Genomic DNA, 144,179 nt, shown 5'->3' with positions numbered 1-144,179 from the left:
TTAATGATTTTTTTTTTCTTTTTTAAGAAGGATAAGGAAAGATGAGACCAGATACTTCCATCCCTTGTTCTTCCTGCAGAAACAAAATTTAAGCTACGACAAGGAATCGATCGTATATTCAAGAATCCTACTGTTGCGCAGGGAAGCTGTGAGCAAGTACAGTATATTCAGGTATTCGGCACCTGCTATCGCCTCCAGCACGGACACCTGGCTTTTTACTTCCGTGTGAATCAATTTTTGTTGTCCAGGAAGCACGGTCCTCTCAGCCTGGCCAGCGGCAGGAAGTAAATTTTAAGATGGGTGTCTTTCTTCGGCACAAAGGTCAATCCGCTTTACCAGTATTTTTTTTTCACTGCGGTTGTAACAAGGCTGTGAAAGTGAAATGATTATCTATGAGGGGTAAAAGTTCTGGGTCCCATACTGTTTCTAATTTATGTAGACGATATTGATGAAGGTTTGTATTGTACAATATCAAGATTTGGTGACGATACGAAAATCGGCAACAGAGTACATACACATGGGCAAAGGTCACCAAAACAGATCTCAATAAACCATTTAACTGGGCTCAAATGTGGCAACCGCAAATGAAGTTTTGAATATTGGGAGTATAAAGAAAAAATGGCTACACTAAGAATAATACTCAGCTTGAGAACACAGATAAAAGGAAAGGATTAGGAATAATCATAACAAGTTATTTAACACCGAGTCAACGATGCTCAGAAACTATAAAGAGCGCCAACAGGTTAATTGGATTCGATGGCTGGGTATTTACTCTCAGATCAGAAAATATCCTCACCTTATATAATTCCTTCATACACCCGCATACGAAGCGCTGAGTTGTTTTGGTCGCCAGATTACATAATCATTGAGAAAAAATTGAGAACATACCGTACATTGACAAAAATGACACCCAGACTGACAAACCATACAAGGAACGTTTAAAATTTAAGCAACAGAGTTTATCAAAGCTCAGACTACGAGATTTGATTCACGTATATAAGTTTTCTAAAGGATCGGGGGCACGGTGGCTCAGAGGTAGAGCGTCGAGCTCATGAGTTCGAGTCTCGCCAGGACTGCTGTGCCGGGAGTGGTAGCGCGCTCCTGTAACCTAGCGGGGCTATATGGCCATAGTTGCCTAGCTCGGTGATTAAATCACTTTCTAAAGGATATGAGAGTATGCTAGTCAATAATTATTTCACATCAGACAAGTCGAATTACGTTAGGGGTAATGGCAAGGTATGTGGAAGGTATTAAGAATATATGGAGTGGAGGGGATATTGTTGAGTGCTGTGAAGAGGATGTACGAAGGAGCTAGGGCTACGGCGCGAGTGGATGGTGAGCTGAGTGAGTTCTTTGATCTCAATGTGGGACTGAAACAGGGTTGTGTGATGTCTCCATGGCTGTTTAATGTATATATGGATGGGGTTGTAAAGGAGGTGCAAGGTAGGACTGTGGATGTCGGGGTGGCTCTAATGAATGAGGGTGAGATGTGGAAGATTCCGGTGTTGCTGTTTGCTGATACAGTACTGTTGATTGAAGATGAATGGGAGTTGCAAGGTTTGGTGAATGAATCTGGGACAGTGTGTAGGAAGAGAAATCAGAAAGTTAATGTAAACAAGAGTAAAGTTGTGGTGTTTGTGAGGAATGAAGTCACAGAGTGTGCAGTGAGGTTGGATGGTGAGGATATGGAGAATGTGAGTGCATTCAAGTACTTGGGTAGTGTGATGAGTAATGATGGAACTTTTGGGGATGAAGTGCTTGAAAGGGTACAGCAGGGAAGGAAGGTTGTTGGTTCACTGAAAGCAGTGATGAGAAATAGGGAGGTTAGTATGGAAGTTAAGAAGTCATTGCATGATAGTATTGTGATCCCTACCCTGACGTATGGAAGCGAGGCATGGACCTTGCAAGAGGGGAACAAGTCAAGAGTGAGAGCAGTGGAAATGAGTTACTTGAAAGAAGCATGACGGGACAAGTTGACGAATGAAGAAGTGAAGGAACGTTGTGGGGTGGATGTGGATGTGATTAAGAAGACTGGGAGAAATATACTGAGGTGGTTTGGACATGTGAAGAGAATGAAGAATGAAAGACTGACTAAGAGGGTGTATGTAGGTGAGGTGGAGGGAGGGGGAGGGAGGGGTAGACCGAGGATGAGGTGGAGGGATGGAGTTGAGAGGTATATGAGGGAGGGGGGAGTGAGTGGGGGGGAGGGTAGTCAAATGGTGGGTGACAGAGCGACTTGGAGACGTTTTGTCTGCGGCCACCCTTTACGGGAATAGGGCGTCGGGCTATAGATACTGTAGATAGATAGATAGTAATGGGTCATAAAATTACCAGCAAACGTTTTCAGTCAAAAGGAGAAACGGGTTTTTTCTTCAATAGGGTTGTAAACATATGGAATAAACTGCATAGAAATGTAGCTGCCTGGAATACGTTATTAACATTAACTAAACGTGTTCTTAACTGAATGATAAAAAATAAATCCTCTCATTCTTATTATGGCGAATTGAGCTACGACGAGATATTAATAAGAAATAAATATTTCTTTTCCCTTTCCGATTAAGATAGTGTGGTTTATAGTTTTTCTTACAGTCTTTTTTCTATGAAATTTCCATAACGGTGTCTACGTTCCATGGTAATCCTTCTCACTATTTTCTGCCGCCTTCAACTGGAGAGTTTGGAAGGCAGTGGGGGGGGGGAGCCTTCTTGTTTTACTATCCTTCTTATAGTCTAACTTGGCCTCAAACTACCATCTCTCCAGTTTGAATGCTGAGTTACAGCAACAGATTAACACCAGAATATGATGCCGGTCACGAAGAAGTGCTATGGAAATAAAGTAGAGCCGTGGTATTGTCTTCTGCTACAGAGCTGTGAAATAAGCTGCAAAATGACGAAAATCTGGGCCAAGTTAAGGTGAAAAGAGCATATCGTTCTCCTGAACCTATAAAGAAAATATCATACACACAGTCTTCTCTATAACAAACAGCCTAGAGAGGACGATTAGGTTTGCTGCTGTTTGCTTTCCTTTGCACTTCTTTGTACAGTCAGACGTGGGAAAAATATCCACATGTCTTAATGCTGGTGAATTTACTTTTCCCGGATATCACAAAGGGTGGACCAAACGGAAGGACGAGGGGGGGGAGGGTGTGACATCATCAAAGTTCTTGGGAAAACAGTTTCTTAAAACACAATTATAATCCCTTCACTACAGAGTCTCCTAAGCCAAGTAATAATCATCTGGCGACAGTAAGAGTAAAATAAGGCATTATCATACTGCAAGAGTCACATGGGTGAGACACAAAACAAACTGCCAGCAGGAAGTGTAAATCTAATTACGACACTGCTGCTGCTGCTACTAGTACTACTACTACCACCACTACTACTACTTTTACTACTACTGCTACTACGTAGGAGTAACACCAGGTTCATTTAATATATCAATCAGCCACTCTGCAGACTCAAGTTGTCCCGGTGCAGCCCATCATCCTACATTCCTGGAGATATGGGGAGAGTTTGTAAAACCGTGTAGTGGAGCCGGCCGGATATATTGGTGTCACCACGTTAGGGCGACGCTCTCCACCACCAAATATAACATTACAGAAATTAATGCAAAACAGATACAACGTCGCATTTAACTGCTTTATTTCCGCGGCTTATATTTAGTTTATTCTTGCCATCTTCACGCGATTTTCTTCACGGAAATCTGCTTTAGTCATGGGGTTAAATAAGACTGTCTTTGCCTCCTCAACTTCGAACAGTCGCTCGTAAGTTGAATAAAATTGTCTAACGAATAGAATAATACAGAATGCGTCATAGGAGTGATGTGGTTGAAACAACAGGCTAAAGCGACGAAAAGTAGAGGTCAAATAATAATAATAAAGTTACGTTGCTCTGCTTCACACGATACTTTCATTTCCTTTACTTCTCGCGGCCACACCCACAACTGCCACACCCACTACCACCACCACCACCATACCACACAACTGCCACACCCGCCACCACCACCACCACCATACTACACAACTGCCACACCCACCACCACCACCACATTTCACAACTGCCACACCCACCACCACCACCACATTTCACAACTGCCACACCCACCACCACCACCACATTTCACAACTGCCACACCCACCACCACCACACTACACAATTGTCACACCCACCACCACCACACTGCACAACTGACACACCCACCACCACCATTCTACACAACTGCCACACCCACCACCACCACCACCACCACATTACACAACTCCCACACCCACCACCATCACCACCACCACATTACACAACTCCCACACCCACCACCGCCACCACCACCACAACCACACTACACAACTGCCACACCCACCACCACCACACTACACAACTGCCACACCCACCACCACCACACTACACAATGCCACACCAACCACCACCACACTACACAACTGCCACACCAACCACCACGGCACTACACAACTGCCACACCCACCACCACCACCACCATACTACACAACTGCCACACCCACCACCACCACACTACATAACTGCCACACCCACCACCATTACCACCACACTACAGAAATGCCACACCCACCACCACACAACACAACAATTACACCCACCAACGCAATCGCCACACTAGACAGCTGCCGCACCCACCACCACCACCATCACGCTACAGAAATGCCACACCCACCACCACCACCATACTACAAGACTGCCATATCCACCACCACCATACCATTACACAACTGCCAGCCACTCCCACCACCATCGCCACACTACACGCCTGCCACACCTATCATCATCATCACCACCACCACCCACAGTACTCTCGTACTCACTGCTGATTACCAACGTCTCACTGTGTTTGAACAATGTCTGTTTATATAAACATAATATTTGCTGTTTGCGAGGGAATATTCTTTGTTAGTTGGCGATATATGACACCTCCCGACATCAGGGTTACCGACGTTTGGTACGTAACACTAATATTTCAGTTGCCCTTCTTTCTGTGGCCCTGAATGTTTCACGCATAGTGTGCACCGATACTTTTGTAACCCACAGTGTTATGCTAGGTGTTTTTAGGTCGACTTCTCGTCCTAAGAATACTAGCTACTGAGCGGGGTCCTCTTTCAAGACAGGAACCAGAACACACAACAAGAGGAACAGGGCATAAAAACTCGGTAGACCAACCTTACACATATACTGCCTTCATTCTGATTACCTTACAATATACAGCAAGTATATACAATACAGGTTATATGGACAATGTCAGGCTTTTGGTACACAATAATTACTGCACACAATACATACAAGGGTAATCACCATCGGTCAACAATATTCACTAATAGTACACAGGAGTTATAGGCACAGTCTATATAGTTCTTCCTGTACAGTCCTAGTATACCACTCGTTCCTTTTAGACTTAGGTATTTCTCACTGTACATTAGAGGTGTCACTGCAGTGGATATGAACACTGTCAGTCTTCACTGTACCATTGATGTGAACAAGCCATATAATACAGACACTGTCAGTCCTTGTTCTGTAGGGAGTCACTGTTATTACACTAGTGGGCTTCTTGGGCTGCTGAAACCTGGGCTCAATCAGAGGTGGTGCACAGTAGGGGGCTGGTCCTCAGGCGTGCTCTCCCATAGTGGGCACGGGACTACTGTAGGGGGAGTAGTAGCCCGAGCGTGGTCGTGGTCCGGGATGTAGGGAGGCCCTTTCTCAGTGAGGCCTCGACCTGGCCAGTGGCCCTCGGAACTGGGGCCGAACAAGGCCAGAAGACGTGCGTGGTGCCATTTACTCCGGGCAGAGGGTTGTCAGCAGGAAGGGCTAGGATGTTTCTGCCCCGGGGTCCTGAAGACGTCCCTGGGTGGCCGGGGGCTGCAGTCACCACTGGGCTGGACCGGTGTCAGGAGTAGTCTGCAGCGTCCCTGCTGGGTGGTGTCTGTCAGTGCCGGGCGTCGTCCAGGGGCAATCCGGAGGGCGTGGATTCCCTCTCCTGAGATTGGGCCCTGCAACCACTCCTGAAATTGCAGCTCCTCCTGGGGGCCACACCTATGGGGAGAGTGAGAAGGGCGTCCCGTGCGGCCTCTGGGTGGTAGGTGGGCCACACAAGGGACTTCCTCTGATGGGGAAGCCCTAGGGACTGCAGACGAAGGGTGTACAGTGGCCGACCCTTCCCCGACGTGGACAGTGGCCGACATTGCGGTTCCACAGACCCTGAGGGCAGCAGCAGAAGGGTGTACAGTGGCCGCTCCTTCCCTGGTATGGACAGTGGCTGATTCCACGGTGCTGCAGGGGGCACAGCTGAAGGTCGCACAGTGGTCAATCCTTCCACAGTAGGGACAGTGGATGATACCGTGGTGCTGCATGGGACTGCCTGTAGACAAGTCCCACCCTAATCCTGGCGAGGTTTGGCCCAGCTGAGATGTAGTTGACCGGGACTGTTTAGTTGTCGTTGGCCATGTTGAGGGGAAGAGGGGCGTAAGGCCGTGATGCACCTGGGCCTGTATTGCTCGGACCTGGCGCGCTCTCTACCTGCCCCTCCGTGGTCTCCTTCTGGGGTGGGGGTGGGACCATGGCTCCGTCCTAGGGGGGGGTGTCTCCACAGGGGTGTGTATTTCACCACCGTCAGTGGGGAAAAAGTCACGTCCTCGTGGCTGGAGGTGGTATGTGTCGGAAGTGGAGGTCTGGTGTGTCGGTGTCAGGTGATGGAGGAGGGTGATCCAGTGGCATGTGATATGGTTGGGTTCTCGGTATGGGACGTATGTGATGTGGAGGGTGGAGGTGACGGAGTAGGTGGTACATCTCCTTTATCCTTTGGCTGGGCCCTTGTGCAGGGTACCAGATGGTGCGGCGGATCATAATCTCTGGTGGTGGTGAGCGGTGAGAGGCTTCTGGCTGTATGCTGGCAAGAGGTGATGTGGGTGAGGTTTTATGGGGGCATCCAGGGTAGGTGTGGGTCTTCTCCCTGGGGAATTGGGCAGATGGAAGTTTCCACTGCACCTGGTGTAGGTTCAGCCTGATGGAGGTTGTGATGGGGGTTGTGTTGGGGGTGTGTGGTTGGGGTGCTGGGTGTATTTGCAGGTGGTTGGGGTGATGCTGGGGATGTGGGTGAGGGTGTAGCAGTGTATCTGGCTGGTGGGCGAGAGAGGTGTCCGGATCTGGTCGTGGTGGTGGTGAGGTGGTGGAGTAACCTGGTGGTTTTGAGGGTTGGCTGTGCGTGGTGGTGTGTTGGGGTGGGGGTGTTTGTGATGGGTTTGCGCTGGGGGGGCTGTTGTGCTCGGTGGGGACGTGGTGTGGGCACGAGGATGTGTGGGTGGTAGTGGGGGATGCACGTGGTGTGCTGGTTGCACGTTGGTGAAGGTTTGGTGGTGTGGGTGGTGAAGAGCAGGCGGGAGTGGCGGGGCTGCAGTGTGACGTGCTGGGGTGTGGTGTGGTGTGCCTGGGGGTTGCTGTAGGGGTGTTAGGTATTTGGGTAGGTGTGGGAGTAGTACGGGGAGGTGGTGTAGTGTTGCTGGGGGTGTGGGCGGGTTCTGAGGCATTTTCGGGCATGTTGGGGGGGGGGGTGGCATGGCAGTGAAAGGTGAGGTGTCTGACGGGGTTGCTGATGAAGCATCGGGGTCCCGTGGGAGTGGCGGGGGGGTGGGGAATGGCGAGGTGGATGAGGGGGTCATGGAAGGTGAGGTGGAGGAGGAGGGTGTGAAACAGTAGTGGTATGTGTCAGAGGACGGTTCTTGAAAAGCAGGAGACGGCAGGGTGACGGGACAGGAGGTGGAGTGTGTGCGGCCTGGGAGAGTGTTGTGGGATGTGGTGTGGAAGGGTCGCACGTGATGGTTGCAATATGTGTGGGTGTTGCCGTGGTGTTGTATAGTACGAGTAACTTGGTAGGGGTTGGGAACTTTGACTACTGTGTAGGGTCCCTTGAATCATGGTGATATTTTATTGGGGACCGGCAGATGTGCTATCATTACTGAATCCCCAGGCTTGTAGGGGTTGGGTGTTGCAGTGTCTGGCTGGAGATCATGTTGCTGTTGTAGGTGGTGTAACCGTTGTTTGAGGTAATGGAGAGGGTCAGAGGTTGGGGATGGGGAGGGGGACTGGAGGTGGTGTCGTAGGGGTAGGAGGAGGGGAACTTCTCCAAACACCTGTTCATGTGGGGTGATCCCATCATCTCTCGGGCAGGTATTCATGCCCCACTGTATTATTTGACATGTGCCGGCCAGTCTTTGCCCATTTCTTGTATCAGTGCTTGCACCTGGTTGAGAAGGGTACGATGGCTCCTCTCGCATACTTCAATCGTTTGGGGCCAATAAGGAGAGGAGTGAGAGATCTGGTAGCCAAACAGGGTGACTAGTTCTCTCTAGACTTTTCTGATAAATTCTGGGACATTGTCTGAGTGTAAGGCCTGAGGAATTCCAAAATAGGGGAAGACGTGGCAGACTAGTGCTTCGGCTACAGCCACGGCATGGTGTTCCTTGGTGGGGTAGGCGATGAGGAATTTTGAGTAGACGTCGACGAAAGTAATGATGTATTTGTAGCCGGCTTTGGGTGGTAAGGGCCCGACTACGACAACAGATAGCAGTTGCCACGGATTGTGGGCGGTGATTTTTCCCGATGGTCCTGGTGTGTGCATGGTGTCTTTTCCCAGGGAGCAGGCTCGGCAGGCTTGAATGATTTTCTTTGCTAGGTTGGAGGGGCCAGTTGTCCAATAGATGTTGTTAAAAACTTGAAGGAGTTTTTTCGTACCGAGGTGGATGCCATTGTGGGAGTGGAGGTGGGCCATGGTGTCGCGGGTGGTGTCAGGGTCCAGGACTATGTGTCTGTCCTGGGCGAATAGGTGGTTGCCGTGCTGGTAGAGTTTGGCAAATGTCTGGGGGGATATCCAGGGTGGTCCCTCCTTTTTCTGCCATTGCTGAATAAGGTCGGGGGTAGCATGGATGGAGTTGATGGGGAGTCATGACAAGGCATCGGCGTTGGTGTGCAATTTCCAGGGTCGGTTGGCAGTTTCAAAGTCAAATTCCTCCAGTGCCTCTCTCCATCTGATTAGTTGGGCATTGTTTGTTTTAGACCGACGAAGCCACTGAAGGGACTGATGATCGGTGATGATTGTAACGTGGGTGCCTGATATGTATGCTCACAAGTGTTTTAAGGCCCATATAATACCCAGGCATTCGCATTTTGTAACTGCGTAATTTTTTTCAGCTTGATTGAGAGTAAGGCTGACACAGGGGATGGTATGTTCTCGTCCGTCCTGTACTTGGGCTAGTACGGCACCTATGGCGACTATGGATATGTCTGTGTACAGATGGAAAGGCAGGGTGTAGTCTGGAAAAGCAACGATTGGGATGGTGATGAACTTGGACTTCAGTGTGTTGAAGGCGGTGGTTTGGGCCTTGGTCCAAAGGAATGGCTCACCTTTCCTTGTTAAATCGTGAAGGGGTTTAGCGATGTTGACGAAACCCTTCATGAAACGTTGATAGTAGGAGGTAAGTCCGAGGAAAGCATGCACGTCGTAGGAGGTAAGTCCGAGGAAAGCGTGCACATCATGGACGTCTTTGGGTAGGAGGAGGTCTGCAATGGCATGCAGTTTGTCTGGGTCAGGAGAAATGCCCTCTGCCGAGGTTATGTGACCCAGGAAGGAAACGGATTGCTGAGCCAGGATGCACTTAGAGGGCCTGAGCTTGAGTCCTGCTTGGCATATGCATGTGAAGACCTGCTTGAAACGCTGGTGGTGGTTGGCCCAAGTCTGGCTAAACACAATCACGTCGTCTAGGTACGCCAGGCAGATTTCCCAGGTAAGGCCGCTGAGAACTGACTCCATCAGTTGGGAGAACGTGGCGGGGGCATTGCAGAGTCCGAAAGGGAGGCCGTTAAATTCTTAATGTTTGCCGTTGCTGGTGGAGAAGGCCATTTTTTCTTTGTCCTCGGGCCGGATGGGGACTTGCCAATACCCTGACTGGAGATCCAGAGTGGAGACCCACGAGGATCCATGCAAGGAGTCGATGGAATCATCTATCCTGGGTAAGGGGTAGCATCCTTTGTCGCCACGTCGTTAAGTTTTCTGTAGTCCACACAGAAACGCATGGTGCCATCCTTTTTCTTGATGAGGATGACAGGAGAGGACCACAGGTTAGTAGAGGGGGAGATGACACCAGCATCTAGCATGTCCTGGACCTGCCGGTCCTCCTCCACCCATTGTTTAGGGTTCTTTTGCCGTGACGGTTGTCGGATGGGTATTCCTGTGGTGTGGATCTCATGGTGGAGGTATGTGGTGTGCCCGATGTCTGCTGGGCTTGACGAAAATAGGTCCTGAAAGTCCAGGAGGAGTTGTCAAAGGCTGATAGTTTGGTGAGGTGAGAGGTGTTCAGGTAAGGGGTGACAGGGTGGCAGGTGAAAAGGGGGGGAGGGTGTCACAAGGCTCAGCTTCCTCCATATCTCCCACTATTAGTCCTCGAGGAAGGGCGAGCAGTGTGGTGGCGAGATTCGCGATTCGCACTGCTCGAAGGTGGGGGGGAAGAAAGGTGGGTGATAGTAAGCAGGAGGAGAAGGCCCCCGGTGATAGGCTGGGGGAGAACTGGACGGAGGTGCCACTGAGTCTGTTCAGTTGTAGCCCGGCCTCATGTTCGGGGGGGGATAGTTATGGCCGAAGCGATGGTTGCGGGGAAGGTGGGGGGGGGGGTTGTTGGGCAAGGATGGGGGGTAGGGGAGAGGATGGGGTGGAGGGGATAAGGGAGGGTGGTGTGCATGTGCAGAGTGGCTGGGCAGGGGCAGGGGTGAGGGGTAGGATGGAGGGTGGGGTGGGGAGTAAGGTGGGTGGTGTGCACGTGCAAAGTGACTGGGCAGGGGGGGCTGGATGTCTTAGAAATTGGAGGCACTGCTTGTGGCAGTCAATGGTGGAGTTTCTATAAGAGATCCAGCCCCAGATAGCCATCATAGGCACGGCAGGTAGACTCAATCATGATGAATTTGTGCTTGGTGGAGACTTGTTGGTGTGTGTCAGTTCGTAGGGCCCGGGTCTCCCCACGTATTGGCAGGGGGCCATCCCCTGCATCTACGAGGTGGGTAGAGGTGGAGAAGAACAGGCCAAAGGCAGAGGTGTGGCGGGAGTACAAATGTGTATAGAGGCAAGATCTGGCCACTCCTGTGTCGACCAGCAGCCTCGCCTTTCCCCCATTCAGCCTCATTTTGTCGTAGACTGGGGGGGCCGTATTTCTGCGAGACGGCCCCTGCCACCGTGAGGAAGTGCGGGGGTGGTCTTAAAAATCCATTTGCTGTGTGGTGTCCTCCTTTCCAGGCTCCATTTCCCCAGGATCAGTGTAGGTGGTGGATGGAGCATCATCTTCGGGGCCGTCGTCTTCTAGTGACCATACCTTTCGGTGCACCTGGGTGGTCGCCCTGCAGCCTTCAGTTGTTCACGTATGTCGTGGAGGGGGCAGCTATGGCTGCAGCGGTGAACTTCCAAAGGTTGATGGATATTAAATTTGGGTTTTCCTTGGGATTGGGGTGTCCCTTTGAAGGGTGTGCTCTCGATATGGACGGTGTTGGTTCATGGTTAGGTTGGGAAGGGGGTAATCATTGTTGTTGCTGTTGAGCCGTTCTGTGGGTAGGTAATTTGCTTACTGCACTGATCGGCTAGGGGGTGGGGCGAGCGGCTAGGAGGCACCGCACAAGTTGCATGTCCCAGTTGAGGTCTCCTGAGGGGTCATAGATGGTGAAGTGCTCTTATATGGTGCTAGGGAGGATCCTCAACAGGGTGTTAAATATGTGTTGTTCCTGGGTGACTGCGTCGGTCTCTGGGTAGGCAGCTGTGAGGAGTCGCCTGGCCTGGATGAGTGTATCATCCAGGCTTCCATTGCATGTGAGGGCGTCTAGTTGCGATAGGGCTACAAATTTGCCCAAGGAAGGCGTGATCGCCTGTTTCATGATTTGTACAAACTGTTCCCATTTTAGTTCTGGGACGATTATTGAGGCTATGCTTCATACTGCCTTGCCCAGGTGTGGCAGAGTAACAGCTATTTTCTCCCTGTCGTTTTCAAATCCTATGTCCAGTAGGCCTATGGGTTTAACCATAGCCAGGTATACATTGATGTGGTATTGTTCAGGATCAAATTTCGGCAGTTGGATGTGGGGTTTGTTCACCATTGTACTAGATTTCCCCCTTTTTTTTTTCCTCTCTGCGTTCTAATCGGTCAAGAACCATCGCTGGCCATCAGTGTTATGCTAAGTGTTTTTGTGTCGACGTCTCGTCCTAAGAACACTAGCTACTGAGCGGGGTCCTCTTTCAAGACAGGAACCAGAACACACAAGAGGAACAGGGCATAAAAACTCGGTAGACCAACCTTACACATATATTGCCTTCATTCTGATTACCTTACAATATACAGCAAGTATATACAATACAGGTTATATGGACAATGTCAGGCTTTTGGTACACAATAATTACTGCACACAATACATACAAGGGTAATCACCATCGGTCAACAATATTCACTAATAGTACACAGGAGTTATAGGCACAGTCTATATAGTTCTTCCTGTACAGTCCTAGTATACCACTCGTTCCTTTTAGACTTAGGTATTTCTCACTGTACATTAGAGGTGTCACTGCAGTGGATATGAACACTGTCAGTCTTCACTGTACCATTGATGTGAACAAGCCATATAATACAGACACTGTCAGTCCTTGTTCTGTAGGGAGTCACTGTTATTACACTAGTGGGCTTCTTGGGCTGCTGAAACCTGGGCTCAATCAGAGGTGGTGCACAGTAGGGGGCTGGTTCTCGGGCTTGCTCTCCCATAGAGGGCATGGGACTACTGTAGGGGTAGTAGTAGCTTGAGCGTGGTCATGGTCCAGGGTGCAGAGAGGCCTTTTCTCAGTGGGGCCTCGACCTGGCCAGTGACCCTCAAGACTGGGGCTGAACAAGGCCAGAAGACGTGCCTGCCGCCATCTACTCCGGGCAGAGGGTCGTCGGCAGGAAGGGCTTGGAAGTTTCTGCCCCGGGGTCCTGAGGACGTCCCTGGGTGGTCGGGGGCTGCAGTCACCACAGAGCTGGACTGCCGTCAGGAGTTGTCTGCGGTGTCCCTGCTGGGTGGCGTCCGTCAGTGCAGGGCATCATCCAGGGGCGATCTGGAGGGCGTGGATTCCCTCTCCTGAGATCAGGCCCTGCCACCACTCCTCAAACAGTAGTTCCTCCTGGGGGCCACACCTATGGGGAGAGTGAAAAGGGCATCCCATGCAGCCTCTGGGTGGTAGGTGGGCCGCACCAGGGACTTCCTCCATTGGGGAAGCCCTAGGGGCTGCAGACGAAGGACATACAGTGGCCGACCCTTCCCCGATGTGGACAGTGGCCGATGTCGCGGTTACACAGACCCTGAGGGCAGCAGCAGAAGGGTGTACAGTGGCCGCTCCTTCCCCGGTATGGACAGTGGTCGATGCTGCAATGCCGCTCTCAGAGGAGGTGGAGGCAGATGAAGGGCATACAGTGGCCGTTCCTTCCACATACAGTGGCTGACATCGCGGTTCTGCCTTTCCCTGGCTTGCAAGCTGATGTGCGTACAGTGGCCGTCACGTCCAACACGGGGTGTACAATGGCCACCATTGCAGGGCTGGTACCAGGTGTGGCTGCAGTAGAAGGGCGTACAGTGGCCGCTCCTTCCCCGGTATGGACAGTGGCCAATACCACGGTGCTGCAGAGGGCAACAGCTGAAGGTCATACAGTGTCCGATCCTTCCTCAGTATGGACAGTGGCCGATACTGTGGTGCTGCTTGGGACTGCCTATGGACAAGTCCCACCCTGATCCTGATGAGGGCTTGCCTGGCTGAGATGCAGTTGACCAGGACTGTTTAGTTGTCATTGGCTGTGCTGAGGGGAAGAGGGGCATAGGGTCGTGGTGTACCTGGGCCCATATCACTCGGACCTGGTGCGCTCTCTACCTTCCCCTCCGTGGTCTCCTTCTTGGGTGGGGGTGGGGCCATGGCTCCCTCCTAGGGGGGGGATTCCCCACAGGGGTGTGTATATCACATAGTATCTATTATACGCCTTCATTATGATAACGTATATCTAAATACAAATAATCTTGATAGATAACTTTACCACTAGAGGTCTCTCGAGCTGAGGAAGTGAGGAAGAAACTAGCTTTTTTTAATACGAGGAAGAAGGAACCAAAGGCCGCGAGCCCCCAATTGTTGTTCCTTCCAAGAGAAAAACAAAATGCAAGGGATAGCCAAATTCAAGATCCTATCATTTTGAGATGCCTGGACACACTGCGTTTGAAAGACTGGAGATCATAGGAAGCAGGAAATACAGACAGAGGGAGATGGTTCCAGAGTTGACCTGTTGCATAAATGAAGGACTGGGAGTAACGGTTAACTCTTGCATTAGAGAGTTGGACGGAAAAGGGATGAGTTTGCTGCTATACGGGTGCTACGTGCCCGTTGTAGAGGTGGAGGAATGCATGCAGACAGTTCAGAGGAGCAGTGACCATTGAAGTAGCGATAGAAAAGAGATAAAGATACAACTGTGCGACGAAGAGACAGAGGTTGAAGGGAGTCAGCAAGAGGAGGAGAGTTAATGAGATGAAAAGCCTTTGACTCCACCCTATTGAGAAGAGCTGTATGTGGGGAGCCTCCCCACACATGAGAGCTGTACTCCACACAGGGGCAGATAAAACCCCTGTATAGAGTCAACAATTGTGCAGGGGTAAAAAAGGAACGGAGTCGGCTTAGCACACCTAATCTCTTGCAAGCAGATTTTACAAGAGATGTAATATGATCTTTCCAAGATAAGTCCCGAGTGACCGTAACAGATACCAACAAACATCAAGTAAATATAGCTTCTTATGCTACGTCTGTAAAGGACCACACGGAAACTTGACAAATTAATCACTGGTCTGGCCGGGATTTGAACTCAGGTCCTCATGCTTCACACGCGTGAACGTTACCACTGAGCCAAAGAGAGGATGCCCGATTTGCCTCTAGGCAACGTGGACTTTTATACACCCCATTACATCACTCTTGTCTTCCCCTGGCAATTAATTTGGTCAGTTTCGAACACACGTGGAAGCATAGCACACTGAAGGCCACCAACAGGGGTGCTGCAGACCACACCAGACAGTTCACCCCTGGGATGTAAAGCTGTCAACAATCATCATTGCCCTCAAGGCTCACCTCACATCCCACACTGCTGCCAACCAATGTAAAGGACCACACCGAAACTTAACAAATTAATCGCTGTCCTGGCCGAGATTCGATTGCAGGCCCCACGCTTCAGATGCATGCACGTTACCACTGAACCAAAGAGAAGATCTCCTGCTTTGCCTCTAGGCAATGCTGGCTTTTATACACCCCATTACACGTGTTCTAGGGTCAACTTTTCGTCCTCTGAACACGAGCTTCTGAGCTGGGGTTCCCTTTCGAAACCGGGTCTAGAGTCTACAACAAGAAGAACAGGGCATAAAAATTTGGGTCAACCAACCTTGCACGTATATTACCTCAATTACAACTTAGAACAGAATACAATATTAATATTATACACTGAACAGGTGAGGGTACACAATGTCCGGGTGTGGGAGGAATCTCGTCAGGTGTCCCCTCCCGCACGAGGCACGGGACTACTGTCAGGGGCTGGGATCTGGAGTGGGCTGCTGGGCGGCGTGGAGGGAGGCCCTTCCTTAGTGGGGCCTCGGGGGGGGGAAGGCGGCCCTTTAGACTGGGGTCAAACAGGGTGAGCAGGCAGGATTGCCTTCGCTTGCTCCTGGAGGAGGACCGCTTGCTGGTGGGGCTGGGGAGGTTATGCCATGGAGTCCTGGAGGTGCCCCTGGGTGCCTGGGTGCTGCGGTCTCTCTCAGATCGAGTCGCTGTCAGGAGCTGCCAGTGGCATCCCTTCCCCGTAGAGTCCGACAATGAGGGGCATTGCCGGGGTGCTGGCTGCAGGGCAAGGACTCCCAGGCTTATGATAGGGCCTCACCAGATCTCCTCCAGCTGCATCTCCACCTGGGAACTGCTGCTATGGGGAGAGAGAGAAGGGTGTCCCGCTCAGCCTCTAGGTGGGTGGTGAGGCAAGCAAGGGATGTCCTCTGTGAGGGTAGTTGCAAGGGCACTGGACGTGGGATGTATGGTGGCCAATCCCTCCCCAACGCGGACGGTGGCCATTATCGCAGGTCCTCATGCACCTGAGACATCAGGTGAAGGGCGTATGGTGGCTGTCCCTTCCCCAGTGTGGACGGTGGCTGTCACGCGGTCCTGCTCCCTGAGGAGGTGGCAGATGAAGGACGGATGGTGGCTGATCCTTCCCTGGTGCAGACGGTGGCCGTCACTGCGGGCCTGAAGGGGATAGCAGCTGAGGAGCATACGATGGCCAACTCTTCCCCAACACGGACGATGGCCATTGTTGCAGTGCTGCCTGCAACTGTATTTCTAAAGTCCCACCCCACTCCTGGTGATGGCTGGCCCAGCTAGAGAGTAATCTGCCACGGCAGCATTCCTGCTCCTGGCTCTGTTGAGGGGAAGAGGGGGGCAAGCAGGACATAGGCCTGACTTGAATGGGTCTTACGCACACCCTATTCACCTCCCTGTGGCCTCTCCCTGGGGTGGATGTTTTGACACCCGGTCCATGGCTCCTCCACGGGGTGGGTATTGCACCACCCCTACTGTGGTCTCCCGTTGGGGTGGGTATTTCACCACCGTCAGTGGGTGAAAAGTCACGTCCCCGTGGCTGGAGGTGGTAGGTGTCTGAGGTGGTGGTCTGGTGGGCTGGTGTGAGGTGGCAGAGGAGAATGGTCCAGTGGTGGGTGGGTGGGTTGGGTTCCTGGTGCGGGGCATAGGTGATGTGGAGGGTGGAGGTCTGCGATGTCTTCAGGAGGAGACGGAGGAGGTGAGGTGTCCCTTGGATGAGCTGGAGTTTCCCCCGGGCAGGGGTCCAGGTAACTAGGCATACATTCATTTCTGGTGGTAGTGAGCGGCTGACTTCTCCTGGCTGAATGCTGGCAATGAGTGAGGTGACCTGAGCTTTATGGGAGTTTCGAGGGCAGGTGCAAATCCTCTCCCTGGAGGACTGGGTTGGTGGAAGTTTCCATTACGCCTGGTGTATTCTCAGTGTGATGTGGGTTGTGTTGGGTGTGGTGGGGTGGGTAAGGGTGGTTGTGGTGATGCTGGGGGTGTGGGTGAGGGTGTGGCTGCATACCTGGCTGGTGGGCAGGAGAGGCAGCCAGATCTGGTTGTGGTGGTGGTGAGGACAGGTGTAGGTGGTGAGCTGGTGGGGCCACATGGTGCGGCGGCCAGGCGTGAGCGGGTGGTTGATTGTCTTAGTGGTGGAGTATGTGGAGTTGTGGTGGATGAGGGGCTGGTGCGTGGTCTGGCGAAGGTTGTGGTAATGGAGTGGGGGGTGTGTAGGGAGGAGAACTGTGTGGGCGTAGGGGTGGTGGCAGGTGGTATGTGGTGTTGGTGACATGGTGGGATGACTGGGGGTGGGTGGGAGGTTTCTCAGCTGGGTGGCTGGGCCTTTGTGTCCTGTGGTGGTGGAGTGGTGACAGGAGAGGTGTCAGGTGAGGTCGCCGGGGATGCGTCGGGGGCCCATGGGGGTGGTGTGCAGTGGGTGGCGGGTGGGGTGGGGGAGGTGGTTGTTGAAGGAGGGAGAAGTGAGGGTTAGGAGGAGGAGGAGGGCATGAAATAGCAGGCGTATGGGTCAGATGCATGCTCTGGGGTGGCGGGTGGTGGTGGAGTGGCGTTGCAGGTGGTGGAGTGGGTGTGGCGTGGTTGGGCAGTGTTGGGTGCGGGACGAAATAGTCGCACGTGGCGGTTGCAATATGTGCGCTGGGTGTTGAAATACTGAATGGTAACTTGAAAAGGTTAGGGACGTTGATGATGGTGTAGAGCCCCTCAAACCATGGTGAGAGCTTGTTTGGGATCGGCAGTTGTGCTACTGCTACCAAGTCTCCTGGCTTGTAGGGGCTGGATGGGGTGATGTCGGGTTGTAAGTCCTGGTGTTTTTGTAAGTGGTGCAATCGGTTCTTGAGGTGGTGATGGGGGTCGGACATGGGAGACGTGGAGGGGGGTTGGAGGTGGTATCGTAAGAGTAGGAGGAGGATTGTTTCTCCAAACACCCGTTCATGGGAAGTGATACCATCCTCTCGGGGGCAGGTGTTCATCCCCCACTGTATGATATTCACATGCGCCGGCCAGGCTTCACTCTTTGTTTCCTGTATTTGGACCTGCACTTGGTTGAGAAAGGTGTGGTGGCTCCTCTCACATACTCCGTTTCTTTGGGGTCAGTAGCGAGAGGAGTGGGAGATTTGGTAGCCGAAAATGGTGGCGAGTTCTTTCCAGATCTTGTTAGTAAATTCTGGGGCGTTGTCTGAGTGAAGGACTTGGGGGATGCCAAAGTAGGGGAAGATGTGGTGGATGAGTGCATCAGCCACGGCCATGGCATAAGTTCCTTGGCTGGGCAGGCAATGAGGAATTTTGAGTAAGTGTCTACGAACGTAATGATGTATTTGTAGCCGGCTTTGGGTGGTAGGGGGCCGACTACGTCCACAGACAATAGTTGCCATGGTCTGTGGGCGGTGATACTTCCCGACGGGCCATGTGTTCGGGTGATGTCCTTGCCTAGTGCACAGGCCCAGCAGGCCTGGATGACTTGTTTGGCCAGGTTGGAGGAGTCGGATGTCCAATAAATATCGTTAAATACTTGTAGGAGTTTTTTTTTTGTGCTGAGATGGATGCCGTTGTCTGAATGTAAGTGGGTCATTGTGTCGAGGGTGGTGTCTGGATCGAGGACTATGTGCCCGGCCTAGGTGAACAGGTGATCCCCATACCTGTGGAGCTTAGAGAACACCCGGGCTGGTTTCCAGTGGGGATGCTCCTTGTTCTGCCACTGGTGTAGGACGCTGGAGGTGACATTGATGGAGTTGACTGGCAGGTGGAACAAGGCGTTGGCGTTGGTGTGTAGTTTGCCAGGTCGATAGGAGTTTTCAAAATCAAATTCCTCGAGTTTCCCTCCACCTGATCAGTTGGGCATTGTGGGTGTGGGACTGGCGTAGCCATTGCAGGGACTGGTGGTCTGTTATGATGGTGATGTGAGTGCCACAGAGGTAAGCTTGGAAGTGCTCCAATGCCCATATAATGCCTAGGCATTCACGTTTGTTGGCGGCACAATTCTTCTCGGCTTGGTTGAGGGTGCGGCTGGCACAGGCGATTATGTGCTCTTGCCTCTCTTGGACCTGGGCTAGGACGGCACCAATCGCCACTACGGACACGTCGGTGTACAGGTGAAAGGACAGGGTGTAATCGGGAAATGCGATGACCGGAGCGGTGATGAATTTGGTCTGGAGGGTGTGGAATGCTGTGACCCGATCATCAGTCCAGGTGAAAGGCTCACCCTTTATAGTCATGTTGTGGAGGGGTTTCTTGATGTTGGTAAAACCCTTTATAAAGTGCCGGTAGTAAGATGTGAGCCCGAGAAAGGCGCGCACTTTGTGTACATCTTGTGGTAGGGGGAGGTCTGTGATCGCCCGCAGTTTGTCAGAGTCGGGTGATATGCCCTTCTTTGAGATGATGTGACCCAGGAAGGAGATGGACCGTTTAGCCAAGACGCATTTTGATGGTTTAAGCTTAAGTCCTGCCTGGCAGATGTGCAGGAAGCCTTACTTGAGGCGCTGGAGGTGGTCGGCCCATGTCCGGCTGAAAATAATTACGTTGTCCAGGTATGCCAGGCAGATTTCCCAGGTGAGACTGCTGAGGACTGACTCCATTAGTCAGGAAAATGTGGCTGGGGTGTTGCAGAGTCCGAACGGGAGGACATTGAACTCATAATGTTTCCCATTACTGGTTAAGAAGGCTGTCTTTCCTCGGTCTTCTGGGTGTATGGGGACTTGCCAATATCCTGATTTTAGGTCCACAGTGGAGAACCAGGATGCCCCATATAGGGAGTCAAGGGAGTCATCTATCCTGGGTAGAGAGGTGGTGTCCTTGGTGGTCACGTCATTTAGTCGTTCTTTTTAACTAGGATGACTGGAGAGAACCACGGGCTGGTGGATGGGGAGATGACGCCGGCATTGAGCATTTCCAGGACCTGCTGTCTTCCTCAGTCAGTTGTTTGAGTTTTTTCTGCTGTGATGGTTGGCGAATAGGTGGTCCTGCAGTGTTGATCTCGTGCGTCAGGTACGTGGTGTGGCCGATGTCTGCTGGTCCTAAAGAAAATAGGTCTTGGAGGTCCAGGAGGAGGAGTCAGAGGCTGTCAGCTTGGTGGGATGAGAGGTGTTCAGGTAATGGGGGTTGGGTGGCACAGGGGGAGGGGGGGATGCACAAGGTTTGGCCTCCTCCATTTCTCTGACCACTAATCTTTTGGGGAGGGTGAGGGGGGATGGTGATGTTGGCGAAGAGTACTGCTCTGAAGTGGAGGGGGGGGGGAAGGTGGGAGACAGTAGGGAGGCGGAGAGGGTCCCAGGTGGTAGGCTAGGGGAGAACAGGATGGAGGTTCCGGTGGGTCTGTTCAGGTGTAGGCAGGCCTCATGCTGGGGGAAGGATGGTCAGGGTGGAAGCAATGGTTGCTGGGAAGGTTGGGTGTGGAGGAACGAGGGGGCAGGAGGGGTCGGGTGCAGGGTGGAGGACATAACGGGAGGAGAGTAGGGTGCGACAGGGATGGGGGTGTGCACGTGCAGAGTGGCTGGCAGGGGGGGTCTGGAGGCTTCTGAAAATGGAGACATCGCTTGTGACAGTCGATGCTGGTGTGTAACTTCTGCAGGTGGTCCATCCCTAAGTAGCCATCGTAGGCACAGCAGGTGGAGTTGAAAATGATGAACTTGTGTTTGGTGGATGCTTGCTTGTGGGTATCAGCACGTAGGGCCTGGGTTTCCCCACATATTGGCAGGGGGCCATCCCCTACATCTAGAAGGTGAGCTGAGGTGAGGAGAGGCGGGCTGAAAGCCAAGATGTGACGGGAGTAGAAATGGCTGTAGAGGCAAGATCTGGCCGCTCCCGTGTCGACCAGTAGCCTCACTTTTACCCCATTCAGTTTCATCTTGTCGTAGACTGGGGGGCGAGATTTCTGTGAGATGGCCCCCGCCACCATGAGGAGGTGCGGGGGCGGTCCTAAAAATCCAGCTGTTGTGGGGAGTCTTCCTCTTCGGGCTCCACTTCCCCAGGCTTGGTGTAGTCGGTGGGTGAGGCGTCGTCCTAAGCACCCTCATCATCTAGTGAGGAGATTTTGTGGCACCCTTGGGTGGTTATCCTGTGCCAAGCAGCCTTTAGTTGCTCACGGATGTTGTGGAGAGGGCAACTGCTGCTGCAGGTGGAAAATTCCTATGGGTTGATAGAGATAAGATTCGTATTCTCCTTGGGGTTGGGGCGTCTGTTGGAAGGATGTGCCCTGGGTATGGTGGGTGTTGTTGAAGGGCTTGTATGCGTGGAGGGTGTCCATGGTTTTTGGTGTGGCATTGTCCTCTGGGTGGGGAACTTACTGACTGCGCCAATGTGCTGTGGGGTGGAGCAGGCAGCTAGGAGGCGTGACACGAGCTGTACAACTTTGTCGAGGTCTCCCGATGGGTCGTACATGGTGAATGGCCGGACAGTAGTTAAGAAAAACCGCAGTTTTGGTCACAAAAAAAACAAGGCATAGTGGAAATAGAAAGTCTCCATATGATTGAATCATGGCGGAAAGGGACATTGCATTGTTTACAACTGGCGAGAGAGAGTTTGAGGGCTTCACTGACGAGGATGTGGGAAATGGAAGTATTAAGTTGAACCAAACAAGAGTAGCAGAAGTAAAGAAAACAGCAGAGAGGAATGTCCAGGAGATAAAAAAGGTATGGACAGTAATTAGAGAGTTACAGGAATGGACCATAGAGCAGGAAAACGAGATCAAAATTCTACGGAATAAACTGGAAAAAGTTTGTACACACAGTGACGAACAAGAAAGAGAAGTTACGGAATTAAAGGTGAGCAATGAATCTGCCTCTAATGAAATAAAACAGCTTAAGAGGGAGAATAAGAGGTTGGAAGAAGAAAGGGACAGGATGAAAAGCAAACTAGATAAGTATGAATTCAAATCAAGAATACAGGACGAGCACATTAAAGAAATCAAGGAGCAACATAGGGGGTGGAAGAAAATTCAGGAAGAAAGAAATGTAAATTTGAAAGAGATTATAGAACAATGAAGCTAGGAAAAGGTAGAGAGGAATGTGGTTAAGGTACTGAGAAGTAGAGAATCTTTAGTTAAGGATGTAGCAGATAAGAAAAAATGTGTAATAATTTCAGGAGTTAAAGAAAAACATATGACAATAAGATCAGAAAGAGAAAGAGAAGAACTCAGTAAGGTTAAAGAAATAATATCAGTAGTCATGGAGGAAAACAACGAAGCTCAAGAAGAGATTGAAGAGGTGTTTAGGTTGGGAAAGTAAGAGGAAGGAGGGGCACGGCCATTGAAGGTAAAGTTTAAGTCCCAGGCAACAGTGAATGAAATTATCAGCAGAACACAGAAATTATCAGACAAGGAAGGGTTAAAAAATGTTTGGATAAGGAGAGATGCAAATGAGTAAGAAAGACCTAAAATAAAGGAGTTAGTAAAGAAAGCAAAGGTAAAAAACGAACAGAGAACGGAGGAAGAGAAGACAGTGTTTTATTGCAGAGTCATGGATCAGAAATTAAGAAAGTGGTACTGACGGAGAGAAGGAGAAAAGAGGGTATAGAAAACATCAAAAATAACTGGAAGGTGGCATATACTAATGCTGATGGTTTAATATCGACAAGGCTAGAAATCAACGATTTTTTGAGGGCACATGAACCTGATGTTATGTGCTTTGTAGAGACCAAATTAAGAGAAGATATTGACGTTCATATGGGAGATGGTAAATACAAACTGTGGAGAAGAGACAGAAAAGAAAAAAAGGGAGGAGTGATGATAGCAGTGAAGAACAACATAAATGTAGATACCGTGGAAATGGGAGAAGGCAGGGTCGAAGTGATAAATATGAAATTAGAAACTAGAGAGAATAGCAAGAGAGATATGGCAGTAGTGTATGTTCCCCCTAAGACAAGAGCATGGAGTGACGATGAACACCAAGAAATGTTGTCAGACATGGCTAGTTATTTACAGAAAATGATTGAGAAAAGCAACAATATAATTTTAATGGGTGACTTCAATTGTAAAGAGGTGAACTGGGAGGAATGGGACTCAGGAGGTAGCGGAGATACGTGGGGCACTATATTATTAAATATAACAATGAACAATGTGATGACGCAATGGGTCAAAGAAGAGACACGGTTCCGAGGTGAGGACACACCAGCAAGACTAGATTTACTGTTTACCAAAGAACCCGATGCAATAGAATCCTTGAAATATCTGTGTCCTATTGGAAAAAGTGATCATGTGGTCACTGAGTTCCAGATGATAACAGGGAACGTGGAGCCTAGAGACAAGCTTTATAGGCAAGGAAGATACAACTTTGGGAAAGCAAACTTTACAGGATTGAGAAAATTTTTTGAAAATGCAGATTGGAGAAAATTCGGAGAAACAAGAGAGATACTGAGGAAGTGGGATATTTTTCTAGGCCTCTATAATTCGGGAGTGGAAAAATTTGTGCCAAGAGTAAGGGGGAAAGAAAACAGGAAAAAGGAGTGGTTTAATAGGTGTATGATATCAAAAAAAGAGAGAGACACAGCATGGAAAAATTGGAGAAAGAGAGGCAACAACAAAACAAAGGATGAATATAAAAGAACTAGAAACGAATACACAAGAATACGTAGAGAGATAGAAAGGAATTTTGAAAAAGATATAACAGACAAATGTAAGGATGAACCCAAACTGTTTTATAGATTTGTCAATGGCAAATTGAAACAAAAGGAAGGAATCACCAAACTGAAAGTAGAAGGAGAGGTCTATAAAGATGCGGCAATGCAAGCAGAAATAACGAACAAATTTTTCCAATCAGATTTCACTAATGAAAAGGAGTTTGTGGAAGGGGAGAGAGTGACTAGAAATGTAGTGCTAAAAGATATAAAAGTGGAAGTACAGAACGTGTATAAATTACTGGACTCTCAAGATGTAAGGAAAGCCCCAGGACCAGATGGAATCTCTAATTGAGTACGAAGGAATGCAGAGAACAACTGGCAGATAAGATTCACAGTTTAATTATGTGTTCTCTGGAAGAGGGGAAAGTGCCTCAAGAATGGAAGAGGGCAAATGTGATACCAATTTATAAGGGAGGAAACAAGGAAGAACCCCTGAATTATAGACCAGTGTCCCTAACCAGAATGGTCGCAAAATTGTGTGAGAGAATTCTGAAAGATAGATGGGTAAAATATCTGGAAGAGATGAATATTTTGGCTGACAGTTTGGATTCAGAAGTGGATGATCATGTGTTTCCAACTTGTTGAGTTTTTACTCAAGAGCGATTGACGTGCTTCAGGAGAGAGATGGCTGGGTGGATTGTGTGTATTTAGATTTGGAGAAGGCCTTCGACAAGGAACCCTATAAGAGACTAATGTGGAGACTAAAGCATATAGGAGGACTGAAGGGGAACCTCCTGGAATGGATGAGAGACTTTTGAGAGACAAATGAGGACAGTAATAAAGGATAGGATGTCTGGATGGAGGAAAGTAACAAGTGGAGTCCCACAGGGCTCAGTGTTGACGCCAGTAATGCTCCTGATTTACATAAATGAAATGGTATGCAAGTCTGTTTGCTGATGATGCAAAGACCTTGAGGAAGGTAGAGGTTGAGGAAAATTGTAAAATGCTGCAGGAGGATCTGGATAGGATATACGAATGGAGCCAGATGTAGGAAATGAAATTCAGGGCAAAGAAAATAATGTAAAATATTGGAAATGGGTAAAAGTACCAAGAAGCCATCACTGAATTATTTGATGGGTAATGAACCAGTCACAAAAGCGAAAGAAGAGAAAGATTTGGGAGTGCTGGTCCAGGACAGTTTGTCACCTGATAGGCAGAGAGACGTATAAACTCCTGCCTAATATAAGAGTAGCTTTTCATTATATGGATGTAGAGATGATGAAAAAATTGATAGTGGCCATGATTCGCCCCAGGTTAGAATATGCAGCAGTAGTGTGGTCACACAAAAAGAAAGATATAAACAAGATTGAGAGAATACAAAGAACAGCAACCAAAATGGTCCCCAGTCTGGCAGATGTCGTACAGAAAGAGGCTGGAAAAGCTGGATTTGCCTTCCTTAGAAGAAAAGGAGAAAGAGAGGCACCATGATTGCAGTGTTCAGGACCATGATGGGAGTAGATAAAACTGACAAAGAAGATCTGTTTTTATGGGATAAGAGAGTAACAAGAGGACACAGAATGAAACTGAAGAAGTCAAGCTGCTTGAAGGATATCAAGAAATATAGTTTTCCTCGTAGATGTATAGACCTGTGGAATAGCCTGAGAAACCGTCCAGTCTAAAAACTTAAACGAGTTTAAAGCTAAATTTGACTTCTTGAGAAACAGAGACGGGACCCCACGAGCACAGCTCATTTCCTGTATATCACAATTAATACACTCACACACACACAGACACAAACACACACACACACACACACACCTGTGCTGGGATAACCAATCCCTTTCCCCTTGTGACCTCTATTTCCTTACCCAACATTCCTTCCATCTCCCTAAGGACTTCCACTTCATCTGTCCCTTTGTTTCTCTCCATCCTTGTGCCATGATCTGTAATCCCTCTCCCCTGGACCTCACCTTCCTTACCCTACCTGCCCCCCCTCCAGCCAAAACATCACGCCCCCTTACACCCCCACTACCTTCTGCTATATACATACAGGAAATGTGGTGTATATTCAGCAATTGTATTCTGAGGAAGCCATGAGGAGAAACATCAATACACACTAAGTCCCACATCAGTGTTTCTTTCTCCAAAATGAAATGAAACAAAATGATTTTAAACATGCTTGAGTTTGGTGATTTTCTCATTACAGTTCAACAATTTCTAGGTGATCTTACAGATTCTAGCCAGCAACAAGGGCATCACTGGAATATGTACTAAGCAGAGAACATTATGGTGGACTTCTATCTCTCCCCTAAGTTGGCTGAAGTAACAGTTGCCTCCCCATCTGACTTCTCTCCATCATTATCTATTACAGGTATCTCTTGTATCAAATTCTTGTGCTTTCTCCCAATCTTCAGTGCATGGGAAGGTAGCCTCAAACTGTCTACTGTAACTGGCCCACATTCTGGTTGGTCAGTGCTGTCAGAGTCACTGTCACAGTTGGCATGTTTTGAGGGAGAACCAAGAAGAGTTCCATCTTCTTCACTGTCTTCTTCACTGTTGCTCAGCTCACTCATCAACAAATTCTGGCAGACAAAATAAAACAAATAAAATGCTGTAAAGTACTGACTTCACTATTTCTGTGGTATCTTCTTGTACTCTGGACAGTCTGAGATGTTGCTGTTGTTGGTACGGTAAGTAATCCCAGTCTGTTTGGCCAGGCATGACCCATCAACCACAAGCAAGCAACTGTCCTTGCTGGGCCATTCTGTGCTGTGAACTGATGTTCCCTTGTAGAGAACAGTGCCTCGCACAGTGAGGTGCAGGGAAGAATGTAGAGGTTTGGTTCCTGCATGGGCATTGTATTTGCATCTCCACTCAGTCAACAGGGACACCATAGTAGACTCCACATCATCCCATTATCTGGTTATATGGTTACCACCAAGTGTTGCAATTGGTTTCCTAAGTTACAGAACACCATTATGCTTGTCACTCAGTGTAGAGCCACCTGATATGGAAAGAAGAGTGATAAAGTGACAGGAAGGATGGCAGAAATAGGAAGAGTGAAGGTCAGACACATAAAATGATAACGGTGAAGGAAGTTGTGGCCAGCACTATATGAATGAATAAGGTGGTTAAAAATTACACTGCAGTACACTGTACAGTATTATTCATTTACTGACTGCTGATATTCTCTACATGGCTCAAATACAGTAATTTTTGGTTTGTCTCTGATTTATTATAATGTTCTGTATATTAGGCTTAAGAGCCTGTCGCCTATGGCCCAGCAGTACTCCTGTATAAAATATAGCTCCTCTTGTCACCACTTTGGCACTAACACCCACTGTTTACACTCAATACATGCTAGTGTTGTCTCATACAGGACTGGTGTATTTGCATTAGCAGGGGAGTATTTCTGATTTGTCAGTGGGTTTTAAAGTGTACCTGTAAAGTCTGTTTCAACAAAATTCAAGGCCTGCAACTGTTCCCTGCCACAGCTAGGCTTTGAACCCATGTTCGCTGGGACAGCAGACAACCTCTCTACTAATTTGGCCAAACATGACATTTTTTTTTTTAACAAAGAATATGTGGAATACGTTTGACATTTTGAAAGACTTTCGGTAATCTACAATAGCACTAGATGCTAACATTCAATCCCAAAACATTCCTTACCATGTGTGAGGGCCCCAGGTTAGGATACTTCAGTCAATAGAATTTAATTTAACTCTTTGACTGAGGTACACATCTCTCTATCCTATACAGGGTGGTGCAAATGTAGGTTACATTTACCATTTATTCCAACACAAAAGACACACTTTAGTCTCATAAGTGTTCAAAGTGTCCATCCTCACCATTGACACATTCCTGGAGTCTGTCAGCCACACTTCGACACATGGTAATGCACACGTCCAGGTTGGTGTTGATTTCCTGGCAGGCCTCTGTAATGTCAACCTATTTTGCACCACCCTGTATAACATCTATCTACAGCCAGATGCAATAATCCTGTAAGGGGTGCCCATTTGTCTCTGATTTACCAGCAGTTGTTGTATGGGGAGCGGCACTAACCCTCCACCAACCCACTTGCAGATACACGAGGAACACATAAGGGCTGGTTACATGGTTAACACCCAGCCAGTGGCATACCTGAGGGGAGGCAGGGGGCAGGGGGCTGTCTGAAATTGTCCCCCAGGACCCCAATTGAGGGGGGCCCCCAAAAGCCTTAAAAATTTATACGTTTTATAGTGCCCCTCCCCGGAAAACAGCTAACTAAAAAGACGAACAAGAAACCTTGGACAAGGACTGACCAAATGATGACAACCAAGGACCGGACAAAGGACATGGTACGGATCGCGACGTGGAATGTAAGGGGTGTGAATGATGAGGTGAAAAAGAGATTGTCCAGGTGCTTGTGGATGCGGAACTGGATGTATGTGGAGTAACTGAAACTAAATGGAGAGGAGAGAGTGTGAGAGAATGGAAGTATGGATGGGGTATATGTGCAGGAGTAGGTGAGAACGAGAGGGCAAAAGAAGGAGTGTGTATTGTTGTGAGTAAAAGATGGAAGAAGATCATAAGACAGTATGGATCAGTTGGCTCAAGGATTGTGTGGATAAGATTGAAAGTTGGAATACAAATGTGGGCGAATGTGTGTGTGTATGTGCCAATGCAAGGTCGTGCAAGCAGAGTGAGAGAAGAGTTATGGACAAATGTGGAAGTGTGCATGGAAAAGCTTGGAAGGACTGAGAGAGTGTTTCTGATTGGTGATATGAATGGTAAAGTAGGGAATGTGAAGGTGGATGGAATAGTTGGTGAGTGGGATGTGCCTGGTGAGATAGATAAGAATGGCAGTGCATTAGTGGACATTTGTGCCAGAAGGGGGTTGGCGATAGCCAATACCCTCTTCAGGCACAAAATGCTCCACAGGTATACATGGCGAGTGATGAGAAGGGTGGGTGGTGAACTGAATGAAAGGAAGGCAATGACTGATTATGTGTGTGTGGATGAAAGGATGCGAAGATGTGTAATGGATGCAAGAGCTTATAGAGGTTAGGGGAGTGGACTTTCTGACCACTACTTGGTGGTGGCCAGAATCAAGATCCAAGTAAGATGGAGAAACAGAAGAAGGGAAGCACAGAAGGAAGGAGTAGTTGCAAGGAAAGGTTACAAGAGGATGAGAAAAAGGCAGAATATAAGAAAGAAGTGGAGGAGCGATTGGCTAAATATGAATTGGAGCAGATGGGGGACGTGGAAGGTGTGTGCAAGATATTCACAGAAAAAATATGTGCAGCATGTGATGTGTGTTGTGTGGGGTGAAGAGAAGACGGAAGGGGGTGCAAGGAACAGCATGGTGGAATGAAGAGATGAGACAGGCCGTGGCACAAAAGAAGGAAACATACGATGAATGGATGAGAAATAGGGACGTGGAAGAAGCTGAGATGTGGAAGAGAGAGTTATATGTAGAAAGGAACAGAGAGGTGAAAAGATTAGTAAGAGAGAGTAAGAAGAGAGTGGATGAGGAATTTGGAAGGAAATTGAGTGTAAAGTGGAGGGACTGTAAGAAAATGTTCTGGAATGAGGTGAAGAGAGTAAGACAGGGTGCCCGTGAAGTTAGTAGGGGAGTGAAAGATAAAAATGGTAGATTACTAGTGGAGAAGGGAGAAAAAGTGAGCAGATGGAGAGAACACTTTAAGGAACTGTTGAACATAAAGAATGGAAGTAATGCGAGTACAAGTGGTTGGGAAATGGCTGGGAGAAGGAGGGAGGTGAGAAGACAGGAAGAAATCAGTAGAATTGAAGTTGTGGAAGCAATGAAGAAAGTCAAATTGGGGAAAGCCCCAGGAATTGATGAAGTGTGTGGTGAAATGCTGAAGCATGGGGGAGAGACAGTAGTAGAATGGATGTGGAAGATATGCAGACTGGCCTGGGAAGAAGCTGAGTGATAAAAGTTTGGCACAAAGGCCAGGCACTAGGACCGATGTGGTCATTCAGCGCCTAATAACTAAAAAATAAAAACTGAAATGAAAAGACAACACCATAAAATCTATAAGTTAAATGTCATAAAGTATGTCACAGTCTGATAAAAATTTGGCAACCTTTAAAATATCTGGAGAAATACCCAAAATGTCGGAGACACTGTGGGTATCAAAACCCACAGTGCCCCGGGGAATATGAAATTTTCTGCAGTGAACTAAAACATGTTCCCCCGTCACAGGGACGTGACAAGCCTCACAAAGGGAAGCGTCACCGCCACATTTTATGTGGCGGTGTGTTAACCATGTATGACCTATACGAAGTCTGGTCAGCACAACATCCAAGTGCCTGCTCGGAGTGCTGTCCGACACCGGCCAAACCTGCACAGAAGGATGTGTTGCTTTCAATTTATTGTTTGTGACAGTGGAGGATGACCACCTCTCCTGCCACTTCCTCCTGATAAAATCTGATATATGTCGCCTAAGATCGGGAAAAGGGACAGGAAAGTTACCTAGAGCACCATGAACGGCTTCCTTAGCTGCAATATCTGCCTCCTCGTTGCCTGGTAAACCCACATAAGCAGGAATCCTGCAAAATTGAAGTCTCTTGCGACGGGAAGCTAAACGATACAGCCACTCCTAAATTAGCTGCACCAAAGGGTGAGTGCTGGAAAAATTCTGAATGGCTGTAAGGGCACTCAGCGAGTCAGAGTATAGGGTAAACTGGCTGTCTCTACTGTCATGTGCTAATTTTAATGCATGGACAACAGCGTGAAGTTCAGAGGTAAAAACTGAAGCAGCACCGTGGAGTCTCGCCTGATGCATAGTATCCTCAAGGATGACTGCGCAGCCAACGCCAGAATCCAATTTTGACCCATCTGTGTAAATTTTAGTGGCTGAGTCATGAATCTGGGAATGTTCAAGAAACAGGGCTTTAACTTCAGCTGATAATCTCGACTGCTTAGTACAGGCAGGTTTGCAAACATGGACCTCTGGAATAATCCAAGGAGGGATCGGAAAATAAGAGATTTACTGTACCTGGACGTTGTGGAAGAAGGTGTCCTGTAAAAATCCATGCATATGAATAAGAAGAGGCCTTGGAAAATTCTTACGTTCCTCATACTTCTGTGCCAGACGAAAGTCCTTCATCAGATGGTAAACAGGGTTAGACAAGGGAGTTTGAGTCTTAAACAAAAGCTGAAAACTAATGCCCACTCTGTGAAGATCCAAAGGTAGCTTACCTGCCATAATATACAGACTCTCTGCAGGCGAAGTGCGGAAGGGGCACGTGCAGATTCTCACTGCTGAGTTATGACCAGGGTCTAGAAGCTTCAGGGTAGACTTGGCTGCTGAGGAGTATAACTGGCAACCATACTCCAATTTGGAACGACATAGGGCATCATATAGTCAAAGAAGTGCTGGTCTGTCAGCATCCCAAAACTTCCCACTAAGAACCTTAAGGATATCTAGAGACCGCGTGACAGTGGCCTTTAGTTGTAGAATATGGTCCATCCAAGTAAGTCTACTGTCAAGAGTAAGCCCCAAGAAACGCACCTTATCTTCATAGGGCTAGATGTTATCTCCCAGGAGTAGGTGAGGAACTGCTGCTAAATTCCTCCTCGAGAATTTGATAGCCACAGTTTTTTGGGGAGAGAAGCGAAAGCCCCACTCCTCAGCCCACGTTTGTGCTGTATTAATGGCATTTTGCAACCGCAGTCTTGCAGTACAGTATTAGGGTCGGCTGCAGCACAGTATATGGCAAAGTCATCAACAAAGAGTGAACTTTGGATCATAGCTTCATTTTCAACTCTCTCGGCTACTCTATTGATGGCCATGATGAAACATGTGACACTTAAAATGCTGCCTTGGGGTACCCCCTTGGGTTGCAGAACTTTGGGGGAGACTGTGAGACCAATTCGGACTCGGATATAACGCGTGCAAAGGAAACTCTGCAGGAATTGGAACATAGTCCCACACAAACCTTTAGATCGTAAGCTGGACAATACACCCATACACCATGTCGTATCATGTGCTTTCTCCAAGTTAAAAAAGACCCCAAGAGTGTGTCTGTTAACCCACTGACTGCAGCTGTATCATATATGATATCTGAGTCCAAATGGCTCTGACTGTGGCTGTATCATATATGATTTCCTGCTTTCAAAAATTCCGCCTTCAGAAATGGCACAAAACAAATTAGCTAGCAATTCATGGCACCCTATAGAATATTGCCATACACAGATTATGCATTTTCACGAGGTGCAAAGCTCAGCTCAGTTACCTACAAAATGCCAAAGGTAAAGGTACGAAATCTTCTCCATGCTGCTGCTAGGAGTAGCCCAAGCAAATATTGGATGAAATCTCTGGATGAGTGTAGTGATGATAGTGATACATTGTTAGATGATGACAATGATGGTTTAGATGCTGATTTACACCTTATCTGATCGCAAGATTGACACTGACAACACAGTGCAACCATAACACATTGTTTGCCTGGCACCACCACACAGGGAATATTTATTACTTCACAGACCTGTATCAGAGGAAATTTTTTTGTTTGCTATATTGTGTTATATATCATTGAACTCGGGCTTTTTTTCTCTATGTTTTGACAATATTATTTCTTTTCTAATATTTTTTTCTAAATATTTGAAAACTGCCGCACACAGGATGTACATGTAACCAAACACTGACGCAGTGAATGGGTTAATAATGAATCCGTTCTGAATATCTGTTGTCAGGCACTAAAGAGGGTCCATGGTGGACCGATTTCTACAAAAACCAAACTACACGGAGGAAATGTGGCCTCCAGTCTCCAGCCACCAGACTAACCTATGGTTAACCATCTTTTCAAATAATTTGCACAAACAACTGGTAAGTGCTATAGGTCTGTAACTTGTTGGAAGTGTGGCATCTTTTCCTGGTTTAGGAATGGGAATAATGACTGACGTCATCCAGCTCTTGGGAATGGTGGCTGAGAACCAAACTGCATTGTAAATGTCTGGCAAAAGCTACAGATACTCATGTGGAATGTGGCGAATCATGTCGTAATGTATGCCATCTTCGCCGGGAGCAGAACCCCCTGTGGCTCATAGAGCTTGAGTCAATTCCCGGAATATAAAAGGCCTATTATATACTTCCTGGTCCAACACAGCAGAGCCCATAGGGGATGCCGATGGACACCTCACTAAGTCGGAACTACTTGCATGGTCCGGGACTGCAGAGTCCAAAGGAGGTACTGACTGGCGCCCCACTGAACCTGAAATATTGGCAAAATAGTGTACAATGATGTTAGACACCTCTTCCGGGTCTGAAACCACAGCTCCGTCCACCTTCAGACAAGGAGGTGGGTAGGGAGCAAATGTACCAGACAGCTTCCTCACTTTAGCCCAAACTCTCCCTATGGGTGTTTTAGATGTAATTCTTTCTATATATTTGTGCCACAAATTACGTTTAGCCCATTTAAAATATTTACTTTTTTTTCTAATGCTCTATGATATATTAAATAATTTTCCTGAGAAGCATTATGCTTATAATGTCTATAACAAGACCGTGTAATGTGTCTCAAGTTAGTACATGTCTTATCCCACCAAGGGACAACCAGACGACGAAAATTGCCAGAAGAACTGGGAATAGAAACCTGAGCATTCTCTAAGACCTGCCATACGAAGTAATCATATGCCTGGATGTGGGTCTCAAAAGATGAGAAATCAACAGAACAATTGAAGGCAGCTGAAAACTTTTCCCAGTCAGCTTTATCCACACACCACTTTGGAGGCGCTGATGGAGGTGACCTGTTAAGGGTGTCAATTATGATTGGGAAATGGTTGCTACCAAGCAGACATTGTGACACAGACCAACTGAGAGATAGCAATAAATCAGAGGAACAAATACTTTAGATCAGTGGAAGAGTAGGAGTTACAGTGCAATGCGTCGTGTGCAGGAGCACCATTGTTAAGTAATGATAGATTCTTTAGCAGGAGTAATGATTCAACCATAGCACCATGCTCATCAGTGGAGTTCCCACCCCACAGAATGTTGTGGGCATTAAAATCCCCGAGTAACAAAACAGGAGGTTGCAGCATCTGCACCAGCTCCAGTTCATCCAGCTGTACCACGTCATCAGGTGGGAGATACAGTGAACAAACAATGCACATTTTGTCCAGTAATACCTGCACAGCACAGGCCTGCAGGAAAGTTGGAAGATCCATTCGAGCATGATAAATGCTCTTTTTGACAATAATGGCTGCCCCACCTTTTGCCAGAAGACCTGCAGGCGGTAGTGAGCTATAGTACACATAGTTGAATCCTGGGTTGAATGAATGATAACCCAACTTCGTTTCTTGCAGGCAAAGGCCATCCCAGCCAAACGTGTTCTTCAAGATAGCAATTTTGTCGCAATTAACGCATAAACCCCTACAATTCCACTGAATAATCTTAGGCATGATATTCTGAGGAGGATATGAGCAGTACCTACTGGGACTCAACATGCGAGGATGCCGCAATTTCCATATGAAGTTCTGATCGATCACCTTCTACGACTAAACGTTTACGTTCCAACCTGTTTAAGGAGCCACTTCGACGGTTCTTTTACACTTCTTCCTAGTGTGTTGTTCTAGGACGGTGAGGGCTATGTTCCCTAGACTGAGAAGAGTGCTCCTGGACATTTCTACCATCGTGTGTAGTGTTAAAGCCCAACTTTGATTTCTTTTGAGTAGGAGAGGTGGCGAGTAGTGAAGACTTATTTTTCAGATGTTGACACTCCACTCCCTCTATATCATCATCATTAGACTGGGGACTGATCTTTCTCTTCTTGTCTTTCTCTGCCTCAGAGACTGGTGGCTGCCGAACGCAGGTGCTATTACCACCATGGGGCAAAGCACAAGCACCAGAAACAGATGACAAAGGCTGATGATAAAAGTGTTTGTGGGACCCCTTTCCTGGGCCTTTGATACTTGCCGGGGTACTCTTTGGAGATTTGCTGTGGTGCGCATTCCAGTCAGGGCCCTTCTGGATGCCAGACCGAGATGGAGACTTAACTTTTTCACCCACATGAGAATCTGTCACAGCAGGATGGTTATGTCTATCCTTAGGTGTCCCAGAAGTCTCTGCCATAGAGCTATTCTGTGTCATGGTAGACAACTGAGTGGCACTACTCCCTCCTGAGGAGGGAGCTGCTTTCCCTGTAGTAGAAACTGAGGAAGCAAAGGAGTGTCTTCCAAGTTTCCATCTGTAGGGTAGCTCTTGCCTAGCACTTCCAAAGCTAATACGCTGGGTATTTGCCAAAGTCACTATATCCTGCTCTAATTTGTAGATGTCACACTGACGGGACGATGGGGAATGAGGGCCCTGACAATGAAAACAATAAATCCCACAGTCACATTCCGAGGGGTCATGTGCCTCCAATGAGGTGCAGTGACTGCAGCGGGCCCCATTCCTACAAAACTTCTTTAGATGACCATACTCAAAACAATTATAACATTGCATGGGCCTTTCATGAAAAGACTTCACTCTAAGCCGTAAGGGGTTGATGTCAACATGGTCTGGTAAGTGGGATCCACAGAAAGTAAGTATCACCAATTTCTGCTTTAATTTGCGAACAGAAGACACACTGTCAGGGCAAATACCCATAATCTCCAGATCAGAAAACTCATGCAGGTCCTCACAAAAGACTACCCCATTCGTTTTCGTTTTTAAAGGCTCCAACATGCTTGCATGTGTCGGCCTTGGTCACCTAATGGCGGCTCTCCACGCTGCACGATCCATTGCAGCCTCCCTGTTCAGTCCCTTAACCCTAAGGTCACACTTAATGACCTCGTCCCATGTCTTTCTCGGTCTACCGGGTACCCCTCATAACCCCACCCCCAATATTAACACTTCTCACCTTCCTCACCCAATTATCATCCCCCATCCTCTCCACATGTCCAAACCACCTCAATCTACCTCTCCTCATCACAACACCAATACACTCCAGTCCCATCCTACCTCTCAACTCTTCCATCGTAAACCCAGCCCCTCCAGGCCTTGGACGCAGGGATGCACTGCACATCCACCTAATCATTGTCATTTCTGTACGTCTGAGCCGGCGAATATCTTCCTCCTTCACTGCCCAGGTCTCACTACCATACAGCATTACACTCCTAACACATGCTGCATACAAAGACCCCTTAGCATGTAGGGAGAGCCCTCTCAATGTCAGGAGAGGCAAGAGCTCCCTGAACTTCTTCCAACCACTTCTCATCCTAGCCACAGAGCTAGTTCCAGCTCCACCTCCAGCACACAACATGTCTCCCAAATAACAAAACTCTTCCACACACTCAAGAGATTCACCAGCAAGTTCAATCCTTTCACGTCTGACAATCTCCACCTTCTCACCCTGGCACGCCGTACACATAAAATCAGCATTATCTCGCAGTCTACCTCTGATACCACTACATCTCTTATGCACCCATTTATCACACACACCGCACAAGATGGAATTACTTCCCACGCCCTTGTGGCAAACTGCACGTGGCCACTCTCCCTCGTCTTTGACAATACCGCCACCAACCCTAGATATCATCACTTTTGTTTTACCTGCATTTACCCTTAAACCCTTTTGCCCCATACCATCTCTCCACTTCCTAAACCTTTCCTCCGCCTCCCTTTCGTTCTCTGCAATTAACACCAAATCATCAGCATACAACAACTCCCACGGGAGTCCGTTTCTAAAGTCACGTGAAAGGGCTTCTAGTACCATGATAAACAACATGGGACTCAAGACTGACCCCTGATGCACACCAACATTCACGGAAAACTCATCACTCAAATCTCCATTCACTCTCACCTGGGTGTGAGCACCCACATACATGGCCATAACCACCCTAACCAGCCACTCCTCCAAGCCAAGCTTTCTCATTGCCCACTTCACCACCTCTCTAGGGACTCTGTCAAAGGCCTTTTCCAAATCAACAAAAACAAAATAAAGATCCCTTCTCCTACCAATATATTTTTCCTGAAGCCAGTGGTCCCCCTACCTGGCATAAACCCAAACTGCATCTCATCAACATTCGCTCTTTCTCTAATCATACCTTCTAAAACTCTCTCCATTACCTTCATTATCTGATCTAAAAGCTTTATACCTCTATAATTTCTTCTTTCCAGGGAATCACCCTTCCCTTTATACACCCCATTAGAGTAATTAAAGCCCTTGTGGGGCTATACTGTTGTGAATGGACAGTCAGAGGGGCAAGGCATGTGTTGCAACATCCTCCCCTGAATAACATTCTTAGCACAGAGTAGAACCCCCTTGCCACTGCACTTGATATTCTCCTTTGGGATGGAACCCACCTCCTTCTGGAGGTAGTGATAAGCATGGATAAGGTTGGAGTTGTTCTCTTTATAATAAGCAACAAACCACTCAGGGGCTGGGGAAACCCTCTGTTTATCCTTCTGGAACACATAATCCATAAACACGTTAGGCACATAATCTTCAGCATGATCAATGACATTCTCCGAAAGCATCAAGGAGGTTAATACATCAGATCCCCTCAAAGACAAATCAGGTGCCGCAGCATGCGCAGCTGTTGCCGTGGAAGCATCCAGGAATGTCACGTAGCAGTTATTTAGGGTGCCAGTTGTGTCCACATTGTGCAGTCTTATACAGTACGGGAAACAACCTCAAACTCTTTGAAAAGACAATGAATTGAGTTATATGTCAATGTACTGGGTATATTTCTCAGTACTGCACTGTCTGCAGTCAAGCTGTGCAGGGGTGCATTTTCTTTTTCCATATAATTATTCAGGAACTTCACTCCCCCACCACTCTACCCACCACGAAGCCCAACAAGAGGAGGCTGTGAACCAGAGATGATACCATTGGCGACCCCAGAGGTGGTGAGAGAGTATACGCCGGTAACCACTGGGGGACCTGGGCAAGGGTGACTCCAGGACAATAGGAGCCACCAGGCCCTCCAGTGCCCACTTGACCCCATCCAACACATGATCAGCTAATTGACCTGGTCGGGCCCAACCAGGCCGCCCGTCTAGCCAGAATAAGGGACCAAAGAAGTGTATTGCTAGCTGCAGGGTGCACCGTGCAGCATCGCTCAACCACCAGGATTCCCATCTCCCAGCATTACAGGACGCCACGCACGGCAAACAAGTGGGGAGACAACAGTCCCTCCCTAGATGGCAGGTGGGCAGGGACTAGCATCACAGCAGGCCTCCTCCACCAGTGATGTAGGGGGTGCTTGGTCCACGACACTGACAAATGCCAAACCCTACAAAGGCAGGCACGCCTCCAAAGTAGGTGGCACTGCCAGCCATGGGGAGACAACAGTCCCTCCCTAGATGGCAGGTGGGCAGGGACTAGCATCGCAGCAGGCCTCCTCCACCAGTGATGTAGGGGGTGCTTGGTCCACGACACTGACAAATGCCAAACCCTACAAAGGTAGGCACGCCTCCAAAGTAGGTGGCACTGCCAGCCACGCTTCAAGTGCTGCCACAATGTCAAGGTGACCCCCCTCAGCGGGGCCTGGGAGGAAGATAGAGTCCCGGAGAACGGAAGTCAGGTATAATTACCGTATTCCCTTGTACAAAGGAAAAAGGGAAAAAGAAGTACATGGTAATCATAGGGGGATTTGTCTTCTTAGTGTAACAGGAAAAGTGTATGGTAGGACACATATTGACAGAGTTAGGGAAATAACAGAGGAGTTAGTTGAAGAAGAACAGGGAGGCTTTAGGAAGGGATGAGGTTGTGTAGATCAGATATTCATTCTTAGATCTTTAGTGGAAAAGTTTCTAGAGAAGGGAAAGAAGTTGTATGCAGCCTTCATGGATTTGGAGAAAGCATATGACAGGGTGGATAGACAAGGATTGTGGCAAGTATTAAGAATATATGGAGTAGATGGGAAGTTGCTGAATGCTGTGAAGAGTATGTATGATGATGCTAAGGCTGCAGTGCATGTGGATGGTGAACTGAGTGAATTTTTCTATTTGAAAGTTGGGTTGAAACAGGGATGTGTCATGTCTCCATGGCTGTTCAATCTGTACATGGATGGGGTAATAAAAGAGATACAAGGCAGGGCAGTGGATGCTGGAGTGGCCCTGGTGAGAGAGGGTAGCGCTTGGAAACTCCCTGTACTGTTGTTTGCAGATGATACTGTGTTGTTAAGTGAAGATAAAGGGGAGCTGCAAGGCTTGCTCGATGAGTTTGGGAGTGTGTGTAAGAAACGGAATCTAAAGGTGAATGCAGGGAAGAGTAAAGTGATGGTCTTTGAGAGAGGTGAAGTCAGTGAACGTACAGTGAGGTTGGATGGTGAGGAAATGGAAAATGTGAGTACGTTTAAGTACTTGGGGAGTGTGATGAGTAAGGATGGAAGTTTGGAGGGTGAAGTGCTTGAAAGGGTACAACAAGGAAGGAAGGTTGCTGGTTCCTTGAAAGCAGTGTTAAGAAACATGGAAGTGAGCATGAAAGTGAAAAAGTTACTACATGACAGTACTGTGATACCAACTCTAACGTATGGACGTGAAGCTTGGACCTTGATGGAAGGACACAAGTCAAGAATGAGAGCAGTGGAAATGAGTTATTTAAGAGGAGTCTGTGGAGTCACATGGAGAGACAGGCTGACAAATGAGGATATAAAGGAGCGTTGTGGTGTGGATGTGGATGTGATAGGAAACGTTAGGAGGAACACACTGAGGTAGTTTGGCCACGGGGAGAGGATGGAGGGTGAGAGACTGACGAGGAGAGTGTATGTGAGTGAGGTGGAGGGGGGGAGAGGGAGGGGGAGGCCAAGGATGAGATGGAGGGATGGAGTGGAGAGGTATATGAGAGAGGGGTGTGTGAGTTGGGAGCAGGGCAGTGAAATGGCGGGGAACAGGGCGACATGGAGGCAATTTGTTTGTTGCCACCCCGTACGGGATTGAGGTGTCTGGCAAAGGATAGATAGATAAAAATATATATATTTATCATCCCGACAATCCCGGCTGAGATATTAGATAGGTTTTGAGAATGAGATATCTGGCAACTTGTAGCCAAGCGGTAGGACTAAACCTTCCGATGCATTTGAGACAGTCTCAGTCGTCACCTGACATTGCAACCGGTGGGTATAACACCACCGGCTCTTGAAAACTGGCTTTTATAACAAACAACAGTACTGTCTACGACTAATTGTGAGTATAAATTATTGGAAATACTTTCCATTGTACCAGTGTACATGAATATATATTTATTTTTAATTTTTGTAATTTTATAGGGTTGAGAGGATCACAGGACAATATTTAGAAGTTGCCATGACTGGGTTTTAATAACCAAAATATATTCTCCTGATGTGTTTTACAATATTATTAATGCTTTAATGAATCTGATAAATGTTTTTGATGGTGATGAGTTAGGTTTACCTTAGATTAGGTTAGGTAGGGTGAGGTTAGGTGGGTTGGTACATCGTAACATCAGCATCAAAAATAATTACCCACTTCATTAATAACACTGTAAAACACACCACAAAAATATACTCTGGTAATTAAAAACCAGTCATGGCAAGGACTACGAATGTTAAACCATTACACTATAAAGGCTGCCCACAGTTCTCTTACAGTATACCTATGGCAGGCCCTAGCTTTTTTGGGGCCCCCTATACAGCTGAATGCTGATTCTTAATCTAGTGAGTCAGCTTTGGACTTTTTTTATCAGCTAAGTGGTGGAGCATGTTTGTTCACTGCAAATCTTTTTCATCAAATCTCACTAGATGTTGGAGGGGGGGACCTCGCAAAGACCCTAGCCCCCCGGGCCCCCAAATCTCTAGGTACGCCCCTGCACCCAGCGTTGTAAATGGTTTACTGGCTTAGAGAAAACCATTAGGATATGGCCACACTGAATGTGACAAGCGAGGAGGTAGCATTGAGGAATAAGTGGCATGGTGAGAGTCAACAAAATGCCTGCCCAAATAGGAAGCGGCAACCTTGTGGGCGACAGATAGCCAGAAGCTGTTCATCGGTGCAGACATGCCTCAGGATGTCACTAGGCAGTGTGCTGCATTTCTGAACATGCTGCATCGTGTAGCGACGAGAGTGGAGGGTCAGCAGGGTGTCAAACTTCCCCTCTCATTCAGTGTCACCACCCACACGGGATATAGGGAATTTTATCGTGTTGCCTCATCCCTCTCCACTCAAGTCTCCCTGCTACCTCTCTGCTCATTCAGTGTTGCCAATCACATGGGGTTTAGGGAATTTTATCGTGTTGCCTCATCCCCCTCCGCTCAAGTCTCCCTGCTTCCTCCCCACTCATTCAGTGTCGCCACCCACATGGGATTTAGGGAATTTTATCGTGTTGCCTCATCCCTCTCCGCTCAAGTCTCCCTGCTCGCCGCGTTCTGTGCGGTCATACCCTTTGGCTTGTCACTTAATGTATAACCATCTAAAAAGGAAAGAAGAGTAATAAAAAGTAACAGAAAAGATGGGAGAAATTGGAAGAGAGGAGGGAAGACACAAAAAGAATGATAAAGGTGAAGGAAGTAGGCAGCACTACATCAAGTGAGTGGATGATGGTCATCACCACCTACCACAACCTACAGTATATGACATACGGAATATACTGTAACATATTTTTTCCTTTTAAGTACAGGTATACCTCGACATACAATACCCCTAGATGCGATACCCCGGCTTAACGATGGGGGAAGAAAATACCACCATACTCTGGCTAACGATGGCCAAACCCCGGTTTAACGATGTTTTTTTTTTTTTTTACTGATTCTGATTATATTTTTTACTAAATCTGTGTGTTTAAGTTGATTTTTTAACTGATTTTAGACTTAGATTAACATGTTTTAGCCATAGGTGGGGTGAACATTGTCATTTTGGGGTACAGTTAACTAAACTTGTTTCCAGGCTTATATTTGACAATTTTCATATTTTATTTGTTGGTTTTAGTGAGTTATTTATAGGCAATAGGCTAAGGTTAGCTTCTTTTACAGCTGTCAGGACATTTAGATTGGCTTTAACTTTGTTTCTGTACTCTTTTAGGTGGCTTTAGGACATGGTTGAGGGGAAATCCAAGGCTCAAAAACCCATCCCTATACATGTTAAATCTACCCAAAGATACAATATAGCCCCCCATATGATGGATTTTTACTTAACCAATTGCATTATGAAACTGGGGTATACCTGTACCATTATTCTGTGTTTTGTGTTTGGTGAGATTCACTGTCAAAATACAAAAAATACATGATAGGGTTAATACATGATCAATACTTAAACATTCTGATTTCAATCTTTCTTTCTCTGAATTATTCAGTTATAACTTTCTATTCCCTTCTGTACAAAGGCAAAATCATAAGTTACTTTCAATTCGTTAGTACCTTATCTGTCTTATTCTAAAATAATACATCAGACCCTTGATTTAATGTACATTGATAGATCAGATTTTAGATTTAATGAACATCATAAGGGCCACCTGATTTCCATATGCTATAATGAACAATGTTCGTTAAATGGGATGCAATAGGTCACAATACATGCGTGTCCTACCCTTTCTATTAAAACCTTGCCTGAAGTTGCCCTCTCTCCATTGTGACCGCTGAGTTGTAATAACATACTACAGTAATACTGTACTAGTCATGAAGAAATGCATTGACAAGGATCTAAAATAAACTGCAAAATGGCAAAATTATGCGTCAAGTTAGTGTAAAATGGGTACAGTTTTCATTTTTAGTACTAGAATATGCTATTGTACTCTCACTTTTCCTAAAATGTGTGTTGTACACAATCAAGTTCATTCCCTCCCCACACTCAAGTATCCTTTCCCCTTCCTCATTTCTTGTATCATAAACATAGTCCCCATGTGCTCCTTCATATCCCAGAGCTGCTTCACCTACATGACAATTCAAGGCCCCTCCCAAAACTAAAATCTCATCATCCCCCACACCACTTACTATACGTATTAAGCCATCCCAGGATCTATCCTTCTCTACCTCATCCAAGCCTGCCTGTGGAGCATATGCCAATATAAATGAAAACATCATCCCACCAAACAAAATTTTTACTTTCATTACATTCATGACATATTCCACCCATTTCATCTTAACCAACACACCCACACCACCATATCCATCAGCACTACCCTGTCAAAATAAATTGTGACAACAATCTCTACCGGCAATCATTCTGGCTGATCCTCCCCTATTTATTACTTCTTGCACACATCCAACATCCACCCACCTCCTACTCAACTCCTCAACTACTTCTCCTGCTCTACCCCTCACTCTTCCCACATTCCATGACACCACTCTAATCCCCTTGGGTGATTTAGTTTCATCAGGCTTGCTTCGATTCCCTTCCTTTTTTGTCATAATTGGTATAAACAACAGGGAGAGACAGACCACAGGCCCCACCCACTTACACAGTCCCTAGTCCAGGCATGGGATCTGAGACCCATAGCCCACCAGCTGTGACCAGTGGCTGTGGCAGTGGCCTTGGGGCACCCTGCCAGGAGAGCTACAGGGACATTCTCAAAGAGTGACTTGGCACTGTAACTGTCCCGCCATTATACACCCACTGATAGGGCAGCCTCCTGGGCACTGCTGTACTCCCAGGTTCGGGCTCCTTGCCATTGGATGGAAGTAGCAGCCTGGGAACCGCAATGTCCTGTACCTTCAAGCACAGATTCGGACCCCATCCACCTCAGCCCCAAAATCAATGCAGGCAGAGCTCTGGTCATGCCTCCCCTCAATAGGTCTGCCGTTAGATAGCGGGGGCAAAGTTTTCTGGCTGCATGCCCTTGCTGGTGTCAACCCCTGTGATACAGTGGTGAATGCTGTGTGATATGTAATGCACATGTATGGTAGTGCATGAGATAGTTGGAGGAAAACATTTCGAAGAGTATGCTGGTCTACTCTCCATTTTGGTGTCACAATGAGAAGGTCAGCAAAGGGGGTGGTCAGATACTCTGGTAGCTAGTGAAACAGGAGCTCCAGCTCTCCCTATCACTGGCATTCCCAGTCCCCTTGGGAGTACCACCCTGATCGGCTGGTGCTACTACCTACTCCCTATCTAATACCCTATCTTAAAAAAAAAAAAAAATAAAAAACTCTAATACTGCATACAGAATAATCAATGACCCACTGTGATGTACGCAGAACTACCCACCATCTCCACAACTTGAGAATCATTACTGGTGTTTTCAATGTCCAGCTGCTGACGCTCATGTGCAGGCCAAGAAAGCAGAGCTTCTGTGGAGGTGCGCAGCTGAGGCAGAAATGATGCAACTTGGTCCAGTAGAGGACTGCGCTCCACCTATCAAAAAGTAAATCATCATTCATTCATCATCTAATACAGTGTTTGCCCATGAGAAGTGTAGGAGCCCAGGGCTAGGCAAGTTGGTTAGACTGACCAGCCTCACTCATCCCTGAGTGGCATTACATGAGCAATATACCCCAAACATTCCTTGGATATAAACCTGCACCGGCTCAATCCGATTGGAGTGCCTTAATTGCCTACTAGATCCCCAGGTGCCATAATTTGGTATTAGTAGTAGTACTTGTTCCCTAGGCAGTCTGGCCAAACAGCCCTAAGTCCCTAAGGAAGGCCACGGCCAAGACTGGGCTTTCCCACACAACTCTCAAGAAGTGTATGTTGTGTTGCTGGCACAGGTGATTGTGTGCAATGCAATCTTCCATAATGTGCTTAATGGTATGGGGGGCTGTGCTCCATCCTGGATAGGCGTCAGCATTGGAGTCATCCAGCTCTTCTGATAGCTCAAGAGGGCTGGATGATGCCCACATCTCAGCCTGGCCAGGTGGACCCTATCCTTACAAGGGAGGTAGGATTCAGAAGGGTGGATATCAGGAGGCCTTGCATGCAGCTGTGTGTTGTCTCTGAGTGACTGAATGGAGCGGCGAGTGATTTGAGTATAGATATGTTTCTGGGGGCTGGTTTGAGGCAGGCGAGGGAGTAGAGATGACAGTATTTATGTATGATATCCTGTGCTGGGTGTTGTTTTGATGTTCTTGGTGTGTATGGATGTGCTGCCATGTAGTGTAGTGGATGGTGTGGATTTGTGGAGGCTGCAATGAGAATTTGTGTGCCTCTCATGTCTAGATGATCTTTGACTACGAGGACTTTGGTTTCTTGGTGTAGGTGGTCTGTGGATGTAGTAGTTATGCAGCGTGCAATTATTTTTAGGGCCTTGCTCTGTATGGTCTGTAGAGTGTTGTAGTGTGTTTTAGTGAGGTCAGAAGCCCAAGCAGGCCTTGCATAATTCATCACTGAAAGTATATATTGTTTGTATACTGTGGTGGTGGTTTCTTTGTTGTGTCCAAATGTTGTATGGGGAAGTGATCTTAAGGCATTGAGTCTTAGTGTTAATTCATCTTTAATATTTGTGATGTGTCATTTAAATGACAATGATATATTGTATGTTACACCATAGATTTTGGGTGTAAGTGTGTGGTTACTGTATATGGTTACCACTCAGTGTAGTAAATGGTTTCCTGGTGTACAAGAAACCATTTGGCTTGTCACTAGTCAACTGTAGACAGAGGGTAAATGAAAGAATGAAGAAAGACATAAGAGGAAGGCTGGAAAGAAGGAAGAGAGGAAAGAGTAGGCATCCAAGAGCAGCACTACATCGAGTGGATGGTGAGCGCCCCTACCAACCACCTAAAAAAAAAAGTAAATATATAAATAAATAAAGAATCCTCTCACTACCTGAAATAAACATTTAGCACAGGTACTCATAAAAAACATTCATCCATCATCTAATCCAGTGTTGGCCCATGAGGTGTGTGCAAGCCTGGGGTTAGGCAAGTTGGTCCTGACATTTAAGATCAGAATGACCAACCTCACTCATCCCTGAGTAGCATTATGTGTGCAATAAACACCAACCACCCCTTCGATATAAACCTGCACCAGCTCAATCCGACTGGCGTGCTTTAATTACCCACTAGACCACCAGGCCCAATAATTTGTTTACTGTACATGGTTACCACCCAGCATAGTACTGTAAATGGTTTCCTGGTGTACAGGAAACCATTTGTCTTGTCGCTCAGTGTAGAGTCAGCCACAGATAGAAGGAAGAGGAAAGAAAGAGCGAAAGAAAGACAGAAGAGGAAGGATGAAATGAAGAAAGGAAGAGGGGAAAATGCAGGCATCCGAGAGCAGCACTACATCGAGTGAGTGATACCCAGTAACAGTATCTGATACGGCAATGCATTTTTGCCATCATCATCGTCCCAACCCTAATTCTAAGAGATGGTGTGAGGCTGGATTCAAACATTACAAATATACATGGTATATAAGCTACAGGTATTGGGATACATTAGTTGCTGCTTAACTCAACTCTGTCTAGCTAAGCAGAACCATCAACCACAGGTAAGCACCGCCTCTGTGGAGATGTTCTACAGGTGCGGTACAGTACAGTACATAACACTGTGTAGGGATCCAGCACCCCCTTGTGGTAGACTGCACTTAACCCGTTAACTGCAGCATTAGGTTTCGTGGTCGATCCCCCCATGCACAAAAAAACGGGATTTTTTTTCCTCAAAAATAATTTTTGCTCTTATGGGCTAAATGAAAGAGTGCATGGAAAAGAATAGGAAATGCAAATATGAGTTCATTATTTACCTTAGTTTGGAAGTGGTACGCTATTTATGAACATTTGGGTGAAAAATGTAGCGCGCCTTTTTTTTTTTTTTTTTTTTTTTTTTTTTTTTTTTTTTAGAGCTTGATCATACAATGTACGTAGCAGTTGCACGCTATTCTTCATATGATGTACATAGCAGCTATCAGGTTAACCAGGGTCACACCTGGTCCTTTCTATGGTGAACTGCAGGGAAAAATGAGGAGGTTTGGCTTCCAGATGGACAACGCAGCTGCTCCACCCAAGATGCATAGCACCATCACATGTAGGCTTCAGGATACAATAACTAGAACCAGCTGTAATGTTCAGTATAACTGAGCATACTATTGTGAAACATGATCATATGGTTACAACTGTCTCTATGACAGAGAACTTACCTTAAATGTTTTCAGTTTATTGATCGATGATCCATTTGGAGGCTTCCTTAATAAATTCTGTATCATAGTTTTGGAGCCTGGAACAAAATAAATAACATTAGCTTATAAAAGAATTGAAATGACATAGTGCAGTACCAGTACTGTAATATTTAGGATAACTTCCTTCTGAACTGGCTCATAAGCAAATACCGTATTGTATAATACGTACCTTACTTCTTGCATCATCTGGTAATGTACAGTGTTATACAGTATAATGGAGCTGTTTATCCTATAACCTGTGACATATCTCAACAGAATATATGGTTTTGACTGCAATGTACCTCAACAGAGAGTAGAGACCGAGTTTTTTTTTTTTTCCCCTTAGTGCAGCTGACATAAACTGTAGTAAATACTATCTATCTACCTATCTATAGCCAGATACCATAATCCTGTAAGGGATGGTCATTTGCCCTTGATTTAGTTATTTTACAGGGAGGGGCATTAACCCTCCACCAACCCACTTCCTGACACATCGGGAACACGTAATGATTGGTCACAGTATATAATTACCACCCAGCACTGAAAATGGCTTCCTGGCTTACAGGAAACCATCTGGGTTGTTATTCAATGTGAAGTCACCTGAAATGGAAAGAAGAGTAATAAAAAAAGACAAGAAAAATGGAAGAAGTAGGAAGAGAAATGGCGGACACAGAAAAAGAGTGATAATGGTGAAGGAAGAAGCAGGCAGCACCACATCAAGTGACTGGATGATGGTGACGTGGAAATTAGCATACCCATGTTTCAGCTGCCTTCTCCCATCTTATACCCATACAACTGGTCTTTGATTAAATAAAATATATAGGGATGTACCACTACTTGACATACCATACTAACTCCAGGAGGTGATTCCTGAGACTGTTTTACGACTATGTTCTATGGACTTACGTCACATTTGCAATGGTTATGATGTACAGGATATTGATATCTAAATGGTGGTAATGGCAGAATTATCCATTTCCACCCCATGTTACCATACTCTTTACTCTTCACTTATATACTGATACAGAGTAGGGATACTATGCTATACGATACCCCGGATTAGCGATGGGGGTAGAAACACACCCTACCGCACGTATTGTAGGCCTACCCTCAGTTTTGCCATGGGTCCTGCGAGGTATCATCCGGGGGTGATCGGTTACAAGTTTGAATCATGAGAGCTCCACAACCAGCTGAGCCTGCTCTCTCACCAGAATCTGATATTTTCTGACCTATTTTTTATGATTTTCAGATTTTATTTGTTGGTTTTGGTGAGTTATTAACAGGTTTTAGGCTTACGTTAGCTTCTTTTAAAGCTGTTAGGCCATTTAGATTGGCTATAAACTTGTTTTTGGACTCATTTAGGTGGGTTTAGAAGTTCAGGACTTGGTTGGGGAGGAATCCCAAAGCTCAAAAATGCACCCCTGTACTATAACTAACCATCTATCTATTTATTGCCAGATGTCATAATCCTGTAAGGGTGGGCACAAACAAATTGCCTCCATGTCGCCCTGTCCCCCACCATTTCATTGCCCTGCTCCCAGCTCACACACCCCTCTCTCATTTACCTCTCCACTCCATCTCACCCTTGGCCTCCCCCTCCCTCTCCCCCCTTCCACCTCACTCACATACACTCTCCTCATCAGCCTCTCACTCTCCATCCTCTCCACATGGCCAAACCACCTCAGTGTATTTCTCCTAATGCTTTCCATCACATCCACATCCACACCACAACGCTCCTTCACATCCTCATTTGTCAGTCTGTCTCTCCATGTGACTCCACATGCTCCTCTCAAATAACTCATTTCTACTGCTCCCACTCTTGATTTCTGTCCGTCCATCAAGGTCCAAGCTTCACTTCCATACGTTAGAGTTGGTATCACAATACTGTCATGTAGTAACTTTTTCACTTTCATGCTCACTTACCTGTTTCTTATTACTGCTTTCAAGGAATCAGCAGCCCTTCTTCCTTGCTGTACCCTTTCAGGCATTTCACCATCTAAACTTCCATCCTTACTCACCACATTACCCAAGTACTTAAACACACTCACATTTTCCATTTCCTCCTCATCCAACCTCACTGTACATTCACTGACTTCACATCTCTTGAAGACCATCACTACACTTCCCTACATTCACCATTAGATTCCATTACTTACACACTTTCCCAAACTCATCCACCAAGCCTTGCTGCTCCCCCTTCATCTTCACTTAACAGCACAGTATCATCTGCTAACAACAGTACAGAAAGTTTCCAAACACTGTCCTCTCTCATTAGGTCGCTCCAACATCCACTGCCCTACCTTGTATCTTTTCTATAACCCCATCCATACACAGATTGAACAACCATGGAGCCATGACACATCCTTGTTTCAATCCATCCATCAAATAGAAAAATTCAATCAGATCACTATTTGACAGGAGCCTGTGGAGTCACATGGAGAGACATAGTGAAATGACGGGGGACAGGGCGACGTGGAGGCGATTTGTTTGTGGCCACCCCGTATAAGGGATTGTGGCGTCTGGCAATAGATAGATAGGTAGACAGATCACTATCCACAAGCACTGCAGCCTTGACACCCTTGTACATACTCTTCACGGCTTTTAACAACTTTCCATCTACTCCATATATTCTTAATACTTTCCACAATCCTTGTCTATCCACCCTGTCATATGCTTTCTCCATATCCATGAAGGCTGCATATAACTTCTTTCCCTTCTCTAGAAACTTTTCCACTACAGATCTAAAAATGAATATCTGATCTACACAACCTCTTCCCCTCCTAAACCTCCCTGTTCATCTCCAACTAATTCTTCTGTTATTCCCTAACTCTGTCAATAACTATCCTACTATATACTCTTCCTATTACACTAAGAAGACAAATCCCCCTATGATTACCACACACTTTTTTTTCCCTTTTCCTTTGTACAAGAGAATAATTATACCTGACTTCCAATCCTCCAGGACTTTACCTTCCTCCCAGGCCAATCTGCACATCTTCCACATCCATTCTACTACTATCTCTCCCCCATGCTTCAGCATTTCACCACTCACCATCAATTCCTGGGCTTTCCCCAATTTAACTTTCTTCACTGCTTCCATGACTTCCATCCTACTGATTTCTTCCTCTCTTCTCACATCCCTCCTTCTCCCAGCCATTCCCCAGCCACTTATACTCACATTACTTTCATTCTCTATATGCAACAATTCCTTAAAGTGTTCTCTCCATCTGCTCACTTTTTCTCCCTTCTGCACTAGTAATCTACCATTTTTATCTTTTACTCCCCAGCTGAACTTCTTTGGCACCCTGTCTAACTCTCTTTACCTCTTTCCAGAACATTTTCTTACCCCACCTAGCGATGGGCTTTTTTTTAACGCATCCCACTATAAAACCAGGGTAGCCCTCTATATGTACTGCATATAGAGTATATTTATCTATCTACCTATCTATTGCTAGATGCCTCAATCCCGTAAAGAGTGGTCACAAACAAATCGCCTCCATGTTGCCCTGTCCAACGCCATTTCACTGTTCCGCTCCCTGCTCACACCCCCTTCTCTCGTATACCTCTCTACTCCAGTCCTCCAACTTGTCCTTGGCCTCCCCCTCCCTCTCCCCCCCCCCCTTCACCTCACTTGCATACACTCTCCTCATTATTCTCTCGCTCTCCATCCTCTCCACATGGCCAAACCACCTCAATGTATTTCTCCCAATGCTTTCTATCACATCCACATTCACATCACAATGCTCTTTCACTTCCTTATTTGTAAGTCGGTCTCTCCACGTAACTCAACATGCTCCTCTCAAATAACTCATTTCCACTGCTCTCGCTCTTGACTTGTGTCCTTCCAACATCAAAGCTTCACTTCCACATGTTAGAGTTGGTATCACAATACAGTAGTCATGGAGCAACTTTTGTACCTCCATGCTCACTTCCTTGTCCCTTATCACTGCTTTTCATAGAACCAGCAACCTTTCTTCCCTGTTGTACCGTTTCACACATTTCACCCTCTAAACTTCCATCCTTACTCACACTACCCAACTAATTACACGCACTCACATTTTCCATTTCCTCCTCATCAAGCCTCCCAGCACATTCAGTGGCTTCATTTCTCTATACTCTTCCCTACAGTTACCTTTAGATTCCATTTCTTACACACATTCCCAAACTCATTCCCTATGCCTTGCAGTTCCCCTTTGTCTTCACTTAACAATACAGTATCATCTACAAACAATAGTACAGGGAGTTTCCACACACTGCCCCTACTCTGTCCCTCTTTTATATCCCCATCCATATACAGACTGAACAACCATTGGGACATGGCACATCCATTTCAATCCAACATTCAAATAGAAATATTCATCCAGTTCGCTATCGACACACACTGCAGCCTGAACCCCCTCATAAATACTCTTCACGGCATTCAACAACTTCCCATTTACTCTATATATTCTTAATACTTTCCAGATTCCTTGTCTGTCCACCCTGTCATATGCTTTCTCCAAATCCATCGGGGCCACAAACAACTTCTATCCCTTCTCTAGAAACTTTTCCACTCACAACCTGAGAATGAATAGCTGATCTACACAACCTCTTCCCTTCCTAAAATCTCCCTGTTCTTCTCCAACTACAGTAAAAGTCAAATTCTTCGGCACCCAATTCCCCGGCAAATCTGACATTTCGGCAGTTTTGAGAAATAGTCCCATTTACGAAAATCTCTGATCGTTCGGCAGATTTTCCGATTTTTTTCGTCAGTCTTGAAATTCTCCATGAGGACCCTCTACTGCTGGGGACTTCTTCCAGCAGTAGTAGAGTCCAATCAACCCCTTCTATTGTACATATGTAATTAAGGAACCTACTATATAAGTTTAGGTAAGTGCATGTGAACTTGTAGGCCTACTGTACCATTACATTTATATACAGTATGTTCACTAATTTCTTTATTTTTCATATTCATGTATAGTACTGTATTCAGTATTCATTACAGTATTGTACAGCGTCAAACAGTATACAGTACTCTCGCCAAACACATTTGTAATGATATGAGTGGTGATGATAGTGTTCACCGAAACATATAAGGTATTGAGTGGGTAGGGTTTTTGATAATTCGGCAATTTTGATTTTTCGGCACTAGCCTGGTCCCATAGATGCCGAAAAATAGGACTTCTACTGTACTTCCTCTGTTATTTCCCTAACTCTGTCAGTAAGTATCCTCCCATATACTTTTCCTACTACTGTACACTAAAAAGACAAATGTCCCTGTGATTACCACACTTCTTTTTCCCCATTTCCTTTATTCATCCATTCATTCACTGCCAGACGCCATGTATCCCAAACAGGGTGGCCAAGGGCTTAGAGTTAATTGTTTTACAGGGAGGGGCACTAATCCTCCACCAACCCCACTTGACACGTAGGGAGAACGAGCCAACAGCATCTGGTGTTCCCAGGCGGTCACCCATCCAAGTACTAACCAGACCCAACGTTGCACAGGGGAATAAATAATTATACCTGACTTTCAATCCTCCGGGACTCTGCCTTCCTCTCAGGCCAATCTGCACATCCTCTATATCCATTCAACTACTATCTCGCCCCCATGCTTCAGCATTTCACCACACTCCATCAATTCCTGGGGCTTTCTCCATTTTCACTTTCTTCATTACTTCTGCTACATCCTACTGATTTCTTTCTCTCTTCTCACCTCCCTACTTCTCCTAGCCATTCCTCAGCCACTTATACTCACATTACTTTCATTCTCTGTGTTCAACAATTCCTTAACCCCTAAACCGCGGGATTGTTTTGGCGCTCCTTGCGTGTCCCACGGGGATATTTGAGCTCCAACAGACTTTGTAAGAATATTTGCCAAAAATCAGTTATTAGTCCTAGAATATTATAACTAAATAAGCATTTGGCACATACCTTTAGCTTTCTCCTGGGATGTTTGTTGAGCCTTTGTCGAGTACCGTAGGACTTGTGGAGACTTCTGAAGTTCGGTAACGAAGTCTCTACTTTACACTTCCCGACACCCCGTAATATGATTACCACAGCCTGATATTATCACTAGAAACACTAAAAAAAAAAAAACACTAGGAAAGCAATGAAAATTATGAGCACGTACCAGCTTCCCACTTGCGCTCGTTCGCCGCTGGTATTCTGTCATTTATTATTCTTAAAAACACTCACACTTTATATATCTGTTACTATAAAACACTTATATATATCTGCAGTCTTTATCCATAAGTTTCCTTCAGTAATAGTAGTTTATTGTCACTGTAGACATTCAATTTCTCTTTCAGTAAAATACGTAGCATTCACTTTCTCGTCCTGTATACTAGCGTTGAGAGCGAATCTGTCACTTTCACTTTCATAACTCATAGTATTCATACATGCTAGAGTGAAACTTTCACTTTCATTACTCCTAGCATATATACTCGTATTCTTATATTACTACTCATTTACATTTCTATTTACATTCTCTATTTTATTTACATTATCTACATTTCTATTTTATTTACACTGTGTTATGCACAGTCACTTGCAGTAACTAATAAAACTATTTTCCACTGTTCACTTATATTTACATTCATTGCTTTCACTTGCTGTTTACACATTATTTACATTTCCACTTGCACTGTTTTAGTCACCAGAAAGATCGTAGTCACTGTCCATAATTTTCATTGATAAATTAGCCAGTTCACGTTCCACAGCAATCACTTAGCCCTTTACCCCTTTCCACACGAGGTTTAGTAGGGGCTGAAGTCACAGGGCCCTTTGCACGGGGCTAAAAAGCGGCGCAATTGGACAGGCGCGAATCCGACATGGCTTCACCTTGAAAGATGACAGTAAACTGACTGCTGCGGTGGCCTAGGGGCAGTGAAAGGCTGCCAATGTCAGCGTGGTGACAGCTGCTAATATATACGCTATGAAATGATTGGCAGGAAATCTAGACAATACATAATAAATTAGGTACTGGTAGTTCCAGGTGACTGTACATATCACTTAGGCTTCTCCCTTCCTTTCCTATATACAGTACCATGATAAACAACATGGGACTCAAGACAGACCCCTGATGCACACTAACATTCATGGAAAACTCATCACTCAAATCTCCATTCACCCTCACCTGGGTGTGAGCACCCACATACATGGCCATAACCACCCTAACCAGCCACTCCTCCAAGCCAAGCTTTCTCATTGCCCACTTCACCACCTCTCTAGGGACTCTGTCAAAGGCCTTTTCCAAATCAACAAAAACAAAATAAAGATCCCTTCTCCTACCAATATATTTTTCCTGATGCATAAACCCAAACTGCATCTCATCAATATTCACTCTTTCTCTAATCATACCTTCTAAAACTCTCTCCATTACCTTCATTATCTGATCTAAAAGCTTTATACTTCTATAATTTTCTCTTTCCAGGGCATCACCCTTCCCTTTATACACAATTACAATTACACACTTCAGCCAATCATCTGGGACAACACACTCATAAATAATCCTATTTATCAGGTCAGTGACTAAACTCACCCTTATATCGCCTGAGGCCTTCAACATTTCGGCAGTCAACCCAGACACACCTGCTGCCTTCCCCACCCTCATCCCACCTATTGCCTCACTCACAGTAGCAGTATCAATCAAAGGCCAAGGGCCAGACACTGGATCTGCTGGCTCCAAACCTTCCCTGTCCCAGTCAAACTCGTCATTCAACAACTGGTTATAATGCTCTCTCCATGCATCTTTAATATCCTCACTGTTCACCACTACCCTTCCTTCATCATTCTTCACACACTGCTCACCTATAATAACCCGATTATCCCTCTTCACATGACCTGCCACCCTAAATATATTTTTCCTTTCCCCATGATTTAGGTTATCAAGTAATTGTCTCTGTGACTCAGACTTTGCCCTGTATACCTCTCTTCTAGCCCTACACTTGGTAGCCAAATATTCCTCTTTGCTACTACCCTTCTTCCATTCCCGGAAAAGCCTTCTTTTCTCCTTAACTGCAGCTTCTACATCCTCATCCCACCACCAAGTTACTTTATGTCTTGGTGGTCCTCTTGTCCAACCGTGTGTTACATCAGTAACTCTCAAGAAATTGTTCTTGAGGGCTCTGTACTGTTCATTAATGCCTTTGTCTACAGCTCCCTGTTCAGCCACCACTCTCCTCATCTCGCTATACAAAGCATCCCTTACTACTTGGTTTTTTCAGCTTCCATATTTTCCTCCTAGGTACATAAGTCCTCTTTTTCATCACTTGTTCTTTAAGCACCATATCACAAATCTAATAGTTTGTGCTGCTGCACACACTCCTCATTTCCTATACCTTTAACATCCCTCACTAACCTCCTATCGGCCCTCCTAACCAGAAAATAATCTATCTGACTGCTATTTCCCCCAGACTCATACGTAATTAACCTACTGTCTCTTTTCCTAAAATATGTGTTGCACACAATCATGTCCGTTGCCTCCCCAAACTCGAGTATCCTCTCCCCTTCTGCATTCCTTAGACCATACGCACATCCCCCATGCACACCTTCATAACCTTGTAATGCTTCACATACATGACCATTTAAGTCCCCTCCCAAAATCACTATCTCATCATCCCGCATACCACTCACTACACGTATTAAATCATCTCAAAATCTATCTTTCTCTGATTCATCCAATCCTGCCTGTGGAGCATATGCCAATATAATCGCAGCTATCTTTCTTCCCAACAGAATTTTCACTACCAATATCCTATCCCTTACTCTCAAAACATTGATAACATATTCCACCCATTTCTCCGCAACCATCACACCAACACCTCCATATCCGTCTGTCCCCCCCTGCCAAAACAACTTATAGCAACAGTCCTTCCCTACAATCTTTCTGGCTGATCCACCCCTGTACCGGACTTCCTGCAAACACGCCACATCCACCCACCTCCTACTGAATGCCTCAACGACTTCCCCAGCTCTTCCCCTCAAACTTCCCACATTCCATGAACCCACCCTCATCCCCATGGGTGAGGCATCCCCATGAATGTGTAGGGCATACCTGAATGCGAGGCCTTGGGGGACCAAGACAAAATTATGTATTAAGAGCGGTCGGTAATCATCACATGATGATGTGATGGCGAAGGTTCATGTGATTATAAAGCAAATCCTTATATACATCACACAGGAGACATCCCTTAAAATATAATTCAGGTTAGCAAAAGAATGCTTGGCAATTACATTAAAACACTCCACACTCTGTAAAATCAAAGATACACACATTATGAAGTACAATACTAGAGTCCCCTATACAAAGTTTTAAAAAGACATTTTCAAAAAGCCCACTACAAGTGCTAATCTATAAAATGTTATAATGAATCCTGTCAACACTTCATGCCAATAGAAAATTTGGAAATGGCACAAACTGTTGTAATATTTCAAACAAAGCCTAACTTATAGGCTATTATGCTAATCTAACCAAATTAATTCTAACCTAATCTAATCTATATATGGTCATATATTCCTTATTTCTTGATGGATCCACTTCATACTTGAAAATGCATTTATATACATCTAAAAAATCTTGCCCTCCCTCTCCTTGGGGAGTGGGAATGGAAGACCAAGGATAAGATGAAGGGACAGAGTGGAGAGGTATGTGAGAGAGGTGAGCATGAACTGGGAGAAGGGCACTGAGGGCAGTGAAATGGTGGTATGGAGCCGATTTGTTTGTGGCCACCCCTTACAGAATTAAGGCATCCGGCAATAGACAGATATTTGTTTTTTAATATTAAAGATGTGGTCTTCCTAAAGTATGCCATTTTAGGAATTAAAAAAAAAAAATGGCCATGATATGGAATAACCAAGTACTGTACAACAGTTTGACAATAAAGGTTTAATAACACTGTTTCGGACATAATGATCACATGAAAAGTTGAGTTACAACGTGCGGAGCCGGTTACAGGCTTTGCCTCTTCTGGGAATCTTCTACGAGTTTCTGCGAGTATAAACATTCTATACAGCTGCAAACCACAACCTGCTTACTTCCATCTCCAGTGACAGCCATGAGCTCAATCGAGATTTTCTTTCTGTTCCCTGACGCCTCATCTCTAGTTTTTTCCATGCTTGTAATATTAGCTGCAGCCACTATTTTTTCAGCTGACGACTTCCAAATGAGTAAATTATATATAGTCGTTGCTATTCTCCATTCCCATTCTCGTGGCCATGCGGATTTGTTTACGTTCAAGGAGGTCTTGATTGCAGACGGATTGGAATTTGGAACCGGCAGTGCGAGTTTGGACAGCTCCAGCGGATTTCTGATTCACACGATTGAGTGATAGGTGTATTGTAAAGATATACAGAGTACATGCACAACAAAATGAGCTATATGAATCGATTATGATAATTCTGACATTAAAGTTTTGTATTGATCATGAATGAAAACATTTCCAAACGGGCGCGGCCTTTCAAACCATGGCGTTTTCAACCATCGGTCCGACTGAACGCGTCAGTGTATCAAACATACTCAAATGTACGCAAGAAATAAAAACATTAATAACCTCTGTGGGAAACAATGATTTAACCAAACCTAACCTAACCTATTCCAACCTTTGACAGCCAACTATCAAATTTTGAGAAGTGCTTTAGCAACTCTAGATGTGGCCAGCTACTGATAGACGTTGGAGGAATATTTACTCCATTTTAAATCTGTCGTCACGGTTCTCAGAAGTACGTTTGTAAAAATAGCCCGGTAGTTATGATAATCCAGGGAAAAAAAGTAACCTGAGAAAGACACATTTCAAAAGAATTATGGAAACCCAGCGCCGGTTTGGTAAAGAAATTTCTTGGAGTACAGCTCCAATCCAAACTAAAGGTTTATTTCAAGATGCTTTTCACGCAGTGATTGCGGTTGCATTGTACAGTAAAATTGGTTAATTAACCATGCATTAACAACTTTAGTTCAATTCAGTTCAACTTCAGCTTTTCCATTTGCTATGATAAACGAACTTTGAATATGAAGAACTCTATTCAATACTGGTTCTATGGCTGAGCTGGGTCAGAGAGAGGATAGGGTAAACAATCAAGTTTACTGACTGTACGATAAAAAAATATTTTCTTCCAAAATGCTCTGCTAGGTAAGTTAGTTAAAGCTTTTATGTTCAGTATTAGGTTTCACCCACTCAAACAGCTGTATGAGTGCTGCCTAGTTAAATGTTTATTCCAGTAGTTTCTGATTTACATGCCATATTGACCGGCGCATCCCCGATCCCGGGTGACTGACATCCGTCAGTACAAAATAAGAGGCAAGAGGTTTTCACGTACGGATGGTTAGCAGTTTGTGGAGCTTCAGGTGGAGACTGCTAGTTCTGCGCTTTTTCAGTGAAGGGTAGATTTGCAGTTTCGATCTCAGTATTCATATAAATATACACTAATGTCGACGTACCTGTGTTTTTGGTGTGATTCGTGTAAGTTTGAAAAACGTTTCCATCACAAATCATGCCTTTTTTTTTTTTTTTTTTTAGATAAAATTCACCCAATCACCATAAACTGCAAGTTATTCTAAACTGAATATGAGTGACAAAGTCCATCCAAACTCAACAAAAACCATCAGAAAAATCTACTGGTAGGTTTCATTGGTCAAATTCTGGACACTCTATTGCTCACTGGTTAGACCAGTATGGCACTTCATTGTGGTCAGCGAGGTTTAAGATGTATGTGGGCAGTTTGGAGGCTATACAGAGGAGAGCAACTCGATTGATTCCTGAAATAAGTGGACTGGATTATCAAGGAAGACTTAGAGCATTGGGGTTGTTCTAACTGTACTACAGGAAGAAAAGGAATGACATGATGGAGGTGTATCAGATAATGAACAATCACGTAAGAACTGAAAAAAACATTTTTCAAGCTCCACATCTCCAGCACAAAAGGACATCATCTTAAGCTGAAACAGTTCTCAAGGCTTGATGTAATTAGAAAACATTCATTCTCAAGAAGGATAGGTGATACTGGAACTCTTTGCCGGATATTGTGTCAGCCCCAAGTATTGAGAGTTTTAAAAAGAAACTGGACTGTTTTTGGAAAGAGCATTTTTTAATTATCACATTGACAAAGATATATACCGCAGTCCTGACGCGCCGCCACTTAGTGTAGTATTAATGTAAAGGAGTCTGGCATACAGGCACAAGCCTTTCAGCCAGCGTACTTGGTATGAAGGTTATCCACACTGAACCTAACTTTGACACCTTATTTTGGGTTTAGGAGGGATGTGGGACAGTAGCAGCCTCTTTGTAGGACATCCTGGACAATTGCAGGAGAGATTTCATTAGCAAAGGTGAAAGTTTCCTAATTTTATATTTCGTTTATAATACTAAACTTCTGCAGAATTGACATTTTTTATACTTAAAACACTGAGTTAGGTTTGTTGACACAGGGGGCAATAAGTTGATTTGGACTTGAAACCCATTTGTCACCATATCTTACTGGTTAGTTAGATTAAACTGAAGTTAGGCTTAGTTAAATCAGTCATTAGGTTAGTAGGAACAAAGTAATTAGTGATGGATTAATCATGGAGCCAAATCATCCTGAAATCTCAGAGTGGCCATCAACTATTTGCCATGGTTTTCTCGTAAAACTGATGGGTTATACTGTATTTGATATCTTGGAAATTATTTTCTTAACTTTTGAAATCAGTTGCTATGGTAATTAGGTATAGTTTAATGAGGAAAAAAATCTATCTATCTATCTATCTATAGCCCGACGCCCTAATCCCGCAAAGGGTGGCCGCAGACAAAACGCCTCCAAGTCACTCTGTCACCCACCATTTGACTACCCTCCCCCCAACTCACCCCCCCCTCCCTCATATACCTCTCAACTCCATCCCTCCACCTCATCCTTGGTCTACCCCTCCCTCTCCCTTATGTAAATTATAGTATATGCATAGGAGTCCTGCAATTTCAATGACATATTTTCCTGTGTAAGCAAACGTGATTTTGGTAAGGGAATGAAAGTTGATTTTGACAATTGGTGTTAAGGAAATCCATTGCAGTTACTGAAATATAACTTCTGATAATCTAAAATGTACTTTAGTGTAGTAATAGGATAGATTCTGAAGTAATACGGTAGCTATCTAGTAGAGTTTATAATTCATTGATAATTACTGTACTGTACCCATTTAAGCAGTTCTACTTAAATTAATTTTTAAAATTGAACTTGGGTGTTTTGTTTGAACCAGGAAACAGGACATCCAATTTTTTTGTGTATTCACAGAGTGTGCAGTGAGGCTGGATGGTGAGGATATGGAGAATGTGAGTGCATTCAAGTACTTGGGTAGTGTGATGAGTAAGGATGGAACTTTGGGGGATGAAGTGCGTGAAAGGGTACAGCAGGGAAGGAAGGTCGTTAGTACACTGAAAGCAGTGATGAGAAATAGGGAGGTGAGTATGGAAGTTAAGAAGTCACTGCATGATAGTATTGTGATCCCTACCCTGACGTATGGAAGCGAGGCATGGACCTTGCAAGAGGGGAACAAGTCAAGAGTGAGAGCAGTGGAAATGAGTTACTTGAGAGGAGCATGGGGAGTGACGTGGAGGGACAGGTTGACGAATGAAGAAGTGAAGGAACGCTGTGGGGTGGATGTGGATGTGGTTGAGAAGATTAGGAGAAATACACTGAGGTGGTTTGGACATGTGAAGAGAATGGAGAATGAATGACTGACTAAGAGGGTGTATGTAGGTGAGGGAGAGGGAGAGGTAGACCGAGGATGAGGTGGAGGGATGGAGTTGAGAGGTATATGAGGGAGAGGGGGGTGAGTTGGGGAGAGGGTAGTCAAATGGTGGGTGACAGAGCAACTTGGAGGCGTTTTGTCTGCGGCCACCCCTCGCGGGATTAGGGCGTCAGGCTATAGATAGATAGATAGATAGATAAATTCCAAACAATAGTCAGTTTGATATTAGATACACATACAGGCAAAACCCGTTTTATGATACCCCTAGATGCGATACCCGGGAATAGTAATGGGGTAGAAATACCCGGTACCACACTACCCTACCTGTCATAGGCCTACCCCCGGTTTTGTGGTGGGTTTTGATTTTTTTTTGTTACCATTTCAATGATATTTTAGACTTAAATTCTGGATTTAGGTTGATTTATAAACTGTTTCTAGATTTAGACTAATGTGTTTTAGTCATAGGTGGAGTGAACAATCTTGTGGGGTACGGATTCTCGCCCATCAGATGAGGTACAAAACAGTGTGGACAACTAGGCAACTCAACAAAGAGTATTTCGTGTCTGAGCATTGAACATCAAACCTGTCATAGAATACATAATAATAATTTTAAATAATTATGAAAGCCTTAAAGAGTACATATTTCATGCATTGATGAAAACTGTAACATCAATAAATCATGCATTTACATTCGGGGTGTTCAAGGAAAAACTCTTTGAAAATACAAAGGAATTTCTAAATAAATGTTGAAATATAAGAGAGAAGAAAATAAAGGAGCTCAGCAACCAGAACAGTAACTAAACCAACATAAAGAGGGGCCGTTGAAAAGGCTATCCTGATCACATCCTCGATTGATAAATCATGTGTTTACATTCGGGCAGTTTAAGGGAAAACTCTTTGAAAATACAAAGGAATTTCTAAATAAATGTTGGAAATAAGAGAGAAGAAAATAAAAGAGCTCAGCAACCAGAACAGTAGCTAAAACGACATAAAAAGGGGCCATTGAAAAGGCTATCTCAACCTCATCATTGATCGCGTTCCCCGTCAAATCATCGGCAATTTTCCATCACAACATTTCACATCATATACGATTCTGCGTCATTTATACATTATTATTACCGGTATGCATAACAGATGTTTAAGTGTTGCAGGACCATCTGATGGTGGGATTGTATACAGTGCTGCCTCTTTTTCTTTACCGAGTTTGAATACGAGTCGGAGATCGCATTCTTCAGTGACCTTGACGGGGTACAAGCAAGACGGGCACTAGTTTTAGGCTTAGGTTAGCTTCTTTTACAGCTGTTAGGCCATTTAGATTAGCTTTAAACTTTATTTTGGACTCATTTGGGTGGGTATAAGACTTGGTTGGGGGGGGAACCCAGGACACAAAAGCACATCCTTATACTGTACTTAAACGTACTCATATTTTCCATTTCCTCACCATCCAACCTCGCTGTACGTTCACTGACTTCACCTCTCTCAAAGACCATCACTTTACTCTTCCCTACATTCACCTTTAGATTCCGTTTCTTACACACTCTCCCAAACTCATCCACCAAGCCTTGCAGCTCCCCTTCGTCTTCACTCAACAACACAGTATCATCTGCAAACAACAGTACATGGAGTTTCCAAACACTATCCTCTCTCACCAGGGCCACTCCAGCATCCACTACCCTACCTTGTACCTCTTTTATTACCTCATCCATTTATAGATTGAACAACCATGGAGACATGACACATCCCTGTTTCAACCCAACCTTCAAAGAGAAAAATTCTCTTAGTTCACCATCCACACGCACTGCAGCCTTAGCACCATCATACATACTCTTCACAGCATTCAACAGCTTCCCGTCTACTCCATATATTTTTAATACTTTCCACAATCCTTGTCTATCCACCCTGTCATATGCTTTCTCCAAATCCATGAAAGCCACATACAACTTCTTTCCCTTCTCTAGAAACTTTTCCATTAAAGATCTAAGAATGAATATCTGATCTACATAACCTCTTCCCTTCCTAAAGCCTCCCTGTTCTTCTCCAACTAATTCCTCTGTTCTTTCTCTAACTCTGTCAATAAGTATCCTACCATACACTTTTCCTATTATACTAAGAAGACAAATGCCCCTATGATTACCACACACTTCTTTTTCCCCTTTTCCTTTGTCTATCTATCTATCTATCTATTGCCAGACGCCTCATTCCCGTTTGGGGTGGCCACAAACAAATCGCCTCCAAGTCGCCCTGTCCCCCGCCATTTCACTGCCCTGCTCCCAACTCACACCCCCCTCTCTCATATACCTCTCCACCCCATCCCTCCATCTCATCCTCGGTCTCCCCCTCCCTCTTCCACCCTCCACAAGGGAATAATTATACCTGACTTCCAATCCTCCGGGACTCTACCTTCCTCCCAGGCCAATTTGCACATCTTCCACATCCATTCTACTACTATCTCTCCCCCATGCTTCATCATTTCACCACACACTCCATCAATTCCTGGGGCTTTCCTCAATTTAACTTTCTTCACCACAATTAAGTACATAAAAAACAAGTTTATCAGTGTACAGTACAGTTTTATTACATATATTATACTATTTTGTTATTGTAGTGAAGGTGTAATACAGTACAGTACTGCAGTGGTAGTGACAACAGTTTAAAACCATTGGTGCAATCCGGACTAATGTCTGATATATTGGAAAAAGTCCGGGTTAGTAGAGGGAAGTCTGGATGTTGCTTTTATTGGAATTTCGCTTTTTCGGAGTGGCTTGGGCCCCAATTAGTCTGTTATAGTGAGGTCTTGCTGTACTAAGCATGTAGCTAGTTCTTTTGATTCCATTATAGGTGTTCACTTAGGGATTGTTCTTCTCAAGCTAGATGTTTCAACAGTTTGTCCCATTTGTTAAGATGTTTACTATATAGAGTATTGTATTGTACATTAATACAGATTGTCAACAGGGAGTTGGAATACTGTACCATTTAGTATGTACAGTTTTGTAAAAGCATCTTTGACTTGCAATATTTCCTTTTTTAAAGCAGGAACAGTTTATGGTAACATGCATTAGACTAATTGTATTGTATATGTTATTATCTGTCATTTGCAAGGAGTAATTTCTTTAGATTAATATGGTTCGTTAGTAATAGTAACAAGTAGTTAATAAGGCTGTGGTATGTGCAGGTCTCAAGAAAGAAATTTGATTTGTGTCCCAAGGTGTCCTGGTTGGATTGTGCATAATGACAAATTCAGTAAGCTAAGATGAAACTGCAGCTGTGTAATCATGTGCTTGGTATACATGCAGGACTGATGAAGCTGAGTCGGTCTGCTGTTTACACAATGCTGAAAACACGTGCAGATAAGGACCGTGTAATCACCTCCCTCCCCCCACCGTTCATCAGACAGGTACTGTACAGTGCTGTGCCTATTTGACTAATGGTAAATTAAATCCACTGTTAAAGGGTATGTTTCCAAAAACTAGTTTAGATGTGAGTAGGAATCAGAAAGCTTTGGGAGAGATTATAGGTAAAACAATGCAGTTTACTGTATAAATAGGACAGTTAATTAAACAAATTGCCTGTATCAGTAGGCAACCAGAAGCAGAGCACATACATACCACACATACTGTAGTACGCAACCTAAAGCAGTGAACAAAAATTTAAAAGCACAAAGGGAAGAAAAACAGGGAATTATGCACAAACTTCAGACTGTACAAAACATTTTTTGTTACAGCTCCACTGTCATCATTGTCATTTGCTGTGTATTTTGATTTTTTTTTTTTTTTCCCCAGCAGGTCCTAGTCTTTCCCAATTTCTCCTTCTGTGGTAGCAGATGAGTGAGTCTGTTGACAAAAGTACTCCAGTATTTGTAATCTGTTACTTGAGTCATGTTTCCAGACACTTGTTTTTCTGTTTGGTAATTGTTGTTGTATGGATCAAATAGGAGAAAAAGTAAGGAAATTCATGAAAGATATGGAATGACAAATTCTCTCGATGAAAGGGAAGAAGACTATGTGCTCAGATGTCATGATCATGTGGAAAGAGTGAATATGACAGGAGTGATGAAAAGATCATTATACAGTACTGTTAAGAAGCAGGAGTGTTAGCTGGATGGTACTGGAATGTTCCCAGTACTGTATTTCTTGCATTTTCAGTTGCGAGTCAGAGTTGCCAGATAGCCTGCTGTTGTGAGTGGAGGTACTTTGTAAAGCTATGCATTAATTTTTATTCTCCTTTTCCCTATTATGTTTTATTTAGGTGTTTGCTAAATTAGTATAATGATTTCACCTTCTATGATAAAGCATTTAGAATTCTACATAATGTAAGAAAGCTCTGGAATAGAGAACCATTGTTGCTAGAGTATACTAGAACATTTGAGTGTCAAGCAAGGTTATAAAATGATGGGAAGAGAATAGACCTGTGGTCTTGCGAAGTTAGTGTAGCTCTGGTACTTGTGAAACTCACTGAAGTGTAGTTGGCCAGCATACAGTGTAATTACTTGGTAAATAAAGACAACAAATGCGAGAAGCTTGTGTCATTGCAATGCCTGAGTTGATCTGCTGTTTTACACTGGAAGGCTGATCCTAGGAAGAACAATTCACTGAGTGACATCCTTCCTATACAGAACTACTGTACTGCTGTTGGAGCCTTTGGCCATGTGGGACGTTGATATAACAATACATATTTTAGGTAAGAAAGAGGGTAGGAGGTGGTATGGCAAGTCCAATGCCAGTAAGTGAGAAAGAAAGTTAATGGACTTGAGGAAGCAAAACACTGTTAATCTTTTCTCTTTGTTGGGCTCCTCCGATCACAACCTTATCACCTTAACCTGTCTTATCGCTCCGGTGCGGCCTGTGGACCCTTCAAAGAAACGTCGTCTGTGGCACTTTGAAGCTGCGGTCTGGGAGGCCCTCAGGCAGTACTTATTTGATTTTCCCTGGAATGATTATTGCTTCCATGGCCGGGAGCCATCTGGGTGTGCCTTGTGCATTACGAAGGTTATTCTCTCGGGCATGGAAGCATACATTCCTTTCTCATGTCCTTTGACTAATGCAAGAAAGCCTTGGTTTAATCATGCTTTCCCTAATGCTGTCTGCAACAAGGAGAGGGCCTATAAAAGGTACCGGAGCAAACCCACCCCTGAATCACATCTTTTATACGTTTCTGTCTGGAATTGTGCTAAGTCTGTTCTTCGCTCTGCTAAAAATAATTTCATTCGTACTAAATGCTGTCAGCTCTCCAACTCGAATTCTTCCTGCTCCTTCTGGCACCTTGCCAAAAACCTTTCTAACAACTTTCCCTCATCATCCTTCCCTCCTCTTTTCTACTCTGGTGGCTCTGTAGCAATTTCTTCTACTGGTAAAGCAGATCTCTTCGCACAGACTTTCTCTTCCAATTCCACCTTAGACAATTCTGGTGCTGTTCCTCCATCACTCTCCCCCTCTGACTTTCTCATGGCTGACATTAAAATTTCTTCAGCTGATGTACAGTATTTTCTGCCATCACAGGCCTCAATACTAACAAGGTATATGGGCCTGATGGAGTCCCTCCTGTTGTCCTCAAGAACTGTGCTTCTGTGCTTACACCCTGCCTAGGCAAACTCTTTCGCCTTTGTCTATCAAGTTGTACCTTTCCTTGTTGCTGGAAGTTTGCTCACATTCAGCCAGTCCCAAAGAAGGGTGACCATTCCCAACCCTCTATCGTCCAATTGCTTTAACATCCTGTATCTCAAAAGTTTTTGAGTCAGTTCTTAATAGAAAATTTTTAATCATCTTTCCTATCACAACCTTCTTTCTGATCATCAATATGGGTTCCATCTGGGACGCTCCACTGACGATCTTCTCACCTACTTTTCACACACCTGGTCATCCTCCTTTCGGGACTTTGACGAAAGCTTTGCCATTGCACTTGACATCTCAAAGGCTTTCGATCGAGTCTGGCATAAATCTTTAATTTCCAAACTGCCCTCTTACGATTTCTGTCCTTCCATGTGTGCCTTCATCTACAGCTTCCTTTATGGTCGTTCTGTAGCCGCTGTTATAGACGGCCATCATTCTTCTCCTAGATCTATCAACAGTGGTGTTCCTCAGGGCTCTGTCCTATCACCAGCTTTCTTCCTTTTATTCATCAATGACCTTCTGAGCTGTACATCTAACCCTATCCACTCATACATTGATGACTCCACCCTTCACCTTTCCATTCAATTCCCACAATGTCCATCTCAGCAGTTACTTCAACGAACAAGGGATGAGGCTATGGCACACCTAATGTCTGACTTGGCTCGTATCTCTGACTGGGGTAAAAATAATCTTGTTGTTTTTAATGCATCAAAAACTTAGTTTTTACACCTGTCAACCCGACAAAATCTTCCACAGGAGTACCCACTAAAGTTTAATAATATTCAGCTTAATCCTGCATCGTCCTTGAACATGCTTGGGGTTTCATTTACTCGGGACTTGGCTTGGAAAGATCATATTACATCTCTTGTAAAATCTGTTTCTAAGAGATTAGGTGTGCTAAGCTGACTCCATTCCTTCTTTACCCCTGTACAATTGTTGACTCTATACACGGGTTTTATCCGCCCCTGTGTGGAGTTCAACTCTCATGTGTGAGGAGGTTCCCCACATACAGCTCTTCTCAGTAGGGTGGAGTCAAAGGCTTTTTGTCTCATTAACTCTCCTCCTCTTACTGACTCCCTTCAACCTCTGTCTCTTCACCGCACTGTTGCATCTTTATCTCTTTTCTGTCATTACTTCAATGGTCACTGCTCCTCTGAACTGTCTGCATGCATTCCTCCACCTCTACAACGGGCGTGTAGCACCCGTCTAGCAGCAAACTCTCATCCCTTTTCTGTCCAACTCTCTAATGCAAGAGTTAACCGTTATTCCCAGTCCTTCATTTATGCAACAGGTCAACACTGGAACTGTCTCCCTCTGTCTGTTTCCTTCATCTTATAATCTCCAGTCTTTCAAACGCAGTGTGTCCAGGCATCTCGAAATGATCGGATCTTGAATTTGGCTCTCTCTTGTATTTTGTTTTTCTCTTGGAGGGAACAGTTATTGCTGGCTCATGGCCTTTGGTTCCTTCTTCCTCACATAAAAAAAAAAAAAGTAACAAATGGACAGTGTTGGGGACTGGAGGTGCACTTGACTGGTTGCATTCTTTATTTACAGGGGAGTGGATGTAATGGCTTTATTCAAATGCAGTATCTACTTAGGAAGCAGACTGGCTTACAGGCCGAAAGGAAACATTGGTTCAGTGCATGGTATGAATCTGCAGGGGCAGTTGTTTGCCTGTGGTTGATGGGTCTGCTCAGCCAGACAGACTGGGATTGATTAACAACAACAACTCCACAGTTGTTGTCAGAGTGGATTAGCAGTGCTCCAGACAATGAATGCACTTTTTAGGGGTAAAGACTAGTGGCATGAAGTCTAGAATACTGAAGACTTGGATGACAAGTGATGGAGTTACAGCGCATACCTTGAGCCACTATTGATGGCTTAGTAATAGTAACTGTATATTTTATTCATAAAAACTCCAACTTGCTTGCATGCATCAGCCAAGGTCAACCTAATGGCAGCTCTCCACTCTGCTCGATCTCTGGCAGCCTCGCCATTCAGTCCTGTATCATTAAAGTTACACTCTTTGACCTTGTCCCAGGTCTTTTTGGTCTATCTCTTGCAACCTTACCCTCGATGTTCAAGCATTTTAGCTTCCATACCCAACTTTTTTTTTTTTTTTTTTTTTTTTTTTTTTTTTAATGCATGGAAGGAGCCATAGGCAAGAAGCCTGCAAATTGTTCTCACCAAGGGGAAAAATAAATAAATAAATAAATAATAGAGCCAAATTGAAGATCTGTTACTTTTGAGATGCCTGGACACACTGCAGTAGGAAATATAGAGAAATACAGCTACAGACTTGACCTGTTGCATACATGAAAGACTGGGAGTAATGGTTGATTATTGCATTCAAGAGTTGGACAGAAAAAGGATGAGAGTTTGCTGCTAGATGGGTCCTACCTGCCTGCCATAGTGATGGAGGGATGCAAGTACAGTTCAGAGGAGTAGCGACCATTGAAGTAGCAATAGAAAAGGGGTAAAGCGCAACAATGTGGCGAAGAGATGGAGGTTGAAGGGAACCAGTAAGGGAAGAGAGTAAACGAGTTGAAAAGCCATTGACTTCACCTTGTACTGTCATCTTTCATCCTCAACATGCTCAATTCCATATCAATCTACCTCTCCTCATCACAACACCAATACATTCAAGTTCCATCCTCCTTTTCAACTCTTCAATTACAGTCCTAGCCCTGCCAGACCTCGCATTCAAGGACGTACTATCCATCAGATCATTGTTATTTCTGTGCATTTGGGTCTACAAATATCCTGTTTCTTTACTGCCCAGGTTTCACTACTGTAAAACATTACACTCATATGCCACATACAAGGATTCCTTAGCACGGAGGGAGAGCCCACTCAGTGTTGGGAGAGGCAACAGCTCCCTGAACTTCCTCCAACCACTCCTTTCCCTAGCCCAGCCTTCACCATATAACATGATCCTCATATAATAAAACTCATCCATGCACTCAAGAGACTCCAGCAAGATCAGTCCTTTCATGCTTCTCAATCTCTGTGCACTGTCCCCGACACATTGCACCCACAAAATCAGCATTATTTCACAGTCTGCCTCTAAGACCACCATATATCTTATGCACTTACTTATCACAAATGCTGCACGAGATAGTTACCTCCAACATCCATGTGGTAAACTGCACATGGCAACACTCCTGCTTTGACTACCACCACCAACCTTCTTCACTTTTTGTTTTATCCACATTCACTCAGTCCCTTGTGCCCCATTCCATCTTTCCACTTCCTAAATCTCTCCTCCACCTCCCTTTCATTCTCTGCAAACAGCATCAAGTCATCAGCATGCATCTCCCTTGGGAGTCCATTTCTGAAGTCACATGAAAGAGCTTCAAGCACCATGACAAGCAATAAGGGGCTCAGGACTGACTGCTGATGCACGCCAACATTCACGGAAAACTGTTCACTCAAATTTCTGGTCACTTTCTCACGTGGGTGCGAGCACCCATGTACATAGTCATAGCCTCTCAAACCAGTGACTCCTTGATCCCAAGCTTTATCATTGTCAACTTCACCACCTCCCTAAGAAATCTGTCAGAGGCTTCCTTTTCATTTCTATATATTTTTCCTGAAGCTGTCTGACAATGAATATGGCATAAGTGGTCCCTTTGCGTGGCATAAACTCTAACTACATCCATTCAGTATACTGTACTCATACACTCTTTCCCTTATCATACCTTCTAGGACTCCTCCATTACCTTCATAATGTGGTCCAAAAGTTTTATGCCTGTATAATTTCCTCATTTCAGGGCATCATCCTTCTCCTAATACACATTTACAGTTGCACTGTTCAACCAGTCATTTGGCATGCCACACTCCTGTACAGTATACAGTAAATGAATTTATCAAATAAGTAACTAGATCCACCCCTATATTTTCTGAGACCACGAGCATTTCAGCAGTCAACCCAGACACACCTGCCACCATCCCCATCTACATCCTTCCTACTACCATGTTCACAGTTGCAGTATCAGTCAAAGGCCAATGGCCAAGCAGTGGATTTTCTGACTTCAGACCTTCCCTGTTCCAGTCAAACTCCTCACTCATCAACTGGTTATAATGCTCTCTCCTGGTGTTCTTAATATCCTCACTGTTCATCACTACCTTTCATTCATGATTCTTCACATAATGCACACCTATGATGTCCCAGTTTTCCCCCTTCATCTGATTTACTACCAATCCACTCCATCCCTCCATCTCATCCTCGGCCTCCCCCTCCCTCTTCCCCCCTCCACCTCAGTCACATACACTCTCCTCGTTAGTCTCTCACGCTCCATCCTCTCCACATGGCCAAACCACCTCAGTGTGTTCCTCCTAACGCTTCCTATAACATCCACATCCATTCCACAAGGCTCCTTTATATCCTCATTTGTCAGCCTGTCTCTCCATGTGACTCCACAGGCTCCTCTTAAATAACTTATTTCCACTGCTCTCACTCTTGACTTGTGTCCGTCCAACAACATCCAAGCTTCACTTCCATACATTAGAGTTGGTATCACAATACTGTCATGTAGTAACTTTTTCACTTCCATGCTCACTTCCCTGTTTCTTATCATTGCTTTCAAGGAACCAGCAACCTTTCTTCCTTGTTGTACCCTTTCAAGCACTTCACTCTCCAAACTTTCATCCTCACTCTTCACACTCCCCAAGTACTTAAACGTACTCACATTTTCCATTTCCTCACCATCCAGCCTCACTGTACATTCACTAACTTCACCTCTCTCAAAGACCATCACTTTACTTTTCCCTACATTCACCTTTAAATTCCGTTTCTTACACACTCTCCCAAACTCATCCACCAAGCCTTGCAGCTCCCCTTCGTCTTCACTCAACAACACAGTATCATCTGCAAACAACAGTACAAGGAGTTTCCAAACACTACCCTCTCTCACTAGGGCCACTCCATTATCCAGTGCCCTACCTTGTACCTCTTTTATTACCCCATCCATGTACAGATTGAACAACCATGGAGACATGACACATCCCTGTTTCAACCCAACCTTCAAAGAGAAAAATTCCCTCAGTTCACCATCCACATGCACTGCAGCCTTAGCACCATCATACATACTCTTCACAGCATTCAACAACTTCCCATCTACTCCATATATTCTTAATACTTTCCACAGTCCTTGTCTATCCACCCAGTCATATTCATATTCCAATCCATGAAGGCTGCATACAACTTCTTTCCCTTCTCTTGAAACTTTCCCACTAAAGATCTAAGAATGAATATCTGATCTACACAACCTCTTCCCTTCCTAAAGCCTCCCTGTTCTTCTCCAACTAATTCCTCTGTTATTTCCCTAACTCTGTCAATAAGTATCCTACCATACACTTTTCTGATTACACTAAGAAGACAAATGCCCCTGTGATTACCACACACTTCTTTTTCCCCTTTCCCTTTGTACAAGGGAATAATTATTCTTAACTTCCAATCCTCCGGGACTCTACCTTCCTACCAGGCCAATCTGCACATCTTCCACATCCATTCTACTACTATCTCTCCCCCATGCTTCAGCATTTCACCACACACTCCATCAATTCCTGGGGCTTTTCCCAATTTGACTTTCTTCATTGCTTCCACAACTTCTATCCTACTGATTTCTTCCTGTCTTCTCACCTCCTTCCTTCTCCCAGCCATTCCCAGCCACTTATACTCGCATTACTTCCATTCTTTATGTTCAACAATTCCTTAAAGTGTTCTATCCATGTGCTCACTTTTTCTCCCTTCTCCTCTTATAATCTACCATTTTTATCTTTCACTCCCCTATTAACTTCACTGGCACCCTGTCTTACTCTCTTCACCTCTTTCCAGAACATTTTCTTACAGTCCCTCCACTTTACACCCAAATTCCTTCCAAATTCCTCATCCACTTTCTTCTTACTTTCTCTTACTAATCTTTTCACCTCTCTCATCCTTTCTACATAAAACTCTTTCTTCCGCCTCTCAACTTCTTCCACACCCGTATTTCTCATCCATTCATTGTATGCTTTCTTCTTTTGTGCCACAGCCTGTCTCACCTCTTCATTCCACCACGCTGTTCCTTGCACCCCCTTCCATCTTCTCTTCACCCCACACAACACATCATATGCTGCACATATTTCTTCTGTGAATATCTTGTGCACACCTTCCATGTCCCCCATCTGCTGCAATTCATATTTACCCAATCGTTCCTCCACTTTTTTCTTATAATCTGTCTTTTTCTCATCCTCTTGTAACCTTTCCACTCTCCTTGCAACTACTCCTTCCTCCTGTCCTTCCCTTCTTCTATTTCTCCATCTTACTTGGATTTTGATTCTGGTCACCACCAAGTAGTGGTCAGAAAGTCCACTCCCCCAACCTCTATAAGCTCTTGCATCCATTACACATCTTCCCATTCTTTCATCCACATATACATAATCAATCATTGCCTTCCTTTCATTCAGTTCACCACCCACCCTTCTCATCACTCGCCATTTATACCTGTGGATCATTTTGTGCCTGAAGAGGGTATTGGCTAACATCAACCCCTTCCTGGCACAAATGTCCACTAACGCACTGCCATTCTCATCTATCTCAGTTTGTTTAAGATATGAATACAAAGTTACATAAATGATGTGGGTTTGAATCCACCTAGCTACTGTATTTGTATTTTCTCAGGGTTGGGATAAGTGTATTGTGTCTTCAGTTGAGTAGTATATGGCAAAAGTTTTTACTCATATGATGTAAAGCTGCAAGGCTGCAAGGCTTGGTGGATGAGTTTGAGAGAGTGTGTAAGAAACGGAACCTAAAGGTGAATGTAGGGAAGAGTAAAGTGATGGTCTTTGAGAGAGGTGAAGTTAGTGAATGTACAGCGAGGTTAGATGGTGAGGAATTGGAAAATGTGAGTACGTTTAAGTATTTGGGTAGTGTGATGAGTAAGGATGGAGGTTTGGAGGGTGAAGTGCTTGAAAGGGTACAGCAGGGAAGAAAGGTTGCTGGTTCCTTGAAAGCAGTGATAAGAAACAGGGAAGTGAGCATGGAAGTGAAAAAGTTACTACATGACAGTATTGTGATACCAACTCTAACGTACGGAAGTGAAGCTTGGACATTGTTGGAAGGACACAAGTCAAGAGTGAGAGCAGTGGAAATGAGTTATTTAAGAGGAGCCTGTGGAGTCACGTGGAGAGACAGGCTGACGAATGAGGATATAAAGGAGCGTTGTGGTGTGGATGTGGATGTGATAGGAAACGTTATGAGGAACACACTGAGGTGGTTTGGCCATGTGGAGAGGATGAAGGGCGAAAGACTGACGAAGAGAGTGTATGTGAGTGAGGTGGAGGGGGGAAGAGGGAGGGGGAGGCCGAGGATGAGATGGAGGGATGGGGTGGAGAGGTATATGAGAGAGGGGGGTGTGAGTTGGGAGCAGGGCAGTGAAATGGCGGGGGACAGGGCGACTTAGATGCGATTTGTTTGTGGCCACCCCAAACGGGATTGAGGCGTCTGGCAATAGATAGATAGATAGATGTAATAAAGTATAATTAAAGAATATTGATATGTTGCAGGCAACCCCATACACCAGTGATGACTTTGATGAGGTGGTGAAAAATGCTGCCAATGGGAATAGAACTTTGCAAGCAGGTCTCAAGATCTCCAAAATGATTATCCTTGGTGATGTGGCCACAGGGAAGACTTGCCTAGTTAACAGGTGAGTGTCTGATGGGATTGATGGAAAAATATCAAAGATAGAAATGCAAGAATGCTCATGAATGAGAGAGGAATAGGAGATTAATATGGTTGTATGATAAATGGGAGTGACAGAGCATTGTTGAACTTGGCTGACTTTGAATGTGCACTGAGGTGGAGGGAAGCCACAGTAGATGCGTTTAACGGGTTAAGGCACTCCAACTAGATGTGGCACAAAAGGTTTACATGCAAGGGGTAGTTGAGGGTATCTGTCCATGTACTACCACTCAAGGAAGAGTGACTCATCATCCACCTTGAATGTTTGAAATAAGTAGCCTTGCTCAGGACTCTGACACTCTTGGCCATACCAGATTGAAAGATAGCTAGAACACTTGAGACATTTTTATGTGTAGTGACGCGGTTAATTGAAATTACTCAGATAATCGTCCACATGTAAAAAGTCACCTAAACTGATCAGTATCATCTAGTAGTAACAGAAAAAAAAAAAGAAAGTCCTTTGGTTGGAAGGATTAATGAATGAATTTATGTAAATAGATGCTAATGACGAAGACTGTAACCTTTGTATAACAGCCAGTGGAATGGCGTTAGATCACAGGTGTCATTAAAAAAAAAAATGTCTATCAATCTATCTACTGTATCTATCCATCTATCTATCGATATATACATATACAGTAAACCCTCATTATACGATGCCTCTTTGTACGATATTTCGCTTATACAATGTCAAAATTTTAGTATCCTATGCCCACTATACAATGGGAACGATTTGCAACAACGATGGATCATCCGCGGCTCAGTGAACAGCGAATGTGCAAACGCAACAAAAACGTCCTCACACTGTCGGCATTGGACCACACACACTTGTCCACCGGTCCAGCCTCATTAGCTAGCCCTGCCCAGCCAGCCAGCCCTGCCCAGCCAGCCAGCCCTGCCCAGCCAGGCAGTTCTGACATTGATGAGTGAGGGCTGTGAGTCCCTGTGACTGTGAGGCCGAGTCGGGACAATTTGCCGTCAGGACGATTCCCCATCATTTATTTACGTATCAGTTTATTTAGCAAGTACACTAGTTTTTTAATTATGTAAGTTATAAAAGTGATGGTGGTTTATTGTTTATATAGTAAATGTAAAATATGGCATCAAATCATGGGCATTAAATGAAAAATAATAATATACTGAAACGTGAATCAGCTGATTTATGATCGATCCTTCATCTTAGCATAAGGCTACATACGAGACATTGGCATTTATATAAATGCCTAATTACCTTAAGTGAACTATCGACATACTTTGGAATTATACGAATAATCTTCATATTACGTCTATATAAATGTTTCGGGACAGTTGGCCATCAAGTTAATTCGCCATCACAACAATAACAAGACAATTCGCCATCGGGACTTTTCGTCGTCAGGATGATTCCCCGTCATTTATATTCATATCAGTTTATTTAGGAAGTACACTAGTTTTTTAGTACTGTACTTGTACCTCTTCAAAGTCATTTTAAAATATACCCAGGATGTTGTAGTACCAATGGAAATTAATGAAAACAGCTGTGGGTGATGCTAGAACATAATTCAAAGTCAACTACAGCAAGGTAGAAACAAGTTAAATATTGTCTAAAAGTCTATCTATCTATCTATAGCCCGACGCCCTAATCCCGCAAAGGGTGGCCGCAGACAAAACGCCTCCAAGTCACTCTGTCACCCACCATTTGACTCCCCTCCCCCCAACTCACCCCCCCCTCCCTCATATACCTCTCAACTCCATCCCTCCACCTCATCCTCGGTCTACCCCTCCCTCTCCCTCCCTCCACCTCACCTACATACACCCTCGTAGTCAGTCTTTCATTCTCCATTCTCTCCACATGTCTAAAAGTGCAACTTACAAATGATATCCAAAGCCAGTGCTATTGAATGAAAATAGACTTTGATAGATCCCCTTGAGAATTAGTTATTAAAGTATCAGTTAATCAGTAATAAGTATATTTATAGAATGACGGGGAATTATCCTGACGGGGAACGTCCATATTATGATGACGAATTTTCGACTTCATGGCTAATTGTCTAGGAACCACATAAACAACCGTTGCTTGCTTCAGTAAAGGTAAGATCTACTGTATACTGTAGTTTTCATGCTCTTTTCTCTTTATTCACTATTAATGTGTTACTTTAAATGTTTAAACATAAGGATATTTCATGTATGTGAGTGCTAAGGTGTGTGTATGTGAGAGTTTAGGCACGTCTGGGAACGTATCCCCATTGACTCCATGTTATAATGGGATTGCTATACGATGGATTGCTTTACGATGGGGTTTTCAGGAATGGAACCGCATCGTATAATGAGGGTTTACTGTATATATATATATATATATATATATATATATATATATATTTATATATACAGTATATATATATATATATATATATATATATATATATATATATATATACACACACAATAGGGTCGCACAGTGCGTGACATCACAGTGCGCGAATCGCATTGTGCGCAAGTGACCAAAAATCATAACCAAAAACCTTGAATGCGCGAGTTTACCTTGCAGAATGCGAGGTAGAGGCAAGGAGTGGCTCAAAAACGCCATTTTCTATTAGTACGCGACCCCCCCCCTCACACAACGCGTCCATCGTCATGTGTCGTCACGTTGATGCGCAGAAATTCCTAGGCATTCTACTGCGCAACTTGGGGTACAAGGCGGCAGGCGCGCCATAACAGTCCCCTGCTCATGCACAGTGCGGATCCGCTCTCTACAGCTAACCTGTTGTGTACAACGTGTGGCATTATTTTTGCTGCTCCATCCTGGCCTGTGCTTCGTCACACCATGGCTGCAGCCCCAAGAGTTAAGAAACTTCTGACGCACTCAGCCAAGTTAGAGATTTTCAAGATGAAGGAGGAGTGACAAGGAAACATTGCCACTGGGAAAGCCCTGGGACTGGCTGAATCAACATTGAGAACAGTGTGGAAGAACCGTGATGCCATAAGGGCTCTAGTGAAAATGTATGGTGCATCTGACCTAGACGGCTGTTCGTGGGTGGGAAATCGTGCGATGATACTAATGGAACGGTATCTTGCCACCTTCATAATGAGGAAGGAGAAGGAAGGTGTTCCACTGAATGGCAAATTTATTCAGAACCAAGCCTAACTCTTTTACAAGGCAGCATCTCGCAAGTTAAATGTGGGCAAACCTTTCAAGGCATTGGTTGGATGGCTGGACTGTTTTCTGAAAGCGCAAGGAACTCCGTCACAAAGTGTCTGGTGAACGTGCCTCTGCTGACGAGCTGGCCACAAGAGACTATCCTGCAATATTTAGAGTGCTTCTTGAAGAAGGACAGTACACCAAGGACCAGATTTACAACGTCAACAAAACGTCGTTATACTACAAGGCCATGCCTAAATCAACTTAAATCGTTAAAAATCAGAAACAAGCCCCAGGTTGCAAGCTACAGAAGTGTAAGATGATGGTAATGTTCGCTGTAAACCTGTCTGGGAGCCACAAGTTGAGGCCAGTTGTTGTACACACAGCTTCACACCCAAGGTGCTACAAAAACCTCATGAACATGGACGCAAGTGGCGTGTACTGGTACAAGTCTGCAAATGGTTGGATGACCAGGAACATTATGGCAGACTGGTTAACAAAGCACTGCATCCCCGATGCCAGGGCCAAGTGTTGAGAACTTGGCATTCCATTTAAGATGCTCCTTTTGCTGGACAGTGCACCGAGTCACCCTCTATACCTAGACGACTGCACAAGGATTATCATGTTGTGTTTCTGCCACCCCGGACGACGTCACTAATGTAGCCACTGCATCAAGAACTGATCGCCACTGTGAAGCACTTCTTCCAGAAGCAAGTGTACGACTACCTATGCAGGTAGACTGACACACAAGAGGAGCTTCATGCCCTACAAGAAGATCACAACGACGACCTCGATGAGGCATCTGCTCCCATACCATCTCTGCCAGTAGCTGTATCCCGACCCGCCACAGGTGACATGACTGTTGAGTCATTTTGGCATTGTTATACAGTGAAGGACGCAGTTGACTCTTCTACAAGCGTGGCACCAGATTACACCTCCAACGGTGAACCATGCATGGCTAATGCTCGTGCCTCACTTATGCACAACCCAGGAGACGGCCATTCAACCACTGTCCGAGGCTGAGGCAGCAGCACTGACAGCAGCACAAGCTGTACCAGGTTTCGAGGACGTTACATTGGCAGACATGCAAGAAGTGCACGCTGTTAATGAGGAACAGCATCCCGAGGAAGTGTTGCAACGGATAGACGAGGCTGTTGCAGAGCTTAACGCCAGGCAGAGTTAAGTTGAGCAGCCTAGTGTGATAGAGGGGAATACAGAGCTGTGTATGTCAAGAATAAGCAAGATCCTTGCCACCATGGATAAGCTCAAAGAAGAGGCGAAGGAACGAGAAGTGAGGAGCCTAAGAACGGAGGAAATTCTGGTTGGTATCGACAAACTCTTCTGTTTCTACACAGACAGGCACAGGCAAGAAATAAACAGAAGAAGACAGACGCTCCTAACAATTTACACACAGCGGGGTCAAGTTAGTGAAATTGAGGAACCAACTACATCGTCTGCTCCTGTCCTGTTGAGGATGAGGAGGATGCAATGTCAGAAGTGTCAGCATTGCACTTCGAGGGGTTTATGGCCGAAGTGAGTGACATTGAGGCTCCTGGGGAAGGTGCTCAAAAGGAGTCTGTGGAGGGAATGGTTGGTGCGGCGGGGTGTGTGGCGCTGTAAGTGTTGCCGTGCCTCGGAACCCCTGTTATTTAAGTCCATCAGGTCTGTTGTCTACTGTTGTTAAGATGACTACCCATATTTTTGTTATTATAGCTATATCTATAGTACAATGTCTGAGAAATTTGACTTTATTATGTCTCTGAGGGCCAAAAAATGTCCATTTATGAGGAGATTCCACCCATATGTAATTTTTCCCTTAAGATTATGCATTCACAGTGCGTGAGGACCAGGACCGCCCAATCTCTCGCGCACTGTGTGAGCCTACTGTATATATATATATATATATATATATATATATATATATATGTACTGTATATATATCATCATCATCAGTCGTTGAGGTCCACTGCAAGACCGGCCTATCCCTACTGAAGCAGGGATGATACAGCCAATGTATCTCTACCAAGTGGCTTAGGCTGTCTAGTAGAGATTGTATGTAGGGTGAGAAGTGCTTGTAAGTGTAATTGTAATGTTGTAGTGGCATTGGATGTGTGTGTATTCTGTGAACCAAGTGTAATCGGCCCACCTTAAGCTGACTGGGTGCAAGCATACTAGTATGTGACACTGGTTCAACCACAGCACCCCTGATGTCCGCCAAAGTGGTCAGTGGCTCGGTGAACGCTTCCCAAAGTTTTTACAACTCTGGCGGGAGGCGAACCTGCGTCCACTAGTGTGCGAAACGCACGCTTTACCACTGTACCACAGAGGCTCCATGTATATATACAGTACCCTCGCGTCCAGCATGGTAATATTGTCATGCATGGTTCACGTGTTGGACCAAAAACATGTTGGACTAATAATAGAGCTTATGGGGAAAAATGAATTATGTCAGCAACCCTCGGAAAAGTCACCCTAAATACCTACCATATACCTATACAAATATTGGTACTGTTGTAATTATAATAAATGGTACTGTGCTAGGAATGATAACTAACCTTTTAGGATAGTGTTGGTGGGCTTGCTGGGAATGGAAGGTGGTATCCAAGGCTGTAGTTAGTCCTACTGGGTCCCCGGAGGAAGGCTGCTGGCGTCACTAGCGGGTAATGGCTGTTGCTCCTCCTCGACCTCCCTCATAAATCCTTCGAAATCAAACCTCCCTCATAAATCCTTCGAAATCACACTCAGAATCACTATCTTCGTCCACAGCCATGGAAGGTCCTGCTTCTGCCTGTCCTAGCACTGTAATCCTCGGGAAAGTGCATGCTTCTCACACTGTTGCCAGAGCCCCGTCTCGTGACTGTGGAAAGTGATCGCTGTCGCTGACTCGGTAGAGAATAAGGAGAAGCAACTTTGTTTATAAACTGTTACGCACGCCGATGAGAAGTGTTTCAAAACGATTGATATTTATTCTAAAATATTAATATGTATTCAATGTCAGGCTAAATGTTCAATGCTGTAGTACGATACATTCTCTGTCGAGTCGCCTGGGTTTTGGTCACACTGTTTTCCCTGTCGTATGCTCGGCAGGAATCCATCCAGATGAATTCCAAATGCCCGTGGTATCGTCGGCAATTTTACCACGTTACCGTTCCGATTTACCATCGTATCCTCGGCAAACCTGGTATGAAGTGCCGTGTGATAGCCTTCGGCTGCCAGGATCTTGTCTTAAGTTTTTTATTATGATCACGTTGGCTTCATTCATGTCGTAGGCCTTGGCAATGTCAACTTTCCTCTCCCCTTTCTTCTTCCTCTTGATGCTTTCTAGCTTGGTGGCCTGAGGGAGGTGCCGACGCTTCTTGGGGTTCTCAGAAGGCTTCCTAGGCATCGTGAGCAGGGTAAAATGCAGTAACAAGGGCAGAAAATGCAGCAAGAAAAAAGCACCTTCCAATGCAATTATGAGACTGAGTGGCGCTGTGGCGGGAGAAATGTAAACAAAACATCATGTGACACCAGAAGCGTTTTTAATTGGGCAGCATCACGATCACGTCACGATAGCGGGCAGGGAAGGCTACTTGATCAGAAGTTTTTCATTGGCTATCATCATCATGGGAATGTCCAGTATGACCGTGTTGGACCGGGGGTGATCGTGCTAGAGTGAACTCTGCGGATTTTGCCCACTTCTCGGAGCTCTGTGCGTGTTATGCTAACACACTCGTTTTGCAGTAATTAAATCGTATTAAATAATACTAATTAATTGCTCTCCGTGCTGGACCCGAATCGTGTTGGACTAACGCGTGTTGGACGCGAGGGTACTGTATATATATATAGTATATATATGTATATATATAGTATATATATATATATATATATATATATATATAGTATATATATATATATATATATATATATATATATATATATATATTTATATATATATATATAGTATATATATATATATAGTATATATATATACAGTATATATATATATATATATATATATATATATATATATATATATATGTATGTGTATATATATATATATATATATATATATATATATATATATATATATATATATATATATATACTCAGTCCTCGTAAATCGTGGCAATTTGGGTCTGGACCACTGCCGCGATTTACAAATTCTGTGGTTTATAAATAATAACTCTTATGTGAAAAATGAATTTGGGTCTGGACTTTGGCCAACCACCTCCCACAGCACCCTACCTACACCTATCTAGGCACGATCAAACACAAACATACAAATTTAGGAATATTCAATGCATGTATTTAATAGAAATAAGCAGTGTTAAGGGATCTCACCTTAATCCTATGATGATATTGCTTAAGTGAATGGAGTGGGGTGGTGTTGGGAAGAACTTAGAACCTCTCAGCACTTGTTCGTCCCAAACTCTTTCGCCAGCTTTGAAAACTTCTCTCCCTTCTCAACACAACAAATGAGCTCCAAACGTTGACCATACGACAACGGCGGCTGCTTCTTGATGCCATACTGCTTAGAGGGCTTCATCGGGGGTTCAGGAAGGGCCATGGAAGGTAGGAGGCTGGGGGGAAGGTGCACAAAAAAAGGCAGGTAGCTCTCGTACTCCATGGCGATGGTCTGTAGTGTGCGGACTAGCGGGAAGAACAACAACAACGTGGCAGCATTAGTATGCACACTTGCCACCAGGGATGGGTGGTGATTGGTTGTTGGGTAGCGATTTTCAAATTGAATGCCGCGGTTTACGATTCTCCTCGGAAAAGGCCCACTTGGGTGTCAAGGTCCACGATTTTCATGACAACATCAATTTAAGGGTGCCGGCAGTCTGACAGCCACTTAGCCATGATTTATGAATCCATGATTTATAAACACGCGATTTACGAGGATTGAATGTATATACTGTATATATATTAACTGTTTTTCCTGTTCACTCCCCTTTCAGAACACCACACAATTCTTGCACCCTTACCCCAGTTTCATGAAAGATCAGTCCTGTTATCACAGGTATCCAGTAACAGATCCACCGTGGTTTTTAATATTTACAATATTGCAGAAATTGACAGCGAAATGATTCAGTACAAGCAAGGATTCATTCATTTATTCATTGCATGATATGTCTTGAGAGATAGCAGTGCTTGCCGTGCAAACTCTGTGGCTTTGTTGCTGTTCTTTATTCTCTTATGGCCTTGAACCTTGGTGTCTGATGCTGAGCACTATTTGCATGTCATGCTTAGCATCAAACCAGTTTCTGCACATAGTTTTTATATGAAGCAGACATGAGAATTCAGTTTTACAAAGTGGTTGCGAATGTCACCAACAGTAATATTCTTTCTTGCTGGTACAGGGTATTTTTCCAATGGAGAAGCCCAGAAGTGCTCCAGATGACTCATGCTTGCTTCTCAGATTGATGAGATTAATCTTAATTTCACTGTCATCATCAGTATCTTCCAAAATTGTTTGAAAAGGGTATGTGATCAAATTATCACAGGCTTACAGCTCTCCACATGAAAAGTAGCCCACTGTTTGACGTTTGCTGCATCTGCAGATGCTCAGCAATAATTTAAATGCTGTCATATTGTAAGGAAGCATCTTCTTTGACAATTCCTTCAGAATGTGGATAATTTGCTAAATTTTCCTTCTTTCCACATCTCCATAGTGCAAGATTTTCTTTGAATGTAGCCAGCCTCTTCCTTGCTGTTACAATAGTGATTCCCCTTCCCTGGAGAGAGTGATTGAGTTCATTGATTGCAGTGAATGAATCTGCCAAATATGCAAGCATATGAGCAAACTCGGGCATCAAAGTATTCAGGCGATCTTGTTTCTGTTCATGGGAAAACTGCTGAATTTCGTGTCGTAATTCAAGCACACTAGGTAACATATGACGATGGAACAACTGCCTCACTTCTGTGTGGTACATAACCACGGTGTGTTAATAACCCATTTCCTTGCAGAACAACTGAGACAGTCTTTCAGAGTACAACCATGACTCACATTCACAACTTTCACACGAACATCCAAAATCTTCCTCAGGTTTGGAGGCAGTGATCTTGCTGCAATTGCTTGCCTGAGAAGAAAACAATGGGTGGTCTGCACATCAGGAATTTCTTTTGTCACGGTTGTCCAGCATGGCTAGTGCCTCATCATTACCTGGTACATATCGAACCAGTCATGTGGAGATGGAGTTGGTGTTTTGTGAAGAATTCCTTTATCATTTGAACACATCTGTACTGTAGCTTGTGCAGTTGTCTTTAATGACTGACAGAAGAAAACATTTTCTTCCACTTGTTTGTTCTTTACCTAGCAGACCAGCATCAGTAGCTGACAACAATTTGACACATCCATAGATTCATCCATCTATAAGCTGATCTTTGCTGGACTAGCCTTAATATCAGTGACATTATTTGATAAAGACACTTGTTCTAGTATTTCTCATCCTCTCCATTTCAGAGTCACACTGTTTGATCAATTCCTCGCCAGTCGCCTAGGTATTCTTTGACATGGCAACCTGGTATGCAGCTTGGTGAGAAGCGAGTAGCAGAGGATTTCCTATTGGTCAGAATCTATGTGTCGAGAATGTATTGGCATGATCAAACCTGGCACGTTTGACTGTACCGTAATGTTGTGATGCCGTTCTCTGCTGCCCTGCAGCCATGTTTGTTCAGGCTTCAGAGTCATGTTCAAAAATATGATACTCCCCAGGGTACATTGGACGTTGTATGCCATCCTTTTCCATAACACACACGGTCTTACTGAACTTTATATCATCCCACTTTAATTTTTTAACATGTTGAAGACAAATGCAGACAGAAGAAATAAAACAAATTAATTAATAGTAAATGAATCAATAAATAATAAATTAATACAAAAGAGATATGGTGTGTCTCTGAAGACAAGACGTGATGGAGTGACAAAAATATCATTGCAAGCTCTTATTAACACTGAGAAAAGTGACAGTGGTCTAACCAAGATTTCACGTTGTTTGTAAAAACACTCGAGAGATCTCACTTTGGCACACAACCACACTCCTAGCTGTGGGCTTATCCACACCATGCTCTGGAAGCAGAGGGGATGGTTCTCCTCTACAGTATTTCTTGCTGACTATTCACGAGGTGCTATCCCAGAGTTCCCAAAATCTCAAAGCAGGATGGAAACTGTTTGTCGTACGGTGTGTGGATACTAGGTGGCAGTGCTCGCACTCTATGTTTGTTAATGTGTCAAGTGGCGTTGTGCAGGGTGAATGCGTTTGTTGCACGTTTGTGTTTTTTATTGTTGTGTCCGGGTTAGTTTGTGAATTTTGTTATCTAAAAAATGGAGGATGTGAAAGAGCAATGTTTGTGCATCAAGTTTTATGTGAAACTTGGGATGAATGCAGCAATAAGTCATAAAATGTTAAAACAAGCATTTGGTGACAATGCTTTTTGTGTCCCCCCCCCTGTGGCGGGGGGGGGACAATCTGGCTGCACTATGGGGTGGTACTACTACTCTGCGGCCAGGTTGTGTTAGGAAGAATACTGCCACCGTATTCCCTGCGTGTCGTAAAAGGCGGCTAAAAGGGGCAGGGTGAGGGGACTAGGGACCCCCTCCTCTGTTTTTTAGTTCCTAAATAGAGACAGGCCAGAGAAAGGGATGGGAGATGGAGTTATCCCCATACTCTGAAGACTGGGTCTATGAATGTGCGTGGATGTAGTATGATTGAGGCTAAAAGGGAGGAGATTGGGAGAATGTTTGTGAGAAGAAAGTTGGATGTGTTAGCTTTGAGTGAAACGAAGATGAAAGGGAAGGGTGAGTCTATGTTTGGAAGTGTGAATGGAAGATTGTCAGGTGTTGATAGAGGAAGGGCAAGAGAAGGTGTGGCCTTGTTAGTGAGTCCGGAAGTACAGCAGTGTGTGATTGAATGGAAGGAGGTGTCATCGAGACTGATGTGGGTGAAAGCGAAATTTGAACGTGAGTTGTGGGCGTTTGTGAGTGCATATGGGCTTGGTAGTGAAAGGGATGAAGAAGAGAGGGAGTCTTTCTGGAATGATGTTGATGAGTGTCTGCAGAGTTTTGGAGCGAATGTGAATGTGGTAATGATGGGAGATCTGAATGCTAGAGTGGGAAATGTAGCAGTTGAAGTTGTAGTTGGTATGCATGGTGTGCCTGGAAGAAATGAAAATGGGGAGCGAATGATAGCGATGTGTGTTGAGCGAGAGATGGTGATTGGAAATACGCTGTTTGAGAAGAAAGATATTTATAAGTATACATGGGTGAGACAGGAGGGTGGAAGGGTTGTTGATAGAGCTTTGATGGACTATGTGGTTGTGTCTAGGAATGTAATAGGAAGAGTGTTGGATGTGAGAGTTCTGAGAGGGGAGGGTGGAGGTATGTCTGACCACTACCTGGTGGAGGGAAAGTTAAGAGTAGGTAAGAGATGGGTGAGAGCTAGGAGGGTTAGGTGTGGCAGGGAGGTTTTGAAAGTGAGTGAGTTGGATAAAAGAGAGAAAAAGATAGAGTATCAGGAGAAATTGAAAGATGAGTGGAACGCAGTGAAAGATCGGGAAAATGGCAGTGTGGAAGAGGAATGGCAGTTATTTAAGAGTGCTGTGGTGGGGCATGCAGAAGAGGTGTGTGGTGTGAGACGTGTGGGTGGTGGTGTAAGAAAAAGTGAATGGTGGTGCGAGGACGAAAGTATGGCTGTGGCTGAGAAGAGACGTGCATATGAAGTGTGGCTGCAGAGGAAGGATGAGATGTCATATGAAAGGTATAAGGAAAAGAGGAATAAGGCGAGAAGGGCCGTGCGTGATGCTAAAGTGGCAGCAGATGAGAGGTGGGGTAGGCGGCTGACAGAGAATTTTCAACAGAATAAGAAAATGTTTTGGAAGGAGGTGAAAAGGGTGCGAAAGGGAGAGGCTGGGAAGGAGGAACGAGTAAATGCAGAGGATGGAAGGATGTTAATTGAGGTGGATGCAGTAAGGAAGAGATGGGCAGAGTATTTTGAAAGATTGTTAAATGTAGAGGAGGAAAAGGTGGCTGAACTTGTGGTGGATGGAAGGGTGCAAGGAATAAATGTGTTGGGAAAGTTGAATGATTCTTTGATCACGAAGGAGGAAGTGGAGAAGGCAGTAAAGGAGATGAAAACACGGAAAGCTGCAGGTATGGATGGGTGTGCTGTGGAATGCCTGAAGGGTGGTGGAGTGACTATTGTTGACTGGTTAGTAAAATTGTTGAATGTGTGCTTTGTGAAAGGTATGGTGCCAGTTGACTGGGCAAGTGCTTGTGTGGTCCCGTTGTATAAAGGCAAGGGTGATAAGTATGAATGTACTAGCTTTAGGGGTATAAGTCTGTTGAGTGTTGTAGGTAAGGTGTATGGTAGAGTGTTAATTATGAGAGTTAGAGAGGGTACAGAGGGAGTGATTGGTGATGAGGAGTGTGGCTTTAGGAGAGGGAGGGGATGCGTGGATCAGGTGTTTGCAGTGAGACAAGTGTGTGAAAAGTACTTAGCGAAAGGCAAGGATGTGTTTTGGGCATTTATGGAGTTAGAGAAAGCGTATGATAGAATTGATAGGGAGGCTTTGTGGACTGTTTTAAGATTGTATGGACTTGATGGTAGGTTATTAAAAGGGGTGAAAAGTTTTTATGTAAATAGTAGAGCGTGTGTAAGAGTGGGAAATTCTGTGAGTGATTGGTTTCCTGTGAGAGTGGGGCTGCGACAGGGATGTGTGATGTCGCCTTGGTTGTTTAATATTTACATGGATGGTGTTGTAAGGGAGGTGAATGCAAGAGTTTTAGGTGGAGGTCTGAGTCTGGTGAATGTTGATGGTGGAGAGTGGAATCTGAAGCAGCTGCTGTTTGCAGATGATACTGCACTGGTGGCTGATTCAGAGGAGAGATTGAGACAGTTGGTAGTGGAGTTTGGAAGGGTGTGTGAAAGGAGGAAATTGAAAGTAAATGAGAATAAGAGTAAACTGATGAAGTGTACGAGGTTGGTAGATGGTAGGGGGATGAATATAGTTTTGAATGGCGTGTTGCTTGAGGAGGTAGAGTGTTTTAAATATCTAGGGTCACATGTTGCTGTGGATGGAAGAATAGATGCAGAAGTGAAGTTTAGAATAAATGAAGTAGGAAAGGTGCTGGGAGGAATGAAAAAAGTGTTTAGATGTCGTTCGCTTAGAATGGATGTAAAGAGAAGGCTGTATGAGGGTGTTGTGGTACCGACTGCATTGTATGGGGCTGAAACATGGAATATGGGTGTAGCAGAGAGGAAAAGTTTGAATGTAATGGAGATGAGGTGTCTGAGGAGTATGTGTGGAGTGACGCGTATGGATCGAGTGCGGAATGATGAAGTGCGAAGGAGAACTGGAGTCGTTCGGGAGATGGCTGGTAGAGTTGAGCAGAGGGTGTTGCGATGGTTTGGGCATATGGAGAGAGTGGATAATGAGCGATTGGTGAAAAAGATAACTAGATCTGATGTGAGAGGTGTAAGGCTGAGAGGAAGACCACGAATAGGATGGATGGACAGTGTGAAGAGAGCGCTGGATGCGAGAGGGATGTCTGTTGAGCAAGGAAGAGTGGCTATGCGTGACAGAAATGGGTGGAGAGAAATTGTGAATGAATAAGTGATGACGCAGCCCTGAGGGGATATTCTCCCGCATTTGGTCTGATCAGCTATTTCAAGTCAGGTGCGGGTAAGGGGATGAGTCTGTTATGATGTGGCAGGGGTAAACCAGCTCTGCTGTCGGGCCCTGCTGCGGATGTCACTGATTGCATTGCGCAGTTGACCCTTGTGCGGTGAGGATCTGTCCGTTCTCCCCTTTGGGGTTAAGATGCGAATGAATGTGTTTGAATGGATGAGTAAATGGGGAGTGTGTCGTTCTGTCTCGGCTACCTCCCTTTCCTTGGGGGAAGCAGCCTAGGTATATAGATAGATAGATAGCTTTGGGGGTTACAGAAACCTGTGATTGGTTTAAGCATTTTAATAATGGACAAACGTCAACAAATGATGCAGGATCACCTTTTCACCAGTTCAACTCCTGACAGTGTGGCCAAAGTTCGTGCAACCATCCTCAAAGATCGCAGGATGGCAATCCATGATGTTTATGACATTGTTGGCCTATCGCATGGAACTTGCCAACGTATTTTGTCTGGCGACCTGAGGCAAAAATGTCCAGAAAAGTGACGCACAAACAAATGGGTACGTGGTGACAGTGCATCCGTGCACACAACCTTTGATGTTCGGCAGTTTTTGGCATAAAAATACATGGCAGTTGTCCCTCACCCCCTGTATTCATAATATTTGGCCCTCTGTGATTTTTTCTTCTTCCCAAAAATGAAAGTCCAACTGAAAAGAATAAGATTTGACAGCATCAAAGAGATCCAGGAGAAAATTGCAGATGTTCCTGAACAAGCTGATGCTCAAGGACTTACAGAACACATTCCGATTGTCAGAGAAACGCTGGGATTGATGTCTGCGCGTCCAAGGAGACTGCTTTGAAGGGGATGTTGGCGATCAGGACTTGTCACAAGTTTTTTCCTTCTATAGTCAGATTTTGGAAATTTGGGGATAACATCTCATATGTGTGTATTAGCCCCACCCCCCACAGTAATCCCACACCAAGCGCTAACAAGCACATGCTTGTCCTTGCCTGCTGGTTCCTGCAGCTCCTTGCTCAACTTAACACACCACAAAAGAAATAGAGTATACACACCTTTATAAATTAAGTTATACAGGTATAGTAGTGTGTGTGCATGAGGCGTTTAGTCGAATAACGACGAACATACCAAATACCTAAAATTGAGATTTAGATTGCAACACACTCGTCTGCCATTTTTCTGTCCAGTGGCAAAGTTTTCATGCCATGTTCGTCTTCACAATATGTTTGAAAGTCCCATACAGCAAGATAGATTCCTGTCCCAACATGCGCAGGTTGGGACACGTGGCCTGTGTCTTTGACATTTGTCGATCATCATTCCTCAACTTTCACGGTTTAGGTGAGCATAGAGTTCATTCTGTACTTGACAAAGTGACAGTAAGTGGATCATTGAAAACTGACAAGCGAGGCACTGGTCCTAGTCTGAAACAGGTTAATGAAGAACGGAAAGAACTAGACTGACAATTTACTGGATTACTGTTAATCCTCAACCTACCCCCCCCCCCTGTAACACATAAATACATGCAGCACTATTGTACATCGGTTGATGATTGTCCTTCTTTTTATTTTTGTGGTTATTTTCAAATTATGTTTTTTTTTTTCATACAGGTACCGTGGTATGAGGTTAATAACTGAATAGCATTATAACCTGATATATCACATATATTGTACGTGATTTATATATATGTGTCTTACAGTATTTTGCCAGCTCTGTTTTTTGAGACATTGTTTATTGAAATCGGGTTACTGGTTAATGCGTTACAATGAAACAAATTTTTAAAACTTTATCTCAAAACATTGATTTGTCATGTTTGTTGTAATTTTGACTAAATGCCTTATGTAGCCCAGTATATTAGGACCTTTTTAAAATTAGCTCTTAGAACATAAAATTCAATGTTAGGGTCAACCATGTCACATAGGTTATAAATAATACAGCCTTACTTGATCCTCTACCCCTAAAAGATGAACCATGTTTGAGGACAGCATCCCTCCACCCCAGACAGACCAATCTTGCTCTCCCAGTCAAGAACCTTTGGTGTAAATGGTATAGCTTGTGATGCACAGTGGGGAAATTCAGAGGTGTGAATGATACAGACCATTACACTGAGAACTGTTGATATGTTGATATTATTATTATTATTATTATTATTTATTTATTTTTTTTTTTTAATAAATAATTCTAGAGGGTGTTTTATGATGCAGATTTCTGAAAATCTTACCATTTGACATGTGAACCTTCTTGTAGAGTAGGTTCAAGATGAATTTATATCATATTTAGTGGGCAGTTTTAGATGCATGAAAAGGTTTTATTATTATTATTATTATTATTTTTTAAATGAATTATCATCATCATCATCATCATCATCATTATTATTATTATCTGCAGGGTTGTGATTGCAAAAGCAGATGAGAATGGTGCTGCTTTAGTGGACATTTGTTTGGGGAGGGGGTTGGTGATAGCCAAAACCCTCTTTAGGCACAAAATGATCCACAGGTATACATGGTGAGTGATGAGAAGGGTAGACAGTGAACTGAATGAGTGGAAGGATGGCAGAATGAGAAGGTATGTAATGGATGCAAGAGTATACAGATGTTGGGGGAGTAGACTTTCTTACCACCACTTGGTGGTGGTGAAAGTCAAGGTTCAAGTGCAGTGGAGGAATAGAAGGAGGGAAGAACAGGAGGAAGTAGGCCAAATAAGGAGGGTGGAAAGCTTGCAACAGGAAGGGAAAAAGGCAGAATATAAGAGAGAAGTGGAGGATTGATTGGGTGAATATGATTTGGAGCAGATGGGGGAGGTAGAAGGTGTTCGCAAGATATTCACTAAAGAAATTTCTGCAACATTTGAGTTGGTGTGTGGGGTGAAGAGAAGACGAAAGGGGATGCAAGGAACGGAGGGATGGAATGAAGAGGTGAGGCAAGTGTGGCACAAAAGAAGAAAGCATATAGCGAATGGATGGGAAGCAGAGGCATGGAGGAAGTCGAGAGACATAAGAGAGAGTTATATGTAGAGTGGAAGAGAGAGGTGAAATGATGAAGAGAGTGGTTGAGGAATTTGGGAGGAATTTGAAAGTAAATTGGAGGGAATGTAAGAAAATGTTCTGGAAGGAGGTAAAGAGAGTTAAACAGGTTGATAAAGATGTTAGGGGAAAGAAAGATAAAAATGGTAGATTAACAGTGGCAAAGGGAGAAAAAGTGAGCAGATGGAGAGGACACAGCAAGGAACTGGATATAGAGAATAAAAGTAATGCAAGTATAAGTGGCTGGGAGAAGGAAGGTGGTGAGAAGGGAGAATAAGATCAGTAGGATGGAAATAGTGGGAGCAATGAAGAAAATCAAAATGGGGAAATCCCCAGGAATTGTTAGAGTGTGTGATGAAATGCTGAAGAATGGTGGAGTGATAGTAGTAGAATGGGTATGGAAGATGTGCAGATTGGCCTAGGAGGAAGGTAGAGTCACGGAGGATCGGAAGTCAGGTATACTTATTCCCCTGTGCAATGGAAAAAAGGAAAAACAAGTGTGCGGTAATCATGGGCATTTGTCTTTTTAGTGTATTAGGAAAAGTATATGGTAGGATACTTATTGACAGAGTTATGGAAATAACAGAAGAAATAGTTGGAGAAAAACAGGGAGTTTTTAGGAAGGGAAGAGGTTGTGTAGATCAGATATTCATCCTTTGGTCTTTAGTGGGAAAGTTTCTAGAGAAGGGAAAGAAATTGTGTGTGGCCTTCTTGAATCTGGAGAAAGCATATGACTGAGTGGCAAGACAAAGAATGTGGAAAATATAAAGGATATATGGAATAAATGGGAAGTTGCTGAATGCCATGAAGAGTATGTGTGGAGGTGCTAAGGCTTCTGTGCATGTAGGTAGTGAACTGAGTGAATTTTTCTGTCTGAATGTTGGATTGAAACTAAGATATGTCATGTCTCCATGGTTGTTCAGTCTGTATATGAGTGGGGTGATAAAAGACACAAGGTACGGCAGTGGATGGTGCAGCGACCCTAATGAGAGAGGGCAGCATTTGGAAACTTCCTGTACTCTTGTTTGCAGATGACACTGTATTGTTCAGTGAAGATGAAGGGGAACTGCAAGGTTTGGAGAATGAGTTTGGGAGAGTGTGTAAGAAACGGAATCCAAAGGTGAACTTAAGGAATAGTAAAGTTAAGGTCTTCGTAAGAAATGAAGTCACTAAATGTACCATGAGGTTGGATGAGGAGGAAATGGAAAATGTGAGTACATTTAAGTACTTGGGTAGTGTGATGAGATGAGTAAGGATGGAAGTTTGGAGGATGAAGTACTTGAAAGAGTACAACAAAGAAGAAAGGCTGCTGGTTCTTTGAAAGTGATAAGAAATAGGGAAATGGGCAGGTAAGTAAAAAAGTCATTACATGATGGTATTTTGATACCAACTTTAACTTACGGAAGTGAAACTTGGACCTTGTTGGAAGTACATTAGTTGAGTGAGGGCAGTGGGAAGGCTATATCTGGGAGGAACATGTGAAGTTACAAGGAGAGGCAGACTGACAAATGAGGAAATGAATGAGTGTTGTGGTGTGGATGTGGATGTGATAGAAAATATTAGGAGTTATACAATGAGGTGGTTTGACCATGTGGAAAGGATGGAAAGAGAGAGAGATACTAATGAGGCGAGTGTATGTGAGTGACTTGGAGGGGAGAGGGGAGAGGGGGGGGAGGCCAAGGATGAGGTGGAGGGATGGAGTGGAGAAGTATATGAGAGAGAGGGGTGTGGTCTGGGAGCAGGGCAGTGAAATGGCTGGGGACAGGGTGACATGGAGGCAAATTGTTTGTGGTCACCGCTTACAGGATAAAGGCGTCTGGCAATAGATAGAAGGATAAATTATTATTATTATTGTTTTTATTTATTAATTAATTAATTTATTTTTTCTTAACTTGTCCCCAAAAGTGCATTACCCTACTTGCTTGTGCTTTGTGCAGATTGAGTCTCAGGAATGGTATATGTTCATGTTTGTATCTACTACTCAGTCTACAGCCAGACATCACAGTCCTGCAAGGAGTGGCCATTTGTCATTGATAACACCCAACATGTATTGGTTGGTTATATGGTTACCACCCAGTGTTGTGAATGGTTTCCTGGCTTACAGGAAACTGTTAGGTTTGTCATTCAGTGTAAAACCACTTGAAAACGGAAGAAGAGTAATAAAAAGTGATAGGAGAGGTGGGAGGAATAGGAAGAGGAGGGTAGGCACAGAAAAAGACTAATAAATGTGAGGGAAGAAGTAGGCAACACAGCATCAAGTGAGTGGATGATGGTCGCCACCACCTACCACCTGTGTTCATGTTTCCGTACAGTTGCCGTTTACTACAAACTTAATTCAAGCAAGATTCATTGCGATACCCAGTATGCCAGCATATTATAAGCTCCACAGTAATAATGAACTCATTCTAATGTAGTATCTAATTTTTGTGTACTGCTTCCAGATTGTGCCACCAAGTATTTGATGCAAACTACAAAGCAACCATTGGAGTGGACTTTGAAGTTGAGAGGTTTGACATTCTAGGGATCCCTTTCAATCTTCAAATGTGAGTCCAGCTGCCGTTCAGCTGTGTTTTCTGCATCAGTGTAGTGTCACAGAATGCTGCCTTATATCTCCAGACTCACATGAGTCATTCTGTTATCCTCTTTTACGTATATACTGCACTGTATATGCTCTTGGTTGGTCTTGTGAAAGATAATTAGTCTATTGTAATGAAATTCAAATAGTCATAACAGTTCCATGTTCCATCCTTGGGTCAAACTTTGTGGTATCAACCAGTCTACCTATTTCTTGCCAAAATTTTTAATTAGATTAAATCTTCAGGGAGAATGGTAGTCTGTGAGATCATGGAACTGCATCATGTAATGTTTTGCTGTTGTTGACCAATAGGAGCAGTCGCACACCTGGAGAAATGCCAGATGTCACCAGTATTTTAATTTTTCAGATGGAAAAAAGTCACATGTCGGGCAATAATTGAATGTCCTTTTTCATGCATCTTACGTGTTGTAAAAATACACAAATATTCTGTTTCTTCTCTTTTAAACAGTATTATGTCAATGCAGCATGAACAAAAGTAATTATAAAAAATTATTCCACAGTGGTTGCGGCCTGGTTTATGCATGCATAGAAATATATATGTATATCTTTATCCAATAACAGAAATTACAGTAGTTATAATTTGTACTAACAAATTAAACTCCCTATGAGTAAGAATAAAACTCAATTCACTTAAAAAAAACATGTTGATATTTATATGCTGCCTCCGGTAAAACAAGTTTTCCAAGGAAACTGAAACAGCCGTCTGTCTTCATTGGCTGATCTGCTCATCACCTGTGCCTACTTTGTACGTCTGGCAGCGCTAAGCTTCGGTACGCCTCAAAATTTTAGAGTCTAATAAAAATTAAATTATAGATAGACCATATGCGCCATTTTTTGTACGTCAGATTGTATACAAATGTCAATATTCATATGCCTTTTTTACTTCTTACAGTCCAAAAACCATCTTTTTGGCAAATGTTGTACTAATATTCTTAAGGAAGAATATACAAATATATTATTTTATCGGCCATATTTTGGGTCAAATAGCATAAGTAAAAGTTATTTGAGTTTTGGTGAATGAATTTGGAACAGTGTGTAGGAGGAGGAAGCTGAAAGTTAATGTAAACAAAAGTAAAGTTATGGTGTTTGAGAGGAGTGAAGTCACAGAGTGTGCAGTGAGGTTGGATGTTGAGGATATGGAGAATGTGAATGCATTCAAGTACTTGGGTAGTGTGATGAGTAAGGATGGAACTCTGGGGGATGAAGTACGTGAAAGGGTACAGCAGGGAAGAAAGGTTGTTGGTACACTGAAAGCAGTGATGAGAAATAGGGAGGTGAGTATGGAAGTTAAGAAGTCACTGCATGATGGTATTGTGATCCCTACCCTGACGTATGGAAGCGAGGCGTGGACCTTGCAAGAGGGGAACAAGTCAAGAGTGAGAGCAGTGGAAATGAGTTACTTGAGAGGAGCATGTGGAGTGACGTGGAGGGACAGGTTGACGAATGAAGAAGTGAAGGAACGTTGTGGGGTAGATGTGGATGTGGTTGAAAAGATTAGGAGAAATACACTGAGGTGGTTTGGACATGTGGAGAGAATGGAGAATAAAAGACTGACTAAGAGGGTGTATGTAGGTGAGGTGGAGGGAGGGAGAGGGAGAGGTAGACCGAGGATGAGGTTGAGGGATGGAGTTGAGAGGTATATGAGGAAGGGGGGGGTGAGTTGGGGGGAAGGTAGTCAAATGGTGGGTGACAGAGTGACTTGGAGGCGTTTTGTCTGCGGCCACCCTTTGCGGTATTAGGGTGTCGGGCTATAGATAGATAGATAGAAGAGTTATTTACATTTTTTAAAGCTACAGTATTTGCATAACCAATATCGTAATTATCGATCAGAAAAATAACACTGAAATTTAACTAAGACCCCCTTAGGCCGCTGAAACGAAAACGAGACATGGTTTCTGGCGGTGTTTGGCAGATTTTCCTCTTCGCGCGAACACTGCTATTGAGTGGTAGAATTTTGATGTGTAATGTGCAGTATATAATATGTAAGAAGGCATGGGTGAGTGAAACTGTGTCAGCATAGTGGAAAAGGGCTATGATCGTCACCTGTTCAAAAATAATGGTGAGTGAAGTGAGTGCAAGAATTATTGTGGCATAAGTTTATTGAGTGCGTTTGGGAAGTCCTGGTGAATGATGAACAGAGTGGCTTTAGGAGTGGCAAAGGATGTGTGGATCAAATATTCACAGTGAGACAGATAGGGGAGAAGGCTTGTGAGAAGGACTATAAGGTATTTATGGCGTTCATGGATCTGGAAAAAGCATACGACAAAATAGACAGAGAAGGTTTGTGGAAGGCTTTGTGCATGTACGATGTAGATGGTAAGCTGCTAGATGCCGTCAAGAGTTTTTATGATGGTAGTGAAACATGTGTAAGGGTTAATGGGCATCTAAGTGAATGGTTCACAATTGGTGTGGGCGTGCGACAAGGTTGTGTGATGTCCTCATGGTTGTTCAATATATATATGGATGGGGTGATGAGAGAAGTAAAAACATGAGTAATGGAGAGGGGGATGGCATTGGTATGAATGGTGATGGATGGAATATCTCAAATTTGTTGTATGCTGATGATGCGGTGCTACTTGCAAAAACCACACAAGAACTTGGTAGACTAGTGCAGAGTTTTGCTGATGTCTGTGAGCATCGTTCCTTGAGAGTGAATGTAGAATTCGTTATTCAACCACTTTTTATGGAACGCATCCCTCTCGAATAGTGGGGGAGAGGTGTACAGGAAATAAAATTATTAAAGCCATGAAAGCAAGGTAAGACAGAAGCTCATATAGTGTCAGACATGAAAAATTATGTAATAGTAAGGCAATTGAAAGGAACTCATTTAGAAATAGTCATGGATGAATGGAGTTGTTGTTGTTGTTGTTGTTGGGTTACCTGCCGTATCACTGAGGTGGAACACCAGAGCAGAGGGGAAACCAATTGCCTTCTCCAGATCTCCAGTGAGGAAATCAGAGATTACCCTGGCCGCTGTACTCCCAGTGTTCGAGGTGCCCTGTGATCGCAGCAGCACTGGGTTACGGCAGTCCACCAGGATGAGATGGTTGGAACTGTTAAGCTCCCAGGAGATCCACTGGGATGTGGTACCACTGTGAAGGGGCATCCTGTCATCACCAGGATGATTGGACTAATTTAATAAAGTACAGTTGGGCCCTGCTGTATGATGGGGTTATGTCAAATGACAATTCATCACATAATGGCATATCATTTAGCGAGGCGACTAAAACACGGGTTCAGTGGGCATGTGTTTTAGGTCAAGGGCCACCCACCTAAAAATGTCTAAAAACAAGTTTCCAGCTCATCTCAAGTGAGTTCTCGCTTGGTCTGAGTCATCAACATGGGTCTCCCCCCCCCCCAGGCGGAGGGCCGGCTGGTATCTGAGGGCACTCGTAGTCATCAGGAGCGGGTGATGAATGAAGGGGCGAGTGATGTGATGAGGTAGAGGGAGAGGGATGTGGTGTGACTGGGGAGATCGATGTGGAGAGGGAATGGGGGAGTGTGGGGGGGAACCAGGCAACAAGGAAGAAGAGGAGGCAGACAAAATGGAGTCAGAATAGTATGTTGATGGTTTCCTGATGGAGGATATTGGCTCTTCCTGCATTCTGGTGGATGTGTTGAGTGAGAAGAATGATGATGTTTGTCTCTGCCAGTATCTTGTGAACAGATAGTGCGGGGTACGTATACAGCTCCTTCTTAATTGCATAACATGTTGCATCACACTGGGCAAGGTTTGGATCCTTTTCCTAATTGAGTGCAAGGGCCAGGTCCGTCCTTCTTAGAAACTTTTTAAAAGTCTGCAGATCCAGCGCTGACCTTCCTCTCCTTGTACCACATCACATTCAGGGTGCTCTCCCTCACCTCATTTCATGCCACAGTATTCTTGACATTTTTTATTCTTCCAAGTCTGGACAGTCCCTCTCCCTGGAGTCGCTTGTCCTCACCATCTGCTCCATCATATGTTGCTGGTAGTGTACCTTGAACGTGGTTGTCACCTTTTGGTCCATTGGCTGAAGCAAAGTTGTGGTGTTTGGGGGCAAATAGAACACCTCAGTATTGTCCATCCAGCCTTCCATGCAGTCGGAGTGGCTTAGAGCATCGTTGATTAGGAGGAGAAATATGTTGGCCAGGTTCTTCTTGCTGGCATGATCCTGGAGAATGGGGGAGAGATGCCTTGTCATGTAGGAGTGGCAGAGGGAGGTGTAGTGCCACACCTCGGGCTTTGACTTCCAAATAACTTCAAGGTTTTGTTTTGCTAAGCTGGCCAGTGCCCTGGGGTTCTCTGAGCAGCAAACTAGGGGGAACTTTAGTTTTAGGCCACCCTCAGCGTTCAACCCCAGGAGAGGCACCAGGCTGTCCTTCACCATCCTGAACCCAGGCACATGTTTTTACACTTGACTGATGTACAGACAACCAAAAAAGTTTCGGCCATCTTACCTCATGTATAATTCTGAAATGTGCATGATGCATTGTGATATATGGAGCACCCTGTATTATAAGTGCAGATATTGTCCTTGGTAATATTACAAATTGAAATTGCTTAAATTGCCACAGATGATATATTTTGCGAGACAATATGTTAATTGATTCATGTGTGTCTGCAAAACTTCTTATTTTCGCAACCATCGATCCCCTGGTGTGTGGTGCTTTTTCGGTTAACTGAACATCTTGTTTGACATGCACTTCGAAAAAAAACCTGCTTCATCAAAGTTCAGAACTTGCTGACACCGTATCCCCTTTCCACTATCTGCTTCTTTAACTTTGTCAGGAATACCTCTGGTCCCACGTGGTCTGCACTCACTGCCTCCCCATACATCATAATGTTTCTGAGGCCAGTGCTGGGTTTGAATTGATCAAACCAGCCACTTCTGGCTTTGAAATCCCTAACCTCCATCCCCCCTCCTCTCCTTCAAGTCCTTCCAGAGGGACAGAGCCTTGGCACAGTTGAAGCTCTTCCCTAGAGGTACCTTAGCACAGTTCTGCTCATTCACCCAGAGTACAAATAGCTGCTTCATCTCCTCCATCATTAGTTCCTGGGTCTGTTAGGTACTTGGCAGTGAGGGAGGGCACCTGTTCTCCAGCTGTGACGATTACCACAGATCACGGTCAACACGGTTGACTATGGTAGCTTAAGGGTGTCAACAATCTTACTTGCCTCTTCGCCAGCCCTTTGGTGCTTTACAGTGCCCAACTTAACTTTGAGGGAAAGGGTTAGCCTCACCCTCTTGACCTTTCCACCAGCACCTTTGCTACCACTATGCTTTTCACTGGACGTCTCACTGGCATCACACTTTCCACTGGGCTTTTCACGAGCACCATGCGTACCACTGGAACCTACACCCTTGCTAGACATGATTTCAAAGTTTTAAGCTGTTTCATTAATAAATCATATATTCCCAGTTTTATTACACACAACACTTATGGGTGTTCACTTACATTGTGATATTGCAATAGTGATGATGATTCGATGGCGATGCACAAGCGTGATGAGCTTAAGGAAAGACGATCACTGTGGCAGAATGTGTAAGAATGACTGAGCAGGACACAGACCTCAAAGGGGTAGTGGGAGGGAGGGAGCATGCGCTGAGACTTTACAAGGGGGTTCTGCCCATGTAAACATAATCCATCATGACTCAGACCTATGACTGTTGGCTTGCATGTGTGGCTACACGGATACACAGGATCATTGCAGGTGGGATTGCTCTGACCATCACTATATGGATTTTTGCAATCACTCAGTGAGCCCAGGTAGAACTGCTTATGTATTGTTGTAACAATTTATTGCATTGTGAGACTCTTCAGTATGTTGTTGGTGCTGTTTGAGTTTAGAGTTTCAAAAATAAGTTAGATAAGCACATTATTTGAAAGGGTAGAGGTAGGTGGTGGCAACCATCATCCACACACTTGATGAAGTGCTGCCTGCTTCCTAGGTGACTGTACACTGAGTGACAGTCCTAATGGTTTCCTGTAACCCAGAAAACCATTCACAACATGCATCCTGTAACCCAGAAAACCATTCACAACATGCATCCTGTAACCCAGAAAACCATTCACAACATTGCATGATAACCATGTAATCAAATAATGGTATGATGTGGAGCCTGCTATGGTGTCCCTGTTAACTGAATGGAGAGATGCAATTGCTGCATCCTTTCAGGAACCAAACCTCTACATGCTTCCCTGTTGCTCACTGTGGTGAGACATTGTCCACAAAGGGAACCTCAGTTCACTCTGCTTGGGACAGTGTTGTAAGGGCAATTGTTTGCTTGGGGTTGACGAGTCTGTTCAGCCAGGCGACCAGGTTCACTGCACAACCACTACTGTACTTGAAAGGGTTGGGTATAAAACATCCCATTTACTGAAACACTCTGAACAGAATTATTAGCTATGATTGTCTTCCCACCCAGGTTCCAACACCATACTGAAATACTGTATGTGCTTTCCATTTGCTTTTCATATTAATTTTCCAGGCCAGGTTTTTGCTGTTAATGGTATTTTTTCTCACTTGCCCTTTCATGTTCAGTTGGGGTGATTGGTGGGTATTTAAAACTACAATAATAATTATACTGTGGTTTTGCATCATGTCTTAAGTATTCACATGAAGTTTAGCCATTATGCTGGTGTTGGAATTCATGATGAGTGATCCATTTTTTGCAGATGGGACACAGCAGGGCAGGAGAGGTTCAAGTGTATTGCTGCTTCATACTATCGTGGTGCACATGGTGAGTTACTCTCCCACCTAATCTTTATGTTACATAGTTTACATGTGCTCATATTAATGTCAGCTGGATCCCGGGACGATTATGTCCGGTTAGTGGGGATGTTCGGATATTTGGCGTTCGGATATTAGAGGGATTACTATATATATATATGTACGCCCGCCGCAAATTGACTCAGGACCTACACACAGAACTGCTCTGGGAGAGTTGTCTGTCTTTGCTTTGTGTTTCCACCTCTACTATGTGAATTTTTTGGGTCAAGAAGTAACTGGCAACTCATCTGGTTTTGGTGGGAGGTGATGAAACACTGAACTCATCAGTGCTTGCCCAGAAGAGAGAGTGGGAGTATATGTTCCTGTCGCTCCGAGCTTGCACCTCCCTCTTTTTTTGTATGTTACTGTTTGCCCTGTTATTTTCCTAAAATTGAGTTGTCATGCCTGGAAAGTACTGCTCAAGGAATGAGAGGGTCCCTATCATTGCATGGAGGCAGGAGAATGTCCCTATAAACACGATTTGTGAACGTACTGGACGCTCAAAGTCGACCATCATGAAGATTCTTGCTGCAGCGCGCGGCCTGCCACATGATGTCATACCAGAGCACAAGCATGGCAGTGGATAGAAGAGGACGACTTCCAGAGGTACAGGTACGCTTCTGAAGAGGGAAGTAATCAAGAATCCTCGACTGACAGCAGCAGAATTGAAGAGAATGCATCCCCAGCTATTACAAGATGTCTCAATTCAAACTATCCAACACCGCTTGCAGAAGGAGCTGGGTTTGCCAAGCCACACATCAGCCAAGAAACCGCTTCTCACTGACTGCATGAAGAAACAGCGCATTCAGTTTGCCTAGAGGTATGCACGGTTGACAACGGTTGAGTGGAGAAAAGTTATGATTTCTGATGAAAGCACATTTAAGTGTTCCAAATGCATTCTGCCAAGGCTTGTCGCCCTGCATCCTGCAGTCAGTATGACCCTGCTTACACGGTGCTGACTATTAAGCACTCTCAGTAATGGTATGGGGGTGTTTCTCAGATGAAATGGGAAGGGGAGGCCTTTACTTTCTTCCTAAGAACTTGTTGATGAATGGTTGCCGGTACAATCAAGTTAAATCATTTGTTAAACATTTTTGCTCTTCATGAGCACGACTTTTCCATGCATGATTCAGTTCAGCGTCGCAAGTCAAGGAAGGTGAAAAAATGGCTTCAGGATAATCAGACTGAGGTCCTTGACTGGCCTGGCAACAGTCCAGATCTAATTCTGATAGAAAACTGCTGGGCAAAGATGAAGACAATCATTGTAGAGAAGAAGACACCCAATCTGGACAACCTCAAGACTGAACTGACAAATGTTTGATGCAAAGAAATGTCCTTAGATTACTTTAGAGATCTAAGTGATTCCATGCCAAAATGCATCCATCTGGTCGTGAAAAACAAGGGAAACATGATTTCATATTATTGAATGGCATTTCATGAACAAACATTGTGAAATACTATGATTTCTGTGTTTTTTAATACCTTGTGTGGGGAGGTCCTAAGTCAATATGCGGTAGCTGTATAAATATATATACAGCAAGCTCGCCCCCAACTAATGGGTTTCGTTCCTAACGTGGGGCGTTCGGCGCAAAACCGCGTAAGTTTTAACTACTCCTTATTTTGCTCCCTAGATCTCCCAAACGTGGTCCCCCGCTGCCATCTGCCACTGGTAATCAATATGAAGCACCCCAAGTGGTCAGAAGGCCCATCCAATGTCACAACCCACAAACACAGCACTGCACAGCAAAACTCCGACACACAAACACCCAAACACAAGGCAACATTCCGATGCCGAAACCAATCGGCGTTGGAATGTTGCCCCGTGCCCACGCACCTGCACGTCGAAGTCTTGCTGTGCAGCACTGTACTTGAAAGCCACAACACCAAATGAACCCTCCAACCACCCAGAGTGCCTCATATTGATCACCAATGGCAGACAACAGCAAAACACCATGCCTAGGGAGTCTAGGGAGCAAAATGGTTTCTGGACCATTCGCTGTCAAGCCAGTTCGCCGTCACAACAATAACAAGACAACATAGACTTTGATGGATCCCCCTGAAATATAGTTATTAAAGTATTGATTAATTAATAATAAGTATATTTATAAAAGTATTGATTAATTAATATATTTATAGTATGACGGGGAATCATACAGGGTGCAAATTGTCCTGATGGGGAATTGTTCATGTTTTGACGGAGAATTGACATGATGGCGAATTGTCTTGGAACCCACCGATCGTGTGTAATCTATAACTGGTTACAAGGCTTTATTTAATGCTTTAACTTTCTTTAAATGCTTTAACGTACAGGTGCATACCAGAATAGTAAATATTTAACTTACAAATACAGTACTGTGGAAAAGCAGTACAGCAAATATTTAACAAACAAATAAAAAAGGTAATATTCTGACGCCTATCTGAAAAGTGGTTATAAGACTTTATTTCTTCTTGAACGTTATTTAATAATACTTTAACTTGCACATAACTTTACCAGAACAGTACTGTAAATATTTAACCTACTAATACAGCACTGAGGAAAAGCAGTACAGCGAATCACATCACATGATCAAAACAAACCGTGCGTGCTGAGCTGATGTTCGAGGATTTGGCCTATCAAAGGCCTCTCTTGCGTAAATACTGTATATAGTTTTCGTAATGGTTCTTTAATCTTACGTTATCTTATACATATCCCAGCACTAATCGTGTATAATTGCCAGCGCGTTCAGCAAGAACGTGTTCCAGGCGAGTTTACTATATATATATATATATATATATATATATATGCAAGAAAGAAGGAACCAAAGGCCAGGAGCCTGGAAACTGTTCCTTCCAAGAAAAAAACAAAAACAGTACAAAAGAGGGCCAAATTCAAGATCCGTTCATTTCGAGATGCCAGGACACACTGCGTTTGAAAGACTGGAGATCATAGGAAGTAGGAAATACAGACAGAGGGAGACAGTTCCAAAGTTGACCTGTTGCATAAATGAAGGACTGGGAGTAATGGTTGACTCTTGCATTAGAGAGTTGGACAGAAAAGGGATGAAAGTTTATTGCTAGACTGGTGCTACGTACCCGTCGTAGAGGTGGAGGAATGCATGCAGACAGTTCAGAGGAGCAGAGACCATTGAAGTAGCGATAGAAGTGAGATAAAGATGCAACAGTGCGGCAAAGTGACAGGTTGAAGGGAGGCAGTAAGAGATGGAGAGTTAATGAGACAAATAGCCATTGACTACACCCTGTTGAGAAGAGCTGTATGTGGGGAGCCTCCCCACACATGAAAGTTGTACTCTACACATGGGTGAATAAAACCCGTGTATAAAGTCAACAACCGTGCAGGTATGAGAAGGTATGGAGTTGGCTTAGCACACCCAGTCTCTTGGAAGCAGATTGTACAAGAGATGCAATATAATCTTTCCAAGATAAGTCCCGAGTGAATGAAACCTCAAGCATGTTCAAGGATGATGCAGGATTGAGCTGGATATTATTAAACATTAGTGGGTACTCTTGTGGAGGACTGTGTCAAGTTAATAGGTGTAAAAACTGAGTTTTTGATGCATGAAAATCAACAAGATTATTTTTACCCCAGTCGGAGATACAAGCCAGGTCAGACATTAGGTGTGCCATAGCCTCATCCTTTGTTTGTTGAAGTAACTGCTGTGATGGACATTGCAGGAACCGAATGGAAAGGTGAAGGGTGAAATCATCAGCGAATGAGTGGATAGGGTTAGATGTACAGCTTAGAAGGTCATTGATGAATAAATGGAAGAGAGTTGGTGATAGGACAAAGCCCTGAGGAATACCACTATTGATAGATCTAGGAGAAGAACAATGACCGTCTACAACAGCGGCTATACAGTGACCAGAATGCAAGCTATAAATGAAGGCACAGATAGAAGGATAAAAACCATAATTGGGCAGTTTGGAAATTAAAGATCTATGCCAGACTCGATCGATAGCCTTTGAGATGTCAGGTACAATGACAAAGCTTTTGCCAAAGTCCCGAAAGGATGATGACCAGGAGTCTGAAAGGTAGGTGAGAAGATCGCCAGTGGAGCGTCCCTACGGAACCCACACTGATGATCAGAACGAAGGTTGTGATAGGAAAGATGATTTAAAACTTTTCTGTTAAGATTTGACTCGAATACTTTTGAGACACAGTACCGGTATGTTAAAGCAATTGGACAATAGTTAGAGGGTTGGGAATGGTCACCCTTCTTTGGGACTGGCTGAATGAGAGCAAACTTCCAGGAAGAAGGAAAGGTATAAGTTGAAAGACAAAGGCGAAAGAGTTTACCTAGGTAGGGTGTAAGCACAGAAGCACAGATCTTGAGGTCCGCAGGAGGGACTCCATCAAGCCCAGATGGCTTATTAGTATTGAGGCCTGTGATGGCAGAAAATACATCAGTTGAAGAGATTTTAATGTCAGCCATGAGGAAGTCAGAGGAGGGAAGTAATGGAGGAACAGCACCGGAATCATCTAAGGTGGAATTGGAGGAGAAAGTCTGAGTGAGGAGATCTGCTTTATCACTAGAAGAAATGGCTACAGAACCATCAGAGTAGAAAACAGGAGGGACGGGTGATGAGGTAAAGTTGTTAGGTTTTTGGCAAGGTGCCAGAAGGAGTGGGAAGAATTTGAGTTGGAGAGTTGAGAGCATTTAGTATGGATGAAATTATTTTTTGCAGAGCAAAGAACAGACTCAGGATGATTGCGGGCAAAAACATAAACAAGATGTGATTCAGGGGTGGGTTGGCTCTGGTTCCTTTATAGGCCCTCTCCTTTTTGCGGACAGCATTAGAACAAATGTGAGTAAACCAAGGCTTTCTTGCATTAGTCAAAGGATATGAGACGGGAATGTATGCTTTGATGCCTGAGAGAATAACCTCCGTAATGCACACGGCACACTCAGATGGCTCTCGGCCATGGATGTAATAATCATTCCAGGGAAAATCAAAGAAATACTGCCTGAGGGCCTCCCAATCCACATCTCCAAAGTGCCACAGTTGACGTTTCTTTGGAGGGTTCACAGACCATACAGGAGTGATAGGATAGGTCAAGGTAATAAGATTGTGATCGGAGGAGTCCAACGGAGAGGCAAGATTAACAGTGTAAGCAGAAGGATTAGTTGTGAGGAAGAGGTCAAGTATGTTGGAACTCTCTTCAAGGCGGTCAGAGATGCGGGGAGGGTGCTGTACAAGCTGCTCCAGGTCATTAAGGATAGGAAAGATGTAGGCTTGTTCACCAGGTGGATCAGTAAAAGGAGAGGAGAGCCAAAGATGGTGGTGAACATATGAAATCTCCTAGAATAGAGATTTCACAGGAAGGAGAAATGGATAGAATGTGTTCCAGCGGAGAAGTAAGATAGTCGAAGAGTTTTTCATAGTCAGTAGAATTAGGGGAGAAGTAAACAGCGCAGATATATTTAGTTGGCGAATGACAGGAAAGCTGAAGCCAGAGAGTAGAGAATTCAGAAGAATCGAGTTCAGGAACATGAGAGCAAGATAAGTCATTGCGTACATATACACAACAGTCACCTTTGGCTTTGAAATGAGTATAAAGAAAGTAGGAGGAAACAGAAAAGAGTTTGCTGTCAGTTGCCTTAGACAGCTGAGTCTCTGTCAGGAAGAGAAGGTGAGGTTTAGAGGAGGAGAGGTGGTGCTCGAGAGAGAGAACGTTGGAGGAAAGGCCGTGAATGTTGCTGAAATGAAGAAGTGAGTCAGACAGTGGTTCCAGGCATCTCCTCGAGTCGTCACCGGGAGAGGGGCGGATGGGGGCATTTATGGTCCCCCTCCCCTGTCTGGGGACTCCAAGGCCTGGTTATTGTGTGCCTTTTTTTTTTTTTTTTTTTTTTTTTTTTTTTTTTTTAAACGGAAGTGTAGTGTGTGCTGTGCATGTAGATTTGTGTTGACAGTTAGAGAAACTTGTATTGGAGAGCATGCTGGCCTACTCTCTGTGTTACTGAAACACTGAAAAGGTTCAGCAAAGGGGGATGGTCAGGAACTAGTCCTAAGAGCTGATGAAACGGGAGCTCCAGCTCTCCCTGTCATCAGCTTTCCATCCACCTTGGGAGTACTGCCCTGCTCGACTGGAGCTACAGTGTATATATACATACAGTGTACAGTAATCACTCTAATATCCGGACGCCCAATAACCAAACATCCCCACTACCCGGACCTTATCGTCCTGGGGTCCAACATTCCCAAAATGGTCCGAAAACCCCCCAAAAAAATTCAAAAAATCGATTTTTTGCCGTCCATAATTTGAACTTGCAGCGCGCGCCACGGGAGAGCATTGTTTTGGTTCGTCATTCCTCCGACATCCGATAGAGCGCCGCTGCATCCTCCCCACTTCCCGCCTGTCTCTCACCGCGACTGGACCTACGCTCTTCGCAATGGCTGCCCACGTGCTTGCTTTTGTGGTGGTGCTGTACTTGCTGCAAGGCCTCCTGCTGCTCTCGGCCCTCCTCTTAGTGTGTGTGATGATGGCCCCGCCATCTGAGAAAAGGAAGAGAGTGGTGTTGGCTCTGGAAAAGAAGAGGGAGATATTGGAGAAAGTTGATGCGGGTTGGTCTTCTTCCTGCATTCTCCGCGAGTATAACCTGGCCCGGTCGACTTTGTTCGATATCAAACGTTCCCGAGACAAACTCATGCAGTACACGGCTGACTTCTTGTCGAGAAGCAAACGCAGCGTGGAAAGGAAGGTTATGTTTACCCCCAAGTTTACAGAAATCGACCGATCCACGTTGATTTGGTACCGACAGCAACGTGCAGCTGGTGTGATGGTACGTGGAACGGAGCTGAAGGCTGCTGCTGAGAAGTTTGCAAGGCTTCACGACGCCCTAGACTTCAAGGCATCCGAGGGTTGGCTCTTCGTGTTCAAGTTGCGACATGGCCTTACTAACCGTAAAGCACATGGCGAAGCATTGGACCCTAACGAGGATGGAGTTGACGAGTTTCGGCACAAGGTGAAAGGCTTGATCGACAGGGAGGGCCTCACTCCCGGTCAAGTCTATAACGCAGACGAAACTGGCCTATTCTATCGCTCGCTGCCAACGAACACTCTAGCCGAGGAGACGGAGAAGCGTGTACCTGGCCGCAAGCTTTCTAAGGAACGGATATCTGCTTTGTGTTGTGCCAGTGCTAACGGCATGCACCGGCTTAAGCCCGTTGTTGTTGGCTGTGCAAAGCAGCCTCGGTGCCTTCGTGGGGTGATGGATGTCCTTCCTGTTGTCTGGTACCATTCTTTGAAAGCATGGTTCACAGCTGTGATTTTCAAAGACTGGTTTCACCGTCACTTCGTCAAGGAGGTCATCCAGTACCAGACGAAGACACTGGGAATCCCTCGCGACCAGGTAAAGGCTCTCCTTCTGCTCGACAATGCACCTGCCCACCCGTGCGACAAGGACTTGGTTGCTGAGAATGGCCGTATTAGGTGCATGTTTCTGCCACCTAATACGAGTGCTCTCATTTAATCCATGGACCAAGGAGTGATCGTGGCAACAAAGCGCCTGTACCGTCAGAAGTTCCTGGACGAGGTGATGGTTGTTCTCGAGGACGAGGACGAGCGCAGGGAAGGACGTGACACTCGAGGCAAGCGGACTTTGGAAAACCTTCACCGCTACAACATCAAGTCTGCGCTGTACAACTGGGCTAGTGCATGGAAGGAAGTCCCTGAGAAAACTCTTGAAAATGGTTGGTCTCGTCTGCTTCTCGGAACAGATGTGGAGTACGATTTTCTGGGCTTTGACGTGGATGACTTCCATGCACGGCTACGTATGCACGGCGACTTTGTTGATGTGGACGATGTACGTGAGTGGTTGGCCGACGACGAGGGCGATCCTGGGTATCAGACGTTGTCTGATATCGAGATCGCGTCTTCGGTTGATGGTGTCAGTCCCGAACTTGAAGATTCCGACGACGAAGGCGACGATGATGCGGACTCCTCTCAGCAGGACACTACTCCAGCCATCCCCAAGCTGAGCGCACTCCGGGAACATCTAGAGTTCGTCCTAGACTACCTGGAACACCCGGACTGCGACAGGGAGATGGGGCCCTTGGGACTCATGGAGGAAGTGCGTGCTTTCAGGCAGCGCATCATCAATCGCCAGAATCGTCGGTCCTTGCGTCAGTCAACGATTGACAGTTTTTTCAGGCCCGTGACCCCCGCTGTGCCAAGCCCTGGCTCCACTCCGTTGCCTCCCCAAGACAGGCCCTCATGCTCCGAGCCACAGCCCAGCACATCAGCTACAGTGGAGTCACCGCTCGACGTGAGTTTGCGGCTTTCCTCAGAGTCTTCTGCAGTCGGTACGCCATCACCATGACCCAGCGATGCACCCCTTGGTCGCCTGCCAGTGATACTCTCGGACTCTGACAGTGAATAAACAGCAAGAACTTCTCCACTTGACCACACGGGAATTTTGAGTGTTGTTCAGTGAAAAAAACGGTGTGTTGTGTTAAGGTTTTCGAAATGAGAGAAAAGACTCAGTGGAAACAAAATTTAACGTAAATAGACTTCTTTGTTTTGGCTTTGGAAGATAAAAGAAAATTGGGAAAAGTTAATGTGCAACACTAAATTAAACTGGAACATTATTTGGACTAAAGTGAACACTGTGAAGAGAACGGACTTCTGTGTGTTATTGACTAAGTTCAGTGCAAGACTTCAGGAAGAGTGTACTGCAAGTGCTTCAGGAAATCATTCTTACTGTCAGAGTCCGAGAGGAGGCGGTTATTCATCGAGGTGGCCAGGGACTTGCTGTAAGTAGCCAGAATGTTTCATACTGTACTTTTTTCCATACTATACTTACCAGAATGTCTCATAGTGTACTTTTTTCCATACTATACTTACCTCATGCATGTGCAGTAGGAATGTGTTTTTCAGAGTTAGGCTAGGTTAGGGTCCATAAGTACCAGAATGTTTATTAACGTATGAACATACTTCTAAACCCTCATTTTATGTTTCTTTTGCATTTATTTCAGTCATTTATGTGCTTATTGATGTGATTTGGGTGTTAAATAAGTGCTATGCATGTCCAGAGGGAGTTGTATAGGTGTTTCTCTGAGTTAGGGTCCATAAGTACAAGTCCATAAGCTGGGGCCCAATATCCGGACGAAACCAATAACCGAACCTACCGATGGCTCTATACTCCGGATATTGGAGTGATTACTGTACTGTATTCACACACACACACACACACACACACACACACACACACACACAGATAGTGAGAGAGAGGGAAGAAGTGCAATGCATATACTTATATACTTTGTCAAGTTGTATTACTACTGAGAATTGTAGTAATATTAGTGGCAATATTAGTGATGGTAGTTGTATGTAGATATTCAGTACAGTAATTTTATTTGTGTGTTGACAGCTGTGATGGTTGTATTTGACGTGACTAATGTGATGACGCTGGCCCACACGGCTCAGTGGCTGGAAGAGGCGCGGCAGGCCAACCCCACCACACAACCCCTTGTCTTCCTTGTGGCCACTAAGCGGGATCTACTGGTATATTAAACATTTTTAATGTATGATTTACACTTTCCTCGTACCTTATACTTGTGTCTTGCTCACATATCTTATGGTTGTAGTAGAAATTAATGGTAGCCATCAACCCCGAAAAGTTTGAAGTTTCATTAGTTTTATCTTTCAGATCAAATGCAATAGTGTCACAGTCAGTACATAGACAGGAAGCTTTGTAAAAAATGTGCATATTTTAATTGAAACATTACCTCGGTATGCATTTAATACTTCTTATATTGATTATATCTTATCTTTCTCAGTTAATTTAGCAAATCTTGGCTTTATATCTCATTAGTATGTGATAAGTATTTTTATTGGCTGTTTATTGTGAGCTATGAAAATGTTGGTATGGATTAGTGAAGAGCTGACACAGCCCCGAATTATTATTATTATATTACATACCCTTCATGTGTGTAGTTTAACAGCACCACAGTAAGACATTCTTAAATGTAGCTAATTGGGGCTGAAGTGTGTCTGACATCTGAAAATTTGGCCTATTTGTTACCATCCCATCCCTAGTGGGAATTGGAACATTTTTTTCTGTTTAAAAAATCTGTCAAGAAAAGCACATGTACTGTACCTATCCTAGTCAGCTGTGTTAGGAAGAATATTATTTTTCCTTGTAGAATTGTTACATACTATGGAAAAAAAACTTATACAGTAATTACACACGTGTTAACATTTACTGTACACCAGGAAACCATTTACTATGCTGGGTGGTAACCATATAACCAAATTATTGTGCCTGATGGTTTAGTGCATAATTAAAGTTCTCCAATCGGATTGAGCCGGTGCAGGTTTATATCCAAGGGGTGGCTGGGGTTTATTGCTCACATAATGCCACTCAGAGATGAGTGAGGCTGGTCACTTTCATCTTAAGTGCTAGGACCAACTTGCCTAGCCTAGGCTCCTATGCTCCTCAAGGGGCAGCAGTGGATTAGATGATGATTATGTTAACATTTACACTACACTCATGTCTGTACATGACTGTTTTATGAGGATGACTCAACATCTCTGCATTCATGTTGGCAGCCAGACTGCAACTGAATGCAGGTAACAGCTAACCATTGACCACCCACAAGGTACAAGCAAGCCAAAATTGCTTCCAGTTTACGTGAGTTTCTGACTTAAATAAGACTAACTTAAGGAGGGTTTTCTTTAGTTTAAGTTGAGAAAAATGCTGTCACTTGCTGCCTACCCCTGTGTGATAGGTACTCTGTAATAATCACAAAAGTTAGCCTATATCGATACAGTGTTGCAGTATAGTTTTGCCTAGGTAATCGTTATCTAATGAGTAAGTTTCACAGATGCTGCCATTTTTAGGCAGTAGAAGAATATACTGTATTTCTTATATTTATGTTTGATATGAGTTTGCTGTAATAGCTTGTTCCCATGTCATGTCAGGGAGAGGGATCATACAACCAAATAGAGCAGGATGCACGGCGTGTGGCACAGGGTTTGGGAGCTGAGTACTGGGCTGTGTCATCAAAGACTGGGGACAATGTGGAAGAGCTCTTCTTGCGTGTGGCTGCTCTCACCTTTAACAGGGCTGTGGTTGGAGAGATGACTGGAGGAGGTGATCGGAAACACTCAGCTGTCAGTAAGTTCCAATAATTTGTCTTCTATGTGGAAATTTAGGAAAACAGTCTTCTTTAGGGAAATTCAGTACATGGGAGGTAAATATTTGCTTCCAAGTGTAGGTGTAGAAAAATTGAGTAGTATATACTGCTTTCATGGATTTGGAGAAAGCATATGACAGGGTGGATAGACAAGGATTGTGGAAAGTGTTAAGAATATATGGAGTAGATGGGAAGTTGTTGAATGCTGTGAAGAGTATGTACGATGGTGCGAAGGCTGCAGTGCGTGTGGATGGTGAACTAAGTGAATTTTTCTCTTTGAAAGTTGGGTTGAAACAGGGATGTGTCATGTCTCCATGGTTGTTCAATCTGTACATGGATGGGGTAATAAAAGAGGTACAAGGTAGGGTAGTGGATGTTGGAGTGGCCCTGGTAAGAGAGGATAGTGTTTGGAAACTCCCTGTACTGTTGTTTGCAGATGATACTGTGTTGCTGAGTGAAGACGAAGGGGAGCTGCAAGGCTTGGTGGATGAGTTTGGGAGAGTGTGTAAGAAACGGAATCTATAGGTGAATGTAGGGAAGAGTAAAGTGATGGTCTTTGAGAGAGGTGAAGTCAGTGAATGTACAGCGAGGTTGGATGGTGAGGAATTGGAAAATGTGAGTACGTTTAAGTACTTGGGTAGTGTGATGAGTAAGGATGGAGGTTTGGAGGGTGAAGTGCTTGAAAGGGTACAGCAGGGAAGAAAGGTTGCTGGTTCTTTGAAAGCAGTGATAAAAAACATGGAAGTGAGCATGGAAGTGAAAAAGTTACTACATGACAGTATTGTGATATCAACTCTAACGCACGGAAGTGAAGCTTGGACATTGTTGGAAGGACACAAGTCAAGAGTGAGAGCAGTGGAAGTGAGTTATTTAAGAGGAGCCTGTGGAGTCACATGGAGAGACAGGCTAACGAATGAGGATATAAAGGAGCGTTGTGGTGTTGATGTGGATGTGATAGGAAGCGTTATGAGGAACACACTGAGGTGGTTTGGCCATGTGGAGAGGATGGAGGGTGAAAGACTGACAAAGAGAGTGTATGTGAGTGAGGTGGATGGGGGAAGAGGGAGGGGGAGGCCGAGGATGAGATGGAGGGATGGGGTGTGTGAGTTGGGAGCAGGGCAGTGAGATGGCGGGGGACAGGGCGACTTGGAGGCGATTTGTTTGTGGCCACCCCAAACGGGATTGAGGCGTCTGGCAATAGATAGATAGAATAGACAAGGTAGGGTAGTGGATGTTGGAGTGGCCCTGGTGAGAGAGGATAGTGTTTGGAAACTCCCTGTACTGTTGTTTGCAGATGATACTGTGTTGTTGAGTGAAGACGAAGGGGAGCTGCAAGGCTTGGTGGATGAGTTTGAGAGAGTGTGTAAGAAACGGAATCTAAAGGTGAATGTAGGGAAGAGTAAAGTGATGGTCTTTGAGAGAGATGAAGTTAGTGAATGTACAGCGAGGTTGGATGGTGAGGAATTGGAAAATGTGAGTACGTTTAAGTACTTGGGTAGTGTGATGAGTAAGGATGGAGGTTTGGAGGGTGAAGTGCTTGAAAGGGTACAGCAGGGAAGAAAGGTTGCTGGTTCTTTGAAAGCAGTGATAAGAAACAGGGAAGTGAGCATGGAAGTGAAAAAGTTACTACATGACAGTATTGTGATACCAACTCTAATGTACGGAAGTGAAGCTTGGACATTGTTGGAAGGACACAAGTCAAGAGTGAGAGCAGTGGAAATGAGTTATTTAAGAGGAGCCTGTGGAGTCACGTGGAGAGACAGGCTGACGAATGAGGATATAAAGGAGCGTTGTGGTGTGGATGTGGATGTGATAGGAAGCGTTATGAGGAACACACTGAGGTGGTTTGGCCATGTGGAGAGGATGGAGGGTGAAAGACTGACGAAGAGAGTGTATGTGAGTGAGGTGGAGGGGGGAAGAGGGAGGGGGAGGCCGAGGATGAGATGGAGGGATCGGGTGGAGAGGTATATGAGAGAGGGGGGTGTGAGTTGGGAGCAGGGGAGTGAAATGGCGGGGGACAGGGCGACTTGGAGGCGATTTGTTTGTGGCCACCCCAAACGGGATTGAGGCGTCTGGCAATAGATAGATAGATAGATATACTGTATATGTGTTTTTTCATTTGTTTCATGATCTTGTTTTTTGCTATCTGGCTGTTGTTGTTATTTTTATTTATTACAAATGACATTTTCGATCTGGTACGTAGATGGATAATATCATTAATTATAATTAAAGATAACAGAAACAGATAATAATAATCTATATATCTATCTATCTATTGCTAGGATGCCTTAATCTGTTAAGGGGTCACCACAAACAAGTTGCCTCCATGTCGCCCTGTCCCCTGCCATTTCACTGCCCTGCCCCCAGCTCACATCCCTCTCTCTCATATAGCTCTCCACCGGGGGTGGATCAAATACTGATTTTTTTTTAGGTAAAATACAAATACAAATACTTGTGACATTATGATGCAAAAATGCAAATACAAATACAAATACTTTTTCTTCTGGGAGCCAAAATACAATTACAAATACAAATACACTGAAAATGTGTTTAAATACAATTCAAATACAAATACAATTGTATGTGATCCACCCCTGGTGATAGTATAGGAAAACTCAAGAGCTCTCGGGACTCGGGAGTCACAGCTGCACGTCTGCCCTTTTGTCATTCAATGACAGGAGAGGTAAAGAATAGTATGGGACTATTTTTATTTGTCTTGGAATATTAACAAAGTCTCCCACACATGAGTGAAGTATAAGAAGAGTTCCGCTAGCTACCTCCTGTCTCGCTCTCTCTCTCTCTCTCTCTCTCTTCCATGTTGCTAAGCCCTTCTCCCTACTACCTGCCGATTCTATGGCCTGTCTCCTTCTGAGCTCTCTTTACTAAATTCTGGTGAAACAGGGGTCGTGTCACGTGTGTTCACTGTGGTTGGAAAGTTCTAGAAGCCTGTGTGTGAGTATGTGTGTATGTGTGTGTATGGTCACGAGGCGCTGTCGTGTGCCTATAAAGCATTCCTTGAGTTAAGAGTGTGTAAGCATGTTTAGCATTGCTCGATTCTTGCAGACACAATACCTTCTCATCATCTGACTTCCTGCTTCTATCTGTCTCTTTATCTATCTATTTATCTATTTATCTATTATGATTTGTAATTATAATATGGAGTCCTGACAAAATAACAAAAATACGGTCAGTCACCTTAAAAATAGTACACAACAGGCCTGATTGACTTAAATAGCAGGGGTTCCAAGGCACGGCAACGCACTTAAAGTGTACCCGCCTCACCAGCTGCCGCACCACCCACAGCACCAACACTTTCCTCCTCATAACTAGCCTCTTCTTGAACACCTTCCCTACATGCCTCTAATTCAGTCACTTCGGCCAAAAAACCCTTGAAACCCAATGTTGACACAACAGACATTGCATCCTCTTCTTCCTCTACAGGAACTGGATCAGATGATATAGATGGTTCCTCACTTTCACTTTCTTAAGGCCGCTGAGTGTAACTTGTTATGAGCGTCTGCTTCTTCCTGTTAACTTCTTGCCTGTGTCTGTCTGTGCAGAAGTGGAAGGCTTTGCTGATATTACAAGAACCTCCTCCATTCCTTCCTGGCAGATTTCCTGTTCCTTCAGTTCTTCTTTGAGCTTATCCAGTGCCACAAGGATCTTGCTTATCCTTGACACAAACAGTTCTATGCTGCCCTCCATCACACTAGGCTCCTCAACTTGACTCTGCCTGGCCTCAGGCTCAGTGTCAGCCTCGTCTACCCGATGCAACAATTCCTGAGCAGGCTGTTCCTCAGTAGCAGTGTGCACCACTCTTATGTCCGCCAATGTTACGACTGGCATCACAATGGGAACGTCAAGCGGGGTGGGGTGGGGGGATCGCGTAGTCTGTGAAAATAGTGGTTTTGGGCCACTTCTTGCCTCTGCCTTGCATATTGCGGGCTAAACTCGCACATTCAAAGTTTTTTGGTTAAGATTTTGGTCACTCGTGTACTATGCAATTCGCGCACTGTGATCACGCGTACTGTGCAGGCTCGCTGTACATATACTGTACCGTATATTTCAAAAATGAGAAATATTGTGAACCCTTCTGTGAAAAAACCTGAGCACAGAAAAATTTGACTAAGTACACTACTAATCAAACTGTAAGTCAAATTAATTTTGATTATACTGTACCTACCAATATACTAGCAATCAAAATATAAACTATGGTGTTTTCAAGCATACTCACTAAAAACTCCTCATTGTCCCCTGAGAAACTGATCCCATAAAAAGGATCTCAGAGGAAATATATATGCCTTACAGGCTTTATTGGATAAACCTTGGCCGAGATCTTCATACTATGGATCAATGTAATGTACAAAACCAACACCACTGCATCAACTGTTTTATATATTCTATTACAATTATTATTACTATTTCTTCTCATTATTATTATTATCATTATTATTATTATTATTTATTATTATTATTATTATTATTATTATTAAAGAATTGTTGAACATTGAGAATGAAAGTAATGCAAGTGTATGTGGCTGGGAATGGCTGGGAGAAGGAGGGAGATGAGAAGAGAGGAAGAAATCAGTAGGATAGAAGTTGTGGAAGCAATGAAGAAAGTTAAAATGGGGAAAGCCCCAGGCATTGATGGAATGTGTGGTGAAATGGTGAAGCATGGGGTAGAGATAGTAATAGAATGGATGTAGATGATGTGCAGATTGGCCTGGGAGGAAGGCAAAGTCCTGGAGGATTGGAAGTCAGGTATAATTATTCCCCTGTACAAAGGAAAAGGGGAAAAAGAAGTGTGTGGTAATCATGGGGGCATTTGTCTTCATAGTGTACTGTAACAGGAAAAGTACATAGTAGGATACTTATTGACAGAGTTAGGGAAATAATGGAGGAATTAGTTAAAAAAGAACAGGGAAGCTTAGGAAGGGAAGAGGTTGTGTAGATCAGATATTTATTCTTAGATCTTTAGTGGAAAAGTTTCTAGAGAAGGGAAAGAAGTTGTATGCGGCCTTCATGGATCTTGAGAAAGAATATGACAGGGTGGATAGACAAGGATTGTGGAAAGTATTAGGAATATATGGAGTCTGAACTAACCCTCCACTACTACCAAGTCATGACCTTATCAAATGATAACGCTACTTTTGATCATTTATATTTGAGTACATAGTGAAACACCATTCTTCATAGTTATCAGGGAATATATATTTGTAGCTTTGTTTATTTAACTTATTTCTCAAAGTGTAAAAAGATGGAAGGGGTATTACAACTTCTATTTCAGTTTTGCAGGCTGCAATATGCATTAAAAGTGTTAAATTAGTCAGGTTAAAATAAGGCACAGAAAGTGAAAAGTGAAGTCAATATTCCAGAGAGAGAGAGAGAGAGAGAGGGGGGGGGCTAATTATGCATAATTTTGAAGCAGAAAGTAAGAGGTTAAGTCAGTTATTAATAAATCTGGTGAAGGTTATTTCAGTTATAAAGTATTAGTTTTTTAAAACAAATATCAAGTGGCTCATTTAGATTCTGAAGTTTAATTGTACTTTAGGAAAATGAAATGTCTTTGAATTAATAAATGTTTGGTTTTATCCAATCCAACTCACATAATTTTAAGAAAATGCTAAGTAATACCTATAGCCAAACCATCCCACCCTTCTGTCCAAACCATCACCACTGGTAAGGATGGTTCTGACGATTTAGTCACTAGTGTTTCGTTAACTATAGCTTAAAGCTGAAAAGAGCTAAGAATTTCATATTATCAGTCTAAAGAGCCAAATGATGTGGCAACATTTTAACATAAACCATATTACTACCTGCTTAAACCTGAATTTTTATAAATATTTTTTAAAAAAATGTCCGAACCATCACCGCCCTCCCCTATATACTGTATATATATATACAGTAATCCCTCTAATATCCGAATGCCCAATATCCGAACATCCCCACTAACCGGACATAATCGTCCTGGGATCCAATATTCCCAAAATGGGCCAAAAACTGCAAAAAATTCGAAAAAAATCTGACTTTTTTCCCTCCCGTAATTTGAAATTCCCGCCTGGCGCCGAACAGCTGTTACACCATGGTCCCTTCACCCCTTCCTTCCTCCTCCTCCCCCCTCCCCTGTCAGGGTTGCCATTTGGTATTTTTCATTACCAAGTGTGGGCCAATTTGGTAATGAAAAATTTGTTTGGTAATGAATCACAATAATGCATTACCAAATGGATTTTTCACATGTATGAGGATACACAGGATGGAGATGGTGGATTGTTTGTTCTCTCTGATTAATCTGCTACCCTACATAGTGTGAAAATAATCAACATGGTGTTAATTATAAGGAGAGTGATTACTGTACATGTATTTCCACTTGTATATATAATTAGTGAAGAATAAATGCTAGCTTTACGAATTTGGTAATGAAAAGTTAAATTTGGTAATGAAAGTTGAGGAGATTGGTAATGTGGCCATTACGATCTGGCAACTCTGTTACCCCGCCAACATCAACAGTCACAGTCTAACTCTGATCGAGAGCAGATGCTCATAGCAGTGCAAGCCACAGGTGCTTGTTTTTTGTGAATAAACTGCAATACCTCGCCACTAGAACACACAGGAATTTACATTGTTGTGCAGTGTTAAGAAATTAGAATTTAGAGTGCAGAGGATTAACCGTGGACTGCAAACTGGCGGTTCAAACCAGTCCAGGAGCAAGGGACTTGTAAGTACCCAGAATGTTTAATATTGTATAAACTCACCTCTAAAACCTCATTTTATGGTTCTTTTGCATTTATTTCAGTCTTTTATGTCCCTTATTGGTGTGATTTGGGTCTTAAATAGGTGCAATGCATGTCCAGAGGGAGTTGTATAGGTGTTTTTCTGAGTTAGGGTCCATAAGTACAAGTCCAGGAGGCTGGAGCCCAATATCCGGACAGGACCACTATCCAGACCTGCCTATGGCTCTATTACGTCGGATATTGGAGGGATTACTTGTATATATATATATATATATATATATACTGTATATATATATATATCTATCTATCTATTGCCAGATGCCTCAATCCTGTTTGGGGTGGCCACAAACAAATCGCCTCCAAGTCGCCCTGTCCCCCGCCATTTCACTCCCCTGCTCCCAGCTCACACCCCCCTCTCTCATATACCTTTCCACCTCATCCCTCCATCTCATCCTCGGCCTCCTCCTCCCTCTTTCCCCCTCCACCTCACTCACATACACTCTCTTTGTCAGTCTTTCACCCTCCATCCTCTCCACATGGCCAAACCACCTCAGTGTGTTCCTCATAACGCTTCCTATCACATCCACATCAACACCACAACGCTCCTTCACATCCTCATTCGTCAGCCTGTCTCTCCATGTGACTCCACAGGCTCCTCTTAAATAACTCATTTCCACTGCTCTCACTCTTGACTTGTGTCCTTCCAACAACGTCCAAGCTTCACTTCCGTACGTTAGAGTTGGTATCACAATACTGTCATGTAGTAACTTTTTTACTTCCATGCTCACTTCCCTGTTTTTTATCACTGCTTTCAAAGAACCAGCAACCTTTCTTCCCTGCTGTACCCTTTCAAGCACTTCACCCTCCAAACCTCCATCCTTACTCATCACACTACCCAAGTACTTAAACGTACTCACATTTTCCAATTCCTCACCATCCAACCTCGCTGTACATTCACTGACTTCTCCTCTCTCAAAGACCATCACTTTACTCTTCCCTACATTCACCTTTAGATTCCGTTTCTTACACACTCTCAAACTCATCCACCAAGCCTTGCAGCTCCCCTTCGTCTTCACTCAACAACACAGTATCATCTGCAAACAACAGTACAGGGAATTTCCAAAAAATATATATATATATATATAATACTGCGAATGTACATGGTATCTCTCTCCACAGAGATTGGTGAAAGATTGGATGACTCTGAGCCTCGTCGTAAAGCCAAGTGTAGTAACTGCAGCAGGTAAACCAAGGAGGCAGTTTCACAGCACATGTGAGTGCACAAATCTGTCAGCCATAGTTCATCCCTAATTAAGTCCTTTAATCAGTGTTGATGGATGTAGGCTTTCAATGATAAATGAAGTTTCTCTTGGTAGGTAATGCTTGTTCTATGTAATATTAATGAATTTAATATTGTTATGGTGCTTTGACAAGATGAACTTTAAGTAATGAATGCACAAACATTTATTCACAAAGTAATGAAAGGCTTTATTTGGGTTCCTTTTTGTACATTCCAAGTTACATCATTCCTACACTTTTTTACCAGTTTTAGTTATTGCGTTGTAATATAAAATACGATAGTTCAGTCTTTTATATCATGTCAGAGTTGTATTCCTGTTGTGAAACAGGAAAATAGCTTTTATGGTTAATAATGATTGAGATTTGTTGATTTTTGTTCAAAGAAATTTGCAGTGTTCATAAATGGTATGACAACATTGTTCCCGGTGGTGATGCTGCCTTCCAGAACAACACAATGAACAAAGCAACGTTACACCCTGAGTATCCGTTTTTCTTTTAGGATGAAGGTGAGTTAGTGTCCCTGACTATACAGTCCTTTAATGTGAATGATCCAAAATGAAATTTCTGAAACATTTTGTACTATCAGACATTAATATAGTTCACACTTTGAGCTTTATCCCGTTGTGGATTGAAACTCCAAAGAAAAAACTGAACCACAAATATTAACATCATCATATATAATAATAAAATTATTCTTGACCATAGAGGGTGTATGTTGCATTTTCCAGACGTCATTTGTCTGGTTTGGCTTTAATAATACTGGATACATCTTGTTACTACAGGTTATCACTTCTGTTGTACTCTGTTTAGTTACTTAAACTGCTCAAATTATCAGGTGTGAATGGAGGGCCTAAGGCTGGAGTACTGGGAAGTTGCAATGTAGTAAATTATGATAGTGTTATACCTTTGTGGCAATTCTTGATGAGTGGCAAAGTTGTTCTTCATTCACAGATGCTGTTGTGACTTTTAGCTCCTTTCATTTAGTGTTGGTAAGATGTTCAGCATTTTGCTCTAAGTTTCTCTTATGATCTCTCTTGTTAGCGGTATTATTATTATTATTATTATTATTATTATTATTGTTATTGTTCACTCTGTCTTAACCACATGGTTATAGTAATCTTTAAGAAAGAAATAATGTACACTAATTCTTTCCTGAATACTTCAGTCCAGCATTAAAAGAATAACATCTTTTCTGGACAGTTCCATTATTTTACATTATGGATAAAAATATTAAAGGTGAATTACAAGCTAAGAGGGAAAAACAGGTATGCCACCACCATTTCATTACCTTGGACTGGGTTGTTCGAAAACCTGTATAGTATGTGCATAGTTCAGATCATCTTCCTAAAGGTCATTAAGCATAATATTGGTGATATGTGTGACCGAGCAGCATTTTCACATGTACAGAATAGCTTGTGGGTTGGAAAGGAATGTGATTTAAACAGGACTGGTACTTTCTTTTATTTTACAACCATGTGTGTCATTTACTGTACTTAGTGTTTTGGAAATGAGTCACTTACTGTATGTAATAATGAAAATAGTGGTGCTTGTTTGTCACTAAGGTAGTTATTATTTTTGTTTATTAATGTGCCATCATATCTTACTGGACTACTAGAGTATATCTTGTGCGCCATATCGGCAGTTTGATGGACTAAAACTTGTGTAATATATGATATACAGTATTACATAATGCGGTGCTTGTCAGCAAACAGTTTTTAATGTGTACTTCCAGCATCCAGTTTGCATAAGTCTCCTGTACATTGTTGTTTCTCTGTAGTGTCAAAACAGTTAGAAAATAACACAAAAGTTGAATATTTCACAGTACAAAACTAAACATGATAGAACAGTAGTATCATATTATAGGTGGAGCGAACAGGAGAGTACTTAGCAGTCATAAACAGTTTATCTTGCTGACAGAGCAGAAGCTAAGATAGTAATTTACTAAAACTCTGAACAGGTGCAAATTTACATAGAAAGAAAACTGTTTCACTCTTGCACTTCATCACATTTCCCATTTAATGAAAAGTAATCAAGGTTAAGTATTCAAGGAGGCAGCATAAAAGTTGAGTGGTATAGATTATTTAAGGATAGTTTTGTCACCAGACTCAGCTCATAGAACTTCCTAATCATGCCATATGAAATATAGATCAGATAAGTATTAGGTTGTTTAAAAAGCATTATTAGTGATAAAACATGCATTTTACTAGTACAATATAGGTATAGAATACTGCGAGAGATCTGAAATACTGAATGCCACATTCAGAATGCACAACAGCTTGGTATCTGGTCATTTATGCTGTACAGAAAAAGGTGCTTGTAGATCAAAATTTGTTGGCATTAAATAGATTTTTGTCAGTTTTCAGTTGATATAGTTGATATATTAGGAATAACCAAAATGTCTTACTATACCATAACATCCTGCTTTGCACACTTTCCACACACCTGACATGACAGGCAGCTAAGTGTAATGGCAGTATACTTTATAATATAGTGCTGTTAAAGTACTGGAGATGACAGTCTAATGTGCGTGTACTTTGCAAAAATTATAACCAGCCAATAGGGTGGCCAAGTTTCATTTTTGTCAGTGGTAGTGTATTGTATTACTGATATTTTGATGAACTATGTGTGGCATATAAGGAAAATTGTTTGTGAGTATTGCTTTGATACCAGTGTCTATTCTTTTTTACCAAGTGGTCGGAGATTATCATTTTAGTATATGTATGGAAAGCTTTTGCTGGTATTACTTATGTCATGTTTTTACATCTCTTTCAGTAGTAAACTGAATGAACTCTTAGAAACAGCTTTACTGTGATAGAAACTTATCCATCATTGGTTTGAAACTGTCGTATCAAGTGGTGTGTTTCCTGAAACACTGCATGATTTCTCAAACTTTAGAAACTCAAAAGCAAAAAAGTGGAATTAGGCATTATTGGTTACATACAATGAATTAATCATGTTTATGATGTATAATACTGTAGTTGATTGGCTGTATGCATCGAATTCTGCATGTTAGTGGTGTACAGAACAGTTGGCTCTCCATATATCTGGGGGTTACATTCTGGATATCCCTGTGAAGTTGAAAAAATGTACCAATAATTGGTGTGCTTACAAAACTGCTTTGTCTATGTTATTTTTGATGAGATTGACCAAAAAAAAAAAAAAAAAAAATGCCACAAGGCATCATCACAAATGAGAATCTACTTGTTTAAAGTGTACTTTGAGAGGCCAAATAGCAGTTGTTGAACCATGTCAGAATACACTTCAGACAAGTCAGTTTTGAGATGGTTATTAACCTCTAAATAACTAAAACTTCAGATATGGAAATCATTGAAATAGAGGCCCAAATGTATTCCATTCACATTCATGGCAACATCTATCTTACTCAGCTCACTTTATTCTTGGGTCATTTGCATTGTGTTCATAGAATCATGGTAGAAAAAAAAAAAGTGGACTCAGTAGTTTTGCATATACTGTATACCAGATACTTGTATACAGTACATCATTTTGTGCATGTACATCACCTGAGGGTGTGTGTGTGTGTGTATGTATTATTTTCTAGAGTATGTAGTGCTTATATAGTGCTTGTGATGAATATAGAGTGAGAATGTGTGTTTCCGTATGTGTTAGATCTGTGTTAAGTTAGGGGAGTTAATGGGAGATGTTGTTGAAAAAAATGTCAACTTAACCTGCATCCAAGAACCAAATTGGCTACCATTATTTACCTGTACGGTATTTCATTTTTTTACATTCGTATTTTACGACCTTCACATATGGATCCAGGACCATATTGCCTCAGGTGTGGGAAATCCATTTTCATTTTGCTGCCAGAACAGATTAATTTTGGTAAGACATGTATTTAAGCTTGTGTGGGTGTAATTATGTGCAGTAAATAAAGTACAGCAGGAAATGATGTATTCAAGGAGGTACTGTATACTGGTAATGTACTGTATGGTAAGTACATTCTTCTTTGTTTTTATCACCATTAAAGATTGAGTAATTGTACTTTATATCCAAATATGTGGCCAGTTCCTTCCGTATGAGGTTGTTCCTCAGCAGAATGAAGTTCTCTGATAGTAACTGGAATGAAATTAAAATGTTGCCATTATACCAAAGGAAATAAAGTTTTCTTTTGAAAATTAGGTAGTGGGGAAAATCTAGGAGAAATGGATTCTTATATAGAATAATTTGCTTTACACTGAGGTACTTGTACTGTAGTTTGTTCTGTGGATTTATCATATTGTACTGAACAGCCATGTGCTTTATTATTTTGTAAATACAGTTACTGATTTGGTGAGCAGTGAAATATCACATGTGCTAACTTCATATGGTATCAACATATTTGTTGTTGTAAGGAGTTATGGGTTTTTGTCCTTAATTATTGAGTAGTAGAAATACAGATTCACTTTAATATCAACACAAACCTTGTAGTTGCACATATTTTTTTTTTTAAATGGCATAATGCTGATGATCAAAAGTGTTAGATAAAGATTTATTGATGACATCCCAATTGCTGCGCTCTGCCAGGATGACTGATGACACCGTGAACCCTGAGTATGACGAGTTTATGCAATAGAAATCATCATCATCATCTAATCCTGTGTTGCCCAGTGAGGAGCTTAGAAGCCCAAGGCAAGGCAAGTTGGTCCTTACATTGAACTCCTCCGTGGCCACTAGCGTCGAATGACGTTTAGCTGATAAATGGCTGCAGGCAACGTTTTAGCGCAGCCTATAAAAAAATGGCGAAAATTTTTTGGAAGTGAACGAACATTCTGAACGTCTTTAGACATTCTCCCATGCACCTCATCAAGGAGTTCAGAGTCTGCTGCTCCTCATCAAGGAGTTCAGAGTCTGCTTCTGTGATGAGTGGATTTTCGATTTTTTTGCTCCTGGCCATGCCTGAGCAAGCACAACTTCGCCCATTATCTCGACCCAGGCAGAAAATATCATCTTTGTCCTCTCTTGCAAAACACACACACACACAACCACCTGTTTATGATTATGAATAAATACAGGCACAAACAAAAAAGACATAATAGTAACTGAAAAATACAGTTTTGTCTTGGTATCTCAACCTATTTGCTCAGGTTTGTTGTACTGGTTTGGATTATTTGATGCATTATGACTTGCAGAAAACCGTGAAAACTTTAGGAAAGGGAATGAACATCTGGGACATGAGACTGACCTTCACTTCACACTCTCACACCTCATCTGTCAGTTCACCACCTGCTGCCGTGATGAGTGGATGTATGATTTTTTCACTCGTGGCCATGCCTAAAAACACATAGTTACACCCATTATCTCAACCCTGACAGAAAATATCATCTTTCTTCTCCCTTGCAAAAGACACACAACCACCCTGTTTATGATTATAAATAAACACAGGCATAAACAAAAAAAGACGAAAAAAAAAATAATAATAATTTTTGGTATCTTTACCTATTTGCTCAGGTTTATTGCACTGTTTTGAACCATTGTACATATTCTTTGCCTTTTACAAGCATAACAGGAAAGTTTTCTGTGTTCACGTGATGCTTTCGTGGGTGGAAAGAACTTCCTTCCCTTCCTGCTAATTAGCTTGTGGGAGGTGCAAATGGCAGGTCATCTCGTAATTCTGACCATGTAAAGTGTTGGGAAACATCCAGCTGTACCCTTTTTCCTTACCCGGGCAGAAAATATCATACTTTCCCACACTCATGACAGACAGACAGACAGACAGCAACATATACAGATACTGCAAAAATATCAAGGTAAAATGATAGAGAAAGGTGAACTTGTTATTGTGGAAAAATTACGTTTTCCTCTCATCTGTATACTTCTTTATTTCTGCTTTGATTGTACGTGAAAGGGTACAGCAGGGAAGGAAAGTTGTTGGTACACTGAAAGCAGTGATGAGAAATAGGGAGGTGCGTATGGAAGTTAAGAAGTCACTGCATGATGGTATTGTGATCCCTACCCTGACGTATGGAAGCGAGGCGTGGACCTTGCAAGAGGGGAACAAGTCAAGAGTGAGAGCAGTGGAAATGAGTTACTTGAGAGGAGCATGTGGAGTGACGTGGAGGGACAGGTTGACGAATGAAGAAGTGAAGGAACGTTGTGGGGTAGATGTGGATGTGGTTGAAAAGATTAGGAGAAATACACTGAGGTGGTTTGGACATGTGGAGAGAATGGAGAATGGAAGACTGACTAAGAGGGTGTATGTAGGTGAGGTGGAGGGAGGGAGAGGGAGGGGTAGACTGAGGATGAGGTGGAGGGATGGAGTTGAGAGGTATATGAGGGAGGGGGGGGTGAGTTGGGGGGAGGGGAGTCAAATGGTGGGTGACAGAGTGACTTGGAGGCGTTTTGTCTGCGGCCACCCTTTGCGGGATTAGGGCGTCAGGCTATAGATAGATAGATAGATAGATTCTCTATTCATAATAATTAGACTTACATGTAGTTTTGAAACTGCATTATGATTCTATTTTTAGCCATGCACGTGATGTGGGAGCGGCAAGTTGTGACTCAACTCCCCTATTCGTAGTCGGATCTGACCCTCAACTTTCATCTCCTGTAGGAGAGCCTAGCCTCAGGGAATGGGCAATTTTCTCATTTAGGACTGAAATTCAACCTTTTTACTCCCCTTTCCAACCATGGGCACAGCAATAACATAAAAAATAACTCAACACTACCGTAAACATATTTTATATCAAAAGGTGAAAATATATTCATAATTTTTATTTTTCAAGACAGTCCTAACATATTACAGTAAAAGCTCAGTTAACTGGAATGCAAGGGGATTCTTCCATTCCGGATATGGAATTTTCTGGATAATCGAATGGTACTCTTAGAAATTTTCTGGGAGGTCAAACAAATGAAATAGTACCAAACTTGGGACTTTATTTTGTAAAGTACATTATTCAGTATTAGTTACAGTACAGGTAAGATACAGTACAGGTACACTCACGCTTACTAATATCTGCCCAGGGGTGCCCCCTTCCTACCTCAGAATACCCAGGGAAGAGGGGAGGGGGGAACGACACGAGCTCCACCTGCCACTACTGCCAGTTCCTGACCAACCCCCACCCAACCCCCCACCCCACCAGTCATTCTTAACTAGCAGTTACATCTCAAGCTGATTTCATGCTTAACACTCTTAGTCCCATTACTAATACAAACAAAGAACATTAGGATATGTTAAAAGAATATAACTATCAATATGTTGCAGCAAGAAATAAATGCATTATGATGTTGACAGCAAAACAAAAATGTTAACAGTGGCCAGCTCACACCTCCTGTGTTGGGTACACTGCTTTGCAAACACACACACACACACACACACACACACACACACACACACACACACACACACACACACACACACACACACACACACACACACACACACACACACACACACACACACACACACACACACACACACACACATAAACACACCCAAACTCACCGGCACAGACACGGACACATGCAAACACCCAACACATGAGGCCTGGGATGGCTGTTGTTAACGTTTTTGTATTTTTGTCAACGTTATAATGCATTAATTTCTTGCTGCAGCGTGTTCATAGTCATATATACTTTTTACATAAACTAGTGTTTTATAATTGTGTATTAGTAATGTGACTATGAGTGTAAAGTATGAGCTTAGCTTGAGATGTAACTGCCAGTTAAAAATGACGAGTGTGGGACTGGGAGGGGTAGGGGTATGGAGGAGGGTTGGGAGCTGAAGTAGAGGTGGGTGGAGTTCGTTTTGTCCCCTCCTCCTGTCTTCCCTGGGTATATGGGGGGTATGAAGGGGGCACCCCTGAGCAGAAATTAGTGATCGTGAGTGTACACTACAATACACACAAAAAGACAGCAAGAGAAAGTGTACAGGACTGAACACAAAGAAGCAAACATTACCAAAAATTATTTAAAGAAAAATGTAGCATATGTTACAGGCCAAAATAATTTTGAAAACTTAGCTACGTACACTACTTTATCCTGTACTGTACAGAACAAATCAAGAATTAAAGGGGGACAACCGGTATCCGGAATATTTTCGACCCCAAGCTGGATCGAATTTGCGTTCCGGTTATACGGATGTGCCGATGCATCGGATGCCGGTTAATCGAGCTTTTACTGTATGTACTGAAATCATTCGATATCATCATATCCAATATGTGCGCAACATTTCAGCACCGTTCACATTATTTTGGGGGGTAAAAAAAAATGATAATAACACGGGCGATGTTGCAATGCAGCAGCACCTCTCGGCAACGGATATTGGTTGCCGATATTTCTGCAACTTCTGCGCTCCATTGCAAGCCACAGAATGGGTCTAGGAAGCTGGGATTTGCACTGTTAGGTGCGTCTGAACTTTCTCTTCAGTATGGCAAGAAAAAAAAATCAGTTTTTGAAATTTCAGGAAAATTATCCCAGTGTTGGCCTGGGATGCACGTAAAATTCCAGACCCACGGCCATGGAGGAGTTAAGATGAGAGTGACCAGCCTCGCACATCCCTGAGTGGCATTACATGAGCAATAAACCCCAACCACCCCTTGGATATAAACGTACACTGACTCAATCCAGCTGGAGCACCTCAATTGCCCACTAAACCACCAGGCACCATAATTGGTTATATGGTTACCACCCAGCGTAGTAAATGGTTTCCTGGTGTACAAGAAACTATTTGGCTTGTCACTCAGTGTACAGTCACCCACAGACAGAAGGAAGAGGATAGAAAGAATGAAAGAAAGACAGAAGAGGAAGGATGGAAGAGAGGAAAGGACAGTCACCTGAGAGCACCACAACATCAAGTGAGTGGATAGTGAGCACCCCCACCTACCACAAGAAGTTACATATGTTAAAGTAGCTGTATACATTACAAACAGTGGGACTTCGAGTACATACCTACTTGTTGTTGGCAGGGAAATTCATCTTTATCATTCTTTTTCTTTATCTGCCTGCTTCTCTTCCAAATTTCTCCCTTCGTGTCAGTTTCTTACTCTTTTTTCCACTTAACCCATAAAGTGCTGCACGCCTCTCGAGAGGCCCTTTCTGAAAGTGCTATAGGGCTGTTGAAAGCCAGTATAATAAATTAAAATTTACTGCTTGATTAGGTGTCCACTCCAGTTCATATAGAGCAAAAGCCTCCCCTGCATCACATACACACTCCTCATGTGGAGTATGCCTCAGTTCTTACAGTGCAGTTTCACACCAATTCTAAAATGCACCACAACCCAACCAATGTGAGTTGAGCTTTGAAAATTGCATTTCTGAACCCAGATTGATGTACTGTCTCATTCTGTAAGACAAAATATGAAATTGGAGCAAATCAGTGTTTTGATGTGGTTTTGCACCTGGGGGGGGGGGGAGTCATAAAATTCCAAAGGAGCACTTGTTAGGTTAAGGTGGCTTTACACTAAGTGACAAACCTAAAATGTAGGGTGCAAACCATATAGGCAGTTAACAGGGTGATGTGGAGCCTACTTTGGTTCTGTTACATGGTTGAAGACACAGATGCAACATCAGTCTGAAACCAAACCTCCATACTTCCTACATATCACTGTGGTGAGACACTGTCTGCTGCAAGGGAATATTGGTTTTCTGCGTGGGACAGTCCTGAAGAGAGAGTTTCTTGCCTGCAGTTGATGGGTCTGCTTGACCAGGCAGACTGGGGTTATTTAACAACAGCTTTCTGATACCTACTTTAAACACTTTGCCAACACACAGGTTGTATAATATTGTGCTGCACACACACACACACACACACAGTTTGTGTGTATGTGTGTGGAGTTGACTACATAGTGACATTTGTTTGGTTTGAGTTTGACATTTCTTTGGTTTGAGGCACATTATAGCTGTTCTGGACAGAATAAGTGCATTTTTACCTGCCGTGTCATAAAGCTAAGTTACATTTTGATGTGTTACTTTAGCTTTTGATGTATTTACACTGAAATCTTTATCTGGTTAAGTACTTTTTGTATATGATTAACTCTTAGTTTTGGAGTCTTTCTTACACTCAGTAATACCAGTAGAGGGCAGGTAGCATACAATGTGAAACATAGTAAAAGTAGTAATGAGGTTAGTGGAGACTTTAATGTCTGCATCATGGAAGATCCTTTTTAGGTTCAGTAAAATCATTTGAGGGTATCAAATTAAATATAAATGGTTACTTTAAAGTGAAGGAGTTAAGAGTAGGTATAGGGACAGATTTATTTATTAGTTCATTTATTTGTATTTTTCTGTGTTTATTATATTTATATATTTATTTTTACTTTGCATTTGAGGACTAATACTGCATACATATACTTTAAAGACCAAAAATCTTAAGAAGAATCACTAATGTCTGACGTATTATACATGACATTTTCTGACAGTTGCAGCATTAAAATCCCGCATTATAATTTTATTGTGCTTCTTGTGTGATGTACAAATGATTTTCACATTATAGTCACTTTTAGACTTATGTTGAGGCCTGCGACTCGCCAGACTAATGCTACATGTCTTTCTGTAAGGATATGAGACACAGTATATCACATTTGATTCCTAAAATTGAAGAGACAGGTACAGTATATAAAACTTTGTATTTAGAAAAAAAAATAATAATAATATTCCAACACAGTTTCTGTATATATGCATGTATGTGCATGACTGTAGTTTGCTTTGGTATGCTTTTATATAGCGCTTACTCTTGCTTTATCAGTAGCATCAGTTATATGAAGTACAATGCTTGGATCATTCTTATTGTTGCCTTGGAAGCACAGTGAATTGCTGATTAATGTAATGTACACATTGATTCTCAAAACCACAGACCATTTTGTTGTACAGGTATCACACCTTGTGTTGTAGTATTTAAGTGTGTGAAAACTATTGATATTATGAGCAGCACTGTAGCTTTATTCAAACAATGTCTGTATGCTTAGAATATAATATAAATATTTTTATACTTTATAGTAAGAATATAAGTTATAGTTTTGTAACAAATAGATTATATGTTATACAGTAAACTCTCAGTTATCCGCTGTAATTCAGCCAAGTGCTATGCCGAATAACGTGAAATGCCGTATATTGCATAGTACCCCTCCATCGGCTCAGCTTTCGGCATCAAGCCGGATATTGTTACCATCCGTCTCAACCCTCTTTCCTATAAACTTTCTCATGAATAAAAGATGAAAACTAAGCATGAAATACAAGAAAATAACAATTCGATAATACAGTGCCAGTTGGTACACCTCAGTGCCAGATACTGCATAGAACCGCTGGTTACATCACATTTCAGTGCTGGATTTTGCATAATTTTGCCAGATATTGCTTTCTTCGAGTCAAGTCAGCTGTGCTGGATGTTGCATCGGCGGATAATTGAGAGTTTACTGTAGTTACGCAGCATGAGCCAATCAGTGGGTATGTAGATTTACATGTGCATATTCAAGGTTAGTGCTTTTGCTAGAAAGGAGTTGCTGAAACCATCTACTGTCATACAAACTCATATAATGACTCTTATTGTAGCATGTGAAACACCGTTGTAAAGGATAAAAGTATTTAGGAACATGAACATCAAAATTTATTTTCATTGGTAAGAAGTGCTGTTGGGCAGCTGATGGTGGCCATATCATTACCATACTATGATAAAGGTTTCAGCTGATCTAGTTTTAAGCGCTTAATGGGAAAGAAATAACAGTAGTGTATAACAGAAGGTGAGAATTTATGCCAATTATTAGATGTAAACATACACATATACTGAATTATATTTATTCAGAATCCCTTTTTGCACCTCAGGCTAACGGACTTTATGAAGTGACACCACTGAGTTCTGTAATATGGAGAGGCTTTCTCATGGGGAACAGAGCATGATTTATGTAGACGCCGCCAGGGCGGCACTGGTGCAGGGGCAGCTACGTTACACCACGCCTGATGCCCGGGTTTTTGTACTGAGCTACTTTGTGGGTTTTTGAAAGCAGCTGATGATTCCGGAAAATATAGTGCCATGGTCCACTTTGCAGCTTACGGATACAAAAATGGGTGCAGAAATTCAGCGAAGAGAGATGGCACTACATTTCACAAGTAAGAAATATATCTTGTTGCTAATTCTATAACATTACTGCCCCCCGCGGTGGGGCGGGAAGATTCTTCCCCAGTATCCCTCTTTTATACTCATTGGCTAAGTGTATCCTATATAATTTGTTGAACTAGGCAGAAAAATAATTATAATCCATATATGTTTTTGTATTATAAGCGACGAGTGTTTCTTTGTTAATAACCACTGCTTAGTGGAAATAAAGTATTTAAATTTGAATGCTGGTGTTCCAATGTGGTAGCCAAAACTACATGCTCGCGGCAGAGATACCCTATCCATACCATAGAGCTCAGTGAGTGAAACTGGTGTAACAAACAGTTTTGAGCTTATTAATACTGGAATATTTTGGCTAAAGTGTTGAAATATTTCTAAAGTACTGTAGTTCAGAATGTAATTTCATGGTATGTAATACACTTTCATTCTGTATATATCTAGTCATTTATGAATATGGTGCTTAATAATCTATAGAATGTTTCTGAACATTTTAGACTGTTGCTGATAATAGCACAGTTGTGCTACAAATTTTTTCGGTGTTCAGCTTCAAATGTATATTAGTCATCAGTTGACAGTATTAATTTGCATATGATTTTCAATGGCCAGCTTATTACTGTAATCATTTCTTTAAGTTTGCTTACTGAGCAATCAGTTATTTAAGTTTGCTCACTGATATGAATTATAATTAAGAGTCAGTTATTAAGAATGTTATTATTCATCAGTAGTATCAGTGCATGATGCATTATACAGTATTTTGAAGCTGATGTTAACCATTTGTGAGTTAAAGGTCTCTCAGGTTCTGAGTTTAAGAACTCTTTGTTTATCCTTCATTCCAGTGTAATCTTGTCAGTGTTTAATCTCATTGTTAGCATAGTTGCAACAAAACCATCTTTTACCTTATTGGCAGTTTATGGGTATTGCATGTATTTACTGAAAGTTCGACTGGCATTGAGTGTGGCAATCTGATACTCTTATCACTTAGGCTTTCTTAGTTGAGTACTGTACATTGGCCTAATGTTAATCATCTATTGTACTGTACAGTTTATGCAGTGTAATTTTTAAAAATGTGGAAGATGTCTGCAACGTTCCAGGCTTTGGATTTCAGTTGCTGAAAATGCAGATACAGTAGTAGTTTGACTACAGTACAGTGACCCTCCATTTTGTGATTACTGTATCCCCCTAAACTACCACACAAATGGAATCTGTGCAAAATGAGATGATGAAACCATTGGTTTTTAGCAAATGGAGAAGCGAAAATTAATCATTTTTCTCAAATACAGTATTTTTCTCAGCGTCCATTTTGTGGACTTTTAGATTTTTTTTTTTTCTTTCTTTCAAGGTACATGAACACTATACACTATAGTAATGATCATCCATAGACTTTACTGACAAGTACTGTAAGTGGTATTTTGAACTTCTGTGATATTTATTGTGTCCCTTGGTCATTTGTAGGGGGAGAGATGCAAGTCTGAGAAGTTTAGGTGGGTGACCAAACAATACCTCCAGCTCCTGGAGAGGTGAGGCTAGATACCAGCTTCAGACCTTTCAAACTTGCTCCCTCCAGAGTCTGACGATAATGAGGTTGATCTTGATATGGTGGAGCTTTGTGAGGTGGGTGTTATGAACTCATCACAGTGAGGAGAAGCTGGCAGGGTTGCAGTTGGCAAAATAAAGGTGGTAATTAATCATTGTCATGACTCAACAGTTTTCTTCACAAACAGTGCTTTTTATGGTGCAACTAGTCAGTCAATCTTTGTATTAAAATCTTCCAACTTTTCCATACTGGGTATGATAGTGAGAAAGGCTGATAGGTCTGTTGCCTCTAGGAGCTTGCTGAGCTGGCAGTGTGTTGACTTTTTCTCATCTGTTTCTTCCTTTACTGTCATTGATGATTTGTCATGTTCTTTCTCCACAACCTCATGTATTAACTCATCCAGGCTCATCCCCAATCCTCTGTTGAGCATATTCAGATCCTTGCATGGGAATGCTTGCCACCTCCACTGTCTGCCTTAGCACAGTAATGAACATTGTGGGTGAGATGTCAGAATAAACATGGGGGAGGCATTTTCTCTTTCCATGATGAACTGCTTCATGGATGATATTCTTCCATGCATTGACAGTGATCAGTATGGCACTTGTGATATCAAACTGCTTTCAGGAATCCTTGAGTAATTATATAGTCTTGCTGCCCCTTTCTCCTGCCACTGTCAAGTTGACTTCGGTACCTTCCCAGTTCTTAGCGTCTTGTCTGTTCATCTCTACCCTCGTGTCTGTCACTCTGTTCCGTTTCTCAGGTTTTTGTATAGTAATGGTTCATAAACGAGGTAATTACCAGTATTTCCTTGTCCAGTGGATGCAGATTACCATTAGTGTTTGGCAGCATAAGTACCACCTATACGGCAAGGTGGCTAGGATAGTTATGTGTCACAAAAATCAATTTAAAAGCAAGATTTTTTTCTTTTCCTGGCAGAATTGTTTGGCATTTGGAAAGAAGTGTCATCAAGCCACATCACTACATTATGAGCCGTTACCCACACTTTTGCATTATGCATCCAATTAATACCCAGGTGTTTTATGTTTTCGTGCTTTAGAGACTGGGACCTAGCATATTTGCAAGTGACATGAAGCTTTAGTTTGCACTCACCCATAGCATTCATAGCAAACCACTACAACATAGTTTTTGAATCCTTATCACCTGGTGTTTCTCATGCCTCAGGAAGGTGGAAGAGGATAAGCACTTCCAAAAGGTTAGTTTTGTCAATATAAAAAATTTGAGTCACACACTACCCAGCATCCTCTACCACCTTCCAGAATCTGCAGTTGTAGTGTCAGCACTGCCAACATCACTAAGTACTGGCATGCCTTAGTTGTTTCCTTCCAGAAAACTTTCCAGGCCAATTCTTAACTGACAGTAAAAGGTGGAGGATTCTTGATTTTCATAATTTGAGCTACTTTGCTATAGTTCTCTTTATCCATAACCCCCCATTACCAAGCCCGTTGCAGTTGTGGGGTCTGGGGCCGGGGCCTGATTTAGGGGGTGGTGGTGAACTGCTTCTCCCATCCACGGGTCCCAGTCCTAGACCAAACTAATTTTGCTTGTTCCCTTTTCTTCTCTTCCTTCTTTTCTCCCTCCCTGTGGTGTGAGAGCTGTGCTGATGGGATGTGAAGCTGTCTCTTTTTTTGTCAATCCTGAATGGCCTGAGGGAACCATGGGTATAGTAGCCCTTGTTTCATTGTTTTGCCCTTACTCCTGATATGGGCTCTCAGGAGCAGACCAGTTTATTTCCTGCCTTATACAATCTGGCTCACCATGGCCAATAATGAATCTACTCCCCTAAAGCAAGGAGCAGTGGGAGGTGCTCTTTCTGAACCTTCTCCTGGTCAGGTGGATCTCCCTTTCCCTACTTTTCCACCCCTCTCCTCCTCTTCCTATCCTTCTGTTTCATCTTCCCCCCCCTCTCCTCCCTCCTCCCCTCTTTCCGAACCACTCCCTCGTCAGTACAGTCAAGTCGCCTATGGCACGGACTTCTGTCTATCTATCTATATACCTAGGCTGCTTCCCTCAAGGAAAGGGAGGTAGCCGAGACAGGATGATACACTCCCCATTTACTCATCCATTTAAACACATTCATTCGCATCTTAGCCCCAAAGGGGAGAACGGACAGATCCTCACCGCACCACACCGCACAAGGGTCAACTGCGCAATGCAATCAGTGACATCCGCAGCAGGGCCTGACAGCAGAGCTGGTTTACCCCTGCCGCATCATAACAGACCCATCCCCTTACCCGCACCTGACCTGACTAGCTGATCAGACCATATGCGGGAGAATATCCCCTCAGGGCTGCGTCATCATTTATTCATTCACAATTTCTCTCCATTTATTTCTGTCGCACACAGCCATTCTTCCTTGCTCAACAGACATCCCTCTCGCATCCAGCGCTCTCTTCACACTGTCCATCCATCCTATTCATGGTCTTCCTCTCAGCCTTACACCTCTCTCATCAGATCTAGTTATCTTTTTCACCAATCGCTCATTATCCATTCTCTCCATATGCCCAAACCATTGCAACACCCTCTGCTCAACTCTACCAGCCATCTCCCGAACAACTTCAGTTCTCCTTCACACTTCATCATTTCGCACTCGATCCATATGCATCACTCCACACATACTCCTTGGACACCTCATCTCCATTACATTCAGACTTTTCTGGCATTGTTTTCTATGACACGGCAAGGTGCCATACTCCCCCAAAACAAACCACACGCATAAACTACCTATGGTGCAGGCGCGGCAAGGTTTGAAACGTGCGGGCAAATCCCCCTGGCGGTGCACTCCCCTGTTTGTAAGCAAAGAAAATGGCGACCACTTCAGCTCCATACTACAAGTGCTCCAATTGTGAACTTTTTTTCTGTCTTATGAGGAGGTTAAATTCATTGTGCTAAGTAATGAAATGTTAAAGATTCTTTGGGTATTGTGACTAGTTTCTAGGTTTGTTCATAAAGCTGCTATGAACAGGTTAGTGAAGAAGCATCCATCTCTGAGCTAAAACGAAGTATAATGCCTCCCATCATCATCATCACCTATATAAGAATGATTATTAATGTGTTAAATGTGAGTTTTGTTGACACATAAGCATAAAAACTTTATCAGATAAACTTCTTCAATCAGTGCTTGACCAGGCAGCCTCCGCCATCTGTAATGTTTTGGTTGGTCAGCTGATCTGTGTCTACTTGGCTGAGCTTTTTTTCACTCGATCTGCAGTGCATGGTATTGCTTAAGTAGACACAAGGCTGATCACCCTTCCATTTTTTGTGCCTATTGTTGCATGTAATACATGCATTGACTGATTGCTTGATTGTGTCTGTGTGTAAAGTGGGGAAAAATGGGGCAAAGTGAGATGAAAAGGGGGACTTTGGGCGAACGGCCAGAACCAAATTCCATTTTTCCCATAGGTTTAGTTATGTGTATGGCATGGTTTTCTATGGCGCGGGCTTGGTCCAGAACCAATTAGCCGTGCCTTAGGCGACTTGACTGTATCTTCAATTTTGGGGTGCCAGACATGGTCGAAATATTTCAACATCGAACCGACGACTAACGACCTCACTCCCCATCTCTCTCTCGTCTGACAAATAGGTCCTGATATCACATTCTCTGCATGCCCTGATGGTGACTGACTCCTGACTATTCAAACTGCTGTGCAAGCTGAGAAGGTATTATCACTTACTGACCCCCCTGGTCACCCAGTCACTGCAGTTCCAGATGTCCACCTAAACTCTACCACTGGAACTGTTCTGATCCTGTCGTATGTATCCATAGGTCACCGCAGTTTGAATGTTCTGCTGACATCCAAGCAATCTTGTCTGCCCAACACCTTGCTGTTCTTTCTGTTCAGTCATATGCGCTTCCCCCTCAGGGGTATTGCAAATATTCAGCCAACATAGAGAAGATCAAATTCAAGGGTCGCAAGCTTCCCACCTCCGTTATTGTTGATGGTACATTACCCCGGGTCAAAGAATACACGCCTCGTCCTTGACGGTGTTTTTCCTGTTGGTGATATGGTCACCCAGCTAAATACTGTAGGTCACAGATGGTCTGCCCTGCCTTCGCTCAACCTGGCCACACCTCCTTAGCCTGCGTAGCTGAGACACAAGTGTGCCCGAACTGCCAAGGTTCTCATGCTGCCTCATCCTGGAAATGTCCGGTCTACTTCTTTGAAACTGAACTCTCCAGGATTCACTGGAAAGAAGGTTTCTCCCTCTGTGCAGCCCGTCAGTGTGCCTGTGACATAGGATTCTCTTCCTGTATCACTTTTGCTTGAGTGACCTGTCCTGTCTCCTCTACCTCTGCTGTCTCTCAGTCCTTCCCCACTGCAACTATCACAACCTCTAACTCCTTTTCTGTACCCACTTCCCTATCTGACATGTCTGCTCCCTTGGCGTCACCAGTCTCCAGCTGCTCCTCTACTGTCTTGGCCTCTTTTCATGTTTCTGACCATACCTCCACATTACCTATCGCTTCGTCTGTCACTGTTATCTCCTCTCCCTCTGTTTCTGTTCTCTCCTCTTCCTCCTCCCTTTTCCTCCTTTTTGTTCTACTCCCTGCTTTCAGGCTCCACCTGTTTCTCTTTCAACCACTTACCCTTTTCTAGACTCCTCCACTCCTACCTTCTCACCTTTATTATCCACTTCTCTCTCTTCCCTTCATTGCTCTTCCCTTTCTGCTGCTTCCCCTTGCTGTTCCTCTTCTCTCTGTCGACGACCACTCCCTCTGCCACCGCGTGGCGCTTGCTGTCTGCCTTCCTTTAGTAAACATGGGCTGCCCTCCACTGCTTCGGATGCCAAGGGTTCCACAACACCCTCACATTCTCCCCTGGCTCATAAGATGCATACCACCCATCCCTCGCTGTCTGTGACACCTTCTTCAGCGCAGATCCTAGTCTCGACTCCATGGTCTGGTCTCATTCCTACCCTAACTCCGAAAGCCACTCTGCAACCTGTTCCGGCTCCCCTGTTGACACTGCAGACAACATTCCCTACAGTTGCCAAGGGTGAAACCCTTGCTGACATTATGGATTTTCTGGCGACTCCTTTACAGGACCCCATGAGTCCCAAAATTGTGCTTCATACAGCTGAAGTTCATTCAGTTCCTTTTGATCTCCCTCCTACTCTCCTCCCTCCTTCCCCCCTCTCTTCTTGTTCTGCTCCCTCTCCTTTATCCTTGTCTGTGCCACCGGCATATAGTGACCGTCCCACTCGTCCACCTTTTCCACCCTCTACTTCTATTCCTACTATTGTACCGACTCAGTCATGTATGGTTCTTGTCTGTCGTAAATTTTATTTCCTGCTTACAGTATTATATTTTATCTTTTCTGTTTTATTTGATCTTTCTTAGGCTTTTTGCATTTATTTGGTGTTGTAAACTTTAGTATATCTGTTTTACAGTGGAACGTTCGAAGTTTTATGGCCCACCATAATGACCTTTATCTTCTTTCAGTTCACCTTCCTTCCTTAGTTTGTTTACAAGAACCCGGTTTGTCTTCCCTTCCAATACCTATACCTGACTATTGTTTCTTGTTTTCTCCTGCTTCTCTTCCTGTTTCAGCAGTCTTAGTCCACCACACCGTGGACATCATGACAATGCACCAGCCCATTCCTCACATCTGATTCAAACTTTCTTGGCCAAACACAACACTCTTGTGGTTTGTCAGGCTTCCTACTCTCCCAACATGGCTCCTTGTGATTTTTGGCTGTTCCCCAAGCTGAAAATGCCGCTGAAAGGTACCCGATTTGAGTCACGAGAATACGTTATTCGGAATGCGATGACCCAGCTGTATTCCATTCGCAAAAATGCGTTCCAGAAATGTTTCCAACAATGGCGGGACCGCTGGGAGAAGTGTGTGCAATCCTAAGGAGACTACTTTGAAGGGGATTAGGGTTTCAGACTGCCAGGTAAATAATTCTATTTTTCCTGGCCAAAGGTCGGATACTTTTTGAATAGCCCTCATATATATGTGTGTGTGTGTGTGTGTGTGTATCAGCTAATCCATTTTCATTGACCACATGCATGGCTTGTCATTTGTTTTTCACTCATTTATAAAGGTTCAACATGTTTACATGTGTCAGCCTTAATCACCTAATGGCATCTTTCTACACTGCTCGATCTGTAGCAGCCTGTCTATTGAGTCCCATATTCTTGAGGTCACACTCTGTGTCCTTGTCCCACTTCTTTTTCAGTCTGCTGCATGCAACTGTACCCTCACTGTTGACACCTTTCACCATCTGCACCCATTTGTCATCCTCCATCCATTCCACATACCAAACCATCTAAATTTACCTCTTCTCATCACAACACTGTATTCAAGTTCCAGCCTTCCTCTCAAATTGTCATTTGTAGTCCTAACCCATCAGGCTAGCTCTTCAAAGATACATTACACATCCATCTAATCATTATCATATCTGCACATTTGAGCATACAATTATCCTCTTCCTGCACTGCCCAAGTTTCACTAATGTGCAGCAATACACCCTTAACACATGCTGCGTTCGAGAATCCTTTAGCATGGTGAGAGAGCTCTCTTAATGTCAGGAGTGGCAACAACCCACTGAACTTCAAACTACTCCTTACCCATGCTACTGAGCTAGCTCCAGTCCCACCTCCAGTACTTATGTCCCCCAAACAACAACCCCACACACCCAAAGAAACTCTCCAGCAAGGTTAATCTTTTCCTGACTGTGCTTCTGCATTCTTTCCTCTACAGACTGTGCACACAAAATCAGCATACTAATGTTTTCCTGCAGTCTGTGAACTCAGTTCCTTGTTCTTTTTCAAGATTTTCAAAGCACCAGTTCAGTACTGTATTGCCTTTCTTTTTATCATTGCATTATGATATTTGAGAATTTCTTCCATCAGATCTAGTGCTTATCTGCAACCATAAACTTTTGAACTGGTCTGCTAAGCTCCATTTCTAAATAAGCAAACAGCAAAGCATTATCAACATACAACATACTCACCTTCAGGACAGTGGAATTTAAAGTACTGCACAGAACTAAATTGGTATTTTTATATTGAGAGTATACTGCACTATATAACTGTGGCCATGTAAGTAGACTACCCTCGTTCAGATTGCAGGGTCTTGGATTTGAGTCCCTCCTAGGTCCCAGTCAAAGGAAAATTGCCTCTGTCCTATTATGTTTGTTCATTTGTGAAGCCATCATGATTTAATTTGGTGAAGAATGGCTTACCCCTCCAGTGAGGAGGAACTGATCTTGAAGGAGGTTAATATGGCTGATCAAAAATATGGGTCTAATGGAGCATTCTTCAGTAATCATTGTACATAATGTTTCTGGATTCAGTGTAATGGCTGATGTTATTATGACTAGACATATGTCTGGAATTTGTACAGTATGGTGTTACCATATCTTTTGTTGTACTGTATTACTGTATAATGCTTAGATGTTGATATATTGTACTCAGCTGGAGTATCGGTATTGCCTATTGTACCTAAATGTGTGACATATAGTACAGTATCTAATAGTCAGTGACAGTGCTATGTTTTTATCACATTCTGTGTATCATTTTCAACTTACATCATTTTTTCCAATTGAATATATATATATATATATATATATATATATATAGTGAATGAATATATATATATATATATATATATATATATATATATATATATCTGTATATATATATAGATATATATATAGATATATATATATAGATATATATATATATATATATATATATATATATAAATAGATATATATATATATATATATATATATATATATATATATATATATATATATATATATATATATATATATATATATATATATATATATATATATATATATAGTGAATGAATTTCATTTTATATTGGCCATTCTTAGAGTGGTTTAGTGTTTTTATGCAATACACCATATTGAAACACAGTTTACTTTAAAAGCTTTCATTCAGCATGGCAAATATTGCAGGTGGTGACAGTGTTTTTTTATGTAAATTGTATGTGGTTTTGCTATATGACTGGCAACTTCAAACTGTTGTTGATAATATGAAAGCAAAACTTTGTGAATAAAGTGTTCATATCAGTTTCGAGAGAAAAATTACAAAATTATAAAACAATGATTTTAAGCTGAAAAGTGGTGTACAGATGAGTGAATGAACTAGTGTAATTGAAGTAGCATTCAAGTCACTGACTTACCTTATATTTTATGTGGTGCCATTGCTTGTCTGTTTTTTGTCTGTATGGTAAGCTGTAATCACATTCTTGTCTTACTTCTGGATGGATCTGAACCAATTTTGGCATATATGTTGGACAAGGTTACATAAGTCATTTGTGCATACAGTAATCCCTCGATTATCCAACGTAATAGAGCCAAAGGCATATGTCCAGCCAGTGGATCCGTCCGGATGATGGACTTCTCCCCTGGCCTCCCCTTCATACATAACCTACCTTTGAAAGCTGTTGTTAAATGCCACTACAGTACATTATACAACATTTTTTCGTGTTGTTTAACACTACTGTCAGGTCAAGTGGACCTATAAACCACAGCCAAGCAATTACCATGGCCAAGCAGATCCATCAACCACAGACAAGCAGTTGCCACTGCAGGGTCATACCCTCCTGTGACATGAAAAAACAGGGTACACAAGAAAAATGCAGTGGGCAAACAAAACATAATGGTAAAATGGAATAAAATCATGGTAGAATAGAATAAAATCATGGTACAGTACAGTAAGCTAGAATAAAATCAGTGTCAACACTCACGATTCGACCATCCCACATCAGTCTTACCGAGAATCTCCTGCTTGTTCTCCAGAATCAGCACTACCCTCTTCCTTTTCCCTGGTGGAGGGGCCATCATCACCCTAGGAAAAGGCATGCAAGGAATAGCAATGCCTGAAGCTGGTAGGGAACAGCCACAAAGCCACAAAGCCACAACTTGCGCCGTCATAACAACTGTCTGAGAGGAGTTGTTCACTACATGGTCGCTGGGCAGGAACTGGGAACGACTGAGGGGGGTCTCTAGCGGATGCTGGGTGAATTACCGAGCCAGACAGTGTGGCACCACTGGTCTGTTCTTGCCCAGCCGGGTGAAAATGTTCGTGCGGCTACATTTTCCACCTGGACGCAATCATTTTGTCTGAATAAAATGGAAAAATGTACGTATGATGGTTTTATACAGCCAGATCACAGCATCCGGGTAATGGATCATTCGGATAATGGACGTCCAGATAATTGAGGGATTACTTTTATTTCAGTAGTTGTATTCCCCTTATTATTACCTTATCCTTCATCAGACCCCACCATAATTTATGTAAAATATTGTATATCCAGTGTACACACACACACACACACACACACACACACACACACACACACACACACACACACACACACACACACACACACACACACACACACACACACACACACACACACACACACACACACACACACACACACAGTGGACATCATCGAGGCCAGACATGCACGGGCTGCACTTAGCTATCTTATTGTATCTAAAATGAGTCAAGCTCAGTACTAAGCTAAAATATAGATGGTTCAATATTGTAGAGCAAGTATATGCATAAAAGTGAGGTCCAAAGAAAGTACTGTATATATAAAAATATCAGAGTTCTAAGGAATGCGCTGATGCCTGACAGAAAGGCGGAGTGTCTTCACACCACAGATATATGAGTAGCAGAACGATGCCAGATTACAAGTCGAAATTATCTTTTTGTAAGATGGAGTACTTTCAAGAAGTAACTCTAGGTAAGAGGAAGGAAAAAATTAGAAAACTGATTATTACGCACACCTGGTTTGAAATAGATACATTTAACAAATTCGTGGAGAAAGTGAATAAACTGGAAAAAAAACTTTTCAGATGGAAATGGAGGCAGTCAGAAAGGAACTGCACCTACCAAATGAAAAAAATGAGGAATTAGGAAAGACATTAAACAGAAGTGGCACAGCAATAGATGGACTAATAGTTGAGGTGAACACTCTGAAGAAGAAAACTAGCAAACTGGGGAATACAGTAGTCAGCCATGAGAGTTCTGGAGGAGTTCAAAAATGTTACATATAATTAGCCAAGCAGGTAGTCTGATAGGATAAAGCCATGATATTGATGAGAAGATAACTCAGGCAAGTGAAATGATGAGAAATTGCATAGAGGGAGTACAAAGTACTTTTCTTTCTGCTCTGTGTGCTCTGCATCTAATTTAATTGTCCACCATTCTTTGCTGCCTTAGTGCCACGTAGCCTTTCTAGGCTTGGTGCTAGTTTGTTCTCAGTATTCATTCATTCATTCCTTAAATTTTGATGAATACAATATAAGGAGAAGAGACAGAAATTTGAAAAGATATGATATTAACAAAGAAAACACTCCAAGTCAGAGAGATAGAACTAGACATACCCTCACAAGTAGAATTAATTGCAGTCAAGATTGGCACATCTGAAGGGGAAATAATTATGGCAAATATATATATGTCACCCCAGAGAAACACATGGGATGGAGGTGAATTTGAAGACCTGGCAGAAAGTACAATACAGAGTTTAAAAACCTTACTATAGTATGTAAAATGGAAGAAAAATCTGAAAGAATAATATTAACTGGAGATTTCAACACAGATTTATATTGGAACACTCAATATGTAAGACGCTATGAAAGCTCTTGGGATTGAAAGCTCCTGGATCTTATTTAGGCTTTTTTTCTTAACACAGCATGTAAAGGAAAACACTAGAAAAAGAGGACCAGAAGAACCATCATTATTAGATCTCAGTTTATCAGGTAAGAAAATGAAATTGACAATTTAATTTATCACCCTCGTTTTGGCAAAAGCGGCCATGCAGTATTAGATTGCAGTTTCAGGATAGCATGTGATACAGTTAATGATAATGAAAATTACAAAAAGAGGCTAAACCACAAAAAGGGCAACTATCATGACCTAAAGAAGTACTTTATAGAAATAGACTGGAAGAAGGAGCTAAGAGGACAAGATATAAATGTTATATACAATATAAAAAGTTCTGTGAATTTTACAAAACTGGATTCCAAAATTATATCCCACAGCACAAAGAAACTGAAATATAGGATAAAGAAATGGTTTAATAGTGAATAAAAAAAACAAAAGAGATAAGAGGTTTGCTGTGGATTGGATACAGATGGCATAATAGTGAGATGGCATATAACAACTACAAGCAGGCAAGAAATTATTATACGAGGATAAGGAGAGAGGCTCAAAGGCAGTTTGAGGAAGACAATATTGATAAAAGTACTGATCAACCGAAGCTGATTTACAACTGCATATTAGGCAAAAGTCAAAGATAAAATACAGTACATCATGGATGAGGGGAAAATCTGTATCAATGTAGAAGATATTTGTGAAGAACAGTACTGTACTAAACAAAAAATTCCAATCAGTTTTTACAGAAGAAAGTAGATTTGAGAGAGATGAAAATGATCAAGTATGCCCACACACATATTAACAAATACATGTATATCAGAACAAGAGATCCAGGAAGGGACGAGTAAATTAGACAGAGGAAAAGCTAGTGGTCCTGACAAGATTTCAAGTTGGGATTTGCATGAATGTGCAGAAGAATTAAGCAGACCA

General features: G+C 43.5%; 2 protein-coding genes across 2 annotated transcripts; one reads left to right on the top strand and one right to left on the bottom strand.

Annotated features, from left to right (window-relative positions):
- Positions 1-25,782: 25,782 nt before the first annotated feature.
- On the bottom strand, positions 25,783-56,942 carry LOC145399627 (NOP protein chaperone 1-like). The gene is made up of 4 exons (XM_080272168.1): positions 56,716-56,942; positions 46,681-46,757; positions 43,813-43,959; positions 25,783-26,304 (listed from the first exon to the last, which is right to left on the bottom strand). Exons 1-4 carry the CDS (start codon positions 56,792-56,794, stop codon positions 26,020-26,022), a joined length of 588 nt encoding a protein of 195 aa, XP_080128294.1. The 5' UTR covers positions 56,795-56,942; the 3' UTR covers positions 25,783-26,019.
- Positions 56,943-63,692: 6,750 nt separating this feature from the next.
- RabX5 (RAS oncogene family member RabX5) lies at positions 63,693-118,948 on the top strand. Its single transcript, XM_080272167.1, has 7 exons — positions 63,693-63,788; positions 73,549-73,691; positions 92,929-93,030; positions 99,741-99,805; positions 109,203-109,336; positions 110,756-110,951; positions 118,881-118,948. The coding sequence occupies exons 1-7, from the start codon at positions 63,693-63,695 to the stop codon at positions 118,946-118,948; spliced, it is 804 nt and encodes a 267-aa protein (XP_080128293.1).
- Positions 118,949-144,179: the final 25,231 nt, after the last annotated feature.

This window comes from Coenobita brevimanus, chromosome 50 (genome assembly GCF_032717465.1).
Source record: "Coenobita brevimanus isolate Jiangsu-jjx chromosome 50, ASM3271746v2, whole genome shotgun sequence".
NCBI classification, from domain to species: Eukaryota; Metazoa; Arthropoda; class Malacostraca; order Decapoda; family Coenobitidae; genus Coenobita; species Coenobita brevimanus.
This window is presented reverse-complemented; position numbering and strand designations above follow the sequence as displayed.

What these genes read in the sequence shown, in the direction of transcription:
- LOC145399627 (XM_080272168.1), bottom strand. Translation starts at nt 56,794, where the DNA reads ATGGAAAAAACTAGAGATGAGGCGTCAGGGAACAGAAAGAAAATCTCG. An exon ending in GGCTGTCACTGGAGATGGAA is followed by an intron (nt 46,758 to 56,715) that starts GTAAGCAGGTTG and finishes ATTTTGTTCCAG; the next exon opens with GCTCCAAAACTATGATACAG. An exon ending in ATTCTCAAGTTGTGGAGATG is followed by an intron (nt 26,305 to 43,812) that starts GTGGGTAGTTCT and finishes TTTGTCTGCCAG; the next exon opens with AATTTGTTGATGAGTGAGCT.
- RabX5 (XM_080272167.1), top strand. Translation starts at nt 63,693, where the DNA reads ATGAAGCTGAGTCGGTCTGCTGTTTACACAATGCTGAAAACACGTGCA. An exon ending in ATCCCTTTCAATCTTCAAAT is followed by an intron (nt 93,031 to 99,740) that starts GTGAGTCCAGCT and finishes CATTTTTTGCAG; the next exon opens with ATGGGACACAGCAGGGCAGG. An exon ending in TCGGAAACACTCAGCTGTCA is followed by an intron (nt 110,952 to 118,880) that starts GTAAGTTCCAAT and finishes CTCTCTCCACAG; the next exon opens with AGATTGGTGAAAGATTGGAT.